The sequence below is a fragment of the Numida meleagris genome, chromosome 2 (genome assembly GCF_002078875.1).
Source record: "Numida meleagris isolate 19003 breed g44 Domestic line chromosome 2, NumMel1.0, whole genome shotgun sequence".
Classification (NCBI taxonomy): Eukaryota; Metazoa; Chordata; class Aves; order Galliformes; family Numididae; genus Numida; species Numida meleagris.
In genome coordinates, this window is record NC_034410.1 from 130,237,030 (window position 1) to 130,360,319 (window position 123,290).

Genomic DNA, 123,290 nt, shown 5'->3' on the forward strand with positions numbered 1-123,290 from the left:
TTGCCTCCAGAAGCAGGGAGGTGATTGTCCCTCTGTACTCAGCACTGGTGAGGCTGCACCTTGAGTACTGTGTTCAGTTTTGGGGCCCTCACTGCAAGAAAGACATTGAGGCCCTGAAACATATCCAGAGAAGGGCAACAAAGCTGTGAAGGGTCTGGAGCACAGGCCTTATAAGGAGTGGCTGAGAGAACTGGGATTGTTCAACCTGGAGAAGAGGAGGCTCAGGGGAGACCTTATAATTCTCTACAATGACCTGAAAGGAGGTTGTGGTGAGGTGGGGGTTGGCCTTTTCTCCCAGGTAACAGTGATAGGACGAGAGGGAATGGCTTCAAGTTGCACCAGAGAAGGTTCAGGTTGGATGTAAAGAAAAATTTCTTCTCAGAAAGAGCAGTAACAAATTGGAACGGGCTGCACAGGGAAGTGGTGGAGTGACGGTCCCTGGAGGTGTTCCAGAAACAAGATGTGGCACTGAGTAACATGGATTAGTGGGCACGGTAGCAATGGGTTAACGGTTGGACTAGATGATCTTAGTGTTTTTTTCCAACCTTATTGATTCTATGACCACAATATAGAATAATAACTTCTGATGACGAATCATTATTTATTATAACTGTTATTGGGGATGTCAGTGTACGAGGTCCCACTCTGCTACTCAGAGCATTTTGTGCCTGTCAGTGTTATCCACTAAGAACTGCAGAGCCAGAACCTTCAGCTAACTCATCCAGACCTAAGAATTAGGTTAGCCAAGGTCCTTTTGTCTCAGTGTCAGAGGTGTCTGAGTGGATTCAAAGTGGATGCTAAGGAAAAGTGGGAAAAAAAAAAAAAAAGCCTCGTATATACATGATTTGTGGCTTATAGTTTTCTTCAGTCTACTTTTTACTCTATTTTCAACTTTTTTACTCAGAGGGTGGTGAAGCACTGGCACAAGCTGTCCAGAGAAGTTGTGTATGCCCCATCCCTGGAGGCATTCAAGGCCAGGTTGGATGGGGCCCTGGGCAGCCTGATCCAGTGAGTAGCAACCGGTCCATGGCCGGGGGTTGGAACTGGATGGGCCTTAAGGTCCCTTCCAACTCAAGCCATTCTATGATTCTATACTTACACACTGAAACTTTCCAAAGGAAATATCAATATATAGATAGATAGATAAACCTTATTGCAACAGAAGTCATAATTTACCTTAATGGAAGATATTTACTTGCAAACAGAGTTCTTCAGGATGAGCTGTCTGTACACCCAGTCTGGCTATGCCACAGACAGCTGAGACTAAGACTTTTTGCACTAGCAGCATCTTTAGGGTACACCATTACCATATTTTGATGCAGAATAAGGGGAAATCAAACTGAGGTGTTAACCACACCTTCAAGACAGCTCCAGGAACAATTGTTTCCTATTTTCAAATCTATGAACCTGTAGCCTTGGGGCTTTGATTATAAATCTCACCTGGAGATGAGCCTGGGAGACTTTTGTGTAAGTGCTGATGTCAGTGCTTTCCAGCTAGTACAGCTCCATACCTGGATGTGTCAGAAATACATAAAGGTGTAAGGGGACTTTCAGACAGGTGTCCTGCTGGCACTGAAGATGGCTGAGGTCTCCCCAAGAGTAGCACAGGCTTCCAGGGGACATGGGACTCAGACATCTCTCCAGCAATTTAGGCAGAACAGCCTGACACTCTTCTCTAGTCCAGGCTCTTTTGAAGGACTCCCAGATCTGGAAAAGAAATACCTATGGGTAAGTATCTCCAGGTGAAGTACATTGCCTTGAGACCAGGAGTGTCCCAGCACTTTTTTATTTTACTGCTTGCAATAGGAGAGACATTAGCCCAGCTGAGAGGCAGTTCAGCCTGCAGTCGTTCAGCTGATGGTCGGGCTCTCAGCATCCACATGGTGAGCCAGGCAGGCAGCAGCACCTGCACACAGCCCTCATACTCTGGCAGCACTCGCCATGGGCTAGCATTCTATTGCACCTTGTAAATAGAGGGCATAGCTTCTGTCAAGATAGATGATGGGAAACACTTGCAGACCACCAGTGGTCTGTAACAGGCAGATAGCTCAGCACAAGTGGCATTTTCAAGACTCTAGTAGGAATCACACCTATGACAACTTTAAATAAATATGATTTTTATTTTATTCCATTTTTTAATATTTTTCAAGAGCTCTTTCCATGCTTGTTGAGCTGTTAAAGGGATAGTATAAAAGTACTTGTCTGAAAGATTCAGAATTTGGGTGATGGAGGCCTGCATTCTGAATCAAATGGAGATGGGAAGTAAACTCTCAATATTGCATGAGATATAGTAGGCAGGAAGTGCTTTCAAAGAAAAGTCATGCAGCTTCTGATTCCTATCATGAGGAAGAATCTGTAGAAGTTTGCAAGAAAGAGAGCATTAGAATCACAGCTAATGTTCAAGAACAGAGTTCTAGACAGAACAATTAGATTTAAATTCACAGAATACAATGTTACAGAAAGCAAGATATTTGGCCATAAGTATCTGAATAATTGTGACGTGGAAAATTCTTGCTTAAAAAACGCCTGCATAGAAATAATCTTTCTTGGTATAGCTTAGTTGACAAACCGAAAGGTAAGTCAAAGGCAATGACCACAATACTTCACACCAATCAAATGTGACAGTGTTGTTGTTCACAGTAAATGTGTTTAAAGCACCAGAAAAATCTCTTAAAGCTTTATTTTTCATCTGCACAAGCATTTGAGAAAGACCCAGATTTTGGCTTCAGCAGGAAGAAAGAAAAAATGACAGTTCCATTAGTCACTGTTATGAGAGTAATACCTGGACTTGTGTTAAGAGAAGACTACCCAGAGATAGAAGGTAGAAGGAGAAAAAAATAAATATCTTGAAGACACTAATCAACTCCTGTTGGGCATCTGGAAGATGGATGATGATCACCTGTCATGGTTTTGTGATTTTCTGTTATTGGTATTCCACATCATAACATCATGTAGTGGATATACCTGGTTCTCAGAAGAGGACTACTACAGTCCCCACAGTACTTTGCTCCTCTGTTACCATTTCCAGCCGGAGGGAAAAGATAAAAGCTCGCAGTATAAAAACTTGGAGATCACGAGACCTCGTCCTTTTTTTTCCGCCATCTCTCATCTTGGCAGCACCTCGCTCTCCAGTCGTCTTATCGTCGGTAGTAGAGTAAGGCCTACCTTGATTTTGGGACATTCTCTCTCTGTATTGGATTTATCAGCTTAAATTGTAATTATATTGTATTATAGTGTGTTGTTTTGCATTCCGATATTTTATTTAGTAAATTAGTTTGTTTCTCCTCAGATTGTTCCCGCTGTTCTTTGCTCTCAGGGCCATCTCCTTACCCTTTTCCCCTTTTCCCTTTTCCCGGGGCGTGGACCCATGGATCCCCCGTCCCCTTCGTCACGGAATCGGGCCTAACACCCGTAAACCGTTGACATCACCTCTGGGCGAGCTTCTGAAGGAATGGCAACAGGAAAGAAAGGCTGAAAAGAACAAGAGGAGCCACAGAGCTAATGGAGAACAAAAATTCAAACATAGCCAGCTGTTTATTATAGTTGATAAATCGAGAAGAGTGAAGGTAACTTTGAGATTTGATTAAGAAAAAATAATTAAAGATTTTGAGAAGAATGATGTTAGTGATTCAGAACCCTAATTAGAGACTGCGGAGCCTACAGCATGTTTACAGGGAGAGGGAAAAGAGTCAGGTGATCTCAGAGGCTAATGAGCAGAGGAAGGAAAGGTACTGGGATGGATTCTGTTGGATACAGTAAACCTTTGTGTCTGTGTGGAGCCTCTTTGAAATCAACAGAGAAGTCGCTGTAGGCATTAAACTGTGTGTGTGCGCCATTGTGCAGCATTAGGCCATTAATGGACACTTCATGCCTTCCAGGGAGGCTTTGCCAAAGTGAGAAATTGGGAAAATGATCTGAACAGTGCTATTTGATGGACATGCTCATGGGAAGAATATATTACTCAAGGCCCAAGAAGATGATGTAGCGATAACTGAAATACCAGATAAATCTGGGCAACAGCTGCAGCTGAGTGGATAGCTAGGAAGGGATGTATTTTAGATAGATTATTCAAAAAGTCTCAGCAGCCAGCTTAATGCACTTGAACAGAACTGAAATGATTCATTACACACTGTCCTGAAATCATATTATTTTATAGAATTAGAACTCTGTTCACTGAAAATTCAGTTTTATGTATGGTGCTCCACAGAGGTTTCACTGACTGTAAAAGATATTACCTTCTACGTTTTGGCTATATTAAAGCCAAAATGCTGCTGCTTTTCTAATATGAAGTAATTGAACCTTTCTATTCTTTATTGGGCTCCATAGGATGTGATCTGCAACCATCCTAACTTCATTATATAGCAGAGAGAGATTTAAAATAAACAGTACCAAAGTTTATTTTAAAAGAAATTGCTACATCACTCCAAATTGATATACCTGAGAGACTCAGCTTCTCCACACTTCAGTCACTCTCTTTTCCAAGACCAGAGTATCAGCAAGAATATGGAAGTCTATGTAGTTTTGTACTGCTGTAGGGAAGTATCTTTTATTTTCAGTGAAATAAATGAGTGACCTTGATGAGCTTTACAACAAAACTTCAGAAAGAAATAGTCATATACAACCTTGCTTCCACCACTGTAGTTCCGAGTCAATCTTTACCTCCTTTAAATTCTTAAAATGTACTCAATTCATGAATTCTTCGAAATACAATCTAAAATAATAATATGAGAACATTCTGCCCGGTTTTAAGCCTTCTTAAACTAGAGCATGGCCATGGGAGGACCAGCAACATGTCTGGGGGTTGGAACATCACCCTGTGAGGAGAGGCTGAGGGAGCTGAGCACATCTGGGGAGGCCTAAAGGCCCCTTCTCGAACCCACAAGAAGGTTTCTGTGCAGGTGAAGCCAGGCTGTTTATGGAAGTGCCAGGCAGAAGAATGCGTGACAGTGATCATGCACTGAAATAGTTTGCACTGGGAATATGGGAAATAAATTTCCCTGTGTGGATGAATAAGTTCTGGAAGAGGTTTGCCCAGGGAAGCCATGGACTCACCTTCCTTGGACAAGGCCTTGAGCAACCTCGTCTCAACTCTGCTGACCCAGCTCTTAGCAGGAAGTTGCACTAGGGACCTCCCAACATCCCTGCCAACCCTACACAAACCACAAGTTCCCAAAATAGGATGAGAAGTTTGTCCCATGCACCCTTCTGACACTGGCACAGGTTCACTTCAAGCTCTAACCAGCCACACCTGTTCTCTCTTCAGTATCCATAGTACACAAAGGAGAAAGCCTTCTCCTGGTTTTGAAGCAACAGGAAGAATTCCAATCATCCTCTTTTTAGTTTTAAGCTACAAGGATCTTTAAAAATTATTTTCTGCAGAAAGCCAGTGAAACAAAACTATCTCATACTCTTTCGTCAGGCTATGGAAATGTTAATAATCTCTGTGGAAAGCTATTTTCATTTTAAAAAAAAAAGTTTAGTCTCAGAAAAAATATCCAATCACATATGGAAGACTGTAGATATTAACAAACTGAGATTTAAAGCAAATCCAACTAAAATCTCTTACATGTTGAGTAAGGGATCAAAGATTGTCACCATTTTGACTCTGACTTCTCTGAAACAATCAAACTTCATAGTTTCTGACCGACTTATGCAGGCTTTCCTTATGCAAAACTTCCAAGAGTATCCATGAGGATATTGCGTGAATGAGAACAAATTCATTAAAACTAGATGTCTTCATTAAGGGTTCAACAAAGCAAATGGAAAGAAGGGGTAACATCTCTAAAATAACTTTAGTAGCTCTCTTTAGTTTAATTTCCAGTTCTTTCTGGCAAAAAAAAAAAAAAAAAAAAGAAAGAAAGAAAGAAACACAGGAAAAGTAATAAGAAAAATATGCTCTAAATGATGTGTGTCGTTCTCTTCCAATCTGGACTGGCACAAGACAACCAGTTCCTGTCTGCCAGCTGTGGACACCATATTTCTCTTGGACAGTGCACAGTACAGTTTGCTCATGCGTGGATATCACATTTTTAAGGTGAGAGCTCAAATGCCAGCTTGGCAGCTGTAGACAATCCTTTTCTCTTGGAGAATGGTGAGTTCAGTTTGCCAGCATATAGATCAGAAAATGACTAAAACATCAGTGCATACTAAGCCTATCAGACTTTCTGTTTTGGGATACTTTTCATCACACTCAAACTATAGAGTTGAGGTTTGCAAAATGTACATATGATTTTAAATTTGCTCTAGTATGGCTTCAGAAAATTGACTTCACAAGGATGGACCTTTTGAATGCAAAGATGAAAACCAAACTGTTTACATAATTTTTTACATTCTTTTACATAGGTTTTCCATTTTTTGCTGTAAGCTTCATGTAACCACTGCTTTCTTGCTCTTACTCATACAGAGACATTCACATAGGATCACAGAGTAACTGACTTTGGAAGGGACCTTGAAGATCACCAAGTCTAGCCTCTTGGTCAAAGTAGAGCTAACTTCAGAGTTAGGCTGGGTTGCTGAGGGCCTTGTCCAGCTGAGTTTTCAAGATATTTCAAAATGAACATTCCACAGCCTTTCCAGGAGACCTCTTCTGAGACTTGTTCACCTTCACAGTGAAAAATTACTGTCATATATCTGGTGCAAACTGTGAACATTACCCCTTGGCCTTTCTTAGTACACTCCATCTTTGAATCCGCCTTTATCTGTAAATCTATATATTTATCACAGAATCACAGAATTGCAGGAGTTGGACGGGACCTCCAGAGATCATCGATTCCAACCTCCATGCCAAAGCAGGCTCCCTAGACCAGGTTGCACATCTAGGTGTCCAGCTGGGTATTGAATATCTCCAGAGAAGGAGAATCCACAGCCTCTCTGGGCAGCCTGTTCCAGTGCACTGTCACCCTCACTGTGAAGAAATTCTTTCACATATTGGTGTGGAACTTCCTATGCTCAAGTTTATGGCTGTTTCCCCTTGTCCTGTCCCCACAGACCACTGAAAAGAGGTTAGCCATGTCTCTCTGACTCCCACACTTTATCCCTACATTATGTGACCTACATTATCCCTAGTCTTCCTTTTACTGTTGATGTACTTAAAAAAACCCCTTCTTATTATCCTTTATCTCCTTTGCCAGCTTCAACTCCAGGTGAGCTTTAGCCTTCCTCGTCACATCCCTGCAGGCCCTGTCAACACTCCTATACTCCTCCCAAGAGGACAGGCCCTTTTTCCACATTTCATAGACCTTCTTCCCTTTGATCTTATCCACGAGCTCCTTGCTCATCCGCGCAGGTCTCCTGCCTCCCTTCCCCTGTTTCCTACTCTTAGGGATGCACCAATCCTGAGGTTGGAAGAAGTGCTTAAATGTTGCCCAGCTCTCACGGGTCCCCTTACCTTCAAGCACTCTAGCCCATGAGGTACTTCCAGGTAGGTCTCGGAAAAGGCCGAAGATGGCTCTCCAAAAGTCCAGGGTAGCAATCCTACTTTTTGCCTTACTTCTTCCACACAAGATCTTGAACTCCACCATCTCATGATCGCTACATCCCAAGCTGCCCCCAACCTTCACATCCCTAACAAGCCCATCCCTGCTGGAAAGAACAAGGTCCAGAAGCACCCCCTGCCTTGTTAGCTCCTCCACCACCTGCGTCAGAAAATTATCTTCAATGCATTGCAGGAACAGTCTAGACCATGTGTGCCTGGCCAAAATATATTATAATTTGTCTATATATTTATGTATCAATGTTCTGTTTTAAGTATTTTCCTTTTACTTCTACTTTTAACTTCCTCCATTTCTTTGCTACCTATATATCATACAGAGAAAATATTGAAGGGTTTGGGGCTTTTTTTTTGACATCTTCAGTGCTAGCCAACATGATACCTACCTCATGTTTTGTTTTTCTTGATTACAGAAAAAAAAAGTAGCAAAGATGATTGAATGCCTATAAAATGAGAGTTATTGCAAGGATAATCACTGGCAATCAAAAGTGGCTGTGCAAACATTGGAGTTTGCAGATTATTTTCTTGTAACAGAGGCATTGTACAGCATAGATAGATTTTGTATAAAACAACTTGTCTGAATAATCTAATTATGTAACTGGTTTTGGAGGTGTGTACTGGTTTTGGAGGTGTGTTCCGGTACAACTTAGAGATTTTTAATATTAGTTGTTAATAACGTTCTAAATGTTATGATGTTAACCACATGATTTCTCCAGTATATATATTTAGCAATAAAGCGATTACAATATTTGTTGGAGTATACAAGAAGTATTTCTGCCAAATGATAGTAAAGAAAGGAGTTAAAGAAGAATTTTGGACAGTTAAGAATCCCTAGATAAAATTCTAACAAACTGTGTAGTTAATCTACAATGAGTTTAAGAAGTTAAACTGCCTCCATTAATATAAAAACATATGTCCAAGATACTTGCATAATCTGTAGAATATTATACTTCTCCACTGTCAGCTCGTTGATTACCCCATGTCTTATTTATCTGGCAAACAAAGCTGAGGAAAGCAAATTAAAAGAGAACTCATAATCATCCTATATGAAACACATTTACCTTCTTTAGCCCAGCTGAGAAGAAAGCTGGGATCAGCAGATAACCCTACAGCAGAGGAGCCCGTGTCACACCAATGGTGATGCTAACAGGAAACAGATGTGCAATATCACTTTGCTCAGAATACCAGCCCTTGGCATGGTGTTGGGACAAATATCTACATACAGAAAAGAAGGTTTTCAGTGAAGGAGCAATAGAAGAAGTTACATTCAGTTTTGCCAGAGGAATTCCACCAATGTCCCTGAGGAAGTATTTTTACAACTTGAGAGTCACAACAGTTTTTAATTTAAAAACTGCAAAAAACATAGTAGACTCCTGTTTTGTTTTGGCTCTATACTCTCCTAATAACAATGGGTGCTGAATACCAGTTTTTCATAGAATCATAAAGGTTGGAAAAGACCACTAAGGTCATCTATTCAACCCATCACCACCTTGCTTATTAACCCATGTCACTCAGTGCCACATCTCTTTGTTTCTTGAGCACCTCCAGGGACTGTGACTCAACCACCTCCCTGGGCAGCCTGTGCCAATGCATTGCCACTATTTTGGAGAACTATCTTCTCCTAATACACAACCTTAAGCTCCCTGTGAGAAGAGGCTGACCCCCACCTCACCACAACCTCCCTTCAGGTAGATACAGAAAGCAATAAGGTCTCCCCTGAGCCTCCTCTTTTCCAGACCGAGCAATCCCAGTTCCCTCAGCTGCTCCCCATAAGACTTGTGCTCCAGACCCTACACAGCTCTGCTGCCCTTCTCTGAACACGCTCCAGGGCTGCAATGTCTTTCTTATAGTGATGGGCCCAAAACTGAACACAATACTCAAGGTGTGGCCTCAAATGGCCTTTTGCTCCATTACATTTTGGAAAGATAAATCACACAGCTTCTGGAACAAACGTGACCCATTTCTATCCTTACAGTAGGATAAAGCCAAACAATGAGGGGGGGAAAGTGCAATCTTAAGGTCATCTTTCTTCAGTGTGAAATGAAAGTATAAAATAGAACAGAAGAATTGTGATGTCTGCCATTTCTACACTACACTGAGAAGACTGCTAGAGCCAAAAGCGTGAACCACAGCATGTAAGGAGAGTTAGGCTTTAACCATGCCTTAATTGAGTGACATGGTCTAGAGCAGTCACAGGCATGGGTTGATGGTTGCACTAGATGACCTTATTGGTCTTTCCAACCTTAGTGATTCTATGATTATGTGCTTCTATCTTCTGCTGATCAGCAGAGAGCCCATAAATTTCACTCTTTAGGTACTGAAAGGCTTAAATAAGTATTAAGGGACTCTGTCCTGCACTGGCAGAATAATACAAACAGTAATCGAGTAAACGATATCCACCTTTAACTACTACTTCCTTTTGGACTGTTCTTTTTTTTTTCTCCACAGAGCCCTTTTAAACAGAATTAGTGAGGCCATGCCAAACAGAGATATTTCACTTTGCTTTCCCCAAAATCAACACTGAAGTTTTTATTACTATTTAAAAGGATGTTTTGGGTCTGGAGATGGAACTTGGTGATGATTTTGTTTCTTAATATCAGCTTTTCTGCCTGGGTTTTCAGACAGCATGACAATTAACCAAGGGAATAGAATGAAGCACATGGCTCAGTCTAAAAACAGCTATTGATCAGCAGCAGTGCCCTCATGACACTCTCAAACCTTCCTTCACCCCGGCCCTGGTTTGGCCCACCACTGGAAGCTGAATATTTTCGGACTGACAGCTGGCTTGGTGAACAAAACCAGTAATGACACTGGGCCCCAGCCCACCCCCTGCTGCTTAGTTCTGCTGTGGAACACCATCTTGCACAGTAAGCAGTTGTTGCATTATCAAAATCCACATTTTATCTGCCCATCATAGGATGTGGCTGGGAAAGCTTCAAGCAACCAATTTTGAAAGTGAATTCATCTTGTGCTATTGCTGTCCCCTTTGCAGTGACACTGTTCTTCTGAAGTTTAGAAACGTTAAGATGTTTTTAATGTATTTGGAAAAGATAAGACGCCATATATCTTATGCTATACGGATGTGTGGAATAGAAACTGGGGACTAAATCCCTGAAGAGCTTTAAAGATAGATCAAGTATCTGAATATCTGCAGCTAAATTTCACCGGAATGATTGCACCTAAATCCAAAACTGAAATAATGATAAAACTAAAATCTCTCTCAGCTTGCTCCTCATCCTGCAGGCTGTTACCTCAGTAGCAACTTTTAGTGTGATTTCAAATATCCCTTAGGAACAGAGTTTTGCTTCTACCTCAAACCAGCAAATGTGAAAGGCAGAGCTTACAATTTTTTTTTTTGTTAAAGACACAGCCAGTATCTAACTATGCAACTATTTTCCCTCATTTGCCTGATGATACCCAAATCTCCAGTTCTGAATGTCTCCTTCAGGAGGAGATGGCAGGGCAGGCAGTTGCATCCTATATCTTCCCTCCTGCAGCTGGGCCCCAGTGTAGCAGTGAACCAGGATTTATTAAATTAGAGGGACACAAGAAAAACAACCTTGTTGCATCAAAAAGATACACCCTTGGGCTTTCAGGTTCTATGCCCCAAAAGATGTCCATCGTCAGTCACTAGACAAAATTTTACTTGTGTAAAGATCTCATCAATCTCTACAACAACCTCAACGGAGGTTGTGGTGAGATGGGGGTTGGCTTCTTCCCCTAGGTAACAGTGATAAGTAGCTGCTTGCCAGGTTAGACAAGGAGTCTGCTACTCTGTGAAATAAATGTATGGTGAGCACTGGTTTGCTACTTCAGTTTAAAATTCACATTTATCACCAAGATATCTTGTCAGATGTTTGATGCTTAAATTATCATTGTCTGCAGGGAATGGATGGTACAGGAAGGCAGAACATACACCGGCACAGCTAGACAAGTTTTTTCCATGTTCTTTTTTCCATGATCTTCTTTCTACAGAAAAAAAAAGCAATGTAATAAGCAATGTTTGCTGTTTCTGTGCCTGCATTTGAATTCTCAAGATTGTCACGTGTGCTGGAATGTAACCAACCTGGAACAAAAGCAGTGGGCATGGAAGAGGCCTAAGACCAAGTTGATTGAGCCACTACATACAGTTTTGTTAATAAAGCCTGTCCTGCTCACTGCCCAAGCAAATTGCTTGTTTCTGTTTGGAGAAAGGCAAATAGTGCTGTCCCCACGGGGACACAAGCAGGAGCCAGGGCCAGCCAGCAGCAGCATCACCTGCTGAAAGACAGCAAACCTGCAACACACAACTGTAAAATCAGCCATAATTAAAGAGGGAAGAGGGATGTGGAAAGAGAGGAAAACTACTGAGGAGCTAATTCTACACTTACCAGTGGGAGGGCTGTAAATCATCTTTTTTTAGCAGTAGTGTTGCAGCACAAAATATTGCTGGCAAGAGCAGCCCTCTCCATGCCAGTGATGGTCTTCTCACTCACTCACGCCATATCTCATTCTCATATCGAGCTTCTCTCCTGAGAAATGTGAGCTAATTTTGAAGGAAGGCGGCTCCTCCAGAATACTCTCCATCCGTGTTCATGACCAGAGTATGACTCAGATATTCGGAACAGGAGCAGGACATCCCTCTGTCTACAGAGACCCTATCAACACCACTAAAATATTTTTCCAGACCTTCATCAGAACTTAGCCTTGGCCAGTCCTGTGCCAGATCCTGGCTGCACTCATATTGCAACTGCTGGGTAGGAATCAATTTATCTTGGACATTGCCCTTGTGTGGACAGGTTGCACTGGTAGAGAGCTTGGACTTCCATCTGAGGCAAGAGGGAGCACATACTGCCAGGCTTGGGGAAAGCATTCCTAGTTCTAGTTCTGGGGCCTGACTTTAGCCCTGGCATGGTTGCATGGCTGTGTCATGCTTTTTAAGTATGGGTGCATGGCACTGCTTGGTACTGGCACATTTCCATTCAGCTATCTCAAATACAGAGATGAGTATTGCAGGCAAAGAAAGGCTGAGGATGGCAGAGACCTCTGGAGCCATCAGGTCCAACCCTGCTAAAGTAGGACCACCCAGATATTGAATAGCTCTGTGGATATTCTCTGGGCAAGCTGTGCCAGGGCTTGATCACTTTTACAGTAAAAATGTATCTTCTTGTGTTCAGATTTAATTTAATGCTTTTTAATTTGTCTCACCCTGTCACACATCACCACTGAGAAAGCCTGTATCCCTCTTATTCATTCTCTTCCATCAGGTCTTCATACATTGATAAGAATCCCCTGAGCATTCCCTTCTCCAGGATGAACAGTCCCTGCACTCTCTGCCCCTTCTCCCACGGAAGATGCTCCAGATCTTCCATCATCTTTGTGACCACTCTCTGTGCGCACTCCAGGAAATCCATGTCTCTCTTGGGCTTGCTTGAGTATGTCCATGTCTCTCTTGAATGGGGAAAACAAATGGTGGCACAGAAATGCCAGGTGAGATGGGCACAGGCCTGGCTCCGCCTAGGAAGCCCAAGGACAGCAGGTCTGAGCCTAATTATGGAGAACCTCAACAGACAGGCTGAGAAGCCACCATGATATACAGCCTCAGATTCATCAGAATAGAGGTCACATGAACATTACATGACAAATATGATCTCAGCACCTGACTTGGTAGTCTGTTTGTACTACCAGGCCAGCAAATCTGGCTGAGGTAGCTGCAGCATGCCTAATTATATCCCCAGTGGTCTGCATCTGGTTTTGCTCTGCATTTGACACCGCAATGCTTACAGTATTGACTAAGGAGTTCATCATTATTATATTTTGGTTTTTCAGTCTTCCATCAAGATACTTGAGAAGAGAGCTTTCATAAAAGCAAGCAGTATCTTAACAGGTAAAATATGCCATGGCAGCTAATGAAAATAACTCAATATTTTTAGTAAAATATGCATCCATATATGTCATACATGTCCAGGTTGAGGCTGGGGACATATAAGAAAAATCCTGCAGTATTGAGTAAATTTTTTGAACAAGCACTGGAAGAAAGTCAACTTCGAGTTAATTACCTGAAGTTAGCAATTAGCATAGCTACAGTAAGAATGATTTCCTTTGCAGCCATCTCAGACATCTCTTCTATCATTAGTTGATGTCTCAACAAAAACTTTGTCATTGTTGACAAGCTGCTAGGGAGTTTTGCTCAAACCTGAACCTTTCCCCAAACTGTGCTGTTTTGTACACAAGGTATAAAAAGTACGTGTGTTTGTGTTACTGACTTCTAGGTTAATAGTCTGTTTATTTTTCCTTGAGACAGCTGTTTGGCTTTCAAGAAAGCACGCAAACACTGATTATAAGGGAATAACTAACACTTGCTGGTGTAGAGCTGCTCCAAGAAACCATTTAGGAAGTGCAAACATAGAAAGATGAAAAGCCACTCTGATGCTTTCCTGAGAGGTGAGATATTTAAGTTGCAAATCAGCAAAAAATGGATTATATCTGCAGCTGAGGCATGTGCTGAGACAAGGCATCACACATAACCTCCCTCCTTCGTATTTTCTCTATTTTCCTGCTTGGCCAGGTCTGAGGGCTGCACTTGGGGTGTGAACCACGCAGGCTGGGCGCTGCGTGCACGCACATCACACCAGGAGTTCTTGGAAAGCCGCTCCTGCATGCACAGCCTTGGGAGCTCAGCAGCCCCAGAGGTTGGATTGCAGCTGGGAAAGGCAGCACAGATTTAAATTGTGGATTTAAGCACCTGGGGGTGAAAGGATTTGCACTAATTCGTCCTGTGGGGTCACACAGGGACACTGCTGTTGACAAAAGCTGTAATGGGTATCAGCTAGATGCCCAAATTGCTCTGATCCCACTGCCTGACTGAAGAAAGATGGTTGAATACTGACTGCTTACATGTTTCTGTCTGCTGAACTAACACACACAGCCTGGTGTGCTAAGCAGCACATTTCTTCTTTCTGGTTTCTTTCTTTGTCAATGGAGTTATGTTTAAGAACAAAAATGAAACGTGAAGAAAACACCATACTGTAAGTCTTTAAGGCTCCAAGTAACATTTGCAGTAAATCTCCCATTTACTTGACACTGGCTGTAAAAGCACAGTTAGCACAGTGCTCACGTGAAAGCCAGACAGAAAATTTTAGGAATGTACAGCATAGCTAGGACAGTATTGCTATAGAAGCCTTGGCATAACCTGACTCCTTGATATTTACTGGGTAATCCTAGCTTTGCACTAGCTTCAGGGATTGAGGTAGGTGTTTTTAACACACTACACCTGCACTGTGAGCATCACCTGGCAGGCAGGTGGCAGGAACGCACCAGTACAGGTTAGGGGCTGATCTGCTGGAGAGGAGCTCTGCAGAGAAGGACCTTGGTGGGCATCCTGGTGGACAACAGGTTGGCCTTGAGCCAGCAGTGTGCCCTTGTGGCCAAGAAGGCCAATGATGTCCTGGCGTGCATTAAAAAGAGCATGGCCAGCAGGGCAACAGAGGTGATCCTCCCCTTTTATTCTGCCCTGGTGAGGCCACAAAGATGATGAGGGGCCTGGAGCAACTCCTGTATCAGGAAAGGCTGAGACACCTGGGACTGTTCAGCCTGGAAAAGGCTGAGGTAGGATCTCTCATTAAACAATGGTTTATAAGTATTTAAAGTGCAGGAGTCAAGTGGATGGGATCAGGCTCTTTTCAGTGGGCAGAATAAGGGGCAATGGGCACAAACTGGAACACTGAATGTTCGTTATGTACATGATGAAAAACTTCACTGTGTGGGTGACAGAGCACTGGAACAGGCTCCCAGAGAGGTTGTGGAGTCTCCTTCTCTGGAGATATTCAAGACCTGTCTGTACTCCTGCCTTTGTGACCTGCTGTAGAGAACTGCTATAGCAGTGGGGTTGGACTCCATGAGCTCCAGAAGTCCCTTCCAATCCCTACAGTTCTGTGGTTTGACAGCACCAGGACACACAAGCCACCTGGAACAATCACACTCTGTAAATTTTTGCCCTCATTTTAGATCAATCTAGCATTAATAAACTATTCTTACAGTTCCTGGCAGGCCACCTCAGCATGAGAAGCATTCTCACCCTTGTTCAAGCCAACAATCTCCCAGCCAGACTGCTCCTCTAACTCCAGGAGGTTTGGACTGTGTCGACTCCTTGCTTTCAGCCATACCCACGCTGTATTATTTACTTGTAGCTCCTATGAAAATTCTAGTTTGGAGCCTTCATTAGACTGATAGCAAGAGCTGTCCTGTGCTGTTACCCCAGCAGAGAGCTCGCTTTGGTGTCACTTAATAAATCAGCATTCCAACACAAGAGAAAAAAATAAAGTATGTTGGAAATTTAGAATTGGATCTTTTCTGTCATTCTTCTCTCATCGCAAGTAAACCAAAGAGGAAGGGAAGAAGCCTGTGGTACTAGAAGCCTTTGGATTGTTATAAGTACTAACCAAAACCTCCAACGAGCTGCCAGAGACTACTTTCCCCAGGCTTATTATTCCATTTCTGTTTCTGCCATTTAACTCCTCAGCTGTAATATTTCCATGCGAACAGCATGGTATGCCTGAAATATCTTATCAAGGAGAAACCAAAATGCTTTCTCTCTTGGAAGATGAGTAGGATTTTTAATGAGCCAACACACAAACACACAAAAAAACCAGATAAAATTAAGAGACAAACATCAGAGATTATTTTATCCTCTTTCTTTTCCCCTAATGCTTTGCCTGACTCTCCAGCCCCATCACTGCCACTAACTAAAGCAGACACATATGTAGAGAAAAAGTTGCCAGGTCAATGGCCAACATCCCCTTACAATGATGCAAATTTTACACTTCTCCTGCATATACATGGCCACTAACACTCTGTTTTGTCCACACCTATGCTATAATTTCCTCCTACCTTTGTTCGGTCCGATTTTCTGACTCTTCTTACCTAACAGCTTCTTTTCTCTCTTCTCTATAACACACTTCATGCTGTTTGTGCTTTCCCCAGGCTTCTCCTCCACTGCTGCACCCTGTTTCTTTAGACATCTCTTTCAAACTCTCCTCTGGAGCAGAGACTTTTCCCCATGGCTTCCCCTTGCACCCTTTACACTCCCTTATATGAATCTATAAAAAAATCCTCAGTTCAAGTGTATCACAGAGCTGAAAAAACCTGTGTGGGGCACGTAGTGCATCTCAGATTCCCTGCTGCAGTGGTCAGCAACTTTGAGTTGATGCAATCTGCACAAATTGATGGATACTGTTAGCTAAATGGAGGCCTAATGCCAGATGGTAGATATATTATTATATCCTGTTTGCTTTCCTCACATATACAGAGTTTATATATAAAGGGGGTGAAAAGAGAGAGGGTTTGCATTGATGCCCTCCAAAGAATAAATCCAGGATCTGGCAGACCAAGCAAAGGTAAAGAGAACTTGGTGGGCTACTGAAATCAGTGTATTTAAACTCACACAGTGTATGCTTCTTTTGGCTTTGGTCTGTATGTTAAACAGCCCCATCCACTCTAGCTCTATACATCAGCAAAGCACTTATATGATAGGCTATAAATAACGTACAACACTTTTTTCCTCAGGAAATTCTGGTTTTAGCATTTTATCGGCTTTCAGTTCTGCTGCCTTCTAACAAGGCTTTTTGGGGATTTTTTTTTTTCTGAGTTGAATTTGGCGGTGAGTGGGAGTGAAGACAGAAATTCAATAAGCCCGAAGGCAATTGCTGCACTGGCAGTGTGCATTGCTTTTCATTTTGGAATTGGCATGAAGGCCCTCCAAGTAACACAAGCTCTCTTTTTTGACAGAGTTGACACAAATTATATAACAAGATGCAGTCTGATAGGTTTTTTTTTTTTTGGGGGGGGGGGGGGTGAGGACTGAACGAAGTCAAAATGTAAAGCTCATTTCAGATCAGGGGTATTTCGTCAATATACTGTTAAAGGACGCACCTTCTTGCAAAGGGCTCCAATGGCACTTTAAGCACTTTAACCAAGACTTGAAATATCATGGCTGCCTAAATGAGGTCCAACTATAGACTGAGAAGCCTATCAATAACTTGATAATCACAAGTGCTTGATCTCTCACCAATCCTGTTTACTGTGTGGGAGGGGGCTCTGCAAGTTACTGAGACCTTTTGAGTGGTGTGAGTAATTTTAGCCTTCAGAACTGAGTCTGTGATGTATTCTTCGAAAATTCCAGTTGCATTTGTGCAAGAAGCTAACACCTAAACATGCTGAAAGCCAAAATAGATGTGCCCTTTTTTTTTTTCCTCTAACTTAATTTGAACCCCTCTGTAGTCCCAGGGAAATTCTGTCATTTCCCGTTCTTAGGAATGTTTCCTTTATATTCAAATGATGCAATGTATTGGAATTCTGGTTTTGTACTAATACTTTCTAACAAGTCTTTCCCAAACATTGGAGGCTGACTGCCTTCAGTGACTTTCAGATCCTTCAAGCACCATGAAGCATGGAACAGAGAGGGAAATAACTTGAAATAAGCTATTTCCTAAACATACAGTAATCAAGGCACTAAACCAATAGCCCCTAGTTAGGTCAGAAATAAACCTGCAGGAAAGAAATAAACAAGCTGCTCACTATTTTATATACGCTCAACAGTCAAAATTTCCTCTACTAAGAACAATTTTTTTTCCTCCAGAAATCTTAAGAAAAATGTTTTCACTTCAAGGTAATTACTTATCACAGCACTCCTGTACAACAGAAGGCTGAACAACATTTTTATGTAGGATGAACTCTTACTATGTAAATATCATCACCTTTTTACTTAGTCAAAAACATATCCATCCAGGGTAATGGGAGGAAACAAGGCTCCTTGAAACACACTCATTATAGCAGTAAAAATAGGCCAAAAAAATTAAGTATAATCTGAACAAATAATACTATGTATTTCTGCACCTCTTTGAGAGTACTAGGAGATGAAAACACACTGAAATAATTGATTAACATCCCAAAACTTTAAGGAGGTGCTTTAACTCTTAACTGCAGACACAAAGGTTCCATGCTGAAGCCAGGTACACAAGCCACGCATCACATCCGGTCTTGTATTAACTACAACGTCAATACCTCCCTATGGATTAAATAAAGAGCTCTTAAGCACAGCATGAGATTTCCATAAATGCCAAAGCTTGCGTTCACTATGGTTAACAAATAAAAAGGCATTCAGCCCATGGGAGCAGAGCAGCAGGGTTAGCTCCTCTCCACACACGTACAGCTGTGTATACAAGCTTTCTTGTGTCAAAGTCCCCAACTAACACTGGATGTTCACTGTATCAAAACCTCAACCTACTTAAACAAGCATAAAACTTCATATTGTTAGCACCAAAATTTCTCTTCATAGCTACCTTAGTATATCATGTCTGGTACTTAATCATCTCCAGGAAAACAAGCTCCAACATCACAACCTAATACATACATATTTTCAGGCTCCTTGAGCTGCAGAATATGTTTATATCACATCATGATTTTACCTACTAATAAAGTTCAAATGTGCCCAAAGACTGTAACTTAAGAATGCAAACTCTCATAAGGAATGTCTGGGAATGCAGTGGATAAAGAACTTTAGCCCACTCCATTAGCACAGTACAGATGCGTGGGCATGCTGTGTCTGTTCCAGCCGCCACCATTCACACAGGGAAGAGGGAATTTTATCACTTGTATTTGAAATGCCTCTGTAGCACTGAGGACGCACAGCGCAAGAAACAAGCATCCTATCTGCAGAGATGTGTTCGTGGAGTGGAACCAAGGAAAGTGCTGAGGTGTAGCTTAATGTCTAGCTCAGGCTGCTAAGGTACCATAACTAACTTCTACTTCAATAACTTAATGTATACTTGGACAGCTTTAATTCAATGTTTTTGAATTTTGTAAAGTATCACTCATTCCCAAAATGAAAATACGTACTAGGAGGCTTGCAGGAAGCACTTCCACTTATTTAAATTATAGCTTATACATTTATTTAAATTATATATTAAAATATATAAATAATTTATATTATATAAATTATATCATCAGGACTGCATTATACAAGCATAAAAGAGTTAATCTATAGCCTGTCAGCTTGCTGATAATAAATGTTTCATAACTGTTCTCCTGTTGCCAGTGGTCATCCTTTCTTAGGATACAGGGTTCACACATGCATTGGCAGTGAGCTCACACGCATTTCCTATGCATGTTTACCGCAGTCTGTTCTCTGTATTGAGCAACATGCCATAACAATACCCACTGGCTGCATTATCCTGCTATGAGGAGGCAGGTATTTCTTTGCTGCTGCCTTGTTTACTTACAAAGATAGTACACCAAGGCATTTACAGAAGGCACAAGGTAAGCGAAGTCAGATTTCCAGCAATGATGTGCCAACCACACTTCCCAACTCCTTCCCTTTGCTTACTCCAAGAACTCCAAGAATTGCCTTTCTGGTTAACAGGAAAACTACAGCCTTATGATGCTTCTATGCACCTGCCTTTCCAAGCTGCTGCTGCAGCTCGCAGCCATCTGATTTTGCTTTCCTCTTGGATGTTAAAGTTTACACACTGATTATCTGTAGGATAATCAGCGGACCGGGAAAGAACATAACTTGGTCACTGGGAGTTCCTCATACCATTCTACACTTCCACATGCTATGTATAAGGAGTCTGCTATTTGAGGTAGAACAGTCTTTGTTTAAAGATTCTTGAACAGCCACTGTAGGGGTTGTGTTCTTCTGCCATCAGAAGACATTGTGAAACTGTCATAAATTTAAGAAATTTAAGTCACAAACGTGACTTAATCACTCAAAAAAATCACAGCTTTACATATTTGCATTTTCCTATCTTTAAGAAGAGTGTAATCTTTTCTATTAACTGAAAACTTGACAACGTAACATTGTAAATGCTCAACAAGTTTACTGAAAAAAACCAAACAACCACAACATTGTTTAAAGTGCCCTTGCAGGAGTGGAAGTTAAAGACTTCTCCATACTCAATCTTCCTCCCTCTCACCCCCTCCAAAACAAGGAAGTCTTAAAGTCCTTCCTCTGTTCCCACTTCAAGGACTCCTTTAGACAGTTGCTACAAATATTTTTGTAAAACAGCCAAAAGAAGATGCACAAAGCTAATCTCATCCTCACGTAATTTAAGGATGAGAGCAACTATTCCTGGATGCTTATAAAACATCACTACTAATGATATTTCTAAAGCTTAGTCAATGGAAAGAAAGTTATGATGGAATTTGTAATTGTCATGCTTAAAACGAGACTCATCTATTGCCAACCTCTTGCAATACATGCTCCAGACGCTTCATCCTTTGAAGGAGAACACATTTTGCTTCCCTCTTTTGTTTGTTTCAGTCACAGCTCTATTTTGTGAGGACGTCCTGAGTTAGGCATGCTACTGAAACCCACTGCAGCAAGCAGTGGATCCCATGAAGCTCATACTTTTATAATTTAAGCAGTGCTACAGTCTGCACACATCTTCGTATGTATGTGCACCTGAAAGATAAAAGGTCAGAAAAAACCTGAAAGCTGTAACAAGACAAAATAATTTTAAAACTTAATGACTATACTCAAGGAAATTCTTACTGCCAAAAGTGAAGCTGTATCTGGGTCATTTCCCCTCTGTTTACAAAAAAATTCCAATTTTATCTTTAATTATTACACAACAGTATTGTGATTGTGTTATCAAACAGAACATGGCTATTACAAAATTTGGACTGTTCTAAAGCTAGTAGTTTGGCACTCTAATAATTTAGAACAAATTTACACTTTGCAATTTCATCACTCTCAAGAGAAAACTTGAGAAACAGCAAGAAACTCAGCATGGATGAAGAGCATGCTCATTCCTAGGAAACTACTCCACAACACCAACTACTATCTTCAGCTCTGATTCTGAACATTCCCATTCTGGGAACTAATTCTAGATCTTAGCAAAGTGAATCCTCGTGCAGTAGACCAGCTTTCTGTATTAGCATGTACAGACCAGCAACAATTCACCATTAACTGCTAATTTCCATCAGGGCAGCAAAATTGTTTTGACAGTCATGAGATGAGAAGCATCAATAAGGACAATAAGCAATGTTTATTAAAGCATGATTATAGAACGATAGAATCACTTGAGTTGGAAGGCACCTTAAAGGTCATTTAGTCCAACTCCCTGCAATGAACAGGGACATCTATAGAGATCAGGTTGCTCAGAGCCTGGTCCAGCCTAACTTTGAATGCCTCTAAGGACAGGGTACCCACCAACCAACCCCCTGGAAAACCTTTTCCAGGGACTCACCACCCTTTTGTAGAAAACTTTCCTTACAACTAAGGAAAATCTCCCCTTTTTCAGTTTGAAGCCATTTCCCCTTGTCCTGTTACAAGCCCTATTAAACAGTCTGCCCCCTTCCTCCTTACAGCTCCCTTTTACGTATTGAAGGTCTGCTATCAGGTCTCCCTGAAGCTCTCTTCTCCAGGCTGATCAGCCCCAGCTCTCTTAGCCTGTTCTCATAGGGAAGGCGTTCCATCCCTCAGATCACATCAAGAAAAGATAATTAGTTTATATCAGTATTATTCCTTTATACTTAATAAAAAAAGCCCAAGACATTACAGGATTAGACTGTAACACACTGATAAGTCAGATTAAACCATTTACAGGAAACCACTACAAATACTCTGCTGAATTAAAGATGAAGTATGTTTTAAAATAAATTATTAGTATGTGTATTAATACATCTGACACATTAAAATGAAATATTTAGATTGGAAAGGACCTCTGGGATTCACCGAGTCCAACCTCCTGCTTAAAGCTGTAACTGTATCAGGATGCTCACAACTTACTCAGTTGAGCATCTCTAAAGGCAGATGCTCCTCAGCCTCTCTGGGTGACTGGTTCCAGTACTTAATTATCACAGTAAAAAAATTATTCCTCTTTATATCTAGTTGGAATTTCCTCATTACAATTTACCTCCACCCATTACCTCTCATTCTACTTCAGTGGACCTTCAAGAATGTTCTGGCTTGAAGTCTCTAATTACGTACCAAAGACAGCAATGAAATCTGTTCTTTGCCTTCTTACTTAAGGAATAAGCAGTTCCCTCAGATGGGAGTTTTATGTCACATGCTCTTGACTCCTCACTGTTTTGGTGGTGATCCCCACTGGACTTGCACAAGAAGATCAGTATCTGCCTTACTCTAGAGTTGTAACATCCCAGACACAGGACTTCACATTTTGCTTTGCTGAACTTAAAAGATTCCCATCTAGCCTGCTTTGCTTACCCTGAATTACAACCTTGTACTCCAGCATATGGAGTGCCCCCTGCCCTGAGCTTGTATGGGATTAGACAGACGGAAACAAATATCTACCCTGAATTTTAATTGTCTTTAAAGAGATACCTGCTATTTTCACAGACAAATTCACTCCTACAACTTTGTTTCCCATATAACACATTATATACATTAAGTCTCATATAAAAGAGAATATTTCTAGAATATTCAAACGTTTCTAGAAGTTTAAGAAATTTCTTTTCACTAATGATTCAGATTCTCCTCATCGCATAGCACGATATAGAAATTGATTACTGAAACGGTCTGAATGCCATTTTTTGAGGAATCAGTCATATGAAGGCTATACTTGCACATTACTGAGCATTCAACAGTTCTGTAGACATGCTCTCAGCATACTATCAGTACAAAAATACTAACATTCAGTATGATAAAAAGTCACCTTGAAAATGAATCTTTTTGCACAACAGAAGCTGCACTAGCTAATCCTTTCTTAGGAAAAGCATTAAGAAAGAACTTCAAGCAACCAGAAAGGCATCACTGATAGGACGAGCAATTTAAAAAGCTAGCCAACTTAGAGAACTCAAGCAGAATACACAGCTGATTTAAAAGCCTGAATACTTTCCACTATACTCCTACTCTATTATGGTGTATCTCATGTTATTTGACTAAATACCTAATTTGGCCTGAAGTATCAATCTCCTTCACAGTGAAGTAAGGCCATAAAGTTATTCTTACACAAGGAGATGAGCACATTGTAATAGAGAAGAGCAACAGAACAGAACTGCTATCAAATACCTTCCAGGAAGCTATGATCAAGTCACAAGGTACAAGGGTCCCTCTTTACATGAAAAAGAATTCTACAACTCACCTTTTGCCAGCTCTAGCATCTTACTAACTATCCAGTAAGACCTTAAATTTAAATGACAAAGACCTAGCCTGGAAAATACTGTAATAGAGTGGGTGAGTTAAAACAACTTTCTACATTCATATTAGTACCAGAACTTCACAAAAAGAGGGAAGAAAGTATGTGGTTGGGGTATGGTAGAAGGGAGTCATTATTCCCCCCCCCCCCCCCAATCTTAAAAGCAAAGCTGTGCAGACACTGTCTCTTCCTTTCCCATATTTGCATTGACCTCACTGATCAGTCAGTCTGTACTTCACAGAAAACCCAAGATACTTTTTTAGAAAACTACTCTGGAGACATGACATTATCTTCTGCAGAAAAGAGGTGCCAAAGAAAAAAATAAATCAATTGGGAACAGTGGCTGAAGAAAGCCACATTAAAATAAATTTCAGAAGTTACAACAGTCAAACAATACAGGATTAATTTATTCATTGCTTTATGATTCTTCAGAACTTACTTTAAAAAACCTTTAACCTACCAAGCTATACAGGTTGAATCTATAATTCTGAAGCACAACATCCACCAAAACCATTCTACATATTGGTTATACTAGGTTTTTCCTAGAGATGTAGGTTAGAAATGCATTAGCACTAATAAGCTTTTTCTGTAAAAAAAATGAAGATGTGGCAGCAAAGAAAAAAGATTTTGATTTGGCTGGTAGGGATGCATTTATTCATACCATATGCTTTTCATTCATTTGAAATGCAGCTTTTGCAGTAGAGAACAGTTGCATATAAACTTGTATGCTTATAAACTCAGATGGCTCTAGAAGCAGTAACATCCCTTGGTACAAGGCAAGTACAAACAGAAGTGATACTTAAAGTTTTGCAAACTGTAATCTAAAATCTCCATAATACCATTATACTAACAAGCCCCAGTACAATATCATTAAAGTACCAAACTACACAAATTAGAGATAACACAGGTAGTTAAAAGTAGCCAATTTTATTCAAATAAATTTTAAGATGAAACAACTGCCTTCTCAATAAGATTACAAACTTATCATATGCTTTTTATGCAAATGAAAAATGAATTTTCCCGCTACAGAATTACATCAATAGAATCCAGAGTCTTGAGTAGCCCAGTTAGGTGCCTAAAAACAAACAAAATAAGTATCAGTAAAAAGTGATAGAAGAATTGAGTATCACATTAAGTTTCATACAACTCCCATCTAATGGAGTCAACTTGTCAGCTTCCCTATCTTCACTGGTGGCTGACCAACATATTCTCTAGTCCTGAGTCTTCAACATTTTTCTTCCAATAGTACTTACTCACAAATACTTGTACCACAGATACTGTAAGGAGAAATACTGACTCAAAACCCAGTATTGTCAAAAAGCACCATGTGTGATGGAGAGGGTGATCTAACTCAGTATTCAATATTCAAAATAGTTTAAGTATAACCCACTCAGAAAAAGTAATAGCTACTTCCATACACGTCACCTCCTTAAACAGTGTTTTTGGATGGTGAAAGAGAGCATTTGAAAGGAACACAATCAAATAACTGAAACAAATAATTACACATCCTCTTTTCCTGTTTTGTAGTGAGAAGAAAACAAGAATCAGTATACGAAATAAACATTTCTCAACTCAACTTTTGGCCCCAGAACTAGAATTAAGCATGTCTGAGGAACTAAGGAACAGGCTAGAATTACATTTTAATATCAATCACAGAAAGAAAAAAAAGCAGGGATTCTGAGAAATACAACTTATACTAACCTCTGATCTGCCACTCTGATTCAATTTCTTCTCAATGTTCATAGCCAACATTTGGCTACGAAAAGACAGGCTTTTGGTCTTCTCAATCACTTGCTGATAAGGTGATACTGCATTGTTGCCCATAACTACATGGCCCTAAAATACAAAAAAAGATACAGGAAATTTAACAGTCACTCAGAGTGCACAAGCATACATTTTAATGCTCTGCTCTCAGAACTTCTACAAAGTTCTCTCTCACACAGAATCAAAGTTAACTACGCTCTGTATGCCACAAAAAACAAACTGGAACTCACTACTTCTAAATGAGAAATCACTTTGATCCATGCATACAGTCTTACCAGCTTTGAATCCAGTTTGGCATCTAATCGTGCATTGCGGATTAGATTGACAATCCATCTTTCTGCTTCCTCAGGAGTCATATTTAGTTTATCTGCCAACATACTAGAAGATAACAGACTTATCAAAAGACAAAATATGATCACTCTCATGTTGATAAATATATTCAGAGCCTAGAGACTACGCATTAAACCAACAGACGAAATCTGGCACAGCACAAGGCTTGTCTTCAATATTTTTATGTAACTGGGGAGCATACTTCCCTCTGATTGAAATAACTTACATACATTCCTTATTCCCCCCCTTTGTATCTTTCATCTCCATAAAACAGAAAAATCCTGTCACTGCTTGGTATATTCTGAATAAGGAATTAATTTCTTGAATTACACACTTACTGCACTTGTATCTTTATATATTCCTATTAAATCTTGCCTACATGAAAATTCATTGGAAAATTGTCTATTAAGTAGTCTTACCACAACATAAAACAGCAACTACTACTATAAAATGAAAAACTGAATTCCTTTTACTCTAATTTAAACCTAGATGGCAGTCAAATTTTGAGAGTAATTAGTCCAGTAAAAGTGTTTGACTGTTATACAACTAGCAACAAACTTCACTCTGAAGTTCCAGAAACAAGTGCCACAAGAACACAGAGCTTGGTACAGAAGATTAAACACATTAATCATGCATTTGTAGTAGATACACTACAGTGGTCTGCAATTTCAAGGATGACTAGGAGAGGAGGGGAACAGAGAAAAGAAAAAGCTTAATGAAACAGGCACTCTTATCCAGAAATAATTCCCTCTGATTGCGTTTCCTGTGGTTTTGCAGCCAACTCCTTCAGTTTCCTGCTGGCATTTGGCTCCTAGAGTTTATTTGTAACGCTCATTCTTCCATCAGCTTCCAGACTGCGTTGACAAACATGAGGTAAGGGCTGCAGACATCACCCAAACCCAGCTCGCTATGCTGGAGTTGGACAAGAGGTCAATTTCTCACCAGTTTACAGGATCTTGCTTACACATTTTTCTGAACCCAAGAGTAATTTTCATTTTTGTACTAGTTACTGCTCCATCATTATTAGCTAGTCTATGTAGCTAGACAACCTATTGAGTCTTCTTTATACGGTCTTTCCTCCTACATGCTCTTATCTCCCAACTTCCTTCCAATTTCATTTCTGTCACAGATAACTATGAAATGAGGCAAGTAGAAATATCAAAGTAAATTAAATACTGAACTCAGTCAGTGAAATAAAAACAAATATACAGCAAGGTATCTGGAGTTTTACAAAGAAAGGGAAAATAAAATCCAAAAAAGTTACTACTGTTTCATCTGAACTTTTAACCTGTGGTGCACTTCAAAATTGTAGAGTTATGGCAGACGAAGCAAGAGAACAGAAGACATCACAGATGTACAAGTTTTGTAGAATTATTAGTATCTAAGCAGCAATGGATACTGGAATTTCAGTAGGAACAAGCTACATTTTTTTATATCTTTGAATTTGTGATATTAAGCACTTGACTCTAAACAAAAGAAACTCCAAATTGAAAGAACGTTAGGGGAATTCTCATGTTTCTCTCTTAGAAGTATCAGTAGGATTTTGATAAAGTAAGTCCTCCAGATGACCACAAAAAGTGGCTATTGCCACTACTTCGTGGATTAAATAACCTCCCTTTGTTATTTGGTTATACACTCCAGCTTTGAAGACCACCAAGAAACAACGAGGCAAGGAATTGGGTAGCATAATGTTGGAAGTTGCTCCTGCTCTGAGTTGGAGTTAGGTGCACAGGCTCAAAACAAATGACTTCTAGTGGTCACTTCTAAGCCACAGCACCTAGATTTTGCTTTGTCCTTAACTTACAGTCCCTCTGTGCTGAAGGGAATGTCAGTGCACCACAGGTTTATAGGGAAGAGTTACACCAGAGCAGAAACTATTAATTGCTTCACATCTAGAAGATAAACTGCACCTTCCTGAAGAGCCAATGAAGATGAGGTTTGTTAACATGCTAATGAAGATTACTCATTAAGTTCGTACAAGAAATTAAACCAATTATTCCTCCTTCCCATTTGTGGGAGACTGCAGTGACAACTATGATCAAAACCAGCCTAAAAACTAGATTCTTCTGATTAGATAGAAAGTTAAGATGCACTCAAAGAGTGAAGTGTGCTCTAACTGCTATGATGGGTTTAAGCCTAGTTTATTCAAATTATAACTCATTTTAAGCAGAACACATGGAGGAGCATGGATGCCAGCATGTTCCTGAGCAACATTTTTCACTGTAGATCCAATCCTTGCACACCCACTATTTGCTAACGTAAGTACAGTCCTAGGAAGTTCTTCAACTCTTAAATATATTTGAGAAGGAATACATATCCTCTACACTTGCATACTATTAAACAGAAGAGCCATGAATTGCTTTATCCATATCTATATTTGTGAAAATAGGCCTATCTCTGAAGACAATGAGCCAGTAAGTTTAAAAAGTTATATGGACAAGCATATAGCACACCTCTGTACAACTTCGGTACAGGTTGTTTCTTCCTCCAAACTACATAATGAAAGTGACAGAGGGCAAAGAGGAATAAGAAAACTTATCTGAACTTCTAATTTTGAAATTTAAATTGACTTAAGATTTTAAATATTAAATAATTGAAGTTACTAAGTAACAAAACAGCCATATTTCAGTGAAATAAAGTATTCATATCAGCATTAGAAATCCCTAAGACTTTATCAAACCTTTAAGGCAAAAGATGACCCAATTTCAGCATTTGCTGCAATTAGACTCCAGCTTAGAGTCCCCTCACAGGCCACACTGAAGCAGCCATCACCAACTTAAAGTGCCTGGTAGCACAGCACTGAGGAGATACCTCCCTGGCAAAGTAACAGTCAGAAAGCATTTTCAATCCTTCTAAACTAAAAACACTGAAGATTTATCCTGATTATAACTATCTTACCATTCTTCTACTGTGCGATTAAACATGCATGTAGTACTCCTGTCTGCCATATCACATTACATGTTTAAAAATCTCTCCAGATTATTTCCACCCCTCTGTTTCACAAGGAGGTTCACTTACTAGGTTCATGCAGGAAGAAATGTTATTTAAGTTTCCCCTGCATAAACAGAAAGGTTACTGAATTTCATACAGCCTCATATAAACAGACCTGTAGTGTTTTGTGCACCGAAAGATAAAGAGGAATAAAGCATACTCAACTCTTCAGTTACATATGGGTATATCAAACTAATCAAATCACATTCTGATCTAATTTAATCTATTACCCCCTGCTAAATGTGGTATTTTTAAACAGTAAACTAATTACAGAATGATTTAGCACTGATAAATTTAAAATTACAGCTGATAAGGAAACTGTGTCCTTTGGAAAAATTATCAGCTGCCTAACAGATGTAAGTATTTAGAAAATCAAATAAGCCACCTATTTTCTATTTAACTTCAGTAACTGCAGATTTCCACTAATTATTTCCAAGTTTCCTTCTGAATACTTGAGCAATATTTATCAAGCACTGTGGTACAAGTTTTCAGCTCTAGAAATAGCAGTTGAAATTGCTTATTGAGAGAGAAATGCACGGACTCTGCTTCAGCCACACTTAAAAGCATTCTGACAGGCCAATTCCTTCAAAAAAATGTCTAGAATGCACCAAGAAATACTTATGCATCCCACTGAAGCACAGATTTAATGATTGTTACAACTTCCGCGGAAGTTTAAGGCTCGCGTCCATCATTGTTTTCACTAGGTCACAGTGTTTAAAGTCTCATTAGTGATAATTGATTCCACATGCAATTACCAGAAATTATATCATGCCAGCAATATCCATGCACAAATCAGTTTATCACTTTTCTCAGGACACATCATTACAATTATGAAATAAAGACACTGCTACCTGTATTTCCAAATCACAAAAAACAAAAGCAAACTAAAATATTTTATCATATGTGGCACAAAACTGTATGAACCATACAGCAATAAATGTTGTATAAAGAATAATATGCCATATACCTAGAATTGTCAAATAAAACTCGCTATTTTTGCTGTAATTAATTATCTATGATCTCTTTCAATGGGAACAATTGTAATGTATTAAGATGCATCTTCTAGGTTCTCTACTCATCGCTTCTTTGATCTGATGTCTAATAAACTTCTAATAATGACATCTAGCCCTTATGTTTCTCTCTGTAAACTCTAACTTCATTAAGAACTTGTGCCTTCACAGTATGAAGAATCACTCACAGGAGATGCATGACCCTATATAGTTTTATAAACCCCAGAAACTCAACCCTAACAGAGCTTGGTTTATATAGATATTTTTCCAAAATTCTTACTCTGAAGTCCCTTTATCTGCTGTTTGGGGGATCTCTCCAACGTTCTCTAGAGATTTTTAAAGGACATGGACCTACAGAGAATGGAGGTATACACCAACTGTAGTGGGATCTCAAACACATATAACATTTTCTGCTTAGTGTCTACAACAAAGGTACTGGAACCAATTCAATTGAAAGGCCTGCATTTGGACTACTAGTTTGAGTAAGTGGCAGACATCTTTGCTAATAAGAATATCACTGCCTTATAGCTCAGTCATTTCAGTAGCGCTCAGGGAGTAAGATATAATTAAAAAAGCAATACAACTCCAATCACCTTCAAGGGTGATATCTTAAGACATAATTGGTTGACATACCTAAGTCTAAGTAAACATTACCGTATGTGCTATGATTTACTTAATATTACCATTCTGTATCAATGTGAGCAAAAATGAACACTTCGTTGGGTGGGGGTGGGAAGAGGATAAAAACAAGTTCTGTTGAACTTCATTAAAACTATCTAGCTTTAAAATATGACTGCTGTAATTAAAATGATCGCTCTAGAGCTATAAGTCTAGGAAGACAACTACCCAGTTAGGGTTTAGTTAATGAAAATCATTACATTCGATGATTGAACTTTCACTACAGGAGTTTATGCTGTTTGTTAATCTCATCTGCAACTGAGTTTTCTGTACAGCCATGTTAGAAAATTATCTTACCCAATGCTGATACACTGATGGATGCGGCAGAAAGTCTCAAATATAAAGAGACGGGCATTCTCAATGAAGTCCTCCAGGCATGCAACTAAGAAGAAATCATTCACAAGCACCTGCAAGAGTAAGGAGAAGAGGAACACTGAAAACAAACATGGAAAGAGTAATTTCTTTGGTCACTGATCTTGCTTATTGATGGAATGCACAACCTACTAGAAACTGTTCTCTGCATATTCCATGATGGACAAAAGAGTCTGTATTTAACAAGACTTCTCATAAATCTACATACTGCTGATTAACATCACACATTAACCTGATAACTGAGGTTAGATTCAAGAGCACCATCTACAGTTCTCATAACTAGACGGAAGATCCCCTCAGTAATGCATAAGATCTAACTTCCTCTTGTGAGTCTTCTCTCATTCTGTCTTCTTTTACAAGCCAGCTTCATTAGCAGTACAACTGTGCACATTAAGTTCAGATTAAAGGACTACCAGCCCTAAGCAGTAATAGAATTACTAATCATCTTGTCTACCTAATAAGGTAACCAATACCAGTGTAAAGAGTCAAAAGAGATTAAAACTGGCACTAGATTTCAGCTGTGAGAAGTGTTAACTTTTAAAATAGTCAACCCAAGCATTACTTATCTTTATACTTGTTTTACAGGAATATACACCTACCTATCCTAATTTCAATGTTTTTAGCAACACCATTCCCGAGTGCAACATCTTTCAGAACAGAAAGTAAAGGCATCCTTTTCTTCAAACTAACACTAACGGAGAAGCTGAAGCTCAGCCAGAAGCACAATCACTTATTCACTTTTTGTTCTAGATGACTAAATATAATTTTAAAGCTAAACAAGACTTACTAGTAAAAACAGTTGTTCAGAAAAAAGACGAAAACACAACTTAAAGCTTAACAGAAAAATGGAATTGAGTTCCATTTCAAATAAGTCAGTTGGCTCTTGAGAATTTTATACAGACCTGTAATCAAAGCAGTAAAAAAAACCACAGAATTATAGAGCTTACCGTTTCACACTCCCTCAGCTTCTTCTGTGCACCATCAAAATCAAAATTAACATACAGGCACTCCACAAATTCCGTGATGGGGTCCCTGTATGTGTAGGACTCCTGTCAAAATAAAGAAACACAACAGTATTAGGAATCGTAGCAACAAGCTCACTTGAATATTACGCTCATTGTTCAAATAATTAGATACTGGAAAAATGTTTATGCATGTTTCTCTTCTGAGAGCCACATGAGCATCTTTTTTTTAAAGTAGTCTCATTAAATATCCACAAGTACAATCTCACTTTGAGCATTTAACACTGCAACCTTCAGGTCAGAAAAACGTCCGTGACTATAACTCATCTTGTATCAAACATTTTAGTTTATTAATATATGGCAAGAACAGATGTTCTTCCTAAATTTTAATTTCAAGAACTAGTTCAAATACTTGATACTCGAAACTAAATCATCATTTGATAGACACAAACAAGGCAAGGCTAATACAAATAATGCTAATTCCTCTATACAAAATACTCCATTTTGATATTACTTAAGTTACTCAACTTAATTACAAGGCAGAAACAACACTTTGTACACATCTGTGAGTGTGAATTAAGATGTATCAACAACACCTTCTGGCATGTTCTTAGCACACATTTGAATTTAGCTGTCATAAATCTGTTACTATCAGCTTCAGTACATAAAGACCAGCAAATTCAAGGAGTTACTAACAAGGCTTTTTAAGTTGTTAGACCAAAACTATTCTTCCTTCCCTGAAGAACTGTATTTACAAACTCATTATTTAGGTTCAAAATTTAGTTTTATGGGCCACTGCATTTCTTCATCACTTAATTAATGCTCATTATGTAAAATGGCTTTGATAGTGTTTTCCATTTAATAGAGATGGACATGTAACTGCCTAGCTATCAGTGACTTGCCTCTTAGTATCAGCCTGCTGTGTAACACCAAACAAATCACTTTATTCAGTGCTTCATCCTTCCCCCACAGACAAGTTTGAGTCACCCGGTGTGAACCACTTTCAGATCTATGCAACTTTAATATTTCAGAGTTTGCTATTATGAACCATACAAAGTAGATGATTACTATGTATCTTTCACTACCATTAACCATATAAACTGTTATGGTATAATTTGTGTTTAAAGGCTGACGGCTTATGCAAGTCACATGTTATTTCAGACCAAAGTCTGCAATAAACCCCTTGATCCCTACCAAGCAGCTTGCTTCTTTCATTACTCCAGTAATATTCTACAACCACTCATAACTGTGAGAATGGAAGCATTTAAGAGATATGTGAATTTGAACATAATCAGTGTACACAGATCAGTTTTGAAACAAGCAGTATCTTTTACATAAAAAACTCCTTGCAGTGATGATTGAAAAAAAAAAGAAGAGTATGATTCAAAACCATTCCAAGTACCTCGCTGAATTTTCTGCACTTAATCTTACAGGGGAGAGGGAAAGCAAAACTGAATGATGCACATTTTACTTCTCAATGAATGACTTCAATGAGGAAAAAAAAAATCAGCATGGAATGTGTGAGAAACCCCAGAAAAAGCACATTAGATGAAAGTTATACAATTTCAGTGAAAAGGAACAGAAACTACTAGAGATTTGTTCTTACCTGCTGAATAACCTTGACCAGATCTTTCAGCACTTGTCTACGTTTTCGAACATCCTTATTTGTTATGACTGCAGTAGTGAGATATCGGAGGATGTGTGGGCACATTGTCTGAATCGCATTGAGATACCTAAAGAAAAATCCCATGAGGTTCAGGTAATATAGTTTTCCATCAAAGACTCATTTACAATAAACAGCTTATAAATAGTTTATGCTACGTGCTAGCAGTGTGCATTTATTCAAATAAAGAAGGATGATTTACATTTGTTAACACTCTGATGATCTTTAGCTGGGGGCAGGAGAAGGGAGAGAAGGCAGCAGTGCACTAAGTAGTAAAGAAAGGGCAGTTAGCACTGCAGAACAACAGTCCATGTACTACTGATAATTTCTCAGCAATAACCTGCTGTAAGTATCACATAGATGTAACAAGTTAGTTCTCACAAACAACAGTAGTGTTTCAGTTCACAATTTTATTCTTCTCAGATTTTCCTCAAAAATCCTTCTCAAATACATCTTATAAAAATCCAGCTAAACAGCTCTAAAGGGCATCATCTTTCCCTGCCACCCTAAAAGGTGCAACAGGAGTTTGGTATCTAGCATAAATAGTTGTTATCCCATTCCCTGGAACACCAGAAAAAAGTGCCAGTTCTTCCTGTTCTACTATCTACCTCCCTGAAAAAGAATAAATTATACAAAAAGCCTCAAAAAAAAAAGCAAAAAGCATTATAACTTCTGAGACAGCTTCAGGCTGCAGACTCAGTGTTAGATAAGACTGCACAATCATCTTTCTTACTGATTCAGAAATCCCAGCAATACTGAGCAGCACAACTTACTGTGGTTGATAGAGAAAGAGATCGATGATATTGTCTCTCCCTTTAGGATGATTAAAAAACACAAATAAAGACCAGTGGATGAGCCATGTTCTTTGCTGAAGGGACTGCAGAGGAGAGCTGACTGACTGAAAAGAAAAAACACAACAATTTAAACCAAGGTAATAAGATTTCAGTTCTTAGAAGACCACCATACTAATGTGAAGTTATTACTCCCGTTTTTAATCTTGAGTTATTTCTAGTTCTTCAGACCACAGCTGAAGAAGGAATCCTGCTTGGCTTCTCTACCTTTTTAGCTTATCATCTTTTCTAAAGCATCACAAGAATGTTTGCCATAGACTTCTCCCAGTAATGAGTCACCACAGAATAGGAACATAACCTTCATTTAAACCAACTGATATGGCACAAAAAGGGATTCAGCTCTATACACTGCTGGATTTTCTCCAAATTTCACAGCAATACAAAGAGCTAGAATGCAACATGTTAATGAATGGATATAACAAGTAATCACTCACAGGATCATGACAACAAAATACTATCAATCTACTCAAAAAGCCATGGAAGTTTAATGACTTAATCTAATTTCATAGTCTATTACAGCCATGTAGGTTCATGAAGATTAGAAAATCTTGAGAAAAGTTAGCATTACTTATCTGCCATGCAAGACACAAAACAATTCAAGGGAGGGGAAAAGAAGCAAAAGCCCTTCTGAAGATTTTGGTTTAGAAGAGTAAAACTCCAAGTTATTATACATATGGCCCCTGAAGCCCAACAAGCAGACAGTAAGATAAGTTCTTAATCATGTCACCTGCTTTGAATTAATACTGCAGTCCCACTCTTTCACTCCCTGTTCCTGGTGCCCATCTGAACTCGCATCATCACATGTGAAAGAAGCTACATTGATTGAAGCCTGTTTCTGATAACAAGCTTTCTTGCATTTTTTATTAAAAATGTTGTTTTCTTTAAGGCAGAGTATAGTTTAGATGCATATGTTTACTTCCTTACATTAAAGGAACAGTACAACTCCCTGAAATTTAAGTAGCAGTTTCTCATGACACCATGCTCTCAAACCCATCCTTGAGGCAGGTTTAGTTTGAGGCAAGAGCTTAAGGTATTTCCAATATATTTTTTTTTTCTTAAAGCGATAAAAGAAAAGCAAGTCATTTAAAAAGAAAGCTTTCATATTTCTTCACCTTTTCTTTCTCAGCATCCTTTTGCTTTCTCACCACCATTTAAGGAATGCACAACTGTCTCTAGTGAAGCATGGTAAACAGCTCTTAACGAGACTTCAAGTAATTCATAGCAAAATTTGAAAACTAATAACTATAACCTCTCACTTCACTAACATGACCAAGATTGTACTTACATTATTATCTATTGTCTCCTTCAATCTGGTAAGATCTTCCATGGCTGCATCCCAGTTCTGCATGAGAATTTCAGATGCCAATTTCCCCCACAGTGAACTCAAAGCATTTCTGTCTGTTGCTGGAACCTATTTTTAACAACAGAGTTATACTCCATTTTTTTAATCATCATTAACTTCTAGAAAAAGAAAAATATTTTCTAGTAATATTTTTAAGTTAAAGAACATTAAACTTGCATGGTTCTCTCTCATTAGATATCTTTCTTAAAGCAATTTACGTACATAAATAAAAACAGCAATAAAACTTCTGAAGTCAAGACTAGAAAATCCTGAAAGACAAAGCTCCCTGCTGCTGCAGCTCAACTTAAACTAAAATAATAAATAAATGGCTGAGCATCAGATGACACTAGTTCCAGGTCTTTCATACCATGTAAGGATGCTTCTGAACTATTAGAACAGAACTCTTACAAAGCAGGTTCCCAAAGAACTTGTGAGAACAAGTAATCACATCATAAGAACTAATATTCTTAAGCTCTTTCTGCCAATGCTGCAAGAAAAGCATGCTTCTTATAGAAATGCCCAGACCAACTGTAACTTTGCAGTAGCAAGTCTATTTCCTAGAAGGGCAGTTCTAAGGTCAAGCTGTGTTAGATTTATACAGGAATGGGCTATGCTAGGTCATTCAGTGTCAAATTCTATTCACAGATCAGTTAAAATAGCTCCTTCATAGGCTGTCATCACACAAAGCTCAGAAGAAAAGCCTTCTTAGAGTTAGTAAAAAATATACATTAAGCTATTACCAGCACAAAAACAGTACGTATGTCAAATAACTAATTTCAAAACAAGAGCATAATCCTAAACCTAGAAATAAAGCACTGAGAATTAAGGACATCTGCTCACAAATGTTTTGTGAGTAACTTACTTCCTCCCTCAGCCCATGAAGCATGCACAACAACAAATCATACAGAAGAATTCAGCCTTATCAACATTTAGATGAAGAACTCCATTCATTCTTACTCACAACTCTATTTCATTAAGATTTAATCTTAAAATTACTTTATGGATTACAGTCAATTAAAAGAAGTTATTGCTACTTACTCTAGCAGTATTTCAGGAAGTTTAGGATAATTTTCATAAAGTCACAGAATAGCTTGGGTTCAAAGTGACCTTAAAGACCATCCAGCTGAAACTGGATGGTCCAGCTTCCAACTCTGCTTCCATTGGCAAGGTCGCCACCCACCAGATCAAGCTGCCCAGGGCCCCATCCAACCTGGCCTTGAATGCTTCCAAGGACAGAGTATCCCCAGCTCCTCTGGGCAAACAGGACCAGTGCTTCACAACTCTCAGAGCAAACAATTCAGTTAACACACCTAGAACTTACCAGAACCCTGAAGAAGTACAGGTATTCTGCAGCTCCAGAGTAATTGCCACATTCATACTGGAACTTCGCATACCTGTAGAGTGTATCTAGGTACTCCTGTCTAAACTGAAAAGAAATATAAAAAACATTTTCCTCACTAGGAAGACTAAAAAATGTTGTTACAAGCCCATTTTAATGGTAACCTCTAAGATCTTTAAAAGTTATTGTAACCAGGAAAGTCTATGCAAAACTACTTCAATCCACATCACTGAATTAGTACTTATGCTGGGGGAAAAACAGTTGAAATTCTGCTTTACAAAGTAAGGGACATCCTAGTTACAAGGATGTAACTAACATTAAGCTCTAGCTACATTTTTTGTTTGTATAAAATGTATACACTGAAAGACATTCAAATAGAGTATTTCAATACTAGAAATTCTGCCTATTAGCTACATTCAAGTGACACGTGCCAAATTACCAGTACACAGCTGTTCAGTTGCTGGCTGTGGGGGAAGTACAGTGGAGATGTTTAGAACTGAATTCCAACAGATAAAGCAATTAGAACACTTACACCATGCTTCTCAGCTAAGTAGTCAAACAGCATTCGACCATCCCTAAAACAAAAAGATAAAAACTGATGTTTTTACAAAACAAACTGATTGCTACCACGCAACACCCTTCACAACCACCTTCAAACATTAGAATTACCTAATGTTACTTTAGAATGATACTTGAAGACACTGTACAAAAATAACTGCAATAATAGTGAAGCAACTATTCCTAGCATTATGAAGAAGTTTTATTATCTGTTAAAATACAGTTTAAAACAAGTACTACCAGCAAAAACAACTACAATCAAGAAAGAGTGGAAGATTGTTTTCAGTTTTACAGCATCCTCAGCTTTCAGTATGAAAATTCAGTTCTGACTCAGAGCTCTTCTCACTCCAGTTCTAATTCCATAGAAATTACTCTAGCCAAGTAGTTGAGAGTTTAATAGGAGAAAAGGGGAAAAAACAAAGCCAAACAGTTAGGAAGTAATTCTTCCACTGTTAAAACTGGGAAACAAATAAGCAAACCTCTACCACAGAGGGAAGTATCTGCAGGATACAACTGTTTGTATTTGTGCACTTAATGAGTTCTAAACATTTACAATAACACTTCTGAATCTTTTTTATTCAACATGCACAATAAAAGAACAACCACTATTATCTTGATCAAAGAGAAGTTCAAGCCTCCTGTATACAAACACAGCTTTACCTACAGTCAGTCTTATTAACAACCACTGGATTTTAGATACCTGTGATATTATTAAACAATAGTTGATTTTATTAGTTTCTTAATCTAGTATTTAGAAAGGTCCCTGATCAGCTCCTAGAGTGAAATTTTAGCATACCAGCTTTTTCATCTGGTGACACACTGCAATCATCTGGCAACAAGCACCAACACTGAATTCATATGCATAGTTGAAGTTGAATTCATTGCCAAATAGAAACCATCTTCACTACTTCATTATACGAACCAGCTTTCTACAATACAGAAAAAAATATTATATTTTCTCTTTTAATTGCCCCTCATACCTGTAGGTAGCCCCTACTTCATTTTTTCAGAGAACTCAGAAATCAGTTGAGTTGGACAGATGTAAGTACTCAAGCCTAAATCTCCTGAAGAGCCACTTAACTAGCATTCGATGAACACAAATTGCATCTTATTTTATAAAGCTAAATCCTTTTCTTAAGCTAAGAATTGCAAACCTCAGTAATACTTGTGGAAGCAATGAAATAGCATCACTGGTTTCTTCCAGTGGAAGATTCTGCAAGCATGATGGATATTGACTATTTCTCTAAAACTTTTAAAGCCTTGATGTCTTTCTCCAACAGCTGCACAAAAAAATATAAATGCAAAACATCTCATATTTTAAAGCCTCTCTTACATATCATTTTCCACCATTTCCCAGACTTTGATGTTCCAGACAGCACTGTTCTGACTTGAAAGCTGTGATCTAGAGCCATGATGATGTGAAGCTCCAAGTTTGACACAAGCTCCAAATCACCAACAGAAATTCACAGAAATAAGGAATCAGAAGTTGTCACTTTATCTGTAAAGAACACTACTAAATTCTGTAGATAAAACCTTTTCAGTCCAATCAAGCCCATTACAGCACGACCCCAATGATCCAGACCAGAACTGCCAGCCAAAAACTAGTATTTGAGTGATAAAAGTTTTCAGACACTTTAAAAGAGAAAAAACATCATCAGTTCTGAAGCAAAACTTGCTGCACATGGGGAATAGCACCAGCACTTCTTAGCTTTAAGCAAGTTACATTCCATGTGGAATTTGTTTCAATTTTTTGCTTCTGAACAGTGTTTATGATGTGGAATTGGTACTACTGCTCAGCTTCCATGGACCAATGATCAAGTCACAAAATGAATTTCCCATTAAATACTAGTACTTTGTTGCAACAAGGTTTCTAGGCAAAAAAATTATACTGACCAGCTAAAGACAAAGCAAGAACTGTATGAGGTCTCTGCATACAGATCACCAGTTATTTAAGTTCAAAACCAGGATGATATCACTGAGTACCTCGTTTAGAATTTATATAGTCCCAGTTAATAAGGCCAAGGCAGTTAAGTGCAATTGGGCCTTTCACTTTCAAAGTTGAATTTCCACACGCTGCTGAGTGGCTACCTTCTTCACACAACCACAAGGCATAATCAAATATAACTCCATCTGTTACTAGAAAATATTCTGACATGCACATTCACAGAAATTAGGTAGAGTTTACTTATCCTGACAACACTTCTATCAGCAGAAGTTTAAGTACTTTCTGACTGTATCAGAAGAGATAATAGAAGCTTTTCCCTGAAGTGCTGGAAAGCTAACCAATTCCATTATTTCTACCAAAATCTTGTTTCGTGTGTGCACTGAGACCCAATGCACTGCATCTCACCATTTCTGCACTGATGAAGATTAAATTAGATTAAAATTCTAGAAGCAACATGCTGAGTAGAGAAAACGCACACTGTTCATCTGCATGGGCCAAAAGGGGTGACTAGACTGCTCAGCAAGCTGGGTAAGGAGGGGAATAGGAGAAGGATGGTAATCTGCACTTAAAACAATTAAGTTTTTCCCTCAGTTATTCCAGGTAACTGTTCTCTTTGGAAAGATTACTCAGGGTAGTTTCAGGTTGTGGATTTGATGTTTTTCCTAAGAAAATTCCAGAATCAATACAGTCTTCCATACCAGGAGATGCACACAGCTCATTAACAACAGATTTAAGCACTGGCTTCACCTTCAAATTCAAGTTGAGTATTAGATGCTCCATCTAATGCAGTACACTATTCAAATCTTAGAGTAGGCAAGCTCAATCAAGGATCTAATTAGTTTCCAGCACAAGGGTTAGACACACAACAGTAATAACAATATTTCTAATGTGAAGACAACCAGCAGTAACTTCACTAAGCAAATACCACCCATCCCTCTGCTAAAGTCATGCAGTTACTTTCTCAACTACTACAGCTGAATCCTTTCCCACAGGGACTAAGGAAGCTTCAACCATAAAACTCATAGTCCTCAGATAGCATTTAGACACTCATTCTACTATAATTATTCTCAGAAGCAATTGAGAAGAAATTGGACACATCTTGGAAAAAAAGATTGCTAGCACAATCTCATATGAAGTTGGCCTATCCAAGGCAGGGAATGGAGAGAGTAAAAGAACAATTATGCCTGAAAGGAACATATGCTACAACACCAGAATGATGTTCATCCATTAAACCCCTCAAAATGGGGAAAGACAGTATTCCACAGCCTTCCATGGAAAGCAGAAAAAGGAAAGAAGATAGATGACCTCCTACGAAAGAGGAATTTCAGTTTTTTCAAACCATATTTCACCTCCAAAAAAAACCCAGGCTGTACTGAGTAACTGGCACTTGTCCACACTTGATTCAGCTGAAGATTAATTGGAGGAAATATTTTTGTGCAACACGTAAAAGCAATGAGAAGAGTGTATGGCAAGGTCAATTACCTCATCACAAACACTACTCAAATACAGGTTGAAGTAAAAACACCTTTCCTTGCAGTTGCTACACAGACAGCATTCCTACCATCAACACCGAAGAGATACCAACAAGTCCTCATGAGAAAATGACATTAAAAGTTACCTAGTAGACTGCATTTGCCTTGTTGTCTCTGGATCCTCGAACATCTTGACAATAGGTTCGGTTTCAGCTTGTAGCTGTTTCAGCTGTGCAACAACAGTTGTTCTCTTCTCACGCAAAGCTAAACAAAGAAAAAAACATTTCATGTGAAGATTTAGCTTCTGCAAAAACTAACATGTAATCACATAGTGCTTACAGCACATTTAAATAGATTTTCTTCCAACTCCTACCTAGCTTGTCCTTTCAATCAAGTCACAAAACCAGAGGTACCTAACAACTCATTAGCTTAAAAAGAAGCCTCCATCATTTGGTTCCTCTCATACAGTGCACAGCTCCAAACCACCCAAGAGCAGATATCTAAAATAGCCTGGCTCAAGCTAAGGTATGTTCAGGCTTCCACTAAAGGAGAAGCACCTTATTAAGTCAGTTTGCTCATTCCAAATAAACCTGGAAAAAAAAAGCAAAAATCCTAAGCTATGATACTAATTTGATCTCCCTCTAACCAACCAGGTGCTAAAAGTGCACTTTTAGAATATTTAACATCATTATGCATGCCTACTCAGAAGCCTTTATGAGAAATTGGTAAGAAACAGAGTGGCCATCCGTGGCTTCAGGTGCAATGAGGTGAATACTTAGAAGTTCAGCCCATGTGCTTAAAAAAGACAAGACAGTAGCACCTTAGGACTGGAAATACAAGCCAAGAAATTTATGGGATCAGACAAAGACAAACCAAGACCAAATCTCAGGAGATAACAGAACCCAAGAAGCCAATAATAAAGAGGGTCACACACCAGGGCACAGAGCATTACAGTGAGTCTATTAGACTTTTCTTTCTTGATTTCTTTTGTAGAGGATACCCAAAGTGGATAACACCATTACAGTGACCCAACCTAAATCTAAGAGCGACTTGCCTGACAGGAAGTATTCCAGTAAAGAGAAATTATCTCCAACTTCAGAAGAATCTTGAAATTTTAAGAAAAGGGGAAACGGACGAAAAAACAAAAAACATTCAGTTAACTCGCTAACAAACATTTTTCCTTTCCCTGTGACATCTCCTGGCTACGTAATCATAAAGTGATTGTGGAAGGCAAGACATTTTTAAATCTACTAGACTGTGAACTTTTGCTACAGTAAGACCTTAACAAAAAGTTACAGTAAAATTGAATGAAGTCAGCTAGCCTGCAAGTAGAAAGAATCAGCATACACATACATTCTGTTAAGAGTAAGCTATCTTTGCATAGAAAGTTTCACATAGAGTCAGTTGTTCAGATTGCTTGTGAAAGTATTACCTCTGCTACTCTATTTTCTTAGAAAGAGAGGCAAATATCAAATAAGTCATCACATTAAGAGAAGTTCTATACAGCCAAAGTGACATATGCAAAGCAAAACATCATTAGCAAGATTAAAGTTGCTGGCCAGTATGAAGGCAGTTTTCCCAATGGCCAAGCTCGTTCAACTCAGGTGCAGCCATGAGCTTCAAGCTACACAGCTTGAAAACCTGCTTAAATAATTGGCTGTAATCAGACAAAAAAAAATTGAACTACTTTGTGAAGATGTGCTATTGATACTATAATATTCTCCTCCAGCAGTTTAGAGAGTCTGGAGCAGGGAAAGAAAAAGAAAGTTTTCAGCTTTGAAAATTTAACAGCCCTGAGACCATCTGTAACCAGAGCTATCAGTAACTGAAAGGTGAAGCTATCACTGTAACTGTTACTTAGATGAGAGAAGTGAAAACCTCTCATAACCTTCTCATAACTGGCATTATCAGCCCAAAGCAGCATTGCATATACACCTATAAATGACAGCCAGTGGTAACATATGAAACATTTGATCACAACGTTCAATCCAACATCTGTAAATCTTAACAGTTCTATGTATTTCAAAAGAGGCTGTGAGTCTATAGTTTAAAGAACCTGGAATGAATAAGACTCAGAGGCAGAACAGCTGGAACTTGTACCCAAGTGAGCAAAAACACCTGAAGCTCTTCCTCCTAAGCTGCAGACAAAGCAAACTGTAAACCCACTGCAGTTTAGAAAAAGGTGAACAACTCCATAAAATGAAATAAAATGTATAAACAGGGTATAGTGTATATTCAGAGAATAGTGTTCAGAATCAAAAACAAAAACTCACAATAAAGATACAGTGAAAGAAAGAAAAAAGGAAAAACAAACATGAATAACGTAAACTAAAAGTAGTAAGGTATCTTATTTTTCTCCTCCCCCCAAGAAGTCACGCAGGAAGATAGAAATTTTCTTCTTAAACTTTTAAAAAGTAATGACTGTTCATGAGAGTGGATAGCAATAGGGCAAAGGGGAATGGTTTTAAACTGAGACAAGGGAGATTTAGGTTAGATATTAGGAGGAAGTTTTTCCCACACAGAGGGGGGTGATGCACTGGAACAGGTTGCCCAAGGAGGTTGTGGATGGCCTGTCCCTGGAGGCATTCAAGGCCAGGCTGGACGTGGCTCTGGGCAGCCTGGTCTAGTGGTTGGCGACCCTGCACTCAGCAGGGGGGTTGAAACTTGATGATCTTTGAGGTCCTTTTCAACCCAGGCCATTCTATGATGAAAAATCATGCAGAAGGAGACATTTTTCTCTATGATCTAACATTAATCATTAGTTCATAGAAACACAGAATGGCTCAGGTTGGAAGGGACCTCAAGGATCATCAAGCTCCAACCCCCCCCGCAGGGTTACCAACCTCCAGATTGGTACTATAGCAGGCTGCCCAGGGCCCTGTCCAACCTGGCCTTGAACACCTCCAGGGACAGGGCATCTACAACCTCTCTGGGCAGCCTGTTTCATCACCTCACCACACTCTGAGTAAAGAACTTCCCCCTGATACCCAGCCTAAATCTTCCCTCCTTCAACTTAAAACTATTTCCCCTTGTCCTACCATTATCTACCCCTTCAAAGAGTTGACGCCCCTCCTGTTTGTAGGCTCCCTTCAGGTACTGGAAGGCTGCAATGAGGTTACCTCGCAGCCTTCCCTTCTCCAGGCTGAAGAAGTCCTGCTCCCTCAGCCTGTCTTCATGGAGGAGATGTTCCAGCCCTCTGATCATCTTTGTGGCCCTTCTCTGGATCCTCTCTAATAGCTCCCTGTCTTTCTTGTATTGGGGGCCCCAGACCTGGATGCAGTACTCCAGGTGGGGCCTCACGAGGAGGGAGTAGAGAGGGACAATCACCTCCCTCTCCCTGCTGGCCACTCTTCTGATGGAGCCCAGGATACCATTTGCTTTCCAAGCTGCAAGAGCACACTGCTGGCTCATGTTCAGGTTTTCATCCACCAGGACCCCCAGGTCCTTCTTTGCAGGGCTACTCTCAAGGAGTTCTTCTCCCAGCCTCTATATATGCCTGGCATTCCTGTGGCCCAAGTGCAAAACCTTGCACTTTGTTAGTTTTCATACGTCTTCAATGCTTTCATTTGGAGTTTCTCCTAGAGAAGCAGCATTTATCTGCCAACATAAGTGGTTAAGACATGCATATCCAAAAACAACTGTATCCTCTCAAAGTCTAAAAATCAGCTATAGACAGCATAATGGAATTACAATGGAAAGCTAACCTTAATACATCAGATCTTCAAGAGAAAAAAGTTATACTTATCTCAAGGCACTTTGCATAGCATTTAACTTGACAGATGAAAAATAAGTGCAATTCTTTCCTGGACCACTGAAGTGCTTGGAATAACCAAGCATTGAAGTACCTTGCACATCACTCTCAGATGAAGTTCTTAATAAACCAACAACCCCAAACTTCTCAAGAGTAGGTGATGTTTTGGTATTGTACATTCTCACCTCAATGCCAAAGCTAAACAGTATTGTACTTTCTGAATGCCACATTAAAAGTACTACCAGCTATTAATTTAAATGCAGAACAAATACATAAAACTATCTTTTCTTAACTGAGCAACTTACCATGTGGAATTTCATCAGAATACAGATTTTTGTACACATCCATTGCAAAATCCACCATGTTGGTATCACTAAGGAGATCCAGTTTTCCTTGAAGGAGTTCTTTTTCATTGTATATCTAAAACAGAAATCATGAACAGATTTATTTGAATACTACTAAACACTTCCCAATTCATGTTATTCAATCACCTTTATTGATACAGTCCAATTTATGAATTTTGTCCAACTGAATTACTCTAAATGTCAAACTCTCAGCTTTTCAAGATATCTGACAGCTCAGTCAACTGGCATGGTTACCATACAGTCTCTCTGTACCTCTAGTCCCAGCAAGATAATGCTAATTTCCTGCTATTTATGAATGCAGGAGCTTCAAAAAAAATAGTTAGAAGATAAGTCTTATGTTTTCAGATGACTATTCCTAATGGAAGTAAATGAGTTACTCTGTGGGCCAAAGCAGATAACGAATTATTCATGGAGGGAGGGGAGAGAATCCAACGTAAAAGATTTGACCAAGATTTAAAACAAACCAACAAATAAACACACACTTGTTCTGGCCCCAGAACTTCAGGAAACAACCCAGACGAAAAGATACTCCAATGAACATCTTCACAGAATAGCATTCTGAGTAGTGTAGGCTCATGTTACATAAAGTGAATCTCAGAAAAGATGCTCAAGATCAAACTTGAGTTGTGGCACAGCTTAGTCTAAAACATAATGTCTACAGCTTTAGCAAGCTTCGTTGAACTTGTGTAGTTGGTTCATTTTCTTTAAGCTTCTTTAATTACTTCTTCAAGGTCCTTGTAATAATACAGCTATGCATTGTAAACAACTGCTGTAAAGTCTTTAAGATTGAGGTGAGGGTGTAAGCTCGCAAAAAAACCCTCAAACACACATTTGCATGAAGGCTGTGTTACAATTCATCATGTCACAATAACTCAGACATAAAACCTGAGAAAGTTTAGATCAGCTTTGAACACTATAGTATATGAGATAACATACTGCAAGAATAGCTCTGCTCAACTTAAAGCAGTTTACAAAAGTGAAAACATAAAAAACACCCCAGGATGACTGTTACCAACCCAAATCCACGCACTAGATGGGACAACTGGACCTGCCAAGTTCTTCTAACACATACGTGCTTGGCTGGCTTATTTCTGAAACCTGAAGTAGCACGCACTTGAAAATCCAAAGCTTGCACAGCCTTGCATGTTTTGTTTCCTTTTTGAAATCGAGAAGGTAAGTACCACCTTAAGTAATTTTAACTGATGCGAGTTTAGTTTGAAGCACCTCCGGCATGATCTGGTTTCACACAAGGATCCAGCTTTATATCAATACAAAAAACAACGAGGGATGGGACAAGACAGGCCTTACGCTTGGTCTAAGCGCAAAGAGGAAGCCAACAGCGGCAGCGTTTGAGCACTGAGGCTGGTAAGTACCGCCGCCCACACCGCCGGCCCCACGGCCCAGCGCCGCTGACAGCCGCTGCGGAGGCGCGTGGCGGGCGGGAGCGGCCCGCACCACCGAGGAACGACGGAGAGCGAACGGCGGCAGCGAGGGAGAGCTCCCACCCTCCTCCCGCGTCCTCCCCAGGCAGCACACACGCCAAGCCGGCGCAGGGCCGGGCCGCACCCACACGGCCTAAGCGAAGCAGAGGCACCGGCGGCACCCGAGGCCGGGGCGGGCGCCGACACCATTCCCCGCCGCTCGCCCACCCCACAGCTGTCTCCCTCACCCTTAGGGCTTGCACGTACCTCCTTGACAGAGAGGAACTCCAGCAGCGGGAAAACCAGGTGCCGGTCCAAGAAGTGCGCGATCTTGGTGGTCAGGTCGTACTCCGCCATCTTGGTGCGGGAAGGAAAGAGGCGGGGCGAACGGCGGCACGCGGGGAAGCGGGCGGCGACCGCCGCTCTTAAGGGCGCTGCGCCTGCGCGGGGTCTGCGCCTGGGCGGCTCCGCCCACCCTGACTGAGGGGAATGGTCGCTCCGACGCATGCGCAGGGGGCTTTTGGTGGTCGCTGTTGTGAGGGCGGTAGTGGCGCTGTGAGGGGTGGTGGCACGGCTGCGGGGTCTTTGATTTTACCGAGTGGAAGGAGCGAGTGAGTTCGAGTCTGGGAGCTTCTAGTCCTAAACTTGAGGTGGCCTGGGGCCTGTGTGAGTGCTGGCTGTAGGGCCGCAGTGTGAGCGATGAGTGTGAGGCCTGCTGAGGAGGCTGGCAGGTGGCAGCGAGCCAAGCAAGTGTGGGAATGCTTTATTAAGTTTGGCCGTAGAAATAGAGGGGTCACTAATGTCATGGTAGCCTGGATATTGTATGTAGCCTGAGTCAGGAGAGCAGTAAGTTTGCCAGGATATAAACTCACTCTTGCTCTAAGTGATATAGAAGGTACGCTGTGCTTATAAAGTTTTGAGACTTAAAATGAGCATTCTCCAACAGTCAGAAATTAAACTCAGTAGATCAGCTGGATTTGTGACTTATACACTTGTTCTTTGAGTGGCTTGACTCTCTTTTTTTTTACTAATCTGTTCTTTTATTGCTACATTAACATGTGTTCTATCCAAATATTGAACAAGTTCAACAGAGGTACTTATTTTGGTGTTGATTTTTTTTTTGTTGTTGTTTTTTTTGTTTACTTGATTATGGGCTTTTTAGATTCATTCATTATAGCATGACACGGAGACAGAAGGGACCTGTAGCGGTGGTGGAGATGATGTTGTACAGTTAGTTGCTACGACAAATGTAGGTTTTCTTTACAGAGACTTTGGTCCTGAAAGTGTTTCCACTGTGTGTGGTCTAGGCTGCTGTCAGGTACATGGGGTGTGTAAAGACCTGTACCTACCACAGCTGTGCTGTACATTGAAATGTGAAGCTGATATCTTTTATCATGTCATGCTGAATCTGTCGTGGCAGCTACAGCAGGTAAGTTAGATGTTTCACAAGCTTGTTTCTTGCAGGTTTTTCCATAGTTGGTCTCTTTTGTTCCTGTTCTCTGTGAACTTTCTCCTGCCTGGCCTGAAGTCTGGTGCATCATGGGGAGCCTTCCAGCCCTTCACACAGAAAAACTTTTCTTCTGCATTTGTCATTTCATGTGAACTGTTTTTTTACTCTAAAAGCTGTATGTGACATACCTCTTGTCATCATCTTTTCATTTAAGACGGTTTGTGCGCATCTGTAACGTCATAGTAGAAGTGCCTATATTTTGCTTCTTCTCTTACATTGTGGAGAACAAACTAGGATTTATTGAGGCAGCGGATATGACGCTGAAGCTTTTTCTTTCACACAGTGATGAAATGGAAACGTGTAGCTAAGGGAAGGAAATAAATACAGTGAATAAAGCATTTGTGTGGAGAGTGTTATTGAATAAAAAATGGCCATGTTTCCAAGTGGCCAGTGGTCAAGAATGTATGCAGTAATTTGGGTGGAGAGGATCTAAAACGTGGTGTATAACTGTAACTTTGTGGCTACGGCTCTCATCTGAATTGAGGGATTGTGAGTTCTGCTGGCTTTTTATTTCTGTTGGAGTTCTTTTTTTCCCCCCCAATTTTTATGAATTATTGTATTCTCAATGTGTGTTTTGATTGTGTTATAAAGGCCTATGTGTTTTGTTTCTGAGACACAGAAAAGCTTATTTTTCTGAATAATGTTTTGAGACAATACTGGAAAGGAATTGTTCATTTAACGCTGTATTGTTGTAGTGAATGGACCTCATTAGTATTTTTTTTTCTAGAGTGAATGAGGAAGCTGAGGTAGACAGTGATTGTCTGGGAATGAAATCCATAACGTCCATTGACATTTTTGGAACAGAAGCTGGTATGCAACACGTCAATAGTGCCTTTTATATATAATGTAACAGAATGTTTGTTAGCCAAATTACTTCTCAGATAATTTCTTATATTCACAAGATGAACCTCCTACTGTGTTTTTAACACAGGTGTTTTACTGAGATGTACCAAATTCAACTTTTAGGTAAGGGAAGATAGCTTTGAAGAACAAGATGGACAACTTGAGAGGATCATCTGATTTTCAAATCTTTCAGCTTTTTTACTATGGCTGGTGACTAACATTAATCCACATTTTTTAGTTTTCTTTTTTAAAACGAGTTGAACAGAAAAATCAATCACTGGGTAAGCAGCCTGCAAAATCTAATAGTAAATAAGGACTTTCTCAAACTGAGGTGAAGTGCCTTTGAACACCTTGAAGGCTTGCGTTTTTGCTTGAAGGAGGGAAATGTCACTACCTTCTCAGTTACTATACATTAATAATACAGTTGGTTTCAGTTGCACTACATTTTTTACAGCATTTCCTTTTATATAGAGGTTTTTTTTTTTTGGTTTGTTGTTTGTTTTTAAATGTCAGATTGTTTCTGACAATACATGGAAAACATCTACACATTACTATCAGCAGGTCAAAGAAAGAAAAAGACATCTAACTATGAATACATTTTTGTTAATAGCATTCTGCTTTAAAGTTCGGTCTCATCAAGAACTTGGGATAAGCTGCATGAGTTAACTTACACAAATGGTGCTTAACAGATACATGAAGGTAGTGCTTGAGAGTGTTCTCTGACTTTTATCAGGGCATAGAGTTGAGCTCATTCTAATGAGTCGTGTCATCCTTTCATATTATGCATGACTCTAGTATTTGTCACAAGAACATAAGGCCTTTCCCATCCCTGAGAAGAGGCATAGCCAGTTTGCTTAGTGAATCATAACTACAGACTGTATCTATGGCAGCTGCAGATGCTGTTACTGTTGAATAGTGAGTTAATATAGTTGTATTACAGAGTAGTTTTAGAGTTGGTTTATTTTAAAAGTATTTGAGAAATTGGAAATAAGGAGCTAATAGCACTTACTAAGCCATTCTGTCACTGTTAGTGATGTGCTTCCTGTCTTGCTAGAGAGACAAAGTCAGAATACAAGAAGAACAGTGAACAACAGTGTTAGAACAGCTAGAGAATAATACTGCCATAGTAGCTTAGGTAGAAGGCCGCAGAACTGCCAGTGGAAAACAGGCTATGATGGTACAGATGGAGGGCCCATAGCCATACAAAATGCTAAAGCATCCAAGGCGCAGTGCAGTGCTTCTTTCTATTTTATGGATGACTATCTGCAAGAAGTAAGTACAGTAATGAGTGAAAAGGTGTGAAGAACTGGCTGGGGATGGCATTTTAGGAGACAGTTCTGACGATGCTGTTCCGAGAGAAGCTGTCAGGACAGCTGTTTATCTGTTATGAATTCCTAAATTGAGATATACTATGGTGAGGAGTATTGCTCTAAGAAAAGAAAAAGCCATCTACCTTCTTAAGCAATAAATATCATTTACTGAAATAGCTACATCGCCCTTGATGAAAATTATTCTAAAATACACTTTCATGGCAAAGCAGTTTTAGCCAGTTTTAACTGCATAACTGGAAATTTGGATTTGTTTTGAGCTCTTGTACTAACACCTGACTGGGAATTAGTATGAGGTGTTAGTAACCACTGGGCAAGCTTTCATATTTGACATAGACCAGACTTGAAGCCAAAGTGCTTTAACCTTGTGGACCACTTCCTTTCTGGAAACTCATTTTACTGTACTTAAGATATTTACCAGTGTGCTTAAAATCTCTGTTTTTCTTGATGAAATAAAAGCCATTTGGCTAGGATTACCTAGGAAAATATCTTAAGAAAATTAAGAAGTGTTTCTCTTGCTCTGGCTATGATTCCATAGTTCTTAATTAGTGAACAATTTTAGTCTAAAGGATACCAATTACATAATTGGTTGTCATTTCACTGTTGTGGAAACAATAAGAGAAATCCAACATTCTTCAGGTTGCTAGAATTAAATAATCATAGTAAAATATTTTTTCCTCTTGTATTATCAAGAGGATATTTAACCTTTTGCACATCCTTTGAAACAAATGATAGTTTATGTGATTCAAATCTTATGTAACTTGTTCATTTTTTTCACTTAGGTACCTACAATTTGGTAATGCATGCCTTTTTTCAATATTAAAAAAAAAAAAATTTAAATATCTGCATTCCATTACTTTTTTTTTTATACTTAGTAAAACAAAAATATTCCTGAAGTCAAGAATGGGACATGTACAAGAATTCACTTCATAGTCATAGAATGGGGACCTTTAAAGGTCATCTAGTCCAACTCCCCTGCAATGAACAGGAACACCTACAGCTAGATCAGGTTGCTATGAGTCTGGTCCAGCCTGACCTTGAAAGTCTCCAAGGATGGGGCATCCACCACCTCTCTGGGCAACCTGTCCTACCACCAGTATTTCCCCACTAAACCATTTCCCTTAGTGCCACATCTAAACACTTCTTGAACACCTCCAGGGACGATGACTCAGCCACCTGCTTCTGCAGCCCATTTCTTTTGGAGAAGAAATTTTTCCTGATATCCAACCTGAACCTCCCCAACTTGAGGCCATTCCATCTAGTCCTTTCGCTAGTTACGCAGAAGAAGAGGCCGACCTCCACTTTGACACAACCTCCTTTCAAGAAGTTGTAGAGAGCAGTAAGGTCTGTCTCTTTGTGTTCAAGAAACCTTCTCTATTTCTCCTGAATTGTGGGATGTTTATTCTGCTCCCCATGCAAGACTTCCAAGTCAGGGAGTAGATTACCCTGATGATAATTGATCTGACTTTTAAAGACAGATGTAAAGAAGGCATTGAGAACCTCAGCCTTTTTGTTATCCTCAGTGGTCAGTTCCCTTCTGCATCCAGTGAAGGCTGGAGATTCTCCTTAGCCCTCCTTTTACTGTTAATATAATTGTAAAACAGTTTTTTGTTCTCTTTTACTACAGTGGCCAAGTTGAGTTTAAGCTTGGCTTTTGCCTTTCTAATTTTCTCCCTGCATATCCTAACAACTCTCCCTGAGTTGCTCTTCCCTTCTTCCACAGAAGGTAGATTCTCTTTTTCTCCTGGAGTCTCAGAAAAAGTTCCCTGTTCATCCACGCCAGTCTTCTATTCCACCAGCTTATCTTACAGTATGGGGGGACAGCCTACTGTTCCTTGAAGACTTCCTTCTCAAGGAACCAGCCTTCCTGGACCCCTTTACTGTCCAGGACTGAATCCCAAGGGACTCTCCCTACCAGTGTCCTGGACAATTCAGAGTCTGCCCTCTGGAAGTTCAAGGTAGCAGTTTTGTTGATCCCCCCTCCAAACTTCACCAAGAATCAAGAACTCTACCATTGCCTGGTCGCTCAGCCCAAGGCAGCTCCTGAGCACTCATGAGGTTCTCCTGGGCCCGCTGCCTGCGCCTCTCTGGGTCTCTCTGAATTGCATCCTGTCCCTCAGGTGTGTCAACAGCACCACACAGCTTGGTGTCATCTGCAAGTAGTCTCTGTCTCTCCAATCTTTTGCTACGATTTTGATTTTGTCTTCCAAGCTAGTGAGAAAAGGCAAGAGAAAGTATAATTTAATTTGAAAGTAACGAATTTAGCTGTTTCTGCTTTGTCCAATTCTCTGCTTTCAAGACATTCGAAAGGCCTGTTTGAAGGCAGAACTAGAACAGGGATTTACAGAAGACCAGTGAGCTTAGTTGGATTGCTTAGGAATAAATGAATTTGGCTCTGTAAGTATGACATAGAATGCTTTAAATATACAAAACAAGACAAAGGAAATTGTAAGTAAAGCTTTTTATCCCAGCTTTCTGGAATAAGTGAGGAAGGGCGTAATTCAGTCTCAAATCTTTATTATTGGTGATGATGGATGAGCCTGAAAGAAACCGGTTTTGTTTTCCTGTCCCAAGCTGTTAGCAGGCAGATTTGGAGAAAAAACAAAGTTCGAGAATACTCCAACTCAGGATCAGAGGAACAAATGAAGCTTTTCAAAATACGCATGTACTTAAGTTATTTTTCAAAATAGCAGTATAACATTGTAAGTCAATATCATATGTAAATTAATAAATCTGTTGTTAAGTAGGTTAAACTTCATTAGGAAGATTTATTCCTCTTTTTTTATGGCAAGGGGGAGAATAAATTCCAGTAGGCAATTATTTTGAAACATTTTATCTTCTGGAATTGTTGGGGAAAGGATAATAGGTTAGTATAGAAAAGCTCCCCAACTCTTCATGCTGACAGACAGGAAAGAGTTTTTTTGTTTTGTTTTGCTATCCTTGATGGTTGTTTCAATTTTAGATTCAGGTAAGAAAAACGAAGCAATTGCAGAATGACAGTACATGAAAATCTGAGTTGAAGGTGCTGCAAATATTTATATCACCAGGCTTCTTAAGTTGAAAAATATCTGAATTTGGTATAAACCTTGTTTCAGCCAGGAGTTTAGTGACCGCTGTTGTATGCTCTCAGATATATTTTCTCAATGTAGCTTTAAAGCAATCAAGACTTGAAGCGATTTTATCTTAAGGTGTTCCTAGTATTTTAAAGTGTTTTTAAAAGCTTCTTTATGGAGAGGGTGCTTAATTTTCCCAAGGACTTCAGCGTAGAGGCTGCAGACTTCAAGCATTATGTAGCAACTACGTACATTCGTTGAAAAGGAAGATTTACTAGATTTCTTTTTTTTCCAATTTAAAAAAAATAAAAGGTAAAATCACATTCATGTATGTCAGAGGTAGTACCTGTAGAGAAGTTTACCAACTTGTGAGGAATTCATTTCTGTTGCATTTTCTTGTTTTAGAATAGTGCAAATACTTTGTTCCTGCTTTTTTTAGTTACTGTACTGGTTTTCTTTAGTTACTGCACTAGTTTAGTGAGATTGTGATGGAACTGCTCATCTTCCTTTCCAGTAATTGTGGCATGTTGTAGGTGCCATATTGCTATAATAAGAGCTGCAAATGAGTAACACTCACAGCCCTACTTTTGACTCTTAAATACAGAATTTTAAAATAACTGAATAGAAGCAGTAGTGATATAAATGCTGTGCTTACCCTGCTTATCTTGTATGTTCATTAGGAGCCAATAAGTTCTGATTGAGAGGTCTAAAGCTCAATGTGAACAACTTTGTTAAAAGTCCTGCTAACTAGAGCACAAATAGATCAACTCACAGTAAATTAGTGGTCAAGCAAGCTTAAGGGGAAAATCGTGGGACTGGGGAAGATGCTTGATGTATATTCCATCTTTTTTAGATTTAAAATCCATTGCTATACCACTACTATCAGTAGTAGCAGGCCCAGCCAGAAATTAAATACATCAGAAAAAACAGTTCAAAGTCAGAACTGAGTGGAAAGGAGCTGTAGCTCCTCCACTTCTCACTTCACCACCTACAATTTTTTTCATAAAACCACCCACTGGGCTACCAAATAGCACATTTTTCCTCTGAGAAAGATGGGGTATCATTCTCTTGCAGCAAGACGAAATTCAAGGAGCCCAGGGACTTGAAGTTGTTTACTGTGCACGTGGACAGGGCAAGTGTGGCAGATAAGTTGAGAATATTTCTCAACCTAAACTATAAATGTTACGATGAGGAAATGGTCTGGACGTTGGTTTGGGGCACTGAGAAGAGTTATAAAGCATTAAAAACAGGTGCATTCTTTCAAGAGATGATTCCCTGTCAGCTACATGTTTACCTGCTACTTTTTGAAGAAATCCTCTGTCATTTCCCAGGATTGGTCGTTAATCACCCCACTGTCAGCCTGCCCTGTTAACTGGGGATAGGCTAACCCCGCTAAGGTGGAGCTCACTTTCTTTCCTCTTGCCCTTACTGGACAGAATTTAAGCAGGCAACACTCATGGTGCCTGCTTTCATTGGGGTCACAGGAGTGAGCATCTCAGGAAGGGGTGGCAGCGAATACTTTCAGGTTGTGCCAGACCTCTTTGCTATGGGAGTAGGCTGGACACATCCTGAGAATTTGCTGCATAAACCCAGGCAGGACGCTTCAGCTTTGGATGCCTTCAGTTTAGCTGTACTCAGGAGCAGCATAGCTATAGCTACAGACTGGTACTTGATCACAATCACCATGGTGAATCCTACCAGAAAGCTGTATTCAGATTAGTGTGGTACAGCTATGAACTTGTACATTTGTGTCAAACAGGCAGTGTATATTCAGAAAGGATGAGACTCAACTACAGGCTGAACATGAACTTGTAATTTGTATGGGCAAGGCAGAGTGACTGGCAGCCTGCAGTGTCTTTGTGTGCATTTGGGAGCCAACAAGCTTCCCTTTGCAGCAAGGAAGTCACTGCTGGCCTGGGAACACTGGGGACACATCGTATTGGGTTGCACTGTGCTGCTCCTTGCTGTTACCAGCCTCGGGTGTTATGAAACAAGGTCCCTGAGCACCCTTGGCAGTTGTTTCCACACATTAACCTTGATCCCCAGAATCTTTCCCTACTTCCAGGATCTCTACTTCAGCTAGGATTTTCACCACCACCTTTTAACACGCCTTTCTTCTTTCCAAAGCCTTATCTTTTTGGGGAACCCTTCTCTGAGGTGCCTCACCTCTCGTTTTCCCAATCTAAGCAGTTAATGTACAGTAACACGATGCGTGATCAGCCTCCAGATGGAGGGTTTTGTCTGTTTATTAACTGGAGGATTTGGTAGGTGCCATTCTGCAGACCCAGTTTACCAGTAGCTGCTGAGAAGTAGCAGTCCTCTGAGAGTTTAAAAGTTCAGTTTTGAACACAGGTGGAGACTCAATTATCAGCTGCTCAGTAAATGTTTTTTTGTTGTTAACTTTTTTTTTGCTTACAATGGTAATGCACCAAAGATGCCTGAAAATACAAAATGAAGCTGGCTGCTCTCATTTTCTGTCCATGAGAAGTGGGCTGAGTCACCATGCTGACTGTGACAAAAACAGTCCAGCCTTAAAGTTCTCCCTGTACTCATCTCAAATCAGCTTCTCCAGGAGGGGTAACATTGTCGGCACAGTTGATGAGGAGGAAAATTGAAGCAGGGTGATGATAAAGACTTACTCAGAGCTAACACAATAGACTGGTAGCAGAAGCTAGGAAAGAGGGAAAGATCTGACCTCAGTCTGGTCTCTAGCAGTACTTAATTGTTGTAGGGGCCTCCAGTCGGTAATGAGTCTAAGACAGTGGAAAGGCAGAGTTTCTCACGGGGCGGGGGGTTGTGGTGAAGATGTTCATTCCTTTTCTTTTGTTCAAGAGCTGTCTTTGAAGGCATTGTTCCTCCACAGCTGCAGTAGCCTACATTCATTGTGATAATTATGGGACAATATGTAGGATGGATGATTGATACATGAGATAAAGTTGTGTAAGACTATTACTAGAAGATCATATGGAGATAATAAATTATGCAAAGACTGCTCAAAGAAATAAGCTAAGGACAACTTTAGTGGAGTGCAGAAATGGAACAGGGACAGCAGATCCAAACCAGGCTAAAAATGGGTGGGAAACAAAATACAGCAGTCCCTCCAACAAATCACATAACCAGACATGAATTGTTACAGACAGGTAAGGCAGAAAAAAACACAGAAAACAGTTCACAGACAGAAAAGGAGACCAATTCTTCACGGTTATGAAGAGCCCTGCACTCCTTGTGCACCTCATCTCTTTCCTTCATACTAGAACAAGAACTAAGTGCACTGCCTTCTGTTGGCTAGGAACTCCAGGTGTATGGGCAGGGTCTGGCTGTTGGAGAGGCTGGGACCGCAGAGCTTGTGGAGCAGCCTGGATACAGCTGCAGAGGTGCTGAGATACAGTGCAGGAGAGACTGCTGCCTTCCTGAGGGAGATGCACTCAGAGCATGGGAAGCAGAGCACACGTAGGTAGGAGGTCGTTCCTAAAGGTTGTGGGATATATGGATGGTAGCAAGCAGGCAAAGAATTTTCCTTCTTTTTTTCTTTATTAATAGCCTTTGTAAATTAGTTCCCAGCTCTTTACTAAGATGTTTTGAGAGCCAAGCATTCTCACATTTCCCAGCTCTTCTTTTCTTACTGTGAGTCAGTTGTGCTGCTGTTCTTGGCATTTTGAATTTAGTTTCAAGAACACTTTGGAAGACTTTATAACAAAAAAATTAGAAGTGGATAGAAAAGTGAAGATGCAACCAGATAAACTGTTGTTATTATTAAAGGATTAGATGAGGTCAAGATACGTTTTATTAACAAGCTAATCTACCAAAAACACCATTTTGGCATTTTAGCAGATGCTGTAGGAAGTGAAGACCCAGTTGGATGCTTTGTAACAGGAACGAGCAGTGGAAGGAGGACTCTCGGGTTATTGAAATCACCCTGTGGTTGTGGACTTCTCTCTCCTTTGAAAATAAAGGGAGATTAGCTGCTGCCTACAATGTTGTAAGTGCCTCCAGCAGTACAAACTGGCTCAGAATCTCCATTCTAAATGCAGCTTCAGAAAGCACGGAGAAGGGAGAGCTGCCTTTCCTTTCTCACTGTTCTATACCTAATATGTTACTGATCTACGCAACTTGTGTTAGCTTTTCAGTCAATGGAATACGATGTCTTTGATTGCAATAATAATTCTATCTTGTCCTAACAAGGCTGCTACATCTGAATGTATGGAAGTCTTGTAGAAAAGTCTCTGTGACATGATACAATCTTAGGGAGTTTGATGCAAAAGCTGTTGAAAGTGGTGGAATGAATCTGTTGATTTCACTGGATTTTAGAGGATCAGAAACAGATACGAGATTTTGACCAGAGAATTAACCTAATGGATAATGTTATTGTCTGCAACAGCATAACATTTCCCACACTGTGTTTAATTACCTTGAGATGTCCAAGGAAATAAGTCTATTTTTCCTTTCCGCTCCCAAAATACTGAAAACATATCAGTTACTTTTATAATATTGCATTTGAGAAATTCAGGCAGCACAAGATGCATACAGACATAGGATGGTTATGAAACTGTGAGACTCCTATGTTTTAAGTTGTGAAAACAACCTTTGTTTGTGACGTTACATTACCTTTAAGCCCACAAGGAAGGGGTGGGGGCTTATTATTTTCATTTTTTTCTAAGCTGAGCTGTTAGCCCCTGAAAAATGGAAGTGCTGATATAATTTGAAATAGTATTTCCTGAAGGGCCATGTTGGAGCAATATTCTAGGAGCTTAATAAGTCCCCTTGTGAGAGTCATTTGTCATTTTAACCCCAGAGGCAAATTTGTAAAGGTTAGTGAAGGCTATTTGTCAAAGTTAAATAATTCAGCTGCTTAAAATGTTGTTTCTAAAATAAGTAGCTTGAAAATACTACTAGTTGTTGATTTCAGATTTTTTTTTTTATGGTTTTGGATAGGGCAGATGGAAAAAAGTATCTAAGCTGGAATTGTTTATGTATTTGCTTAATTATGAAGAAATCATTTTCTGTGTAAATAGAGAAAACAGAGCCAGCACAGCGAAGACCGCACAGTTTAAGAAAAATAGGATGGTCCCTTTGTATTAAAAAACAAACATCTCCACGTGCCAATCGCCAATACTCAGAACAATGAAGATGTTTTAAATAGGATTTGTTTAAGAAGGAAACCTAATGTACTTTTAGTTCAAAGGGTATGAATTGTGTATTCTGCCATCTGATCTTCTGTAAATGCGAATGATGGCTTGCAATTCCAAAATGTCATTCACAGTATGCATTTCAAATGGTTATACTTGTAGATGGAAATGTAAGTTTCCAGTCTAGCCAATTCCCCCTGCTTAAAAACTTCAATAAACTATATCGTACTTATATAAACTATTTGGAATGCTAAGACAAAAGGCTGATATGTGAACTTTGCCTTTGCAGTAGCAAAAGGATTTGTGGTTATTGCTTTTTAACGTGTTTTTTAAAGCATAATTGTATGAAAATGCTTATTATTGAAAAACATTCCACTTAGCTGCAGCACTGGCACTCTGTAGGGAGTTGTGTAACAACCCTTCTTCTTTGAAGTTTGAGGAATTTAGGGTTTTCTTTGTATTTTTCATCAAGTTACTTTTTGTTATTTTCTGGCAATGCGCAAACAGAGTTTAGGTAGCTGAGTTCGCGGTAAGCTTGCTGTAGGCTTGCAGGGTTTGATTTAATTAAAATACTCTTTAGTTAGGCAACAGCCCTTCCACATAGCTTTATAGCCAGTTACACCAATTAGTAAAACAAATACTGAAACAAAAAGGGGAGTGATTGTTTTCCTAAACTTTCTAATCAAGAAACTCGTCCCAAAAGATGGATCAAATTCTCTTTTTTAATTTATTCAACATAAATGAATTAAATTGAAACCTGATTAGCTCACAGTTGGGAGAATCTCTCTGCAATGACTTGGAGCACTTGCTAGGGATTATCCCCAAATCCCAGGCCCCATATTCTTCTGCACTGCCTTTTCTAGTGGCATCATTTGCTCACAGTAAGAAACCTTAGAGCCTTTCTTTTGGAAGCTGCTGAAAGGCTTACGCATCTTCCACCTCTGTTTTTAAATGCTTATGCGTTTAATATTATACTCAAGAATTCTCCAGTAAGAATTTCCTGAGAGTCGGTCAATCAGTATCTACAAAGCTCTTAGAGTTACGTGAAGGCATTGTCCTATTACTCTAAGCAGAAGGGAACTGCCATGACTATAAAGTAGTAGTTCCATTAGTTTGATGTCAAAACTATGCCTGCTTCTTTTCTGTTAAAGACAAAAGCTCTTGTGAAAGTGCTTGCTCATTATCGAGAAATAATGGGATAATACGGTGCAGTTAAGAATAAGACTTTTCATGCTTACATCAACAATATGCTAATGATGAGCATAACATTAGCCTGTTGACATACTGAATGCTTTAGAATAATCGTTATGTCAAATGTTTTTAGAAGTTTTACAAAGAAGTCATATTTTAAATCCAGATCATAGCCAAAAGGTGGCAGTATTCTATTCAATATTCATTTACAAAACGGCTAAAAATGCATGTTTATTAATGCTTTATCCCTTCTAATATCGAATCAAACTACATGATTGTATCCTAAAATAATAACAGTTTATTAAAAGTACTTATTTAGAATGAAATCGTGAATAAAATTTGCAAAAAATAATCCGTATGACATAATTGTTATGTACTATGTGTGCAGTTTTTCCCATTATATGTGCATTTTCACCAAAGGATAACTTTTTATGGAGTTCTTAGGTAGACCAGAAACCTACCTAGAAGTCTTAGTAGAGTTAACTGTCTTTAACTTCAAAAATAGACATCAATCTCGTGTGATCTTTAATGAGCAAAAAATGCTGCTGTATGTTTTATATACACTGGAGACTTAAGAAATGTTTTGCATGAAGGGAGTATGGGCTTTTTTTTTGTGCTGAGATAACAGTATGTTAAATAATTGTTGAAATATTGCCTCCCTAAGCAGCCAAGCTATTTAACTATACATCAATGTTTTGTCTTAGAAACATTTGCTTGAATGTAATTGCACTTGCAAACATTCTCTTCCATTAATATTTAAACTTCTATATAAAAAATATTCTAAGTCAATTTTGATCCATAGTTATGCAGCTATCAATATAAAATTACTGCAGTCGGTGAATAAGTTCAGTGCAGTAAATAAGTACTTTTTTACGTTAAATACTTCTAAAAATCAATTTGTGTTACAGCCTTTTAGAAACATTCACGGGAAAACAGACTGGCCAATACTGGGGAACCGGTCCTAGATTCTTAAATATATTTCACCCTTTTCAGTGTTGAAAAGTTTTGATTAGAAGTATATGTGAGATAAGAAGAAAACCTGATTGAGAGGGCAGGACCTGAGAAAACAGATTGCAGTGGTACTGCTTTTTAACATATGTCTGTATTCAGCTCTGGTAGAATATAATTCACACCCATCTATCTTTTGTAATGTCAAGCAAAACAGAACTGGTACAATTCCTAACGGAAATTGAATTAGTAGGTGTCGATGTTCAACACTGGCTTCTCTCTTTTGTCACCTTATTTTTTGGAATAGCCCATTTGCTCACTAAATCCCTGATGGCTGCTCCTTTAAAAAAGGCCAAAATACTGTTTTAGGAAGCATATTTCTGTTTGTGCATCAGAAAGAAGGTGCTGTGAATACTAGTTAATTAATTAAGTAAGGCAGACCATTGTGTTGCTAGAACAAACTTGGCAAACATCATGAATGTAAGCAAGATAGAGATACCAGACAAATATAGTTAGATGCGACAGAAGGAACGAGGACTATTCAGAAGACCAAAACGAGTGGTGTTAGTTTTTCACCCATTCACTCATCGCTTTCTAACAAAAAAGAAAAGTTCTAGGGAAGCACAAGTGTGTGTTTAATTGCTGACTTTGCTAACAATCTGTTTCGTGCTGGGGTCCAGTGTTTGTGATCCCTCTGCTTCTAAAGTATATTCCCAAAGGGCGTTTTAGAAAAGCTTAATTATGCAGAAAGGCCTGGAAATTTCCTGAAATTATTCTGGGAACAAATCCAGAGAATAGTGAAAACTCCAACATATTCTCACACATGAATATTGAAAAGAACTGTTGCTTGGGGCAGTGTGTTCCCAAGATAGTTCTATATGTTCCTGGGTGTGGTGAGGGGAAGTCTTCTCAACATATGCACCAAACCTTAAGGAAATTTGTCAGGAAGCACAGCATGACTACAGCAATAATATATTTACATAATATTTCTAATCACATTGATACGTGGGAGGTTTGCATCTGCTGGATGGGTGTGTGCTGTATACCATGTATTTACTGCTCTGGGTGCCCTGTGCCTATGCACTTGTTTCCTGGGGCTGCTATCTCTGCTCTTTGGAGAGGCTGTGGTTTCCTCTTGAACTTTCCTGCTTCTGCCAGCACCTTCTGGTTTGTCTAGCTGCCAAACATGGCAGCAGGCAGAATGGGGGAGGCTGTGCGAATGTATGGCCATTCCTGAAGTGCATGTGCTGCATCACATCTTGCTAATGGGGGGAGACTGCTCTGCTAAGGCCCTAGGGAGTTAGCCCTATGTCTTGCTGACACTTCTGTTAAAACATATCTGGCTTGCACGTTTTGTCCCCTGTGTTCGTCCAAGAAAAGTTTGCAGATAAATCAGCAGTTTTTATGATATAGCAACTTTTTAGACCTGTCCACGTTAATTGTGGATATTAACAGGATGTTTGCTCTTTCCCATTTGATATAGATTTCCTTTTTCTGGTGCTGTTTCTGTAGCAGACCTTTCAGTATCTAGCTTCCCAGCTGGTTTTCCAAGCTTCAGTTTTCATAGAGCATACTTGTTCTACTTCAGTTAAACATTTATTATCTTTTATTAATGGGCAAAATTTGCCAAAAACTATTTCATTAGATTTGCTTGCTTCTATTCAGGATTGCTTTTCAGGAATCAAGTCAGAGCAAAAAGTGGTTTCTAGGAATTCTGGTGTCTGTTAGGGGTTTTGATATTTAACTTGGGCATAAAATGCACAGCAGTGTACAAGAGAAATATAATTTGTATGAAACTATGTCCAGCTTTCTTGGAAATCACAGGGAGACATTTCAGGGATTGAAATGAATTTGGTGTCTCCTTTGAGATAATGACAGCATTGTTAAAGAATACGAAGACTGGGACTGAGATTGCTGTGAAATAATAGAAGCTGCAGGTCTGTAATTTCTCTGACATTTATTAAGACACTCATGGGTACTGTCTGCATTTCTTACATGGCGCATAAGCCCAAGTACAACGTGGGTTTCACAAGAAACTGCTGTTTTCATCACAGACTTCTGGGAGATTATACTCTAGATTCTGTAGCACCAGTATCTTCTGTTTCCCCTTTTCTACATTCATAAACCCACATAACTTGAAAAATTAATTTTGGTGAATATTATAATGCCTTTAACCATTGTTTTAAGGGCTGCTTATTGCTTGGCATGTATTATACTGCAGTTTTTTGGTTTTCCACTTTTCTGCCTGAAACTCGGAACATTTTCCATACATGATTTCCTATTTTAGGAGAAATTTCTGACTTTAAAATTGCAGTAATGCTACGTAAGGATAAACCTTCTGTTCTGTCCTTCTCATTTTTCCTTCAGGTATTGATAGGGAGCACTTTGAGGAGGATTTTCAAATGTATAAGGTTATTCTTTACCAGGGATTTGAAGCCCCACATACCTTTGTGGGACACTTTACATTAGGCTCCAGTGGCTTTAAAGGATTTGAACATAGTGGAAGCTGGGAGACAGCTGGTTAGGAAGCAGAAGGGAGTGTTAACCATTTGCTTATGAGTGTGATTCTGCAAAGCCTTAGTTAAACTGTTCCTGTGAACTGTTATTCTTCTGTTCAACAGCCACTGCTTCACATGCAGTTTATTCCTGAGATCAGACTTAGTTAACTAACTTACTTCCTCAGCAAGCTTAACGTGTCTGCAGACATGTAAGGAGTTGTTAGTCTCTCTGTACAGTTCAACCCGTGGGCCAGTTCAGGCAGCTTGGAAAGCAAGGTAGAAATATCAGAAGGGAAAAACTTCCACAGTTGTTCCAGGGACTGAATGCTGCCCCTAAACTTCTGTTCATCTACCAGAGGGTGAGAAACTTAGATGCCAGGAAATACAGCTGAAAAATCAAGTAGATCAACATTTACATGTTAGCCAGCCCATCAGGTATGTGTCTAGCTGAAGGGTGTAGAATATTCTCTTTTCCAGCAGAAACCAAATACAAGTACATAGGTCGCTCTGAAAGCAATGCCTCCGATTTATTTCTATGGAAACTACAGCAGGTACAAAGAGCACAATAACACTATTCGATAGAGTAAATTCTCAGCTACAAAACACTATTTTTCAGCATAGTCATCACCATTAGCTTGGCGTTTTTGCCAGCTATGAACAAGAACCTGCATGCCGTGCTTGTAAGTATCTGCACCAGTAGAGGTGACCCACTGTCACCACTCCTGTCATGCACCACCTACCGCCTCACTGTGCTCGCATCCACTGGTTGGTCCTCATCAACATTCAGTAAGCGTTGTTGAACATCAGTGGGTGCAATTTTTCTTGCATGAAGGAATTCAGTTCCACACCTTTGCTTCATAGGCACTTCAATGTCAGACACCATTCTGTCAGTCTGCCCCTCTGCTGCCATCTCTCACATAGCAACAAAATGTAACAGAATACTGGTGGGAAGGTTCAGCCTCTACTGCCATACCACCAACATCCGCCTCTGACGTTATGGCTGACATAATAAAATAGGAGGCATTACTTTCAGGGCAGCCCTCATAGATAAGGAGAACTGGAAGATAAAATAGCAAAAAGTGTGTGTGTGGTGAGGGGCAGCAGGGGTCTGATGATGCTACACTTCAGCTGTGAGAAGTGAAAACAGAAACCAAGCTTCAAGAAGAGGTACTTGATTGCACCTCATTGTGTGCAACAAACCTTAAACTATATTACCATAAACTCTATTAACAAAATGCTACCTCATATCTGCAGTTGAAAATACAGTCATGCAAGTTACAGAAATTTAACATCAAAGCACTTTTGGACATTTGCTGTGAGTTTTGTGGACTTCTGCGCGAGTCTCACAGTTAACCTAGTTTTATCTGAAACGATTACAGATTTGCCTCAATATAGTAGAACTTTAAAACACTGGAAACCACTGAGGAAAAATATGTCCTCTGAAAAAGAAAAGGCGCATCCATATGGTCGATGAAGCTTCAAGACATTTTACTTGATCCCTCTGGCAGCCACCCTACAAGCAGTCTCTAGTAAGACCTTTCTGTGTATCAGACTTTAGGAACTGCTGAAATGCTGAGAAACACTGAAGTAGAAATGAACTTGTTCTTATTTCTTTTCCCACGGTGATGAAGTAAAGATTAATACTCATACTTTAACAATGGCATTGCGTAAATGACGTGAGTGAAGGGAAAGGTGAGTGCAGAGCTGTCTGAAATCAATGCTAAGGGCTTTGCCCTTTTGGGAACCTTTGGGTTCAGGGTGCGATCAGTTACTTGGATGAAAATGCTTGTCCTCCCATCAGCAAGGTACATGTAGGAATCATAACTGTTTCTACAAATACTGAAAATACCTTCAGTGGCTCTACGCTCTGAGCTCAAATTAAAACTGACTGGCTCTAGCTATTGTAGAATTTAAAACTTCTTTTTATCTATGTATTCCTTGGCCATAACTGATGAGATTAGTATGTAGATTTTTAAAAAAAAAAAATTCAAATGTGTATGTGTACAAAATTTAATGATATCCCTTAATGAAAATGTTAAAGATAATTTAAATGATGTTGGCATGAATAAAGGCACTGTGTTTCATGACTAGGTGCCTGCCTTGATACCAGAAGCTGGTATGAAATAGCCCAATGCAGATACCAGCTTTCCACACTTTGCAGTACAACTTAGTTTACAAAAGCTTCAGAGCAACAGTAGGCTCTCTGATAGGGTATTTTCATATTTGCATGCATATTACTAGCTATTCCCTTCCTTCATATTTTAGCATACTTTTAAGTTCTGCTAGCAGAAATTAATAACAATTTATGTTAATTCAATTTAAAAGCATGGTTGGGCCACTCCTAAAGAAGAAGGCTTGAAAGTAAGGGATGATTCAACACCCTGCCTTGTAAACAACCACATGCCACCTTCAGCTCGCTAACATAAAGTTCAGTTTTCCATTTATTTCCTTATATAGAGTATAAATTACCTTGGAATCTAATTTGATGTGTTTGTATTTCAGATTTCACTGTTCATAGCACTGTATATTTTCCCACTTACACTAGTTATGCTGAGATTAAGAGAGGCAGTTGTAGGCTCTGGTTATCTGGTAAATAGTCGCTTGAGTAATTTAATTTATTGAAATACAGAGAATGCAGGTAACTTTTTTCATTGTTGCTCAGTAACTAGAGGCAAATGATGGACATGCAGGATAGCTGGACGAAGTGGCAACTCTCAGTTCACTTTGCACTGAAATAACGTTATTTTCCACTCTATTTTAAACTACATTTCATCTCACACTGTACCATTCCAAGGAGGTATCACTTTTTTTTTTTTCCAGTTACTCTGCTGTCCTCCTCATGTCCCCTGTGGCTTGGGACTGCAGTTCCTGGTTATTTGACAAGCTCCCGCTGTTGGTGGGGCTGTGCAGCATTCTGATCAGAAAGAGAAAAGGCTGTGATGGTGCTGAGGGCTGTCACAAAGAGGTACTGGCAAAACCAAGCAACGCTCTGGGCTTTCAGTCTGCAAGTTCCGTAAACCAGTTTGCCAAACTGGAAATGGCAGTCAATTTTCATCAGCTGCAATGAAAGAAAAAAAAAATGTTACTGTAGTCACGATGGGCTGGAAGACTCATAACAATATGCAGCAACTAACTCTGTCCTCTAAGCTGTTTCTCTTCTTTGCATCACTACTTAAATGTTGTTGGCAGAAGTCTGGTGTAGTTCACAAGCAGGATTCCTTCTGTTGTCCGCTCGTCACTTGCTGGCCCTTACAAGCTGCTGCTAGGAGCAGAGGAAATTGCTTGCAGTCCTGTGAAAGTACACTGGCCCTGGCCCAGGGTTGTCACACAGCAGGGCGAGGTGTGGAGCTGCTCAGATGGGCCTCCTCTCATGGCTCTCTGTTTCCACATAGCTTTCTGTCAGGCCTTGAAATTAAACTGATACCTGAAGCCAAGAGTTGGCTCAGCTGGTACTGATACAGCTCCAGTAATGTGTGCAACTTTTTTTTTTTTTTTTTTAATCTGCTGGTAAAATCTTGCTTGTAATGCAGTTAACATAAAGATTTGAAGGCAGGAGGGTAGCAGAGACTTGAGCAGGACTGGGGTTTCCCCTTTCAGACCTTGACTTACAGTATATAATGGACTTATAGTAAAATACTTCCAGCTCCTTTTACAGATGCTGAAAATGTGCGGAGCCCACTGACTTCTGTAGGACATTGTTTGGGTGTTCACATTTCAAAATATAAAGTTTATTTGCTAACTTGTGAGAGAATGTAAAAGCTATTTTAGACTCTCAAATTTAATCTTTCGGCTACACCGCTAATTTAAGGAAGGTAGTAGCACCTGTCCTAGAATTATGTAGCTATTCACAAGGGAGCACAAAAACCCAAAAGCATTGTATAGTCATCTAAAAGTCTCCTGGAAGTATGCGTTTTCTGTTGCTTACCAGAGCCAGCTGGGGTTTTCTTTTGTGTGCTGTTATCAGTCCCTGCTTTCTCTCTTTGCCCTCTGATTTTTGTGAAAAATCAGGATTTATGTACAAACATGATATCAGAGAGGTTTTTTTTGTTTGTTTTTAATGGGAGACAATACTTGTTTGATGTAACCTGTATTATTATGACTTCCAACCCAAGCCATTCTATGATACTATGACTGTCAGGCTGCACATACCAATGAATGTTTTTGAGTCTCTTTGTAATGTACTATATGATCATTCATTTAGCTTTTGTGATATATGAATCTTAATACCACCTCCTAGGCAATGACCCTACAATACATGCTGCATTTACACAACCGAATATTATTGCCCTTGTGTACACTGTGGGATTCAGTGCAATTGCAGACTGCTGTTGTTAGTTATCCAAAATAAAATGAAACAACTCCACGTGTTAAGGAATGTCTGCAAAGATGATATTTAACGATAAAGTTCCTGAGGAGAAACTGATCTGAACTAGGAAATTAATTTGCTTTACAGTAACTAAGCAGTTTTTTTTCTTAAAAAAAAAAAAAAGAACACAGCACTAGTAGCTGTACAAACCAAGAGGTTTTTATTAACTGACATGGTGCATTCTTTTCAATAAAGCTATACACATATGTATTTTGAGATGGTTAGGATTGTTTTGAGCATGATTAATGACAAAGGACATGTAAACAGTGTAATGCTATAGTAGGATGGAAAGTACCATGATAATAGGAGCATGGTAAAGCATTTGGCTATAGCAAATGAGAACAAGCCCAAATACAGCAGCCACAGATTCAGAAATGAAGGAAAAGAGCTGCTTACCTTCAGAGGGCCTCAGACAGGCAGGGACCTCCATGCTCTTGTTTCCACTGCCAACCCTTAAATGAGGTCTGGGAAGGGGATCCTGGCTCCACCCCTTCCAGTCACTCAGGTGCATTGCATGCACCTGAGCTCCCCTGGGTTGGCCCTGCCTTACCACCAGGTGCTCAGTCACTGCTTCAAGCCATGACTCAGCATTTCTGCTACAAACAGGATGACTCATTTGGTTGTAAATGTTCAGTAAAACCAATTATTTGCACTGTGCTTCTTGAAGTTATGGTAGACTATAGCATCCAACATGACAAATTTTTGTCTAACATAAAAGTTTTCTTTTTAAGCCTTATGTATTACCATTCTGATATAGTGATATATTTTTTCATCTCTTAAACAAATGTACTGAAGGAGATTTTCATTTAGGAATTGTTTCATATCTCAGTAAAATTTTATATGTATGTATATACATTTGCTCCCATGAGAGAAATGGCAAGGAACCATCTCTGTATAAAGACCAATACTACTGACAATGCTTTATTATTCACTATAGGAATACTTTGACTGCAGTGTTATTTATTACAATATGTTCACAGATGCTTTGTCAAGTGAAGTCTGAAATGTTTCAAGGGATGACGTTTCCACTACCTTCTTTTGAAGACTCTTGATAATCAAATAGGAACAGCAGGTAGATTTTTTTCCTTGACTCATGTCCTACTTTCTATCTGCCTGTTTTCTTTTAAGCTGTTTTTATAAGGAAAGGCAAATTATTGATTGCCCCACTCTTCTGTTCCTCCATCTATCCATCTGCTTTTTTAACAGCGTTATAAGTAATTTCTGAACCTGGTAGTCAATTTTAACTAAATTTGACTGAGGATTAGAGGTCTCAGAACTATTAAGGTCTTATGCATTTCATGAAAATTGATACTGAAGGAGAGAGACTCAAGTCAGTGCCCCAGTGAGTGAAGTTCAGTTACAGCTTGTCATGGGGAATCTGCATAACTGATTGCAAGTTCACAATTGTAAAGTTAAACTTAAGTACAGGCTAGCTCAAGCCTTAATTTTGTAGTGAACAATGGTGGTTGGTGTGGTTTTTGTTGTTATTTATTTTGTTCTTTTTAAATTTTTTTGCAGAAAAGATTTTTATATTCTTTCTGTATTTGACCCTCATTGGCTTCGTGGCAACTGAGTTTCTTGCATTTTCAGCAAGAAGCTGGAAATGGAGTTTTAAAACTGCACTGAAGTAGATGTCTGATGAATTTCAGATGCTTTCGAAGCAGTACCCTATATGCTAAGCTTGCAGTTCAGAGATAACTGGCAGGTCATATTCTGTGATTAGTTATGAGAAATCTGCAGAAGTTATGGTTTGGTTCACTTTCATTTTAGATTGCTCATTAAAATTTTTATTGGATAACTGAAATGATTTGTTTCAGAAGGAGTTAATGAAATCCCTCCCAGTAATGTGATAGGATAATTAAGGCTCTCTATTATTGTAATTTATATTGCTTTAAATATTTTCAACATGCTTTAATTTCATTTCGTGCCAGAGTGCTCTTACTTTCACAGCAGCGACTGGTTTTATCTTTAAAAGAGCATGGTAGTGTAGCTTGGAGACCATCTTTATTCAGGCAAAAGTCCCATTCATTTTAGGTTTAATCTTTTATTATTACTAATAATAATAACAGGTTTTAATCTCCGTTAGTCCTCAGTGGGAATACAGAGATAAATATTTGAACAAATCTCTGTGTTAAAACATCTGCTCTGTGACTAGCTGTCACCTGAATGGTGCCAATGAACCTGACTGATGTGTGCTTCCAGCCTGCAGTAGGAAAGCAGAATTCATAATAACATATTCACAGGCTTTCAGACCAGTACTTTGTTGTCAGAGAAAACAATTTATAGCCACCTGGCACTATACTGGCCTTGTAGCTTAATTTCCTAGAACTCGGCACTTCATCGTGTGGCTGATGCTGCTCTGTATATGAGATCTGGAGCTACCCGTGTTGGCTGGAATGGGCAATGCAGATAAAGATGCAACGGGGATAAGAAGGAGCGGCGAAGAGGCGGAAGAAGCTGCTTGCACTCTGCCTACCCTCCTGGTAGTTGAAACTGTGTCTCAAGACACTGCTCTCTTCTAAGTTTTCCAAGTTTGTGCTGAATGTGTAGCTCAGGTTCTAGAGGCTACATAAGGAGTCCATTGCACACTCACCTATTGCTTCTTTGGGAAGCTGTGCCTAACTGTTCCAGAACTGGTTCAAGTGTTCCTCCTTTACACTGGTGTGCCTGGTGACACAATCATGGAATTCCCTTCACTTTCATCCATTGCAGTTACAGATCCAAGAAGGGGCTTTGTCTTTCTTCTCAGATACCCAGGAGTTTCCTATAAAGAGTACATATAAGAGTTTCCTTTGAAGAAACTAAGATGTTCTTAGTACATTTATGCTGTTAGCTGTATATACTGTACTCAACAGTGCCTAGCCCATAGATTATCACGTGTAGAGTAGACTTACCCAGGATTTTCAGAGCTGCTACACTATGAAACAGACTGGTTTTATTTAGTGTTTGATTCTTCTGAGCCTCGTATGGTGCTTCATGTGATGCTCTGGTTCATACTGGCTCTGAGTCACAGGGGACTAATGTCTAAATACTAATGTCTGAATTCATACATGCTTCCTTGGAACAATCACCGCAATCGTTTCGTGAAGCTTTTCCAATTGTAGGTTCATTAATGGTAGGTTCTTCCACACACAGAAGAAGTGAAAATTAGGTGCTTTTTCTACAGTTTATTCCTTTTCACTGAGAAAAATGTAGAAGGCATCATTCATCAACCCAAGTCATCTTTCCACTCTTCCACAGTGTGTGCCCATGTTAACATTGTAATGCAAATTTTGAGTGCAAATTCTTGTTTGTTTCATTTTTGAAACAAAACTTTGAACTGTCCATCCTGACTGTGCTCTGCTTCTCATTGTCTTGGAGCATATGGACTAGATTCCTTTGGGTTAAACTAAATTGGAGAATAGATTCCTAGAACGCACCTAATGCTTGCCAGCCACAAGTAAGGCATTCAGCGTCTGGGACTAGTCTAGAGCTCCTCCAGAAGTCCTTTTAAAAACAAAACAAGCAACAAAACCCTTTGTGTGTACTGTGGAATTCAGGTCTTCCACACCAATTCAATCCTCTACCAATTCTGTCCTCTTGCTCTTTTGTTAATGTAGAAGCCACAGTGCACAATGCAATACTAAATACTTTTAGGGAAAAGAATAACATGACAACAGAAGAACCATTTGTCTTTGTTTCTTCTTTATCTCTTTGAAAAGTAGTTTTGCTTCATGATCTCCTAATAGAACAAGGATGTGTGGGCACTGTGCCATCTTGTGTTAGATATCTAGCAAACCACTAAGGCACTGAACTTTGTCTAGACACATATTTGTAATGTATCTTGTACATCACCAAGAATTAAAATCAGCAGCTTTTTTGTGTAAAATGAGGATGGGGAAAGCAGAAAGTGTTTCAGATGTGTGTCACTTGTTCTTTCGTTCATTTTACATTTGTTTCAGAGGAATTACTCAAGAGTTGCACTGTTTTAAACAATGAAAAAGGTCCATGTCTTGCTGTCACCGTTTTCTTTATGTACCACCAAATACCTTGGAGGTTGTTCAAATAAATGCACTCAGTTCTATTTTCTTGAGTGTCCGATGGCTTAATCATGCACATAAATGTGTGGATGATATTTATGTGACTGTTCATCATGGAGTCTTTTTGACTATATGGTAAAGCATACTTTCTTCTTTCCTGAAGAAAAATAAACAAAAGAAAAAAAAAAAAAGTTGTAATGCTGCAGTTGAGATTTTAAACACACAAAAGTCAGGACATTCAAAATTATGACTCCCGAGGGCTGCAGCACAGTCATGTTGCGCATGTGGTGTATATTAAAACAGGGATTTCCTCTCCTTTCTGTACTCTCCCATGTATTTTCATCTTTTAGGTTTTTTTATACTGGCTGTGTGGGAGCTGCTCTGTGGGACTGGATCGTGCAAGGGCCCAGACTGACAAACAGAGGAGTAGATTCCCTGCACATGAGACTCCTGTTCTCGCAAGAGCCAAGGAGCAAGGAGAGGGAGCGCCTGGGGACAGCTGCTGGGTGCGCAGCAGTGCTGTGCACGGAGCGGCTGGGATGGGAGTACAATACTGAGTCCTGTCTCCACTTAATACTAGTGTCACGCTAGCTGTTCTCTGCTGTCCATATTGTAGCATTATCCAAACAGCACATTTTTTTCACTTGCGCTACTTGTGAATCTCTTCTTTGATGTGTTCCATTTGTGTTGGTTATATAGGGGATAGTAGAATAGAATGGAGTAGTTCAGTTGGAAGGAGTCTTCAAAGAGCATTTAGTCGAATTACCTCTTCCGGGCTAACCACAAGTTAAAAGTAGATTAATGAGGGCATTGCCCAGATGCCTCTGGAACGCTGACAGCGTGGGGCATCAGCACCTCTCTGGGAGGCCTGTCCCAGGGTTTGGCCACCTTCACAGTAAAGAAATTTTTCCTGGTGTCAAGTCTGATCCTCCCCTGGCACAGCTTTGTGCCCTTCCCATACATCCTGTCATCCGTTTCCAGGGAGCAGAGCCCCACACCTCCCTCTGCTTCCCCTCCCTAGGAAGTTGCAGAGAGCAGTAAGGCCACGTCTCGCCCTTATTCAGACTGTACAGTCCCAATGCCCTCAGCCTCTCTTCACAGGACACACCTTGCTGCAGCTTTGTTGCCAACACTGAATGCTTTCACAGATTTTAACATCCTTTTTATAATGTGGAGTCCAGAAGCGTGTGCAGTAGTCAAAGAATCATTAGGTCTTCCTTCACAGGCATGCTGTGAGTATCACAGATGCTCTACGAATGATGCATTTCTCAAGAGTCAGATGTCAATAAAGCTGACGATAAAGGCTGAATACTTCTCAGTGTTTGTGGTGATAAGAATCATCTGAAGAGAGCCTGTGAACTCCCACAGCACTTTTATTTCCTGGGTCCAGATACTTACCTTTTATCCTTGCTACTTTTGATGTTCTGTATTCCTGCATAACCTGAACAAAGCATTGCATTCTCTTTTATGTGGTTACTGTTTTTTTGCTGGTCGTATAAATAACTTCCAGTGTTTTCCGACTTGGCATAGTAAAACTCCCCAAAGTTCCTTACAGTACAAATTTCGGAAGGCTGATAGGTGTAAATTGCCCTGAAAAGAACGTTGGTTTGTTTACAGTCCTCTAAGCTAAATTCTGTAAAGGAAGAACCACTCTGTCCAACTGTTTTCTTTTTTAACAAGTATAAACCATTATACTGGTCTCCGGATTTTTTTAAAAATTGCAAGTATTAGAGACTGCCATTACGAGTAGCTAAAAGCTCATGCTTTTTCAATTCTGTAAACATTGGGATAATTAAAATATTATTCTAAATACTTTTGAAATAATAGTTTTGGTTTAGATACTGCTTGTTAAGCACTTACTGTAGTAAAAATAAACACCTTTCTATTTCAAGTTATATGGGCAGGATATTACTTCCAAGCACCTCCAGGCAGGGACTGAACGTGTCTTTGTATCTACAAATTTGTAAGTGGAGCCCTAACCCGCATAGAGTTTCAGCATCAATATTAAATCATGATCTTCATATTTGAAAATACTGAATAGGAATACACAGAGTTTTGTAAATGCCAGCAACCTATTTTAAAATCACGACGGTGCTTTCTTTTTCAACTACTCACATTTTTATCTGGTTCTTCTGCATTTCCGTGGTTAACTCACTACAGGAACACAAAGCAGAACAGTGAGACTCTAGAGTTAATAACTGAAGTGCAGTTCCTCTGAAAATTTTCTCGTTTCCAATGAGATGGCTAAAGACTATAATGAGATATGTCAGGAGTGATGAGTATATGCATTATTGGCTTGAGGAGGAATTCTATCAGAACTAAATATTCCCACCACTTCAGTGATCAATCTTCACTGTGTGCCAGGCATGGTCACCCATCTTCCATGTACAGAACAATACTTCTGGTGTAATGCGGCTACTGTGCTTGTGACAAACAAACAGACCTATTCACGTTCAATTCCCCTTCTCCAGGTATGAGTATGAAGGTAAGTCACAGCTACCTCTGAAGATGGGACACTTTTTTCTGGTGGCTTCAGGTTACTGAGTCATTTTTTTTAATTACATTTTATGTCTTTTGTGGTTTAACCCAGCAGGTGGGTGAGCACCACACAGTCTTTCACTCTCTCCCCTGCCTTTCCAGTGGGATCAGGGAGAGAATCAGGGAAAAAGCAAAGCAGAATTCATGAGCTGAGTTATAACTATTTACTAAGACAGAGAAAAGAATGATAGTTATGACACTAATTATAATATATATGTTAATATATATAACAAGTGCACAAGCAATTGCTCACCACCCCATGCCCAGCCAACCACTCAGGCAGCAGAAGAGAGTGAGATTAATTCTTACCCCCATCAAAACTCCTTCCATATGATGTCATATGATATAGAATATCTCTTTGGCCAGTTTAAGTCATCTGTTCTAATTCTGTTCCCTTCCAGCTCCTTGGTCTCTTTGCTGCAAATGACCTTGGCTCTGTACAACACTGCTTAACAGCAATTATAAACATCGATATGTTATCAACACTGTTTTTCTCCTAGAACCAAAACATAGCATGGTACCAGATACTCCGAAGAAAACTCCATCCCAGCTGAAACTAAGACAATATCCCCCCCTTATTCCATACCATTTATATCATGCTCAGGTCCTACTATTTCTACACATCCCACCTAATCACCATCATCTATCTTGCTTATTGATATATATGCACAAACATACTATTCCCATTATGTATGGGCCATCCATGTAAATTGTCCATGGTATTAATTTAGTTCATAACTTTGGACTCCGTCTGTCATAGCAATGCTTCAGTGCGGAGGAATGATTCACAGTGTTGGGTTACTGCATGCAGAAGCTAGTTCTGGTTCCTTCAGAGTTTGTTGTTCTTTAACTTGAGTAATTCCTACTGTACTACTTTTAACATGACACATAACAGTCATCATAATGATGACGTGGTATTATGTTGCAATTTATCATCATACAGTTTAAATTATTGGCCTGATACCTGATTGGCTGTGACCTCACCCTGAGGTACACAGTGGGCATCTTGATCCTTCTACATTACCCACCACCCAGGTCCTTGAGCAAAAGCAGTCTCACAAATAGGCTTGCCTTTGCCTAAGGCAGGAATAATCTAGACTGTCATGCTCAGCATGTTCTTTATGTGCACTGCCAGGACTTTATCCCCTTCTACTGTATGCAGGAGGTTTGACTGGGCAGGACCAGCTCAATCTGCAGATCCCTTAGTGTTGATTAACCAGGTGGCTTTTGATAAGCATGTGTCCAAGTGTTTGAATATCCCAGCACCCATTGCTCTCCATGCAGTCTTTAACAGTTCATTGTGTCGTTCCATTTTCCTAGAGGCTGGTGCATGATAGGGGATGTGCTATACCAACTCCGTGCCATGCTCTTCTGCCCAAGTGGTTATGAGATTGTTTCAGAAATGAATCCCATTGTCTGACTCAGTTCTTTCTAGGATGCCATACTGCCGGAAGAGTTGCTTTTCAAGACCCAAGATAGTATTTCAGGTCATGGCATGGGACATGGGATATGTTTCCAACCTTTCAGTGGTTGCTTCCACCCCTGTAAACACATGGCATTTGCCATGGCGAGTTTGTGGGAGTGTGATATAATCACTTGCCAGGCCTCCCCATATATATATGTATATATATGTATATATATATTTCAGCCATCGTCTTCCATACCAAAGGGGCTTTATCCGCTTGGCTTGCTTAATTATAGTAAGTTTCACATTCATGGATAACCTGTGCAATAGCATCCATATTCATGTCCACTGCTCGATCCTGAGCCCATCTATAGGTTGCGTCTCATCCTTGATGGCCTGAAGTGTCATGGGCACATCGAGCTAGAAATACTTCACCCTTACATTGTCAGTCCAGATCTGTCTGAGCCACTTCAATCCTAGAGGCCCAATCCACCTGCTGGTTGTTTCAGTGTTCTTCAGTGGCACAACTCTTGTGTACATGAGCATCTACATAATATATCTTTAGAACCATGTTCTCTACCCAGGCAGCAATATCTTTTCACAGTGCAGTGGCCCAGATGAGTTTGCCTATGCGTGGCCAGTTGTGCTTCCATTGCTGTAATCAACCCCTTGGGCATTTGCCACCATCCAGGGTCAGTGTAGAGGTAGTGCACTGGCCACATCTCTTGTTCAGAAATGTCTAAAGCCAGCTGGATGGCCTTCACCTCTGCAAATTGGCTTGATTTACCCTTTCCTTCCGTAGCTTTTGCAACTCGTCATGCAGAACTCCACTTGCCCACATCATACCAGATACTCTGAATAATCATAGAATCACCAAGGTTGGAAAAGACCTACAAGATCATCCAGTCCAACCATCCACCTACCACCAATATAACCCCACTAAACCATGTCCCTCAACACAACGTCTAAACGTTCCTTGAACACCTCCAGGATTGGTGACTCCACCACCTCCCTGGGCAGCCCATTCCAGCACCTTACCACTGTCCCAGATGAAATTAAGGCAGTCTTTTCTAACAATAACTCTTTACTCAGACATATGAGAAAAGTTCATCTTAATGCCTTTTATTTCTCTGTGATACCGTGGCAATGTTTGTAAGATGCTAGCTAATAGTTAGCAGAACTAATCAAATAACTGTAAAAGTAAAAAATCTGTATTACTGTGTAATTATCTTCACAGGGTGGTTTGATGTATATGTTTTGCTAGAGTGAGCCCATGGGTAGTGCCTGGCACACCCATATACTCAGGGAGTCTCATAGCAACTATGCTGACCCCTCTGGATCCCCGGAACCTTCCCAATGAGCTCTGCATTTTCCTACAGGTTCATGGCTTTATCCCATGCAGAATTCTTGCTTACTTGATACACGGAGCTGAAATCTGAGCAAGGTTAAAGGAGTCCAAAAAATAAAAGCAGATGTAAAAGAATTGGTTTGGATATGTGGTTTTACTCAGTGTTGCCAGTTCAGTTTCTATTTTATAACAGGCTTCGGCGACGGATAAATGTTGTATTTTTAGAAAAAGAAAACACTTGCTAGTACAAAGGGAAGCGTATTCCAAGGTCTAATGGAAATTATACTACCTTTTCTTTCTCAGTCTACAGAAAGAAATAAAATGAACTTACTCAGGCCTGTTTTTGATAAAAGGAGAAATTGAGAGCAATCACAAAATGGTAGAAAATAACAGACACTATGAGAAAATATTGAATGGAGCAGCAGTCAATTGCCAGCATGATACTGTAATTGAATATACTAGATCATTGCTTTTGTTTTTAATGAAATGCTGTAAAAAGGAGTACCTTTTGTCCCTGCTTAAATATTTTCAGATGATATTTGGATGCTGTTATTAGAGTTAAATTAGAATTGTGCTGTTTCCTATCTTGCATGTTTGTATAAGTGCTATCAGTTCACATTTACTATCAAAAGAAGCACAAAAGGTTTAGCTTCATAGCGTCTGCATTTTCTTCAAGTTTTTTGGAGGGTAACATCTGAGTAGATTTATTTAACTCAATTATGGAATTATGGAAGCACTTAAATTTCTTCCATATTTTCATGTCAGTGAAAGGCTTCCAGTTCAGCTTTACAATATACCATTTGTTTGCATAAGCTAAAATGAGACATTCCATAGAAACAAACATTTGCCATTTTTGTCATCAGCACAAGCATATGGTATCTGCTATCAACAGTTGGGAAAGAAATAAATATTAGGGTATTTGAAAAAACTTTTAAACTAAGTCCCAGTAGATGTATATCCCAAGAGCACCAGTTTTACTCAGAATTAAATTGATTTTCATCTTTGTCTTTCACTATCATAAGTCTGCCTTAGCTCATTTGTTTAAATACGTTGACAAATTTACAAGAAAACTATTTCAGTTTTGCACAACATGCCTGCCATTAAAACTTACCGTTTGTATTTCTACTTCCTTATGGACAATAACATAAAAAGCAACATGTTTCAACTTGCTAAGTGTTGTCAAAGATGCGTTTTGCAAAGGGTTCCCCATTGACTCATTCTTTGTGTCCTGTCATTATAAACGTGAGGCTTTTCTGTCCCTCAGCAAGGATCTGTCTGGCAAGCAAGGTTATTTTCAAAAGCAATAGAAGACATTAATAATAAGAAAAATGACTTGATAGTTCACTATATCTTTCCTTCTCCTAATGAAAGATTGTTCAATACAATGTATTTTGCGTTATTTTGCTCAGTCCAGTTTTAAATAACTCGTGGGATATAATTCTTTATACTTTCTTGATGAAGTCCACTCTTGTGTATATCTAGTTATTGCAGTCTCTTGTGTGTGTGTGGTTTTTTTTTTTTTTTTTTTTTTTTTTTTGCTTAAGAGCATACTCTGTTTTGTCTCTGTTATGCTTTTGCATAGCCCTGCAGAACTTCTCCCAGTGGTAGGGGCTTTGAGTGCTTGTCACTGCTATGTCAGAAGAGGAATTTATGTTTCCTCAATCTGCCTAAGAGGAACTGGGTCTTTGTAGACTCTCTAGGATCCAGCTGGAACCATTTAGAGTTTTCAGAGCCTTATGTTTGCACCAAGCTCAGATCAACTGGAGAACAGGGAGAAGAGGAAGCATATCCTCTTTTTCCTTCTCATTAGCACAGGGCAGCGTGGCTGAAATGTAACAAACAAAGCAAAAATATTTGAAATTTATACATGAATCCTTAGAAGATAGAAATAAATCCTGAGTTTATTTTTAACACTTATAAAATGCATGCTTTCCTTTCTTTTACACTCCGTGCTTAGTTGCTAACATGAGGATTCTGGAGGTGACCTAAAGCAGAAGCTGTGAGTGGGATTTGCACCTAAATTTGATATCACTTCAGACCTTCCTAAACATCTCTGTCCAGGATATCAAACATAAGAACACATATTATTCTGCAGCTGGACAGATCTTCTGTCTGCAGCATCACCCTATACCAGATTCCAAAGTACTAACATCTCCAATGTTGCTAACTTTCCTTACATCTATTCTTCTTATGGTTTCTTACACATTGTTGGTGGGAACTGTGAGATGATCAGAAATATCTGGAAGGATCAGTAGTCTTTATCATTAACTGTCAAAAGTGGGTGAAACAGAGGAATTAACATCTATTATACTTATATGCTAATCATCTTTGTCTGTCTTTCAATCTCTGGGAAAATCTACATTACCTATAGTCAGTCCATCTGAGAGAAGTACACTGTCTCAGATATGGCTAAGGGAGAGGACCAGGGAAGAAAATCAGTTTTGATTTTAGATGAAATATTAGTATTTGTAATACTGGCATGTGGCCTTTATGTTTTAAATATGGACTGATATCAGTCAACTCTCAGAGATGGGTTTTACAGCCAAAAGGTATGAAACAGCAGAAATGTGTTCCTGCATATATATGTATATATATATATGTATATATATATATGCATATAGGTCACTCCAACAGTAATGCTTCCTATTTATTTCCATGGAAATTACAACTGTTAAAAAGAGCACAATAACACTGTTTGATACAGCAAATTCTCAGCTACTAAACACTATTTTTCAATGAAGTCACCACCATTAGCTGTGCATTTTCATCAGCAATGAGCAAGAGCCTTAATGCCACACTTGTAAAAATCTGCACCAGCAGAGGAGATCCACTGTTGCTGTCGCCACTGCTGAAACTCAGCACCCACATCCTCATTGTGCTCACATCCACTGGTTGGTCTCCATAAACATTCAGTAAGCATCAGTGAATGTCAGTGAGGGCAATTTTTTGTGCATGGAGGAATTCAGTGACACACCTTTGCTTCATTTGCATTTCCACATCAGACACCATTTGTCAGACTGCCCCTCTGCTGCCATCTGTCACACAGCAACAACATGTAATGGGATATTGGTGGGAAGGTTCAGCCTCTACTGCTATACCACCAACATCTGCCTCAGACACTATGGGCCAGCATAATAAAATAGGAGGCATTACTTTCAGGGGAACCCTCGAAAACTGTAGATTGCATACGTGACTTGGACATCTTTCCAATTTCAATTCTTTCCAAAGTGTTTCTTGAATTATCCTTGTCCTGTTTCTTATGCTGTATAAACTAGACTGTAAGATAATGCAATTCAGAGGTGGTATTTTCAAGATCATCTGTGGAGCCTCCACAGTTGCTAAGACTCCAAACCTATCCAATCTACTTATTCATTGTCATCAGCCTCACTGACCTAGAATTAATGTAAATGTCCATCTCAGCCTAGACTTCTGGGTGGCATGAGAATTTCGGAGCTGCAGCCCCACCCAGACTGTTCAGCCTAAAAACCAAGTGCTCTAACAGCTTGAAACCCCTGGAGAACCATCTGGGTGCTCCAGTTCTTCAGCATGGAAGCACGTAGTGGAACATTCTGCTTTGTACTGTTAAATGAAAGCCTTGCTCTGGAGAGAAAAATCTCTGAATTAAAACTTAGTAATTCTCACTCACAAAAATAAAAAAATATTTTACATAATGGAACTTGTTCTAAAACTCCCGGAGGTGAGCAAAATAGCCTGCATGGCTGAGACAGTGGTCTTAGCTCTGAAGATCCTGGTTCAGCCTTGAGATTTCGATAGATGGTGGCTTTAGTGTGGTGAATTAGCTTTTAGCAGAGGCTGAGAAGGAGCTGTCCCAGCTAGTGGAAAGGGACAGGACAGGACCCTCCGCTGCCACATGCAATCTATGAGAGCTGCACATTGGGTTTCACAGCCATGGGAACTGAGGGCTTTTAGGAGCCGTAGCAGTAAGTGAGATCATGCTAAAAAAAACATGTTTTCTTTCTTGTTTTTCTCAGCTTCTATTGTGAACCCTCAGTTTTCAGTAATCCTGAAATGTTGCCTGCCAACCATGGAGCCATTTCTTGAGTGGAGCTGTACTGCAGACAGTTCCGTCTGCTAAAGCAATTAAGAGCTATCACCTTGCTTCAGCATTATGGAATGAAGCTTCATAATGAAATCAATTCTGGAGGTTGATAGGAACATTTGGCACAGGCTCCTCATTTCTGACTCTTCTACCTCTTCTGTCCACGGTAAAATTTGAGATCCAATTCAAAGCTAATTTAGTAATGTTTAGAACAAGCTGTTTCATAGCCAAATAAATTAATGGGAATCTTGCAAAGCTAGAGAGGCCAAACCATAGCATGACAGAAAGTGGGCTTTGTATCTTAATTTAAAACTCTTCACCAATCTGTGTACTCTCTTGAACCATAAATTTGATAAGGTTTCTATCAATATGCATAATTGCTAATTAGGAAGAATAATTTATATAATACAGTTCAACAATGGTTCTTAAGCAGGAAGATCTTTGTTTATGTATGTACTACATATATGCATAATGTTTTATTCCAAAAGAGATGGTACATTTCCGAAGCCTATTACATGGTGCCTGAAGGTGTATTTCTCATTTTTACATGCAAACTTACCTGGTGAAAATTTCATGGAGATGAGAGAGGAAAGATGCAGAAAAGCAGAGTTTCCATTCTCCTACAGACTCAACAGAAGACAATACTGTAACAGTAGGAGTCTGAGTAATTTCATAAAATCATATATCAAACTGGGAGGGACCCACAGGAATCATCGAGTCCAACTCCTGTGTTGTAATAGGCGGTTGCGAGGATACGAGATGTAACGAGAAAGGCCCCTTCCCCGAAGGAACAGGGACTAGTTGACCAAAGAATGTACCCGTGACGCAGGGAAAATGGCAAACTAAGATGATCCGATAAGCTACCTTTTGGTATGTCAGTAGATGGAAAATACTGCTTCATGCTTCACTGCTACATGCCTCAGCAAAAACATCCAATCAGCATTAAGGGAGTAAGCTTTAGATGGCAATAGTGGATAACAAGTATTATAAAAGTAGTGCTACACCTTTGAATAAAAAAAAAGCTTTTCTTGCTGCTATTGTGTGTGTGTCTGTGTGTGTGTGTGAGTGTGCTTTCAAGTGGTGCTGAAACCCGGGAACGTGTATGTGTGCTTTCAAGTGGTGCCGAAACCCGGGAACGTGTGAGTGAATGTGTTTTCAAGTGGTGCCGAAACCCGGGATCGAGTGTGTAACTTCGTGAGTTGAGTGAGTGTGTTTAGACACTTTATTTTTCGGCGTGTATAACCCGAGGTGATGGCGGGGCGCCACTTTATTTTTCGGCGTGTATAACCCGAGGTGACGGCGGGGCGCCACTTTATTTTCAGCGTGTAAAGCACATGCCTATTACAACACTCCTGGCTCTATGCAGGACTACACAAAAATCAAACCCTCTGTCTGAGAGTGTTGTGCAAATGCTCCTTTGACTCTGATAGGCTCGGACCACTGCCCTGGGCAGCCTGTTCCATGCCCACCTGGTGCAGAACCTGGCCCTAACCTGCACCCAGCCCTCCCCTGACACAGCTCCATGCCGTTCCCTCGGGCCCTGTCGCTGTCCCAGAGAACAGAACTCAGCGCTGCCCTTCCGCTCCGTGTGAGGAGCTGCAGCCGCCATGAGGCCTCCCCTCAGCTCCTCTGCTCTGGGCTGCACAAACCAGCGGACTTCAGCTGCTTTTCGTACTTCTCGTCCTCTAGACCTTTCCCCATCTTTGTTGTGCTCCTGTGGATGCTCTCTAATAGTTTTATATCCTTTTTATATTGTGGTGCCCAAAACTGCACCCAGTGCTCGAGGTGAGGCCGCACAGCGCAGAGCAGAGTAGGACAACCCATTCCTTCACCCAGTGGCAGTGCTGACTCTGATGCGCCCCACTGTACCATTGGCCCTTTTGGCTGCCAGGGCACACTGCTGACTCATGTTCAATTTGCCATCAACCAGAACCCCCAGATCCCTTTCCATTAGGCTTCTCTCCAGCCTCTTGTCCTGTATTCTGTACATTGATGCAGGATAGCCTCATTTCAGGTGCAGAATCTGGCACTTGTTCTTGTTGAACTTCATGTGGTTGTTGATTGCCCAGCCCTCCAAGTCTGCAGTGGTTTTTAAACTAGTTCAGGAGAAATGAAATTTTCCAGAAAATTTCTTTTTCTGCAGAACAAAATCTTTGAGTGAGAAAAGTGTCTTCTGTAGTTGCTTACATATCAAAAGGGAGCTTTGTATTTTAAAATCATGGTAAGTAAATGGTCTATAATGTTGTTTAGCTCATGAGAAGTACTAGTATAGTTATGAAACGTTCATAAGACACTAAGACACTTTTTTTTCCCCCCCAACTGTTATAGTTGACTTCCCTTGGTAATGTTTCAAATATTCTTCTCCTTCATCTCTGTTCCTAGGTGGTAGAGTTTCTTGCATGTATGTGTTGCAGTTCTTTTCAGGATTCTCCAATTATCAGTAGCTGATATGAGAAGTAATTTAATATCACAGTGGCAACGTTTTTGTAACTTTTTTAGGAAACTTATACTGTCTAAGCCTAAAGAAATTAGAAAACACTGCCAAGAAAATTTTTGTTTATTTTTGCTATTTCTCCAACAAACTTCTGAAGAAACAGAAATGATATCAAATTACAATTTTATATTTTCAAATATGATAGACTTCAAAATGAAGAAAGGCTATTATATTAGCTTGTCAATCACTTTGACTTATTACTGTCTGTCTACCTATCTTATCATACATTTTGCTTTAATTTAATGGCCTGGAAATTTGATTTAATTTACTGTGGCCTGCTACTTCTCATTAGAAAATAAATGGTCGTGAAGGGAAACTTTATCTTGGTATATAGCAGTCCAAGATCTAGATCATCTCTGAGATTCAGAATGTTCTTTATTTTCCTCACAGTAAAACAGTGAACTTGAGACTAGAGTCTGCCATGTATTTCAGCTCAGAATTTGAGCACACTTGAAGAATGGTCTCATTTTGACCATTTGTTGTCACACGTTAATTGAGAGATGGTAGTACACAGTGTGTATTGTTATGAAGAAAGTTTGTACTGTCTTAGTATTAGAAGTTGAACGTTTATAGAATATTTTCTGACCCTGAAAATGTTAACATTTCCTTTCTTTCTTTCTTTCTTCCATCTTTTTCTTTCTTTCTTTCTTCCATCTTTTTCTTTCTTTCTTTCTTTCTTTCTTTCTTTCTTTCTTTCTTTCTTTCTTTCTTTCTTTCTTTCTTTCTTTCTTTCTTTCGGGGATGTTTTTTTCCCCCAGGTATCTGAAGAAAAAGTGATGATTACAATAAGAGAAATTGCAAGAGATTTTCCAGATCTAGGGTCAGTGGTGACATCCTCATAAATCATGGGTAACCCTAACACAGGCAGTCTTAAAGAGGCTTAGTTGTCATAAACATATACACATAGGTAGATCTGTTCCCATCATATTTATCTTTCATTCCATAGCTTATAGAAACCAAATTTCTGTCATCGACAATTATTAATCATGCATTTACCCTGCTGAGACATCTAATAAAGCAGCAAGTAGAGTCTGAACATGAGTGAGAGAAAAGGAGAGAAAACATAATCCAAATTTTTTAAAGTAAAGGGAGGAAAAATCTCATGTAACATCTGTTCACCACATGTTCATAAATTACAGTGGGATTTTGAACTTCTCTCATCTACATGTCACGCAGATTTAATAGTTCATAATTTTACAAAAAACAACATAATTATGCACCATGCTCAAAAGAACATGTGATCAGCTCTCCAGCAGAACTGCTGCAAGCTACTCTGTGTTGATGTCAAGCTTGCAGCAGTTCAGCATGTTGTGCCGTCTAAGTCGTTGCATGCGAAGCTCATTCTTCATGACAAGACTGAAGAAAATAGCATTGATTTTCAACTTGTGAGCCTGGGCCTGAGTATGATAACCTTTGACTCTCCAGGGAAATTAACATTTTGTGCTTAGACCACAAAAAATGTTGGAATGTAAGAACTCCCTGAGAAATACTATTTCTCATTGAGAATACACCTTTCCACCATCAGTGCATTTTAGAACAGGTTTTTATTTAGCTTAAATGAAAAATAAATGAACAAAGCAAGTATTACATAGAAGGCACATTTTGCAATTTTTTTATTCACTGCTGAACTACAGGTCAGAATCTAAAAATACGTGCTTCCATCTACTTGACTGAGACAAGTCAGTGGTGTACATACAAGTACACAGGCAATCAAGTTTCCTCTTGCCATTTACTTCTCATGAAATTGATCCATCTGTGCGTAAAATCTATGTACAGATTCCAGGTCTTGGGCTGACTCTGCATCCAAGGGAAACCCTTGCAAACTTTAATGTAGTTGTAATATACAGCTTTACTTTTCATGAAAAATGTGACTTGGGAGAAGTTGTCAGCATGAAAAATTTTGATGTTTTTTCTTCTTCTGCAGATGATAATTCTGGTTTAGGGCTCCATATTAAGCATGGAAGGGGCTGCAAACACAGTTTGAAATGTTTCTTATTGGTGTCCTAATAAAGAACCCACAGATGCTATCTTCCTCTACTTAATAGATCGATTTAGGTAGAGGTTCTGTAAAATTTAGTAGGAAATCTTGTTGCAGTTTGAAAATCCTAGCAAGAGATTGATTTCTATGTAATAAAATTACTTAATTAAACTAAATCCTTATATTTCTCCTGAACTCTTGAGACAGCTACCAAATTTTATAAAAGACCATTAAATGTAATGCACAGCTGGCATTGCCCTGCTGGCGGGAAGGATGACTTTCCCCAGCTGAGTTCTCAAAGAGAGGTCCAAAGCTGCCATGGAACTAAACAAGGCTCTGTGTGCAACAAACTACTAAAGCAAACAGAAACACTGCACAAGAGCAGGGGCCACTGGCCAATAGACTGAGTCCCCCAAACCAGGTAAAAACGAGAATAAAATTTTTGAACAAACTTCTTCAAAATCGCCTTTGTCTGCAGCTGCACAGTTATTCCAAGCACACATACTTTATTTTTGCACAGGAATTAAAAAAAATCATGAAGTCGATATGCCTTACCAGCCCACATTACAAGTTTACAGAACATTATAACTGCAAAAACAAATAATAGCCCTTTGGTCCATCTTTTTATTATTCAAAGGTAGAGAAGATGGTGGTGTTTTCTGAGTAACAAACAAAGTGGGATTGTGGCAAGTATTTCTGTTTCCATCATCATGAATTTTTTTTCAGCTGTTCCCTTTGCCTCTGTTGTTGTCAGGTGCGCTACGATCCTCTTGTCTTGCAGACCTACTGTCTCCTCACACTCAGAAAACTCAATTTAAGTAGAAGTCTTGTGAGTCTGCAAAGATAAATCAATTCCAATGTTCTTCATCCTGGGAAAAAGGAAAGTAGAAATCAGTTACACAATGAGCATGAAGAACTTCTGACTCATGCGTAATTTGGCCTAATCTAAAGTTTATTAAGCTCAGAAGAATTTGACTGGTTTCCTTTTAGCTTTATTTCAGGACAATTGTTTGTGGTGCATGCTGCATCCCTGGGCACTTCATATCTTTTCAGTTTTCATCCGTTTTTATTTAAGCCTTTGTTTGTCAATATGGGGTGATATGTTAATAAAACAATAAACTACTTATCTTTGTTGAAATTACTCTTTTTGATATTAAATGTTGGGTAATTATTGCATATTACCCAAGGGGGAAAAAAAAAGAGTCCAAGAACTTTGCAAGATTTTAATTAAAATTGAATCATGGCATAAATGGACAGCTAGAAAACATAGTCTGAGAAATTCAGCACTAACAAGTTTTCAGGTTAATTCCTTCAGTTATTTAATTCCAGAGAGTGCTTGGAGTTGTCAAATAGGAGATAGATTGATAGCATACTTCTTGTGAGGAAACTGTTTGCTGGGTAATGTTGATGACTCCATGAGTGCAATTGCAAAGGAAGCTCAGAGAATATGGAAGCTCCCGGTACAAATACATTATTTTCTCACGGAGGAAAAGTACAGAAGACCTGTGGGACAGGAGCCATTTGTTCAGGGAATTGATTTCAAAGAAGAATACCAAAGCTCACTGATGCAAGCTCGTTGGAGACAGAACAGGGTAGCAAGATATTTGCCTTCCTGGATGTAGCTTTGCTTCAGCTTTATCTACTTGTATGAGAAGGAGTTTGTTGCTTGCTTGATTTTTGCAATCTGAGACTGACCATAGACCAGATGATTCCTGTGGCTGCAGGACAAACTAGCCCTCCTGACAGCAGACTGAGAAGTATGTGATTAGAGGAGATTATATGTACTGGAAAAACAGCTGAAGTTTTGAATTTGTTGGTTGGGAGCTGTAATGATGCATCTTGCATTAATAATATATCTTAATATACATATGAGGGGAAATCTTGAACAAAACCTGTGTGAAGCATGTTGTCACTACAATGGTGTGAATTGGTGGTAGAACAGAGTTGAGAATGTAATTTAGTTAGTGAACAGAAAACAGATATAACAGAAGAGAAAGCAGGAAAAGGCCACACCTAATCTTGCAGAGTAAGACTTCTTTTCTCATTGAAATGTAAAGTTGTATTCCCAAATCTTTCTTCCAGATTTTGGCTCTGTGGCAAGTAACTATAGAGAAGATGAATGTGACTATAATACACAGGCAAAGTTGTGCATATCTGATGCGTAAAAAGAATTTGGGATTTTGAGGTCTACTAAATCAGTCGAGTCTTATTGCAATATGCTTTTCTGGTTCATTTGGTCAGGAAGAGAGCATGTATTAAGTCTATATGACCATACATATAGGTAAATGTTGATTTTATTAGTAAAGAAATCAAGAAAAATATGTAATGTTCTAGTATCTGGTTATCCAGTTCTAATATACATACCTTCTTTACTCAGAATTCTACATGAATGAAGGTCCCAATAAATTAATGAGGCCCTTCTGCCCACTCTATAAAGGTTAAGTCCATTCAGCATAAACTGAAAATAATGAGAGTTGACTCCTGTGAACAATGAAATTCTAAATTTGAAGTAATAAATAGTCTCATGCATATGAATTGTACTGTAACATTAACTTCTAGACAAAAATGAATTTGAAACAAACATATAGCACTCTCTAGAAAACTTGCAATCACTGAGAAGGCTGAGTTTATTGAATAAATAACCTTATATCTTAGTATTCAATAAATAATATAGACTTATTTTTGAATAAACAATAGGATTTTAAAACATGAACAAAAATCAAATTTATTTATTGCAGACCTGGCTGGGACTATGCTCATTTACTATATAGGGTCATAAAATATTCAGTTTAAATGCACTAAAGAGAGACGTAAGAGCTTTCCAGGTTTCCCAACCTCCCCAAATTCCCATAGAATCATTGAATCACCAAGGTTGGAAAAGACCTCCAAGATCCAACCATCCACCTACCACCAATATTTCCCCACTAAACCATCTCCCTTAGTACAACATCTAAACATTTCTTGAACACTTCCAGGGATGTTGACTCCACCACCTCCCTGAGCAGCCTGTTCCAGTGCCTGACCACTCCTTCAGAGAATAAATCTTACCCAGTATCCAACCTGAGTCCATCTTTCATGATGGATATGCAAAGGCATGTTTTCAATGAATATCTCCAAATGGTTTTTCTGTCACATCAAGATTTAGATGGAAAAATGAGTTAATAGAAACCTTTTGAAAAACTTTTCAGTAATTTATGCTTTTTGTATTTAATGTTTAATGTAAATTTGATGTTGAACAGCAGTTCTGTAGTAGTTGTTTAGCTACTGGACACCAAACGGTGGAGATGCCTGATGCTGAGGGATCTGTTCAGGAGAGCTGTGGTGGTTCACATCACTTCATGATTTTCTTAGATAGAAGTTTGAAGAAGCCTTCAGGAACTTCCACCAATGGAGGCAAGCTTCACTAGGTCCTTCTCACAGCTAGGGGAGTGGTAAGATTTTCCCATGCAGGAATTGAGAGGTTTGGGGATAGATCTGAGAGTTTTGTAGGAAGAGGTTGCCAGCATGGATCCTGAGCAACAACTTGCTGCAGGTGGCAGGTGAGAGAGGTATGCACATTTGTTCCTCCCAGTACTGCCAAGTGTGCTGCTGCTCAGGGCAGGCATGGGGGAAGGCTGGGAAGGAAACATCTGCTCAGGCTTCCGAGCATCAGTCAGTGCCAAGCCATGCAGAGCTGATGGTGGCTTTGCGAAGCATTTGGTGGTGCCGTGTGTTCATGCTCATTTCACAGATATTGCTGCTGTCTGTGCTGGGTTTAATATTGGGAGGGATTGAAGGCAAGTACCTTGGGAAGGATTATATGAGGAGAAGACACATAAACCTTTCTTCCTGACTGAACTTTGTTATTTTCACAAATGTGGAACACATTTGGTCTGGCATCCCATTTGATTTGTTTACTGCTTTTGTGTCCTACATTTGCAGAGGCTTTCCAACTACAGATACTTCTTTCATCTGGCCTGGCTCTGTCTTCTGTACAGAAAGCCCAGTGTAGGTGGGTGGAGTACACGTCCGGGGTGTTTGGGTGGGCCGTCAAGGAACACGCTGAACTTTTGGAATAGCCTGGGCTGTTCTTTCAGCCTTGCCCACAGCTCAAGTGTAGAAATTCTGGGATTAGTTTGGAAAAAGATGTTAGGCAACATTGACTGTCAGCCCTTACCTTGGTTGTACACAGCTCTTTCTTTATGTCGTCAGTCCATCTATATGCATCTATATTACAGAACTGTTGAAAATTATTCTGGCTCTGTGTTTTCATAAACCTGTGGTATGGCTCATTTTCAAACATCACTTTTGTTGTAAAATTCAGTGACTCCTGCAGTGACGTGAAACTTACCATTTTCGGGTTGCACTGTAGATAAAATAAGTACTAGTTTTTCACTGAACCACAATTCCCAGTTTAGGTAGGAAGAATTTCAGTCAAATTGCCTTTTTCCAGTTAGAGCCCTCTCCCAAGCATCTTCTTTCTCTCCATCATTTCTGTTGGCCTTCACCTGTTCAAATATGCTGGGAAATTAAGGACTGGCTCCACTGCCCTTGCCACCTGGCATGTCTGCCAGTAGAATTGAGGGATCTAAAAAGAATTATTTTATTCTGCATATACTCTGAGGCTCGGTGCATAGATTCATTTTGTAGTCCTTCAGGTATGCACTGACTTCACTTAAATGCTTCTGTAATGGCCAAGAAGAAGCCACTCTTACCCAGAAGCAGTTGCCTAACGTGCATTATTGTTGGCAGCATCTGCAGATAAACTTCTTGTAATTGATTTAATAATTTTCAAATAAAAAAATTATGATAGCTGTGGACAGCTATAAATAACAGAAATGAAACACATTATTTGCACAGTGCCTTCACGTGCACTTGTTTAGCTCTTTTTGCTGTTAAGTTAAAACATCTGTTTCTATGGAAGTGGAGCATTCCATGCAACAAACACAGCACTGGAAGTGACCCACATATTAAATGACAACATTTGACAAATTCTAGCAGTTGATTACTGGGGAGGAGTAGACTGTGGTTATAATCAGGGTAAACCAAAAAAATGTGTACCTTTATAAACCTAGAGTTTAAATGAAACATCTGTACCAAATCATGTCTGTAGAGCAGCACTGTAGCCAACTACCAGACCATATGATAATGGGGTGTTTTTAACAATCGCTATTTCCATCTCCATCCTCCAAATCAGGTCTGTGCCCACTGGCATGAATTCTGCTGGAAAAGAGTTAAGATAGTGTTAGGCTACAGTGCATGCTGTCAGCTTAGATACAAATGCCTGTAAAAAGTTAGCAATTCCAATACATCGTGGAAATCAGAAACACGGGTAGAAACTCAGGTGACTACTAGGGTGTGCTGTAGGCTACAGACCTTTCTGGGTGTGTTTTAAGCAAAGCTCACACCTCACACCTTGAAAAGTGTGGATATGCTTCAGTGACTGTGAAATCTGTGTCTTAAGGAAACACAATTGTATAGCAAGGATGTGGGTATTAGAATAACAACAGCGTATAAGCTGTTGATAAGCTGAAAGTGCTCAGGCTGGCTGAGAAACCCAGGTTTGGTAGCTCACTTAAACATAATTCTTTGGATCTGTGGAACTGGTATACAAAAAGCCAAGTAAATGCATGGGGGGGGTTGAGTACTTCCTGATGCTGTTAAATGGATAAAAATCAAATAAGTACGAGTTTAGTCCATGTTTTTACTCATATTCTTAAGCAGATATTCATTAGTAGTACTTGATCCTTATTATTGCAAAGTATTTTCTGAGTTAATACTACAAATGAAATAAATACCCATTTTTTAAAAATCAGTATTGCATAATCATTGCCCGTAACTTACCCTACATTGTGACCTATGTGGTGGCTCTGCTTGAGCAGGGCTTGGACCAGATGACCTCCAGCGGTCTCTTCCAATCTCAGCTATTCTGTATGATTCTGTATGATGATGTAGATGACCTACTATAAAAAAGTTGTTATGATACAGGAAAACATTCAGAATTCTTTGACCAGCATAACTGATGCTCAAGAAAAATTGAAATATTGCAATATTTTTTGAGTAACACTTGCAAAATAGTAGTTTGCACATGGAAAGTTCTCACTGAACGACTAGATAAGCACTGTTGGGCAGAAATAAAAGGACAGGCTATATGAACAGTTAGCAAATAATTAATTGTGGTCTCAAAATTTATACTTATTGATGGTGATGAATGGTGTCCCTCAGCAGTCCATCTTGGAATGGGTGCTCTTCGATTTCTTTAGCAATTACATAGACAGTGGAATCGAGTGCACCCTCAGTAAGTTTGCAGACAACACCAAGCTGAGCGGTGCAGTTGATATGACTGAAGAAAGGGATGCCATCCAAAGGGACCTGGATGAGCATGAGAAGTGGGCCCATCTGAACTTATCGAGGCTCAACAAGGCCAAATGCAAGGTGTTGCACCTGAGTTAGGACAATCCCAGATATGTGTACAGACTGGGAGCAGCCATATGGAGAAGGATTTGGGGTTTCTGATAGACAAAAAGCTGGACCATGAGCCAGTAGTCTGCACTTGCAGCCCAGAAGGCCAAGAGTATCCTGCGCTGCATCAAACAAAGGGGTCAAGGGAGGTGATTGTGCCCCTCTGCTCTGCCTTCATAAGGTCCAATCTGTAGTATTGCACCCAGGCCTGGGACCCAGGTAGAGGATGAATGCAGAGCTGTTGGAGTGGGTTCAGAGAAGGGCCACAATAATGCTCAGAGGGCTGAAGTGCCTCTTCTATATCTGGTTTCAGATTAAAGAAGGGAGATTTAGGCTAGATATTAGGAGAAAATTCTTTACTCAGAGGGTGGTGAGGCACTGGCCTACGTCACCCTGGGAAGCTATGGATGCTCCATCACTGTAGGCATTGAAGGCCAGGTTGGAAGGGGCCCTGGGCAGCCTGATCTGATGGGTGGCAATGCTGGCTGTGGGAGGGGGGTTGGAAATGGATGATCTTCAAAGTCTCTTCCAACCCAAGCCGTTCTATTGTTCTTTAACATTCCTAAAATGCGATAATAATCAAATTATGTCATTACTTACAGCCAACCTTGTAGGGCATTATGGCAATGAAGATTTGTGTCTGACAGATTCTTATTTAAGAACAATGAATAATTTTTTAATATAAACTGCAAGTTTTACAATGAGGATGTAGCAAAAGTCTGTGGAGTATTCATTTGTAATAAAATTTTGATGAATTTGGGGGATAAAATATATTTTTGTTTTCAACTTTCTGTTTAAATTTACAAACAGTGTACAAGAAGCTTAAATGCTTAAATAAAAACATAAAAAATGTGACTTGTATGTTCTGAATTCAAGAATAAAAAGTGCAACCAGTGCAACCAGTGTGCTTAAATATACAAGAAAATCTGAAATAAAAAGCTGAATTTCTTTGAGATACACACAAAAGGGGAAAAAATAGCTAAAGCTCAAAGGACTTAGAAACACAAGATCATCTTTGGTCTTAACATTTTATTAAACTTTTTCATAGATTTATAAGTGTTATTGTCACAAGAGACTATTAGATCATCTGGCCTGACTTGATCTTGTATAAAAACAATGTATAGAGAGTCCTCTGAGAGGGCTCTTCCACAATTTATTTGATACTGTATAACTAATAAACTACAATGCTATTACACAAGATGAAATAATTTGTCAAACAGAGTATTAAATAATTTTCAAAATATACTTCTTAAATAGCCTTTTTAATTATATTTATTCGAAAATCCAACTAAAACCTTAATTCCTAGTATTTATCTGAATTTCAGTTCAAGTTGTCTGCTTCTGTTGTTATAGCATCCGGCACATATACAAATAAAACCACTTGAACAGGGCTTAATTTTCCTTATTTTTTTGGCATCTTTCAGTGTCAGGACATCAGTATATGCTTCAGTATATTACTTTCTGAGTCATTTATAATGGCACAGATGTACTGTTTTATAAAGCTGAAAAAGTATCTCAGAACCTGCCAACATCAGCATCGAATTTCTGAAGACTAACCTTTTGGTTTGGAAAATTTTTACAATGGTTGTATGACTAATGAAACTTGTCAGCTTAATCTGCCTCATCAAATACGTTACTTACTAAAATTCTACTTATATATAGGAAGCGTGTTGGTAATTGGTGAAATCATTTCAAATTATATATATATAATATATACTATATATATTATATTATTATATTATATATGCTGCGTCCAGGCCTGGGACCCCCAGCTCAAGAAAGGCATGGAGCTCTTGGAACGGGTTCAGAGGAGGGCCACCAAGATGATCAGAGGGCTGGAGCACCTCTCCTATGAAGAAAGGCTGAGGGAACTGGGCTTGTTTAGCTTGGAGAAGTCTCCAGGGAGATCTCATTGTGGCCTTCCAATACTTGAAGGGAGCTGACAGCAGTTTACGGGCATTCGGCCCAGTTCTGTGACGAATGGGACGGGGGACCCACGGACCCACGCCCCGGGAAAAAGGAAAAAGGGAAAAGGGTAGGGAGATGTGCCTGAGAACAAAACAGTGGCAACGATCTGAGAAGAAACAAACTAATTTACTAAATAAGATATCGGAATGCAAAATAACACAATATAATGCAATATAATTACAATTTCAGCTAATAAATCCAGTACAATGAGAGAGAGTGTCCAAAATTAAAGTAAGCCTTACTCTAGTACCAACGGTGAGACGGCTGGCGAGCGAGATGCTGCTGGGATGAGAGACGGGCGGAAAGAGAAAACATCTCATGATCTGCGAGTTTTTATCTTTCCCTCTGACCGGAAAACGGTAACAGGGGAGCAGAATCCCCTGGGGAATGTAGTAGTCCTTCTCTTCTGAGAACCAGGTACATACACTACATGATGTTATGATGTGGAATACCAATAGCTGAAAATCATAAAACAATGACAGGAGCATATAAACAGGAGGGGGAATGACTGTTTACATGGGTGGATAGTGATAGGACAAGGGGGAATGGTTTTAAACTGAGACAGGGGAGATTTAGGTTAGATATTTGGAGGAAGTTTTTCACACAGAGGGTGGTGACGCACTGGAACAGGTTGCCCAAGGAGGTTGTGGATGCCCCGTCCCTGGAGGCATTCAAGGCCAGGCTGGACGTGGCTCTGGGCAGCCTGGTCTAGTGGTTGGCGACCCTGCACTCAGCAGGGGGGTTGAAACTCGATGATCATTATGGTCCTTTTCAACCCAGGCCATTCTGTGATTCTGTGATTCTATGATTCTGTATATACAGTTTCAGGGTTTTTGTTGCACCACAATGTGAAGGTTCCAAGTTACACGCTCTGCCTCATTGCTCTTGAATAGAACTTTATACACTGTAAATAATAGCTAAGTTAAAGACAATGGATATTTTAAACAAGTTAATAGTCCAGATAAATTCTGGAGCACTTCTTTTCAAATTTGTTAGGCAGGTAGATTTATTCTCCCAGTAAATCATGCTACGTCTTAGCATCATAATTTTTAGGGCTGTATGACATTATACTCACTCCAGCAGAGAAATTCTGAATTTTGTATGAGTATGACTGCTACCATTTTGCATTTTTCTTCTCATATCATGTACAATTGTTTGATTTTATTTTGCCATTTGTATGTCGTATGGAATTCTGTCTGTATGGCATGACAATTGAAAGTCTGGCACACAATCTTGACAGCTGTTTTGAAGAGAAGACTGTAATGCGTGCTGCATCTGGAGGTGCTGAGGTTTGAGTTCAGACAGTGGAAAAGTCGAATTTCTCTTTTGGGATGGCTGGGATAGATTTACTATATCTAAGCTATACTATTCAGGAAGGGGACTCCATAAGGATCTACTCAGGCAGATGCCTTTGCAAAATCAAAGCCAAACATTCTGTGGCATATTTTGGGATACTACAAAATAAGTTAAGTAAAAACAAGCCAAATAGTCAGTTAGAGGACTCGTGGAGATTGCCTTTACTATTCTCTTATGGGAGCCAAAAGGTACACGTTTCCTGTTCGATTTTTCTTCTGATTTTTAAAATATGTTTTTGCTTAATTACTGTCTGTCGTTGTGAAATTGGATCCCAAATTCATAGTAGACTTTATGGATGACTGGAGAACTGCTAAAATTGTAATAATATTAATCTCAATAAATTCAAACCTCCTTAATTAAGATGAGGTGTGTCTTAAAGAAGGAGTGTGGAAGTGAAGTTATTTTTTTAAAACTTCATCTGTTGAGATTTTTCATCAGGGATAATGACAATCCCTTATTAATGATTTAATGTCCTGTCCAGTCAAACACTCTTACTTCAAATATTTGTATCATCTAAAACCAGTACATCCTTATAGTTACAAGAAATCTTTAATTTTAAGGACTTACTAATTCTTTATAATGAAGTGCCATACAAAAATACAATTGATTTTGCTTTATTTCACTGGCTGGAAAGGTCACTAGCTTGGTTATTGGAGTTTTCTTGATTTTTTTCTAAGGCTCTGCAAGTATTTTCATCCTTCTGGATGAGACATGGTGCTTCCAGTGAACCGAGCACCAGCTGGGAGTCCTGGATACATCTCTGAAGAAAGGCTGCAGCCAGCGGGCAGCAGAGGATCTCTCTGTCCGCACTCATCCCTCTTCAAGGATGTGTTGTATCATGTAACAGCAGCTTGACCTCACTTAAAAGTGTTATTTGGGGCTGGATAGCATTCCCAACATTAGCCCAGTTCCACTCCCTTTTGCAGTGAAGGAGCTGGCAAAGCACTGAGATGCACTGTTTCTCTTGAACACCCAAGCGTCAGTGCCTGAAGTAGTGAGGCTTCACAGGTTCTGGAACTGAGATCAGAACATTTGTGATGGGACTCAGCATTGTGGTGGGAGTCAGCAGGTCAGGCTGATGGTTGGACTTGGTGACGTGGAAGGATTTTTCCAACCTCAATGACCTTATGATTTGTCAAAGCTGATTGCAGACCTTCTTGGGATGCTCTTGGATGCTATGATAATGATTACCATAGAAAACCCAGGCTTGTCTTAACTCCTGTATTTCAGATGATGATTACTACTGAGTGCCTCATCCCATACCTGATCAGATTCCAGTTCAAGCATTGCCTCATGCTTGTTGTTCACTTCCAGTTTCAAGTCTATATTTTCATTTCATGCCACTAGCATTGGAAATTCAAAAATCTTTGCCAAAATCAGTCAACTAAGAATAAGGTAGTCATCCACATAAACTTCCACTCTGGTTGTGTTTCAAAATATTTAGTAGAGCCTAAGACAGCCTTACAACACTACATGCCTTTGTTGAAGACCCTGTAATGCATAGAAGTACAAAATGTAAGTGTTTGTATTTTCTGGGCAAAATTCTGTCCAAATCGTTTCAGTCCAGAGAAACGTGCAGTCTCAACAGAAAGACTTTCTTCATCTGAAATAAAATACTAGCGTTGCTGTTGATGTACTCACTTTCCCCAGGCAAGCTCCATCTTCATGTGGTTTTAATGGGGTTCTGACACTCCGTCTAATCAATCCATATTAAAGAAATGGCAAAAGAACTTGAGTTTAGTTTTGTGTATTTTAAAATTGCATATTTAAAGGATTTGAGTATCAGCCACAGAGTGATTTTACATTAAGTGAAAGCTGCTGGTAGGAAAAGAAAATTGAGAAAATCTCAAAGCTGCCCAGTCAGCTTCACTCACAGCATATCTTAAGTAGAAAAACCTTGTTTATCATAAATTTGATATTAGTCATTATATGAGAACCCAGTGTATTCCTGGCATGTTATTTTTAAGAAACGTTACTTCTTAACATCAGAAATGTCATGGAAATTTTATAATTACTGTTTTACCTCCATGAAATGTTCATTTTCTGCTTTCCCTCATCCATAATAGAAGCACTTCAGACTTCTAGAAGCTAGAGAGGTTTTACTTGAAGAACCAGTGGCCAGGTGACAGTTGGGTGGCCTGAATTCTACTCAGCACCCAGATGATAGATCGTTTCTAGAACCTCTGTGTTTGAATTTGGATTCAAATTTCATTTTTTTATTCTGAACACTAAATCATTATTACATATTATTCAGGAAGTAACTGAAAACAGTTACCTTTAGCAAGATATAATAATGTGACGAAAGCCTGAATTATAATTTCCTTGTCGTTTAAAATGTCATTCTGTGTCTTTTTAATTATTTATACATTATGCACTCATAAATACGTACACTTACTTGTGACAATCAGAAAGTTTCAGAACTATTGTTTATTCATCATGAACCTCCTGCATACCCACAGAAAAGTAACTAAATCTTTTGTATTTTGTGTTATTTGGATAATTCTTTTCTGTGTGGATATACTCATTTGCCCTTACTTATGAAACCAAATGACTGGAGCACAATTGAAAAGAAAATTCCTTAGTTCTCTTGTTTGAAGTATATTCAGCTCTCTCAGTAGCCCTCATGGTCCTTACCAAAATTAAATCAAGCTGAGTTACAAACCTTGACATCTACCATTTTAACCTTAATTTGAAAGGAAAATTTATGTCTGATTAAATAGATAACATCACGATTTGTCAGTCAACTCCGACTCACGTTAGTACTTAAGGCACTGTCTTGCAAGTGCTGAGCACTCACCTGTTTTGAAGTTCTCAGACCTGAATGGTCATCCTGAATCAGTTCAGGAACCGAGAGTACCTTCTGTATGTCCAACATTCATATACCACAGCCCGACTCCTCTGTCTCTGTAAAAAAAGGAAAAGGGAAACATATCCTCTCTCCAACTCTCTCCTGATGCTGCTTAAGTCTTTCTGTCTAGTGATAGCTCTTTTATCTTATAAAAACAACAGGAGTAGGAGAAGAGCAAATCAGTACAGGCACCTGGATCACCGATATTTACAAACTTACACACTAAAATAAATTGTGAAAAATACATCTGGAGCCAGCAGAGAGAAAGCTGATCACCTGGCTGTTACACTCCAAACATTCTAAAGCACAGTATTTATGGTTTTACTCTCTTTTACTCAATACTGTCTACAATGCAAGCCCAAAACCAACAATTCTCTAATGAATCCCTTCACGACAGCTTCCAAGGAGCCAGCTGCCGTTTCTGCCATTGAGTCATAGGTATTAGACTTTACTGGGCTTGAGTGCACATGATGCCTGGCTTGGTGTAGTCACATCTGTGTCATGAAAATTAATGAAAAAGTATTTTTAGATCATTTATTGATTCACTTACTTAACTTATTCACACATTTAAACTTCCTTCATCTTTCATGTACTGTGTCATTTTCCCTGATTACAAAATGTGAAGCAGCATGGCAGAAATACTCAAATCAATCTTTGGGTCTGATTTCACAGGGCTATCTCTCTGGGTAGGTTATTACGTAGTCCCTTTACTGAATACAGGACTTAGATACTGTAAGTCCCTCCCAGCAGTCCCAAAAGAGAAGTTGTACTTTTCCACTGTCTGTACTCCAACACCACCAGATGTAGCATCCATCATATTCTTAGTTTCAAAACAGCTGTCAGCAGTGTGTGCGAGAATCTCCATGCCCTGGCATGGAAATTATATTTCACATGACATACAAGTGGCAATGTCAAATTAAAGGGATAATGGCAGACAGTGCTCCAAAAATATCTGATGGATTGGTGGAAGAATAAACCAGATCACAGGCATCTTCATTGGCACTGTTTTCCATTTACCAACTCAAGTGAAGTACATATGTCTAGTACTGTCTCCCCGCACAAATGTATTTCCCCTCTCACATCATAATTTTGCCATTGTTATACAATCCTTTCCTCTCAGGTCTGGTATCAGATTATGTTTATTCTTTCAATTCCACTCGCAGAAATTGTATCCAGGGTGGAGTTATTTCTTCAGTCATCCACAAAAATCAGCTTCTTTCTGCCTTCCCAGAAACTTACCACGTTGTTTAGAATAGTCACACTGAGATGACCTAGCTCGTTTGTTACACAGCTGGAGGGAGACATTCACCATCCAAGGTGTGCGGTTCCAGCACAGCCTTCCAGCCAAAGTGGAAACAAACAATCAAATCAGGTCTAACGTAGGTTTTGCTACTGAGCAGGATTTACCTTCAGTGACATTACTTAAGGAGCTCCTTTGGGGTGCATTTGCTGTGTTCCTATGTTACTCCTCTGTGTAGTTCCTCAAGGGCGGAATCCATCCTCATACTAGAATTCATTCCTGTTAAGCGTTTGGGTATGGGCTACCTTGTCCAAAACAGAGTGGATGAGCCAAGCTTTCTTACTAGACAGAGTTTATGTTGAGGAGCTGCACTTACGTCCTATCTATACAGAGGGGACCTGTGATGCCTTGCCAAATATCTTGCAAATCCTGCATTGTGTAAATTGAAAATTGTTTTATAGGCTCAAAATTGTGGAAACATGAACCAAAAGTCTGGTGGTGAACGTGCTGGTGCTTGAAGTCCTGCAGAGAGCAGCCACTCATACAGCTCTCTTTGGTATTAGTCTCCTGCTTCATGTTTCTTGCGTGCTGTGGGTAGTCTGCTTTCTGTCTGTTGTCCCTCTCCCCCTCATTCCTCCTTCAGTGGCAAGCAGAAGCCAGTCCACTGCCTCATGCTCCTTCAGTTCGGTTACTTTGGCAGGTACCAGAGTAACATGGTGCTCCCTGCAAGAGGCCCAGTGGCTCCTTTCTCCAGTCCTCATTCTGCATGAGAATTCAAAGATCTTGTTTTGCAGCCACAGAAAGCAATAGAAAAAAATCTTCCCCTTCACATACCAGAGTTGATACTTCTTACCTACAAAGCCTGTAAGACATGGCACAGCCCATCACTTCTCTTTGATCTCTTACCCTTTTGAATCTTCACCGTGTGCACAATATGCAAGGTAAAGTTTGCACAATTCTGTGTAACACCATTTCAATGTACTTTCATTTGGCTGAATGCTCTGGGAGGCAGAAACTGAGCCCAGGAACTGCGTTTTGGCAAAGCTATCTATGTGAGCTCTTGGGATCACTGTACAGAGAGCCAAGCCTCACACCAAAGCTGCAGAATCTGCTCGTGGTTCTCAGCTGTTCACTGTGGTCACAGAGAGCAGAGGGTCTGAAGGATGGTTTCCCAGTGGAACACTTAGAAACAAGGAAAATGCTATTCTCAGCAGAGGGACCAAGCACATCCTTACCAGGGAATTCAAGACAAGTTTAAGAGCAGCTAGAAAAGCATATTCATAAACAAATGTTGAAGATGTCCTGTATGGTGAGTTCCAGCTTTCTTGCTAGACATACTCTTATCCAGCAATATTCTCCTGAAGGAAGCAGCAACAGGTTCAGAATAACCTACTGACCAGTTTTTAACATTCTTTAATATCATTTTTGGACAGGATAGGCGAGTTTATGGCCCAATATAACCCAGTGTGGCTGCACTGCCCAAGACAGTCTGATCCTTTCCCATCAAATACTTTATTTTGGGATCCAATATATAATGATGTTCTGTTATAGCTGCCAGTGGGAGTTGTTATTTTATGATTGCTGGTTGTATTTACTTTGAAAAAATATCTTAAGAAGACAAATGCCTAAGATAGTTCTGCTGCAGCTGATGGATTTTTGACAGAGTTTCTGAGAACAGAGGGAGGGCCATTTCAGGCCATGGGCCAAAAAATGCCTTATCCCCAAAAAATCAGAACAAGAATGGGGAGTAGCAGCAGACGAAATGAGCACACATTGAGAAAAGTGCTTTAAAGCACTTTCTGCGATAAATTGTTTTTTTAGCTAGGCCTACTGTGAAAAATTTGCACTTCTTTCTCTTTTTTGTCCCTTGAGAATAGCTTTACATATGTTTTAAACAGTGATAAATGGCTCAGTTGCCATAGTGCCTTAGTCTTGATTGATTGCTATGTATATTGTATGTGGTATGTTACATGCTATTTTCTGACACTTGTTTCCTGTTATTAGTCAAACTTCATTTCATCCGGAACAATAGCTGAATTTCCAGATGAAAGGTGAGGACTCTGGTAAAAAGGACAGACCAGTCATGTTTTTGTGTCAGTGGTAATCAGTACGAAATTAATTTTGCACGCTAATTAGCCAACATTAAATAAGGGAAGCCTGTGGGGGACGTTTCATTAATCAATATTTCTGTTTTCATACTAGCAAGCTTTTGTAATGCTTAGAAAATACATTCCATCTGATCTCCTATGTGGGTTGCAGGGAAATGACAAAGGATGGCACCTGGACCTCTTCTCCCTCTCTTGCTGGCAGGCGGTGTGGAACAACATTTGGACTTGAGATCATGAAAGGTCAGAAACAGTGTTCAGAGCTATGGAAAAACACCAGGTAGAGGATTTGCCTGAACACACAAATAAATCTTTGCTAGTTATCTCAAACTTTTAACTCTTAAATAAAGTGGTAGGTGGCATGGGTCTAGTTAGAAACAATTGTTTAAATGCAGTGCTTCTTGCCTGATATAGTGACTGTCACATACACACAAAAGTAACTGCTTGCTTGGAGGACACTGGGAAGATGGCACTGAACAAGTGCTTCTACCAACTGGCGCGGGTGACAAAAGGGTTAAGGGTGTCTCTCTGCTGAGCTCAGATTGACCTGCCTGTGATGGCTCTGGTCTGATGACACTGCTGGTGGTTGTGGTGTCACGGTCATGTTCAGTGTCATTGTCCTGTGCACAACAGCAAACTGTTCACAGAAGCCATGGCAGAAAGCACCATGAGCAGTTTGTGCCTGATTTGACTGCTGGGCTTCGTTTTTCGTGATTTTTTGCTGGTTTCTATCCCATCTGAAAACTATGTGTTAGTTGAAGGATGTTGAAAAGTAAAAGAATAAATCAGACGCTATGGAACTGGACAGATTTCATTCACTCATGCTGGAATCACCTCTTGTAACAGGTAAAGACATTGCGGGAAGCCCTTTTAAGAGCTGCCTAAGTGCGGGCATCTCAGGGAGTGCAGCAACACGTGCCACCACAAAAGGGTTAATGCGGATTGGCACAGCCAGAGCAGTAACTGCAGACGAGGACAACTCGGCTGTGGATGCTGATGGAGTTACTCCTTTCCTGGGGTGTGCTGGAAGTCACAAGGCCAAAGGCCAAGTGACTTCACTCTTCTCAGAAGAGGCCATGACACATATCCTGGAATGTCGCGCTGAAATTTCAAAAACATCTGACACGCACTGAGGCTCTCTACAGACACCAGTGTGAGCCCTCGGACATTTCTCACTTCCAATCACTGATTTAATAACCTGGCACATCTCTCAGAGCAATTAGAGATAAGTACTCAGCTATTACTTGTAGATCACGCCAATACTATCATATAGAATCATAGAATGGAATCATAGAATGGCTTGGGTTGGAAGGGACCTCAAGAATCATCAAGCTCCAACCCCCCTGCCACAGAGAGGGGTTAGTTTCATGTCTTCATAGTTTAATGTCTTTCTACAGCTTTCTTAGACCATCAAAATAGGCTTTTTTTGACCTGTTCAGATAAATCCAAGTGCCAGACTGTTCCTTGATACCTTGATAAACACACTCGTCTCTTTGCCTGAAGGAGGATCCTTTCTCAGAGCTGATGTTTTTATGATTAAGTTACAGAAAAACTGCCATCCATATGCGCTGTGCAAAGTAAGTAAAGCCAAACACAGCCCACAGTGTAATAATATCAGAAGAGCAATAATTTGAAATGAGGTGGCTTGTTACAAACTGCAGTCTGTTTGGAGAAGAACTCCAATCCAGCTCCTTTTCCTCAGCCCTGGGAGGTTCAAAGGCTCCACTGGTTATACTTTATACAGTGCTGTGAGTTCCTCACATAGTGCTCTGTAAAGTGGCAAGTCTATCTCATCTTTCATCACAAAATGATGTATCTGAAGGATAAAAATGAGTAGCCAATGGCAAAGGTAAGATGGTCACGTAGGAGCTTGGGTATTAGTTAGGGACAACATGCAGTAAGTATATAGTTACGTCTTTCATAAAGATTTTGACTTTCAATGAAAACAAAGTACTGTACCAAGTAATTAAGAGTAGGGGAGTTGCACCACTTTGTACCAAGAAAGGATGATGCCCATTTTATCTTTTTACTAAAATGACACACTTCCTTGTGAATTCAAAATCTGACCATTGCTACGAAAAATAAATGGATTCTGTTATTTGTTTTCCAAAGTCTTTCTGTCAGTAGCATGACAACCACAATACACAAAACACTTGATGTAGACATTACGTTGCTACCACGAATGTAATTTATATATATCTCCATGAGAAATAGAGAAATGAAGAAAAAAAGAAAGTGGAAGAGTACAAAGCTCCATGAAATCCAGGAGGATCTTCATTATAATAACTGATTAGCTGCGGAAAGCACTGCAGTCCATGCAAATGTAAAGGTCTCCATAGGCTAAGTTATTGCATTTTTTGTTACAGAATTTTATTAAAAAGATACAGCCTGAATATTCTTCTGATTAGTAGACTAGTTTGTACGAATCCAGTTTCTGTTTTGCCTGTGCCAAGTGTACTCCTTTGCTGGGAGTACCCTGAAGCTGCAGCTCACCTTATTCAGGGAGGCTGCTCTGTGGAGGACAGGCAGCTCCTGTGTGGGACACGTCCCTGTGAAGGTGTGCTGCAGATCCCAGGGCCCTCTGGGTCTGTGGCAGTTTCACCCATGTGAGGGCTCGGCACTGAGGTGCTGGGTACCAGCCATGGGGACTGAGGGCATCTTCCTGGCTGAGTGGTACGAGGGAAAGTATTTCTTAGCTTTGGGGAGTCTGTTCTTTGTTTAGCTGTATATCATGTACGTTCTTCAGAGATACAGTCACATATGAGCAGAATTAGCATGGTGTCTTTTAGGGTTTTACAGACTTTGATGCTGTGTGGAATTGATTGGTAAAAATGAGGTGACACAATTACCTGCAAACGCTCACCCGGAAGGAAAGTATCAGCAAGTTTGCTGGAAAGCAGTGTTCCCCTAAATACAACAGCATTTGTTTTCTTTGCTTGCTACTGAAACAGGAGCCTACAAGTGAGGAGCTAAGAAGAATCCTCAGGTCCTGCAGGCTGCTATGCTTCTGTGATTTCAGCACAAATATAAGGCAGCTGAGGCTCCTGGATGGGTCTTTTCCCCTGCTCTGCTACTGACTTTGAGTATTGTCAATGAGTCCTGACATTCTCAATTTATTAATTTATGAAGAAATGGCTGCAGCTATGTTGACCACCTTGCACTGATGTTTTCAGGATTAAGCAGCAGTTGGTAAAATATTCAAACATCATAGTGGAATAAAGCATTAATAGTCTAGGGCAGTTTTCCTGTGGTATGAAAATGAGCGTGTTAATGCTTCTGCTTCAAACCAGCCTTCCAGTTAAAATGAAAAGAATGTGCACTACCATCCTTCCTCTTAGGACAGTCAAATGTATTCACCTCTGCTTAGAGAAAAGAAGCATGAAATAACCATAAATTGCTTCAGCAAATTACAGTCTAGACTTGCTGATTTATTTTAACAACATGAGATATCAAACCCATATGCAAGCATTATTGTAAACTGCTGTTCCTAAATGTCTGTAAACGTATTGTCCTGTAGACTGAGTATCACTGCAGCCAAGTAATTACTTAGATTTAATGTGGAATTTGTAACAGGAAAGGAGTATTCACTGTGTCACTTATAGCAGTCTGGTTTTTCTCCTCTCCTGACATCTTTAGTCAGAGGGTTTGGGTCATCACTATCATTTGACAGAAATGCAGCTCGCAGAAGATGAGAAAGCTGCTTGTGGTTAGGTAACACCAACACAGACAATGAGCTGTGTACCTCTAAGAGGAAAATGAAACAGGAGTAGAGCTGCGTTCAATTTTTAATGATTTTTTGTGGTTGTCCAAGTTTATAATTCGTAGTATCCACAAGATGCACCCATTTCCTTTAGAACAGCAGTGATGGGAGGCAGGGAGGATTACCCTTAAGGTTTTCCCACAGCACAGCTTTGCATACTTCTAGAAGATGGTGAAAGCTATCGGTGGCTACAAGTGAGTTCTTTCCTTTGATAGTACACAGTGTTCAGCCAAGCACATGCACATCACGTACAGTGCAATCACAAATTCATAACAATTCCCAGTGAAAACAAGATGTGCGTGCAACTTTAGCTTTCAGTGGGCCATGTGGTTTTACAAACCTCATCTTTATAACACAGATTCATACAGTTAGTCAAGATTTTCAAACCTAGGAATCTAAAGCTTACAACATCTAGTTGGATTGTACCTGTGACAGTGGCTTCTTTAACTGGGACTTATTTGTTGCATTGCTGACAAGTTAATTTTGGAAATGAGAACTCCTAAATGTATAGAGTAATTGCAATACTTAATTTCTGTAGTGAATTACTGGCTCATAGGGTTCAAATACCTCTAAGCAGTGAAGTAAATGCAAAACCAAACCAAAACTGCTGTCACAGAGAAATGTCACAAAATGAAAAATAATGAGTAGACCAGTTCCCTAAAAGTGAAATATTGCAAAAGTGCATTGTACATGTGGAACAACTGAAACTGAAAAATGACATTACGCCTACTGCCACATGCTTCCCCCGTGGTGTCATAGATTTTGAACATGTTGCTCTCCTGGAATGCACATGCAGAATGAGGAGGATAGGGTGATGCTGTAACCATGTTGAGGCTTGCCTGCACAGAACCACCTCTCAAAGCACTCCCTGTGTGCACTTAGCCCCTGTAGGATTTTCCACCCTCTCCTGTAGGAAAAGGTAGTGGTTTTTCAGAGGTTGTTCGGAGCATTGTAATGAGACTTTTGCGGTATTTTTTATACAATCGCTTTTTCAGTTTCAGCTTTATCACTCTCAGCAGATAAATAATGTATGCCCTTCCTATTTCCTATGTGAGATCATGAGTGAGGAGGTGCTTCTTGACAGATGTCCAGCAAGTATTTTCAGAAGTGATTTTTCAGTCAAATGTGGCTGTTACAGCTGTCTAGTCAATTTAGCAGTGGCATCTCAGTTTTCAAACTTCAGCCAAGTTTCCCCATAGCTGTGACTAAACAAGTTCAGTGAGAACTTCATGAAAGGACATAAAAGCTCTTTTTCTCTGCTTAGAATTACTCCAACACAATTTTTTTTGCCTTCAGAAAAGGCAAAAGTTATGTCGCCACACGAGAAGGAAAAAAGTCAAGAAGTTTTGATAGTCTGAAGAGAAGAATGTAAAATGAAGGTAACGTTCAGATTTAAGTACGGCATAAATCCTAGGATCTTTGCCTAGCATTACTGCAGTAATTTAGGTACAACTTATTTTGGCATCCCAGATTCCTTTCTTGCAGAAACAAAAGGTATTCATGTTATTGAAGAAAGATAAAAATGAGAAGAGTAAGAAGATATTCATGGAATATAAATGCAGACCACGTACAATCTAGATTACTAAACTTCTAGCACAAAGCGTTAAGTTGCTAAGAGTTCCTCTCATTAACCCTACATGTAAACGGAAGCAGTAAATCCACAGGCACTGCAAAACAAGAGTTACAAATGTTTCATTATCACTAGCAGCCTAAGCTGTACATTTTTAAGGAATTTAGAGATTCCTTCATTTTAAAGTTCTGAAGATGTTAATTTCCTTGCCCACTAGCAGGAAGCCATGATCTCTTCAGTACACCAGTGAATATCAACTATTTCATGAGGTCATACTTTCTTGTTTGTCATTTGATAGCAAAATATTTTAACTAAGCTGTCAGCAAGTATAAACCAAAATAAATACTAAGCTGAATAAAATGAAAGATGATACTTAAGCTAATGATAAATTCAGTTCTTCAGTAGAAACTTTTTCTTTCATTCCGATTTTCAGAAGTAAAATATTTTTCAAGCAACAGCCTGAAATACTCAGCAAAGAAGTGGTCCAGTTACAATGTTTTATATATGGTGAGGTTCTCAGGGGCTACTTTTTTTGACAACTTTTGCACATTTTTATTTCAGAAATAGTGGAATAAGCTCTTGTTCTTTTCCACTTAATGACCCTTGGGTTTTTACCAGTGATACCTTTAAGAAGAATGTTGTGGTTGAAATTTTCAGTTTTTGTACCAATCCATCTCTGGTACTCATTGTAGAACTACTGTGCAATTGAGGGAAAGACAGTAACAACTATTATTTTAACAGTCATCTATTTGCAAAGCAAAGTGCTGATGACTAAGTAATTTGCTGCACATGTACTGATCCGGATTCTGCTTGTCTTTTGCAATCAAAGCTCTCCTTGATACCTCTTCAACTGAGACTACAAGCGTAGCCAATTCATTCCCCAAACACTGAAGGCCCAGTTTGTTTTTTTAGAAATGGGTACTTTTCTACCCATTGAGTGTGAATGTACTCACTCTGGCAATAATATGTAGGATTGTCACAGAGTAAAAATCTATTCTCAGAAAGTGAGGATCTGAATGGCAGTACCCACAAGCATGAGCTTGTTGTACATTACCAGAGATGTACATGAAGTTTCAATAACCCTCTAGATTGTCACAACAAGGAGTCTTCAACCAGAAAGCTCTCACACCATGGCAAATGGATGTGAGTTCACCCATCATTCATTCACTAGAGGAAACTGCTGCAGAAGTATAATGAAGATTTTTCTCTCCTGATGTCCTGATGGTTGGTATTACAACTAGGGGTTATGCAGAAATTACCTCTCACTTCAGTCACTGTAATGCCAGTTCTTTAAAAGGTGTCCAGGGTGTAAATCATAGAATCACAGAATATCCTGAGTTAGAAGGGACCAACAAGGATAACTGATTCCAACTCTTACAGATAGGACCACCCAACACTCAGTATTTCTGAGAGCATTGTTCAAATAATTCTTGAACTCTGTTAGGCCTGGTGCTGCGACCACTGCCCCGGGGAGCCTGTTCCAGTGCCTGATCATCACCTGGTGAAGAAAGTCTTCCTAATGCCATACCCAGACATCCCTTGACACACAGGATCCATTCCCTCAGGCCCTGTCGCTGTCACAGAGAGCAGAGCTCAGCTGCTCACACTCCGTGTGAAGAGCTGCAGCCGCCATGAGCCTCCCTTCAGCTCCTCTGGACTTAACAACTCAGCTGCTCCTCATACCTCTTGCCCTCTAGACCCTTCCCCTTCTTTGTAGCCCTCCTTTGGATGCTCTCTAATAGTTTTATGTACTTTTTATATTGTGGCGTCCAAAACTTCATACAGTACTCACGGTGAGGCCATACCAGCACAGAGCAGGGTGGGACAATCCCTTCCCTCGCCCAGTGGCAGTGCTGGGCCTGATGCACACCAGAGTATGGCTGGCCCTTTTGACAGCCACAGCTGACTCATGTTCAACATGCTGTCAACCAGTCCCCTTCCATCAGGCTACTCCCAGCCTCTCGTCTCCCAGACTGTACATTTATCCAAGTTTGCCCCATTCCAGGTGCAGAATCCAGCACTTGCTCTTGTTGAACTTTATGAAGTCTTGTTGAATACAAAAACATCACTTCGTGATTTGTCAAGATCTCTCTGCAAGGCCTCTCTATCCTCCAGAGAATTAATATCTCCCAATTTAGTGTTGCCCACAAACTTAGTATGCCTTCAAGTTCTGTGTCCAAGTCATTGATGAAAACACTAAAGAGAACTGGCCCTAAAATGGAACTCTACTAATGACTGGCTGCCAGCTTGATGCCTTTGCCTTTGCCTTTGCTATAACCCTGTGAGCCCAACCCACTGGCCAACTGTTCACTCATTGCATTATATTTTTGTCTAGCTATATGCTGGACATTTTGTCAAGAAGAATATTGTGAGAAACACAGCAAATGGCAATGCAGTATGGTTTCTTCCACTTGACAAGGAGTTTAAAATGTATATATTCACCGATTTTTTTCTTGCCTGTGAAACTATGCTAAAGACATATGCACACTTTCCTAGAGTTTCCATGGTAAGCAGTTTCAGCACATAATCTGTGTTCCTCTCTGGTCAAAGTTTCCATCTGCAGCTTTCTTTCAGGAGCTGGAAGACAAGCAGTTGTGTTGCAAGGAAGGGCTGTTGACGTCAAAGCTGTGCCTGAGGCAGGTCTGGTGTGCAGCTTGAGATTATAACTTCCCTTATACTTTGGTCCTTTGAGAAAAGTTGTAGTTAGAAAAAAGACAGTTGATTGTTTTATGTGGGTATAAAGTGTTTGGATTCCCTAGTAAGTCTGATTGCACAGCCACTGACAATCATCTGGAGATTTTAAGATTTAAGATCTGAAGATGAGGGAAGCAAAAACTAGAAAAATGACCATATGCAATTCATATTTGTGTCCTTCAAATATGCTAATTTTTACAGATCTGACACAAGAGTTCTATTTATTATCCACTTCTAAGGACACATCATGCATTTTTACATTCACTGTTGCCTTTTCCAAAACTTGCAGTTTCAAGGAACAGCAAATGAGTGATAAAAAATACGTAAAGAAGAAGTATTTAATTAAAAAACAGGAACAGAATTTATCAGTGAACTTAAAGGAAATTCATTTTTAATTTATACTTACAGCACAAGCTTATTAAAGCAGAGGGATATTTTGATTGTGTACTTGCTTGATCTTCTCCCAGTAGTATTAACCTAATTTTTTTTAACTTAGGATACAAAAAATACATGAATAGCAAGTGTGTGAAAACACCTGGTTAGAGGGTATGTCCTTAAATTTCCAAGAAAGTTGACTGCAAATGTATACAGTTTTTGAGTAGCACAAAATTCACTTTAACTTTGTGCTACTGGCCTTTCCTAGGAAGCTAGCAAGAGACAAAAGACACAAGAAACGCCTTCAGATACATTTCAGGATAAAAAGTAGCTTATTAGGGAACTTGGGAAATACTTCTTCACTCTTATCAGTTTCTAAATGGGAAATGAAAGAGGCATACATCCATTTGTACAGTAGCTTGCAAAGAAGTGTATACTAAAGTGCACTATATCAGCACCTCACACAATTTGTTAATATTTGCAAGTAAGTTGTTACAAAGTTGGGGCCACTTACAGCCCTAGTGAGAGGGGTACAAGGTGCAGATGCGCCCCTGGTTTCTGGCTGTGCACACAAGGTAAGCTATGCAGAGGTTAATTACGCCACATGTGGGAAGCAAATATGATCTCCTCCATAAGCGCATAGGTAATTCATCAGCTGCACTCAGGATTAATGCAGGGAAACTCTGCTGGATACTTGAATGGACCTTGATAGGTGGAAACTACTTCACTGTAATGACGGGGCCTCATTGTAGAAGAGGCAGGGAATTCAGATTCTGTGATCCGTTTTCATATTCAATTGTGTGATTATCGCTGTTTTTTTTTTTTTTTTTTTTTTGGGAATAAAAGCTCTGAGACTTCAGATTTGTCAAATGTTAAATGTTTAATTTCCAAAATAACACATTTCTTTTGAAAGCGGGAAACTCTAATTTGGTGAGAATCCTTCGACTGGCAGAGTAGAAAGAGGGAAAGGTGGGGGGTTCTGTTTTTGCTATGGTTTTTCTGGGAATAGTAAGACAGGGAAAAGAAGACAACAACTGCTAAAAATGTGGAAGAAATCTGAAAAATGGCAGATAACGATGATATCTGCATACAGCAGTTGTGGGTTCAATGTTATCCTTGAATATTCAACAGGAGTCTATGCTGTCTTGAGTCATGTGGTAGGCCCCAGGGAAGAGAAGATCCAGAAACGTCTGGAGTCCTCTGTGAAGATCAGAGAGGGAAATAATGGAAAAGAGGAAAAGAATAAGACTTGCAGATACACCATGATGAGAAGACGTGAAAACCTGATTTCTGAATAGGAACAGTAATGCATCATATAGCCATGGGGACAACATGGAAGAAAAGAATTATTAGCATGTTTGCCCTATGGTAGCATGAAAAGGAGAAACAACAGATGAAACAGAAAGGAGAATCTGGCTCAAGAAAAAGAGAATAAATATGGTGGAGATAGTAAATGACAACAGCTTAATGGGAAATTGTGATGATATTTAGGAGATCATCAAAAAGAACAAAAAGTAGTATGAGAATCAGAAAGCTAGGAGAATAGAAAAAATGCAACTTAAGACTCACACTAACAAAAAGCAGGTCTGTTTTACAGAGTAGCCCTTGTTTGTTATAGATTATTATATGTGCAATGGAAAGGAACAGAGGAGTAGGATTAACACATAAACACAGTGTTAATTCCAAGCCTGGAAAAAGTAGGTCAGCAAGCAATAGTATTCCCATGGGACCAGAAAAAGTCCAAAATCCATTCTTCACTTGTGGTTAAATGCCATAGCACTGTTCCTGCTAGAACAGATGTTAAATGACTCTTATCAGCTTAAATAAAAAATTCAAAGAATTCCTGTAAATCAAAGGAAAAAAACTAGTCATGTGGTATGAAGAAAACAACCACAGATCCATCAGAATAAACTCCTTGAGTGTGGACCAAATGCTTGTGAGGCAGGCAGATGGCTAGAGAAGCTGAACTACTTTGGGGAATTTTCTAAAACGTTCAAGACCAGAAGATCTGGAGCACAGTGACAGAAAGTGAGAAATCTGGAAAACATGTTGCCCCAAATGGTCTCCTATCCCATAGTCAGTACACAAAGTCTACCCATTGCTGTAGTATCAAACCACACAAATGGAATGGCCAGCACAAGATAATGACCTGAAGGCGAATCATGACTAGCATCTCTTCTTGAAAAAACATTTTCATAATGGTCAGGCATGCCCTTCCTCCTATTAGTACAGGTTTGTGATGCCATTTTAAGAGATATTAACCTCTGTGCAATAAATACCAAGGTCTGCCTTGCAGACGATGGGGCTTATAAACTGCACTATGGTCATAGAAGATACATAATACTTGTTATTTGACCTTTCACCAAAGTAACCAGTGAATAAGTGAATGCAAGAGGTTCTCTAAGAGCCCTGAGGAGCGCAGAGCAAGCTTATGAGCACCAGCCTGGGAGGCACTGAGAAGATACACATCTGTGTTTAGAGATAAGACCTTTGGACAAGCTGAGATCTTTATTCTCTCCCCCTAATAACATTTGCAATAGGGTACAGGTGCCTCTTGTTATTTTGAGGAATTTCATCAAGTTTCCCTTGCCAGGACTTAAGAAGCCAAATATACACAAAGTGCATCTACCCGCTGCATAGCATTACAGCCTGTAACAGCTGCTGGATGGTGGTGGATTATTTATGAGGAAGTCTGGAGGCAAGAAGGTATGGTCTCCAGAGTCATTTGGATGCCAATATTACAAACACTATACATACAGTGGTGATCTGCTTTATCTGTTGCAACATATGGGAAAGTGGAGGTAATTTTTTTTATTGGAATAATACCTGGATACTGATGAACTCATTAGCTGATCTGAAAATCTGGAAAGAGCTCCCCAAAGCAATGCAGGTCCAAGTTCAACAGACTAGGGAAATTAGGAAAGTCACGCTGGAAATTTATTAGTGTATAATGATTACAAACTTTTCAGGATCACTTCATGGTCAATAGCATTTTTATAGCACCTTTGTTATTGAAATTCTTTACTTTTTTCTTTTTTTTCTGCTCACTTTTTCTGCCTTCACAGAAAAGCATGAGAAGGACAAAAAGTGTTTTACAAAAAGCAACAACACCTGCTTTATTACATGAAATGTAACACATACAGTTCTTTCTCTTCTGCATATATACACCAAATAAATATAGCCCATATGGCATTCTGAGTACGTATGCGTTCACGTTCATGCCACACATAGTTATCCTTTCAAGAAGTCACCTGCTAACTTCAGTGCTATTTCATAGACTCTAAGTACTCCTACCATGGCAATGCTGTACTGAAGAAGATACTGATCTGCAAGGCAGATGTTATCTCAGATAAGTTCTAAGTCTCAAAGTACACAGAACATTGATTCTTCTGCTGAATTGAGTATTGATTTAATTGGAGCTTTCTGCCTCCAATTTTGAGATCACGAAACATGATTTCTGAGGCTTGTACGTATTGCTTGGTGGTTTGTAATATTTCAGTAATGTCTTGAGGCTTTCTGTTTCATTGCAAATGCATTTGCAGCAATAAATAGCTCAACAAACACTGAATTTTATTAAACTGGCAAATACACGTGATAAAGAAAGCTAAACAAGCCCACAGTCAGCTGTGCCAAAAGCAAACAAGTGTTTTCTTTTAAATGCTAAAATGTGCAAATGAGATTCAGCACAGCTAAAATGCAGAATAATTCCAAAACTAAAGTGTGTATAAAATTAAAGTTCAAGAGGAGAATGGTCACACCATCAGGCTACATTTTCAAAACAGAATGGTTTCATCATGTCACGATTAAGGAAATCCTTAGCCATTTTTTCCTACCTTTGTCCACAGTGTATGGCTCCTTTAATGTGTTTGACATAACAGACAGACCAGAACACTTTGCACTAAGCCAGACCAAAAGCCATAGTAACTGGTTGAGAACCAGCAAAAAGTTGCACCCACACAACTGAAGTGAGGCTGTGTTCTCAGGGATGAGTCAATAGATCCGGATGTAGACAGGCAACTACCTACATCAGCCTTGCAGCCTAGTCTTACACATAGCGTGAATATGATCTCCTCAAAGTGATGCCCTGTACTGTATTTTGCCTTTGCTTTCTACTTTCCCTTCCCAAAATTTCTGCAGCAAACAATTGCAAAAGAGGAAAAAACAGCCTTAGTCTTGCAGCTGCAGAGATTCAGGTCTCATGCAACGAGCACCAAGATTAATCCTCTGGCCATCTGCAGCAGCAATGGCATATTCATGTTGATCAGCAGGTGGCTCACTCCACAAAACACCAGGTGCTTTCAGTGAAAAATAAAAATAGCCCATCCCGTGATTTGATTTGATTTTTTAATTAATTGCATTTATTTATCCTCCTTCTCTCTTATATCCTGTCTTCAAAATTACAAATCCACAGTTTGCATTTTATAGTTATATTGTGTCTGCACATACCTATAATGGGCGATTTCAGAGATGAACACTGGAAGGCAAAGCAACTGCAATCATATCAGTTGGTAAGATGTATTTTTGTTTTTCAGACAGATAGAATAGAAAGTCTCAGAAACACGAAATCCACCTCCTAATGTAATCATTCCTATTTTGTTTGTTCTTCATCCCCTCCAGCGACACGCTCCAGTCTGCCCAAGCAGTCTTTTGCTGCACTTAACTATCTTTACCAGTTTTAACTTGGTGTCCCTTCTTGGTGGATAGTAGTTTTTCTGTAAATGGGATACAGTTATGTCTTATATAAAAAATCTGTTTGAGTAGTATCATGGCTTTATGATTTTCAGTTATTGGTACTCTACATCATAACATCATGTAGTGAATGTACCTGGTTCTCAGAAGAGAAGGACTACTACAGTCCCCACGGCACTTTGCTCCTCTGTTACCATTTTCCAGCCAGAGGGAAAAGATAAAAGCTCGCAGTATAAAAACTTGCAGATCACGAGACCTCGCCCCTTTTTCCACCGTCTCTCGTCTTGGCAGCACCTCGCTCTCCAGCCGTCTTATCGTCGGTAGTAGAGTAAGGCCTACCTTGATTTTGGGACATTCTCTCTCTCTGTATTGGATTTATCAGCTTAAATTGTAATTATTGTGTGTTGTACTATAGTGTGTTGTTTTGCATTTCGATATCTTATTTAGTAAATTAGTTTGTTTCTCCTCAGATTGTTGCCGCTGTTCTTTGCTCTCAGGGCCATCTCCCTACCCTTTTCCCCTTTCCCCTTTTCCCGGGACGTGGGCCCGTGGGTCCCCCGTCCCCTTCGTCACGGAATCGGGCCTAACGCCCGTAAACCGTTGACAAGTAGACAGGGCTCCATTGTTCTCTTTCAAGCTGATCACCTTGCTAGGAACATAAGTATTTCACAGGTTTCCTGGCTGAGAAAGCATGGTGGCACTTTATGCCAGTGAATAACTTCCTTCCAAGACATTCTTCTGCAAGTCTGGTGACTGCAAAATATATATCTAATCAATGGGGAATGATTATATTGTTTTGCCCAGAGAAACTGTAGCTTCCCCATCCCTGGAAGAATTGTATGGGGCTGTGAGCAACCTGGTCTAGTGAGAGGTGTTCCTGCCCATGGCAGGGAGGTTGGTACTAGATAATCCCTTCCAACCCAAATCATACTGTGATTTTATAATTATTGCCTTCACTCACGAATTAGATGTATAAAACCTTGCAAATGTCACCTCTTAACAGTGGTGAAAGAAAGGAAGATCATCACCACTGGAGAAGAGAGAAAACTCACAGGAACTTTGTGCTAAGAACTTTAATGACTCATTCCCTGAGAGAGAGAGATGCTAATAGCATTGTTTTGTCTTTCTCATTTTCAATGGCTGTAGCAAGGCTTAAGCAAGGAAAAGAGATACTCCTCTAGGGAGAATTCATCTAACTAAACATAGGCATTTACAGTGAAGACATCTGCATTTCTCTAGTCCTCTCTATTCCCTTTATAGTTAATGGAAAGAAAGAGCTTTTAGGCTGCGATTTAGCTTAGGCCTTGCATACCTACTTTAGGATGAGATGCTCCCCACAAACGCATAATTTGCTCCACTAGTGGTAAAGTGGACCCTGAGATAAATACCTTGTACATAGATACCTACATTGTATGTATATGAAGTGAAGTGAGATGAATTCTACTGCTGCTGACTTTTAATGTGAATATTTTCCATAAAAGAACTCACTTGATTTGCAGGCAAAATTACAGCCTTGTTTTGATTATATTTTTTCTGAAGCTGCAGCCTATTAACACTCACTCATGTAGATTGTAATGATGTATTGTATATTCTTTTTTAAATCTTATATAACAGCTCCAGTGTGTAACAATGTCATGGTAATTAGAATCACAGTTTAGATTATTATGAGGCATTTTCTGCCTGGCTTGTGCTTTTAAACTGCTATTTCTCTCATTTGGCAGCCATACTGCCAAGGATGTGGCAAAGCGGGGGAGATGTTAGGGCAGTGGGAACGATGTGTAAATCATCCATGGAAGTTTCTATCCCAAATCAAAGCTAGTGACACCTCATGAAAACCAGAACCCTCCTTAACTTTTTTTTTTCATTATCAATTCATGAGAAAACTTCCAGACATTTTTTCTTCCAAAATCAAAGAGGGCAGAAAATGAGACGGCTCTGCAGCTAGGGATGCAGCTGAGGCTGCAATGCTGGAAGGATTTGTAGAAAACTATCTAATGCGGCAGTTTCAGAGCACACGCTCCATGCATGTGAGAGCCACAGTGCTTTGCCATTGCGGTCTCCATTTTCCAATATTGTTCTTCAACACTCTATCTCCGAAAAGAAGCCTCAAGCTGAAGAAGAACTGGATGAAGCAGCCAGCAGATTAGCATTCAGAGAACTGGCAAGTATCTAAGTCAGCTCTTTGTAGTAGAGTATGTAGTCAAGGCATTCTTGGCCCTCTAATGAATTTCCTTTGATTTCCTGTTGAGTTGATTCATATGTTCGGTGCACTCATGGCTCTTCAGCCCAGTAGAATAAAAATGCAGCTGGGGAGGCTGCTGCAAATACTAAAGTGCATAACTGCTGCTTTGACTGCAAGAGTGGTGGTCGCTATACCTTCTCCATCACTCCCCATGCTTCAGGTACCACATACCTCTAAATACTGACTTGAAGTGTGACAGCAAGTGGTTGGGCTGGTAAAGCAGCAACTAACTGGTGGTGTAGGAATTCATAAAGGTAGGCCAAGCAGCCCAGAACTGGTTGTTAGGAAAATGAGGAGTTAAATGATGGATAACAAGATACATGCTGCCACTAAACTTCTAAAAAGTAAAGGGAGGAGGAGGGCTGGAACATCTAGAAAAAATAACACTGACATTTTTCACCTCACAAACCTACTCTACTCACAGCAGGACCTGGCACTGAGCTGCACTTAACACAAATGTGTCTGAATACTAAACAGCCTTTACAGTGAGAGCTCCCAAATTGGACAGCTAGATGGTTTGTGCATGAACGAGAGATGTGTCCTCCACTCCACTTTGATTTTAGGCAAGCTGCAGCAACTCCCTGTATTTTGATTTTCTCATCTCTGTATTTAACATGCCTTTCTGGAGTATTCTGAAACACATAGAAAGGTATAATTTCTCTCAGTGTGAGGAGATGCCTTTCTCATGGTATGGCATGGATGTCATTTCTGCTTCTGCTGAAGTCAGAATAGATTAGTTATTGCCATCATTTGTCTAGGCACATATGATAACCAGCCCTTCTTTCCACTGTGTTACCTCTCTTTTTAAGGGTAGAAACAGACACCACTGTATCTATGAATAAAACATGCTGCCCTACAAAGAGATCATTTCCCCTCGAAGGCCAATGATTGTCCTGACAACAGAGTCTCAGAAACATTGCAGAAATAATGAGACATAGCTGAACACAAGGAGAAAACTTGGAAGAAGGAACAGAATTAATAACTAAGGATTGGGGGAAAGCACAGGAGAATTCCTTGTTAGACAGACATGAGGTTCAGAAATGAGAAGATGTTTTAAACGGTCAGGATGTCAGGAGGGTGTTAAAAAAACATTCTGAAGCAGACTTCAGCCCAGGGAGAGCACTGAAATTCCCTTAACTTCAGTACAATTTATTTCAAGTCAGACAAAGAAGACTCCAAATGTACATGACACACTATTGCAGCTATGAGGAGATGAGTAACTGGGCTGGGAGCTGGAGAGACAAATGCAGAAGGGACCAAATGACTCTCTGCAGCCGCAGGCCTACAGGCATACAGCTGCTGAAGGCCCCACCAGCCTGGACAATGTTCCTGGGACCCGCCCAGCTGCAGATCCCCAAAAATGAGCACCTCTGGGCTCTTCCCCACCTGCTTCCACCACAGCCAGCAGCCCCAGGGTGCTGAAATATTCCCTGCCCCAGGAGGAGCACTCTCCCGAAGCAGATAAGGAAAGTGCAGCATGTGTTCCCTGCCACTCCAATGGCATTATATCCTCTTGTAACTGCAGCACTCCACTCCCTCCCAGCATCTTTCATGGAGAAGCCCAGGGTGGCTCTGCCCATCTCCCAGTTGGGCTGGCCCCATTCCTTGTGTTCGTTAGGACCAAAACTAGGGCAGCTGCCCCATGGGGTGTGGGCACCAGGCCTGTCTTTCAGAGAGCTCCCTTCAGCAGCCACTCATTACTGCAAAATTTTGTTAATTCTAGTTAGAGGCAGTAACAGCTCCCAACACTGCCCAACCTAATTTAAGCTTTCACAACTTATTATTATTAATGGATTCCTATACTTAATTAATGCCCACAGGATCTAGTTAAGACTGTACAAAAATTCTTAATTAAGCATGAAGAGAGCAGTCTTTGGGACAGCTATTTCAAGATTGTGTATATTGAGCTAGTAAATGCTAAATTTTAAACACGTACTGCCTTATCATCTGAACACAGAAACTTGGATCTGCAATGCTCACTGCCATTTTAAAATCGGTCTCAGGAGGCTTTCAGGGTATCGTTTAGAGTACTACATTGTGGAGGAAATGCTCTTTGACATGCTTAAGAATTGTTAATGCTGTCAATTCATCAAGTTGATATATATTTCTTGTTTTCCCCAGCGTTCCTAAGCTGCCTCTTCTTTGCCTTTTTTTCATGGCATGCTGAATGATGTAATTCTGGGAGTGTTCTCTATTTGTGAGTGTCAATAGCTAGGAAGATTTATCTCTTAAGCATATAAACCTCCTGTGGCCATTACCTCCTCTTGTCTTCTACCTTGGTAGTTAGAAAGAATTAATTTTAAATTGACTATAAGTACAACCATTGTACAACAATTGAATTACAAATTCAAAATGTTACAGTTTTGCTGTTTTCCAAATATAGAATTGTTCATGTTGGTCAAAATAAGAAAACAAATAGCAAAATTTTTGAAGATGACTTATAAAAATTTTACTCAAACTTCTCATTTGTCGTGATGCTGTGGTAAGACACAAAAGCAAGCTAAAATGCTCTTCTCTCTGTATTGCCCTAGAAAACTTGCAGCAAGTTTACTAATGTATTTTCTTAGTTATTTTTCATTCATGTTAGGAAATTCACAACTAGATGTATGGTAGCGTGTACAGTTTCAAATTTAATACATGAGTGTCCAGTAGGGTTGGGTTCAAAGGCAGCTACATTAAAGAGTCCTTAAAACAGAATCATTAATTCATATAATTCAAATATCTTGAATTTCTTTCCTTTTAGGAGGAAGTTTTTCACTCAGAGGGTGATGACACACTGGAACAGGTTGCCCAAGGGGGTTGTGGATGTCCCGTCCCTGGAGGCATTCAAGGCCAGGCTGGACGTGGCTCTGGGCAGCCTGGTCTAGTGGTTGGTGACCCTGCACTCAGCAGGGGGGTTGAAACTCAATGACCTTTGAGGTCCTTTTCAACCCAGGCCATTCTATGATTCCATGATTTCTGTACTTTTCATCCACTAGTTTATCTTCTGGGACTCATATCTAACATCACTACACAAGTTATTAATATCTATAAATTCTTTATTTTAGAAATGTGCCTACAATCTTGAACAACTTTTCAAGAAATGCATCTGAACAAGCAAATAAATAATTTGGTTGACATAGAAAAGAAAGTAAAATATGTACTTTATTAATTCCCAGCTTCCATGAATCCTACACATGTACATTCATTCTTGCAACACAGATATCTCAGAGTTGTTTTTGCTTACCTGACATCTGCCTCAAGGATGTCATTCTTTTACAGTACTAAGTACCCTCAAAATTACTAAACTAAAATAGGTTCTGGATCTTATTAGGTGATGAGCCCAAGTATCTCTGTATGCCTTGTATCTCATACACTGGCCAAAGATTTCCATGCTTTTTTGTATTGATAAGCTGTATATTAAATTACCATGTTCTTTCTCCTCAGTCTGTGTCACCTCCCTGAACTGTAATTCTGACTGAATTATCGTTGAATTGACTGGTAGGATTCATAATAAAACAGAAAGGCTTTTTTTTTTTAAGAAACTGACCAAAAAAAAAAAAAAGATACTTGTTGATTTTTTTAAATTTTCATATGTAAAATCAGCTGTGACATCTACAAAATGCTTAGAGTGACTATTCTACTTTTTTAAACATTCCCCTCAAAAAACCTTGCAATTAACACTATTAAATAGAATCTGGATCACTGCCTTTCCTGTGGGTTTCTGCAGAAGTGGCACAAGAGCAAAACATGACAGATCCAGAAAACAGATTTCACATGACTATTGCCTTTTTAGAGCCTTTTAAGCTTTATTAGCAAAACACTTTCAACTTTGAATTAAATGATGGAGTTCGCTGGCACTACAAAATAGTTTTCAAAACCACTGCTTCCATTTCCAAGAAGAAAAAGCTTAATACCAAAAACATTTCTGTTTCCAACTATAACGGTGTCTGGCATAAATGGATGTTGTAACAATAATTCCCTGCTCTTATTGAGTGTGGAAGGTTTTCTCTTCCACAGTACAAAGAGAGGAATGCAGTGGAAGAGTCAGTTTTGAGCTTGGCGGAACCCAGCATATGTGATTTTAGGCAAGTAACTCAAGTCTAGATCCAAAAAAGGCAGTAGGCAAAACTTAGAGTGCTTAACTTCAGGATCCAGACTCCTCTCACAGCGCAGGTGGAGTGCTGCGTGTCTTAGGAAGCAATCAAAAGTAACTGGAGAGCTGCCTAAATCTAACTAACAGAGAGATCAGAATTATCTCTGAGAACAGTAACTAGACCACATGCTTGTGAGGCACGATTTCCTAAGTCCTGCTGAGACAAAAATTTTGGGCAGGTACAGAAGCACAAAGCTCAACGTCCAGGGAACTGAAAGTCAGTACCCCTCCCAAACACTTCAAACACACATTTCTCAAATTTCTGTATATTCAGCATCAGGTGACAGCTGACAGGGCTTTTAGAAGGATCCAAATTTTGGATTTCTATGCTTAAAAGTTTTGTCTGTCTCCACAATAGGCAATACAGCTAGCTCAGCAATCCAGCAGCGCTGCACTCTGCAGCAAATTTCTCATTTTACCTCAGTTATATCTATGTTATACTGTAATGTGTGGAGCAGGTGTGTAGTAAATCCTTTATGGACCTGGTGCTTAACCATTTTTTATTCATTCCTTTATCTATAAAACAGGAGCAATATTTACCTACTCCATAGGAATACTATGAGAATAAATACATATAGGTTTTCTGAAGTGTTCAGATAATACAGATGCTAGCATTGTAGAATTAGTTGGAAGTAGAGTGTTGCTGCACAAGGACTAAATTGTGATTCTTCTAAACCAGGGACTTAGAAGAATATTAAAAACAATCTTTGAGAAAAGAGGTAAATGCAGTCCTTCTATAACACCATTTGAATTTCAGTTTAGGCCTTTTAGCTGTCAAGGCATTAAACTTAATTACACTGTAGATTGCATTAAGAATTATTATTTTTTTCTAGTTCAGAGTAAGCAACATAAATACAGAAACACACTTTTTTTTTTTTTTTTTAACTAGGTGACATTTACTGATGGAGGTAGGGGATTGACTTTGATTAAGAAGTCTGATAGCTTTCCCAGAACAGCTCTTCTCAGAGCTTAAGGTGAATGTGAGGTAAGTTCCTAGTGATATTTTCTAAAAAAAATGTTATTTTAACGTAGCTGAGGTTAAAAAGGTGTAACCATTTTTTTGAGCATCTTTTAAGTTCATATTACCCTGTAAGGGAAGCTACAATTATTTCTTAATGCTGTAGTGAACTGAGAGCTTTCTTTACTATGAATCCCTCCACCTACATGGCTGTGGCCAGAACAAGTCATGATGTTCGGAGACCCAGAGGAGACGAAAGTGGCCTGACTCTGTGGTCATCCGCAAAGCTCTGGCTGCAGCCTTTCTCAGGGCTCCTTGACTCAGCACCTAAAATTTGTCATCATCATTGTTTACAAAACAACAATTGGTTTGAGGAAACCAACAGAAACTGACCACTCCTTGTCTTTTCCAAACCAAGCCCTGGAGGTGCAAATGAGTGGTTAGTAAGCTTTGAACAAATAAAAGCAGGCGTCTTTGTGCCACACAAAATGGATGTTGAAAGCTTATAGAGATTAAAAAAAAAAAAAAAAACAACTGACAAATTCATTTACACTCATAAAATGTAGTCTCAGATTCAGGATGTCCCAGGCTAACATTTCCTGTAGCCAGGACAGTTCTGCTTTAGAATCATAGAATCATAGAATGGCTTGGGATGGAAAGGACTTCAAAGATGATCTAGTTCCAAACACTCTGCCATGGGCAGGGTTGAAAACCACTAAATCAGACTGTAGATCAGGTTGCCCCATCCAACGTGGCCTTGAACAACTCCAAGGATGGAACATCAGCAAACTTCCTGGCCAACCTATTACAGTGCTTCACAACACTCTCCAAAATATTTCCCTGACATCTAATCTATATCTTCCCTCTTTTAGCTTAAAACTGTTCCCCTTTCACTATCTACCTGTGTAAAAAGTTGTTTTCCTTCCTGTTTATAAGCTCCCTTTAAGTATTGGAAGGCCGCAATGAGGTCTCCATGGAGCCTTCTTTTCACCAGACAGAATAAGCCCTGTTGCCTCAGCCTTTCTTCACAGAAGAGGTGTTCCAGACCTCTGAGCATCTTTGTGGCCCTTTGCTGGACCCTCTTCAACAGCTCCACATCTTATTCGTGCTGGGTGCCCCAGACCTGGGTGGAGTACTCCAGCTGGGGCCTTACAAGGGCAGAGCAGACGGGGACGATTCCCTCCCTGTCCCTGCTGGCCATCCCTCTTTTGATGTAGCCCAGGATACTGTTGGTTTTCTGGGCTGCAAGTGCACACTGCTGGTTCATGTTAAGTCCTTCATCCACCAGGACACTGAAGTCCTTCTCTGCAGGGCTACTCTCAAGGAGTTCTTCTCCCAGTCTGTATACGCATTTGGGATTTCCCTAACCCAGCTGCAACACCTGCGCTTGGCCTTGTTGAACCTCACATGGGTCACATGGGCCCACTTTTCAAGGCTGTCCAGGTTCCCTGTATGGCATCCCTTCCTTCTGTCCTATCAACTGCACCGCTCAGCTTGGTGTCATCTGCAAACTTGCTGAGGATGCACTCAATCCCACCACCTATGTCACCAGTAAAGATGTTAAAGAGTACCGGTCCCAAGAGAGACTCCTGGGGTACACCTCTTGAGACTGACCTTCATGTGGACACAGAGCCGTTTACCGCAACTCTGGTTGCAATCTTCCAACCAATTCCTTATCTACTGTACAGTCTACCCTTTGAACCCGTACCTCTCCAGTTTAGAGATAAAGATGGGTATATTTGCCCTGTCTTGTATTTTTCCTTAG

At 39.7% G+C, this 123,290-nt stretch overlaps 1 protein-coding gene and 3 long non-coding RNA genes across 6 annotated transcripts; 2 read left to right on the forward strand and 2 right to left on the reverse strand.

The window, feature by feature from the left end:
- Nucleotides 24,534–46,862, reverse strand: EIF3E (eukaryotic translation initiation factor 3 subunit E). Of its 2 annotated transcripts, XM_021386899.1 has the most exons (13): nucleotides 46,707–46,862; nucleotides 44,959–45,073; nucleotides 41,049–41,166; nucleotides 37,460–37,502; nucleotides 36,910–37,014; nucleotides 35,532–35,657; nucleotides 34,169–34,293; nucleotides 33,339–33,465; nucleotides 31,718–31,819; nucleotides 30,696–30,805; nucleotides 25,665–25,767; nucleotides 25,327–25,461; nucleotides 24,534–24,700 (listed from the first exon to the last, which is right to left on the reverse strand). In XM_021386899.1, exons 1-13 carry the CDS (start codon nucleotides 46,794–46,796, stop codon nucleotides 24,662–24,664), a joined length of 1,338 nt encoding a protein of 445 aa, XP_021242574.1. In that variant the 5' UTR covers nucleotides 46,797–46,862; the 3' UTR covers nucleotides 24,534–24,661. The 2 variants fall into 2 exon arrangements, with proteins under 2 accessions (XP_021242574.1, XP_021242575.1); XM_021386900.1 differs by lacking the exons at nucleotides 44,959–45,073; nucleotides 46,707–46,862 and adding an exon at nucleotides 41,957–42,092.
- LOC110393714 lies at nucleotides 64,012–81,994 on the forward strand. Its single transcript, XR_002435131.1, has 3 exons — nucleotides 64,012–64,023; nucleotides 69,934–69,938; nucleotides 81,856–81,994. It is a non-coding gene; the product is annotated as an uncharacterized LOC110393714 (long non-coding RNA).
- On the reverse strand, nucleotides 65,534–71,636 carry LOC110393715. 2 transcript variants are annotated; one of them, XR_002435133.1, is made up of 2 exons: nucleotides 69,896–71,636; nucleotides 65,534–65,994 (listed from the first exon to the last, which is right to left on the reverse strand). It is a non-coding gene; the product is annotated as an uncharacterized LOC110393715 (long non-coding RNA). The 2 variants fall into 2 exon arrangements; XR_002435132.1 differs by lacking the exon at nucleotides 69,896–71,636 and adding an exon at nucleotides 67,699–68,273.
- Nucleotides 65,770–69,916, forward strand: LOC110393716. Its single transcript, XR_002435134.1, has 3 exons — nucleotides 65,770–65,901; nucleotides 68,283–68,374; nucleotides 68,821–69,916. It is a non-coding gene; the product is annotated as an uncharacterized LOC110393716 (long non-coding RNA).

Excerpts from the sequence above, each read along its gene's own strand:
- EIF3E (XM_021386899.1), bottom strand. The coding sequence starts at position 46,796 with ATGGCGGAGTACGACCTGACCACCAAGATCGCGCACTTCTTGGACCGG. Across the intron at positions 34,294-35,531 it reads AGGAGACAATAGATAATAAT|TCAGTCAGCTCTCCTCTGCA; the intron begins GTAAGTACAATC and ends TTTTCTTTTCAG. Across the intron at positions 30,806-31,717 it reads AGCTGAGGGAGTGTGAAACG|GTGCTTGTGAATGATTTCTT; the intron begins GTAAGCTCTATA and ends TTACTCTTGCAG.